A 144179-nucleotide genomic window follows, 5' to 3' on the forward strand; every position below is an offset into this window, starting at 1 on the left:
CAATAAGACGTATTCTGTATTTCTGTGCCCGTACGACAAAACACGCAACGACAGAAGTACCTATTTGAGCTGTGGACAGAATTTACTGACGAATACTTTTTCTAGTTTCTTTATTTATTCGTAAACTGTTGGCATCGCCCTCTAGTGCCCTATTAGTACTGAGTTTAATTCTAGCCGATTTAAACGTTACAAATAATTTATACAAATCCAATCAGTCAATTTGGCATGAAGTTTACAAATTCAAATCTGATCCATATCCATTTTTTTTTAATTTACCCGAAAATTTGAATTTCAAATCTCAAAGTATAGGCATCGATACGTCTGTTAATTAGGTACTAATCACAATAGTAATACATATATTATTATTATCTATCGTATAGGGTCAAGGGTGGTATATGTATTGATCGCTTAATTAAACTCCTACTATGTATGGCTATTATTTATTTTGTAAATAAAATGTTTACATAACTAGCCACTAGGTATAAACATTTTCCATTTTCTTAGAAAACTATAGGTACATGTTCAACATAGAAAAGATAATAATGTGCAATGAGTATCCTGTAAGTTCTTGTGCACACTGTGGTGCACGCTACAATTATTAAAATATTTTATTTTGTCGAGTCGGTTTTTATAATTTCTTTTAAATTTTAATTGAACATGAAAGAAGATTCAGTCTTTCATTGAGTTAACAAAAAAGCTATAAGTTCTTATTTTTTATTAGATACTTATTTAGGTAACTAGATAAGTAGTAGGTATGTGCTCGATGCTTTAAAACTGAAAACGTGCTGCAAACATAACTTTACCGCAGATAATATTATAATATCTACCTTCTATTACCTAACATTGAATAATCACATAATATACCTACCATATTATATTAAAGATGGACAACCCTTTTAGGAATTTTAGGAAAACAGACAGTCACAGACTTCTGTTTGAATAAGCCCTATATCGGGTTATTTCCCTACAAAAAACACCCGTCACCACCGTCCGTGTACGCAAAACCTAACGATACAAACAAACAGTGCACGTCGATGCATTATTTGACATACTTTAAGCGGCGCTCTTGCCTTATCGCTGTTACAATATTTGTCCACTCGCCCGTTTGTCGGGCCGACGGGATCGGATCAGCGATACAATGGGGCTTAGTTCCTAGAACTGGTGGGATGGGTTGGTTTTATTGCGAGTATGGAGGTAGCTGGATATGCAAATATGTTTACGAATTAGCACGTGTAATGTAAATTAATTGCATTTCGAAATTTATAATATCTTGTAGTTACTAAAAGCTACATACCTACCTTGTTTTAATAGATATGAATGTATAGACTAACTTTTTTTGTAGTTAGGTAAGTATAGAAAGTATTGTATTACCTATCTGTAGTTAGTACTGTTATGTTTTTTTGTACATAAGTACTTACTTGTTTATAATACTATAGTTAATCGACGTTCCCAAAAAATGGCGTAGTGTCTACGTTGTAGCTTACCTATCTATTGGTATATTTTTAAATATAATTATAATAGGCAAATACCTAATTACAAACCATTATCGGTGTATTTACCTGAATACCAATCCCCAAACAAAAATCAAACCCAAGTAAAATTATTATAAGCAAGTTTATCCAGGTAAATTTTTCCTATCATGCAATATTCAGAATAAAGCCACTCTGCAAACTATCCGGGATACAATTACCATGAAAACACCGTTGTCCCGGCGGCCGCGGGCGTCTCCTAATTGGCCCTATGTACACTCGTCCTGTTATCGCCGCGCCTCGAGCGGTCTTGTGTGGAAGGAGCTTTATTTATAAAGTTTAATAATTTTAAATTTTTCTATTATTAATTATTATTATTTTAAAAGTTTTACAGCTTATAATGAAATTCATTTGCATGAATCTAACTGATAACTTACCTACACAATTAAATGAAGTACCTATGAAGTATGGTGCAAAAGTTTTAGTTTCTAATGAGAAAGTCAAATACTCAGTTCAAATGTTGTTGGTAATTAGTAATTACTAATTACCTAATACTATAACAGGTAGGTGGATATTATATTAACAATACAATACCAACAATGCTAGTAAATATAACATAGATCGTTATTGAGTTTCCATATAAAGTTACCCTTTAAATCCGCCCGCCCAGCTAATATTGACTTCTTATTAGCGCACCGCAAGCGATCAGCTTGTATCCCAACCGTATCGCAGTTTTGATTTTTGCATACCCGCAGTTTATAAAAACAGAAAAGATTAAATAAAAATGTACATTTATTAAGATAAAAAATACCTACATAGGTAAGTATTAACTAATGAAATGAAAAATAGTAATAGAGAAATTGTGAAAAGATTAAGGAGGTACTCACCTACTTACCTCCGAAACGTAGACCGTAGGTACATCTTTTTACTGATAATGATAATGAAAGTAGATAGGTACTAAGAGTTTAAAGAAAATAGCAATTATTACGATTTTACTGCTGCATTAAAAATATTATAGTATTGCTTTGATGTAAACAAATAAGAAGCAAATAAACATAAATAGATTAATACTCACTGCGAATAGCAAACTATTATCTCCGTAAACACGACGCCTGGCAGTGGCCCGTTGCCATAATTTCAATCCCCGTCTCAAGTTAACCATCATATAAGCATTGTGCTATCTCAATTACGTCTACTATCTGAAATGGTCCCTTTGTTCTGGTTTCAAAACGCAACTCGATGCAAAATGGCGTCTGGAACGTCAAATAAACCAATATGGCGGCTCACGGTTATTGTTTGAAATTGGTTTGAAATGATTTTGATGTGGTGTATATCGCTTACCGATATTGTTTTGAATTTTATTGAGATATGTATAATAAATAAAATTAATTTACATTTCTGTCTTTTTTAATCTCTATTCTGGTTTATTCTTACTTACAATAAATAAAACACTATTTAGTTGAAAAGTTATTTTTACTCTGTAATTTTTCTAGTAATATCCAATAAAGATAATATGTAATTTATTGTTAAAATTAGTAACAATGTTTGAAATAAAACTAGTTAGCTCAAGGTGAAATTTAGGTCTTATGAGAAATTCGTTTTTAATATTAGATTTATCCTACTCGGAGCGCAGGGTTGAAACTGCGGCTAAATTAATATGTAAAATTAACTAAGACATGACTTAAAATTACACTAGAACATGAATTTTTGTTTTTATTTTATGGTAAGTAGTTATGCGAATCAATTTGTTTATTTTTCATTTACCTACATATTAAAATTTTTTTAAAAGTCGTAACTAACTACCACTTACCTAACTATATATTTATAAAGAACAAACAATGCCCCGTAATTGCCTACATTTAAAATGCAGACTGAATCAATATTACAAAACTGGATTAGACCTAGCACGAAAACGTTTAAATACTAAACTTAGTGGCAATAAACGTCAAAGGTGTCAAAAAAGCGCGCGGAGGATAGCGCCATAATTTGAGTTTTATACTTTTTAAATTGATCACTAAACGGTGGCCTGGCTTTCCGTGGCCGAATAAAAACATTGGCTGAGGTATACGTTCCCAAGTATACACTGAACTGATTTCTGAAAGCATTTATCGATACTTTACGATTATCGACATCGATATTTTTCCATTTTATAACATTGAGCTTTTATGTTTATGCATTTAAACTATAAAGTGGTAATTTATACTAAAACTGTATTAAGAAATAATCATTTCTGTTGCATTGACATTGTGTATGAATGTGGGATGATTAGGTGAGATGTACGATTAATTGATGTTTATTAACGTGTGTAAGATTAGTTTCTGAACGATGATTAGAATGAAAGAACGATAGACTATGATTGAATCAATTAGAGAATGTGAAGTAAAGAGCGAATGAGGAATGATCTGTCTCTTTTTTCATTGGGATCGTGGGTGAAGACGGCTGTTTCTCTGTTAAAGAATTTTCTAAAAAATCAAGATTGTGGTCCGAAAATAAATCTCAAGAAGTTCAAAGTGTTTTTCATTTAGCCCCGATCCTACATGAATGTAATTTTACATAATAAATTAACGTAAAATACGCACTTTTTTTAAATTGTAGTTCACATAACTGGATGTTAAAATATTATGATGGGTTGATAAATATTGCATGAACTCCAATTTTTATAAATCACTCAACACCTACTAAACTTAGCATATTAATTGTGTTTTTAGTTTTAAGGCATAAAGAACCATCGATAGTTTTAAAAACATCCCAACCCTAACTTCTATTTATTTATCAAAATACTGGTTTGTATCAGCTTTCAATCATCGCGGTGTTTTCAAGTCACTCAGCGTTAAAAACCAGAACCATACATCTTTATAAAACTCAGTGTAAACTTGTCTATCAAAATGTTACGTTTTAACTGCTTATTAATCTGTTTATGTATGTGTACTGGCAACAATTTACGACTATAATAAAATCGTCTAGGAATCTTCTTTTTTTTTTCTAACTGTTCGAAATTTAAATTTATGTTGGATTAAAAAAATATATATACAGGATATAAGAATGGGGTTATAAAATACTTAGTTGGGAAGAGAGTATTAATTAAATTTAAGATCGGTTATAGAGTCAATTATAAAATTTCCGATGACGTACAGAGCTTTATAAGGATTCCATGAATTTCAAATATTTATGATACTTCTATAGCAAGAAGTCTTCAGATACTTTAGAGAACGAATATCTTAATATATCCCTACTAATATTATCTATAAATACGGAAATCCCACGGGAACGGGAACTATGCGAGTTTTCCTTTGCAAACGCGGGCGAAGCCGCGGGCGGAAATCTAGTTGAGTTATATGTATTTGAAAATACATTGTAATAAAAACATTGAACTCGATCTAACTTTTTAAAAGCTACTATAATATCAACCTACATAATATTAATGGACTAGAAATACGTGTGTATAAAAATAATTGACGAAACATACTGATTCTATACAACAATACAATAAATAATAAGGAAAGTGAATTTATGGTTTTGTAATGGCCCAATATTGACGTCGAAGCAATATCTGTCGCGAAATATTATTCTTATTTATTAACCCTGTTTATGTTATTTATTACGCTATTGTTATTTTTGTGTAATCGATTATTTTATTATACAATTTTCAAGGGGAAGATAAAGTCATATTACTCATTAAATTATAAGTTTAAAAATCAGTAACCTCATAATGGAATTGATTTTAAAAATTAAAAGAAAGCAAAGGAAACTGCTTTTTTAGGGAATAATACTTAATAATCATAATACTTAATTATAGAAAAGGTAAATTTATTTTTATTCTTTTATTTTTGATCGCACAAACTTCTACACATTTTTTCATTGCATTTTTTTTTTCGAAAACGTTTATACTTATTTGGTTTGTTAATTTTTCAGTGATACTTATAGATATAAGGGTAATGAAATAAATTGATTCGTGTATTTTAATTAAGAATTACGTAAAATAATTGATTGGTTACATATTGGCAGAGAGTAAACAAGGAGATAAAGATCGTATCTATGAATAAAATAAAAATAGCATCGGATAATAACGGAGATTCTAGCTGAGCTTGGAATATGGCTTATTGTACCTATTCCTAATAACGAAGACGAATGAAGACTTAACAATGTATAGACAGCACCTATTTCATGTATTTGGGATAATTATTAATGTTATGGACAATGAAGGCTCGTACCTATATTGAACTCTGATATAATTTTAGTTGACTGGCTAGTGTAATAGTTTCTTAGAAATTGTAGGCTGTAGCTTTTATCTTTGAAAATAATACTCCTAATATCTTGGGATGTTGAAATGGCTTAGCTATATATTTATTTAATTTTTAATTTATTCAATTTCAATATTGTTCTATAAATTAAGCTCTCGACATAGCATATATTATCATAAGCATATCTCAAAGTATCTCTCGACCTATTTAACCTCTAGATATAATTAAGTGATCGAAGCTCCGTTATTTGCACTCGCTTAATGTAATCAAGTTATGTTGCATGTGTCAAAAGTTGTCATAAATTAATGATGTTACAGTCAAATCAAATGTTAATTAATTTGTTGATACATTTGAGAAGCTTTGAAAGTCAAAATCACATGAAAAACTAAATTTTCTTAAATAAATGGTAGAGTAGATTGTTTGCATATTTAAATATATTAATATCACTAATACCTTTAACACATGTAAAAATTACTACTTACTTACTTATTAAGGTACTTATTTTTAATTCGTCCTTGACCCAGTCTAAACCTTCGCAAGTCTACGAATCAATATCTTTAAGGCATTTATAGATAATTCATTTGTTTCTTGCTATCGATTCTTTTATGTTATTGTTTGGCTGTTGATGTCTAGTCTCAGATATGGAATGTAATTGGTAAGTATGTTCCAACTTCGTATGTACTTTGTTGTTGGTGATATCGGATTATTAGAACCATATCCGAATATTAGATAAGAAATTATGACTACGCAGATGCAATTTTTTTTAATTCTGTACGCCCGTACGTAGTAGGTAATTATTTAATAATCTGTGATAATGGTAGATATACATAATAATTGTAATTACTAATTACATTGATAATTTTCACATTTTGTTACCAATCTAGATAAACCTTTATCTACCATAGAAATGTTTAATTTTTTTTCAAAAACTGTTACGTTGTTAAAGGTTTATCTTCAAAGAATAACATTAATTAGTTAGGTCTCGTATATAGTTATACTACCACTTACCAATTCCCTGCCTATTTTTGTATTCTTCTAAACTGTTTAGTAGCTATTTTTATAAAAGGAATGACACAATTCTTATAAAATTGCTGATGGCCTCAATGAAATAATGTGCAAAACAATTTGAAATAGCCATTTTAACGTTTAGCTTCCATTGAAGTCAATTGACCTAAGAAATGTTGATTATTTTTGTAGTAGATTATCACCAGTTCTAGTTTTTAAAATGCGACTTCTTTAGGCGCGTTGAGAGTAAAATTTCAAGGCCACGTCATTGCAATACCGTCACGTCATGCTCATGGAGTAAGCTGACGATTTTGGTATCTTTGATGATTTGTGACTTGTGTGCTCGGCACACACGCAATTTTTTATAAAAAATCTTTACATTGATTACAATTTTCAATGTTAGGTTAAAAAATTTGTCATAAATAGTTTAGTAAGTAATTTAGTTATTAAACTTAATTAGGTACACCTTTTTCACCTTTTTACATTGGTTTGATATTGAAATGTGTATTATAGCTATTAAAACTATAATCTAATTTCGATTAATTTACATTTTTATCATAGTGAGCGTAAAACATGGCAATTCGTCAACATACAAATGTCATTTCTTTACCCCTAATGAGATGAGATTCTGATTGTAGTTACAAGTAACAGATGCGTTACGTTTAATAAAATTAGGTATTTAAATATGTTTATTGGAAAAACAACTCTATCTGTAAAAGGTATGAGTCAAATTTGCGTAAAAGATATTTGTAGACGCAAAAATGCATAAGGTACGAATAGTTAAAGCACCCTTCACACTGTTCGCTGTGTTTAAAATTATTTAATACTGACTAGAGCAACAAGACTATTATAATACCTAATATGTACACTATTTATATGAATGAAAACCATTTAAAGTATAATCCAGCAAAAAAGTTTTTAGCATACTGACTGGTAGATTCATAAAAAAGCGAATAAAAAGCTTAATATGTGTGATTGAGGTTTTATATAATGAAAAGTTAAATTTATTACCTATTGCGTACCTACAATTATTTGTAGAACTTAGGTATTCAATGAGAGAAGATAGGGAAGTTCAAAGATTAGGAAAATTTATTTACTCATGCTATAAACGAATCAAAAGTAATTCACATGAAAATAATGAAATGAGGAAAGTTCAAAAAACTATGTTTAGAATCCGCATCTAAACAATAACTGTGTACCATAAACGCGCCAGACATCATACGAGAAAAATTTTATGCATAGTATAGAAACTTTCTTCCTAATCCCTTTTTGTTAATGTAACATACATTCTCCCTTAGCGAAGCGAGCGACGGGCCCGGGCGGCGCGTTTGATCTCTTCAATTACAGTTTTACAGCCCATCGTAAACATGGCCCAAGCCAGGTAAGCCCCATTGTCTGTTTTTTACCCTACACCCTATATGAACAGTTACGGATATTCCCGAATTGCAATTATCGTCCACAACCCTATTATTATAACAGCTACTTTCCCATGAAACTATATCGGCTCGTAATTAGTTGTATCGGGCAGCGAATTGTTGAAAGATGTTGTCAATTTGCGAACGGTGTTATCGTTTTGATTGTGGATGAATAGCTTTATGAAATGTGTTTTTGTAGCTCGCCTTGTAAGTGGGTACGGCGCTTTATTCGGTTTGAAATCCTTGATGTTAAATCTTCTTGATGTTCATCGGCTAAAGTTTTGTGAATTAATAAGAGTGAACGATTTGAACATGTTATAAATATAATGTAGGTACTTAACGTAATAGCAAGCAAAATTAAAATGTTCATCAGCATAATACAGTATTAGTCAGCTTTTTATGATTTTTTTCAAATAGTGGACTAATCTACTTTATGTAATAAAATTAGCTATTTACTCAAACTGATAACAGTTTCATATAATTCACACTATAATGTACATTTTATGCTCTATCCATGTAGAGGATTGTAAAGTAAAGGGCCAATTTATAAATATGTTAATATATTTATAATATGTATGCACTGACATACAATGTAGGGTAGACTGGGTACGATTGAAACAAAGGACGGTTGAAACAACACGAATATCTCGCAAACCGTTGGTGGGGGGGTTAGGGGTCCAAGGGGAAAATGAAGCGCACAACTGTTCTAAACACGAACCACAATGTTGCGTCGATCTCCGCGCGCTTCAGCTGATTTTATAAGACCCTATTGTGTTTTTATGACCAAAAGTAAGTATTTTTGCTCGAAGATTTTTCCAATTATTGGCGTATCTATTTTAGTGACAGTATTAAGTGTGCGTTTTTGTTTGAAGTGAATCTTGTGGAATTTGACATTGTGACTAGTTTTTGTGTATCCTTGTTGTTACAATTACTATAAATGTATTTTACCTAAAGTAGGAGTTGGGGACGGTTGAAACATTTTTTTTGGGTACGGTTGAAACATTGTTTTAATTATTTTTTGTATTTTTAAATGCCAATAGTACGTGTTAAAGATATTTCGGGAAGATAAATATACTTTTCAAAGTACAAAGACGTGTATGAGGAAGTGAAAACCGGAAATCATTGCGAAAAGTGGCAGAGAAGCACAATTATTCGCTTCTAAGGTAAATTCGAATGCGAGATGACTCTGGCGAGCAAGAAAATAAAAAAATGGGATATAATAGAGGATATAACAACAGAAGGTATAATAATAGAGGGAAAAAACTCAGAAAGTTTACACTTTTCACTGACACAACATAAGAAAAGAGCAAGAATTAATATTGAAACGAACTAGAGCTAAGCAAGTGAAGAAGCGATTGGATTGACGAAAAAGGAAGACATTTCATGGAGGAAAATGTAAAAGTAACATCGAAGAAGCAAAAAATAAAAAAATACAAGAAGAGATATCATCAGAAGATGAGGAGTAGGTACTTCTGTCTTGTTTGTATGTCACCATATATAGAGAGCAGACCTTATTGTAATAGAGTTACTTAATTATTGTTAGATTTAAAATAAACAATCAATAAAACATATTTTAATGCTATATTTTGTATTATTCGCATATTTTTCAACTGACCCCAATCACTGTTTCAACCGCCCCTGGTATGGGGACGGTTGAAACAAATCGGATTTATTTTTTTAATTTGATCTACTATAAAAAATAATAAACATGGAACTAAAATCATAGCGCCTAATAGTAGACAGATACATGCTCTTTTATTTAACATATATTTTTCATCGCTCGGGTTATAAACAGCAAAGTTATGGCCGTTATAAGTGAAATTGTTTCAACCGTACCCAGTCTACCCTAGCTTAGAAGAGCCATATTCACAAATACAAAATATTATGTATCGCCTGAGGAAGGTATGCGTATGTTTCTAAACAAAATATGTAGAGAGTAGAGACCGTGTTTTGTGATTTTTATATATTTTTTTTATAATATCTGTTTTTTTTAATTTCATGTAACTCATAGTCATAAGTACCAAAAAAAAACAGATAAATGATAGCAACGGGAACATTCTGATTGAGGGTTATTTATATAACAATTTAAATAAATTTTGTAAATATTCAAGCATTTATAATTTTAACTCATTGAATCGATACATTTTAACTTTTACTATCATTCAAAAAGAAGTTAAAGACATTCCTACTCAGAGAAATAAAATTATAGAAGCCGCGATAAAATCTAAAGAACCAAAACAGGTCAGTATGACAGTTACGACCTTTTTAAAAGTAACAGTTTCCTTACTCATATTATGTCCATTACACCTTCACTTAAAGCGCTTTTAAATAATTGTATCAATTAAAACCTTTCGTCGAATCCGACTTACAAACTTATCAGAAAGATATATTAAAAGAACGAATTATGGAACGCGAACGGCAACATACGAGGGAGCACGTTTCTATAACGGATTGCCAAGCAAATTAAAAAGTGTAAACTCATTCATTGTATTCAAAAAACAATTAGCGAAACACATCCTGGAAGACCACACGCTCAAACTTTGAATGCAATGAATGAGTACCTAACCTAAACTTATGTTTATAGTATGTAACTTACTCTAAATTTTTAACTAACGAATGATATTTTTTATAAATACCTATGTTTAAAATTTAAGTTTCTCATGTAAGTGACTTAATGTCTTAGTGGGAATAAATGTCTTTAAACCTTAAACCTTATCATGGTTTTAGTAAACGTCGAACGTCGATCATACTTAAAAGGTTTCATTTAGTTTACTGTTACCTCGAGCTTAGTGTTATAGATAAAATGTAAAACCTAGAAACGTTTTAACGCGGAACCCGTCAACATCCACATAAGAGTTCTATGCAAATCTGAAATTATCTTTATCCGTCCACAATAAGTACTCGTTCATGTTGCATTCGATTTTAATTATAATATATGCGATCTCTGAGCCACTCGCAAGAGATTTTACTGATTTCCGTAATAAATTCCTACTACGCGACCGTTTACGGACGCCCCGCGATATAATCGCCTTTCGATCATATAATTTGCAAATAAGTGACTGTATTTTTGCATTTTACTACGCGGCCGTGACATAAGCTGCGAATTTATTATCTGTGTCTAAGTTTTTTTTACCTGTGGACCGCGCGTATTTAGATTTGAAAATCGATCGCTTTGTGTTTTTGTTTGCAAATTTCTTTTGTGTTGGTTAGTCGCTAGTCGCTCGTGGTGAGGGCTTTTAAGGATGAACTCGTGCAGCGTATTGCATTTACACGCCCTCCAATGCGACCCTTCCCCTTACGGCGAATCCTATGGAATACTTACAAACGACTTAAAAGCAAGCCAGTCTGGTTTTGTATTCCCATCCGCGCGGGTCGCAAGCGCGTCGGCAGAACGCAACTCACTACAAGTCTTTCGAATTTTGTAAAAAAAAAATTTCGATTCCTTTTTTAAATAACCCGCCATTCAGTTTTATGAGTTTTGTTTTTACATAGACCGAGTTACGGCCAGTACCTACAAACTTTCACAAAGTTTGTTTAAAAGTTTTACTTATTTTTTATTTTGTGTTTTTGAATTATTTTATGGACACATTGTTGTTATTCTTTGTTTCTGTGTTTATGGTTTAACAGTGTTTATGTTGCAAATTATTTGAAATGTTATGAGAGCTTTTGTTTTTTGGAGTTTTGCGGTGGTTTTGTGGGGTGTGGAATTTTTTTGAAGTGTTCGGGGAGGAATTTTGTACGTGGCTTTATATAAACAATAAAGCACCATGAATTTTTGGAAAGTTCTGTGTGCAATATTGTTGCTGCTGCAAGCTGTATCGGCCAACTGGTGGTAAGTACTAAATGACATTGATTTTACGATGAAGTATAAAATTAATTATTTTTTTTTAGTTCAACCCTAGAACACTAACCTTATTTTTCAACGTTTAATACTAACCTTCGTCGTTTCGACTACGCTGTTTATTGGAGGGGATTTAGGGGTTTAATTAAAAAAATATATTTGTAGTTATGTTTTTATTTTAAGGACAATGTATTAATCTACATATAAAAATACTAAAATATTTATTTTAACATAGTTTTAATTCAAACAGTCATCAAAATGAGATCACAGTTTACACGCTTTATGAACATTCTTATATTTTTTGAAAAATTCCGTACATATAATATATACCTCTAAATTGCTCGAAATAAACTATTAATTACAAAAATAATATCTGGAAAATTAATTAAAAATATAATTTTGATAATAGCTTAGGATCTAAAACATTTAATAATATAATAAATAATAATAATAATAAAAACATTTATTGACAACAAAACACACCACACAGATACAAAAAAAAACAAACATAATTAAAAAAAGAAAACAAAAAAACCAATAGAACTTAAAAACTAATAAAACTTACAAATAAAATAATATAAAAAATCTTATAACTAAACTTAAAAAATATAACTAAAAACAACAACAAAGAACTGCGTGGTAATGTCTATCATCAAAAGGGACTACTCAGTTAAAAACTGTAGTGCCCCATAGGAACACTAACAGCACTGATTTTCAGGAGCCCCTATCGGTTGCGACGGTTGGAGTTACAGCTTTTTTTTTTTTAAATAGATAATATAATATATAACATATATGATGAAATAGTGATAAGTGTGAGATATATATTTATAAGATATTTGTACTAACTACTTATATAATATAAGAATATGAGTATGTGTTATAAAAATATATGTATAGAAAAATAATAAATTAAGAATAATAAATAACTACAATAAGAAGTATGATATAATATACGTAGATAATAGATATACCTATACAGATACAGCGGGACACATCAACGGCACTAAGGCTGGTACAGCGTATTTAATAAATGTTTTTTATATTTAAATCGAAAGTTTGTAATACTTTTTACTTCAGACAGGGGTGGTGGAAGGTTGTTCCAGCACTTAGTGGCGCTGTATGTGAAACCGCCTCTAAATGATGCAGTGTGGTGCATGGGTATTGATAGCTTTATGCTGGCAAATCTGGTTTTGTATTTTAGGTCGCTTCGTTGACCTAACCAAGCTAATTTTTTATATAGATATAATGGTATTTTTTTGTGCATTAAACCAAATAATAAAGTAGCAAAATGTAATTGCCTACGTCCATCCATATTTAAAATATTGGCGTCTTTAAGATAGGGACTGATGTGGCTTCTAGGTGGGACGTTCCAGCAATATCGTGCGCAGGCATTCTGGACGCGTTGTATTGCTGTTCTAGTACGGCTAAGCAGTCTAGGGCCATATACAGTATCCGAAAAGTTAAATTTCGACAATACAAGGGAATCACATAGACTGATACGTAAATTTAAATTTATATATTTTCTTATTTTATACAAAATTTTTAACCTATAAAAAGAATTAGAAATAGTATTATTTATATGTTTTTCGAATCTCAAATTCTCGTCAAATAATAAGCCTAAATTCCTTGCCTCGTGTACACGCTCGATTAAATTATTATCAACTACTATTTTGGGATCAAATTGCTCAATCGCTTTTACCATCTTAGGGCTTCCCAGAAGCATAAATTTGGTTTTCGATAAATTTAAAAATAAAGAATTACCTACGGACCATGTAAATACACTATTTAAATCCGAATTAATTTGGTTTATGGCATTTTGTGTCTCATTAGGATAGCAAGATATGTACAGTTGCATATCGTCAGCATACATTTGGTAATTGCAATGTTTTATGCGTGACACTACATCGGCACTGTACAGGATAAATAATAGAGGTCCCAATATTGATCCCTGGGGAACACCCCTCGATATACTTTTGCAGTCAGAAAAGCGTTTACTGCCATCTTCCGTTGCAACTGAAACCTTTTGAGTTCTACCACTGAGGTAACTGTTAAACCATTTCACAGCATTTGTACTTAAACCATAGTATGCTAGTTTTGACAGCAATAAATCGGTATTTATAGTATCAAATGCGCGAGTGTAATCGAGAAGCAAAAGAACCGTAGCCATTCCTCTATCTTGTGCTCCCAAAATGTCATCAACAACGTCCATCAATGCAGTTGAAGTGCTTCTGTGTTTTCGGAAACCAGATTGTCGGTCAGGAAGGATGTTATTTGACTCCAAGAACTCCATGAGCTGGTTGTGCACAATTTTTTCTAGGATTTTGGACATGCAGGGAAGTATACTGATGGGGCGTAGATCTTTGAAATCATCCGGGTTTTCTTTCTTTGGGATAGGGCATACTATGGCATGGCGCCATAGATCAGGAAAGATGTGTGTACGGATCGATGTATTTACGATGTGTGTTAGTATGGGCAATGTTTTTGAAATTGTAAGGAGAAGCATGTCAAGGGAGATGCCGTCAATACCAACCGCCTGGGATTTTAATTCGTTAATCGCCTTCAGTACCGTTGTCTCATTGACAGTCCGCAGTTCAAAAATGCTATCACTGTAACGGTGAAACTCGTAGAATGAAAGAGTAGATAAAGATAATTGATTAATCCCGGGAATATTAAGGAAGTGCGCGTTTATCTTATCAGGATCGCTTAAATGAGGTGATAGTAAGCCATCTTTTCTTGACGTCAGCTGAACTTGACTTTTAATGCTCTTCCACATCTCTCTCATTTGTGACACACATCAAGTTTGTGTTCCCCACACAACGTTTTTTACACTAAGTGCATCTATTTTTAGGTCTACCTTTGCTTTACGGAGAGACATATAGCATATATGTTTATTTTAGTTTGCTATGGAGGCACATTAGCAGTATTAGTTTGCTCAGTCTCATTTATAACTTTCACATTATTCCTTCCTGGCATGTTTAAAATTTATGTAATTGAGTCCCACAGAGTATCAGTAATGTCACCAGTTATTATACCTGAAAAACATTGAAGAGGATCTAAAATATCTTGAAAAAAGCGTACAGGCCCACGAGCTATGTATCTATGTTCTTTGAAGGTCTTCTGATTTGTGACCATGACTGTTGTGATGACCATTATATGTGTTTTTCTTTCCCAAGAAGAATGGTACGCGATGGTCTTGTAATCGCTAGGGTCAGCTGAAGTGCTAGGTGTCTCGTCTTCAATAGAACGTGGGGAGATGTATTACTACTTGCCTCATAATTTTGATCTGGAAATTGCTCTTTATTTACAGTATAAACTTCATCATCACCCTCCGCTTCATGCCTCTTCAGCCTCAATGTGGTCTTCAGGCTTTCTCTCAGATGAATTTTCCTCATCGCTTTCAACTTCTAAAACTAACATATGAATCGTATCTAAAAAATAAAATAATAGGCACCATTATAAAAGATAAAATAACGTAATTTTAACTTAACTAAATAGTACGAAAAGTTACGTTAATACTAACCTTCGTCGATGTGACGAGCCATGGTTGCTGGAACAGCGCGTGTGGACCTGCCACGCACAAAGCACTACCGTCCATCGCAAGCGCAACGGGTTGGCTGAGATTAGCTGAAGTTAGAAAACCATACGGTCGCGCGCGTAAAAGTTATAGCGATTTTTTTGGTGACGCGTCGTCGAATCGACGAAGGGTAGTAATCTAGGGTTAAATAAAAATAAAAAAATGAATTCTACTTTTGTATTTGATAGTACTTTAAAGTTATGTAGAGTGTTGCGCCAAAGCTTTCGTAGTATTATTTTAATCTATGTCAGTTTATTTCCATCAATCGTCACATTCATAAACTAAATTCAGCAAATAGTTTGTAATTAACATATTTCTTGTTATTGTAATATAATATAGTTTGCGGAATTTTTGCATTGTTAAAAATAACCAAATCATGAAATTTTTGTGTCTATTGTTATTATTTAATTGGAGTGGCATTCTCATTGTCTTTCAGTTACTTTGAATTTTATTATACTTAAGTTTTATTGTACTTAAAGAAAACACGTTTCGGAAATATTTATAAAAAATATGAAAAAAAAAACATCGTCTCATATTTTAATAATAAGAAGAGCAATAAGGTATAAGTTAAAAGCTCTCTTTTCTTGAGATATCGTCCACTTCTTTACTATGTCAAAATCTTATCAAATCATTTTGCACATAAAAAATGAAAAATATTTTTTCAAAATTTTCCAAAAAGGATAATTGCAAAAAGTCGTTCAGGAATCATAGTCATGATTCGACTTTGTTAAAAATAGTTGAACGCATAAATAATGTAATGTTTACGCTTAACTAGATTGTTTGACGCGAGGTTAAAAACAAATCTGAATTGATGGAGCATAGATTTACTACATGGATTTACATTTTAGTTAATAAACAACGTGTATTCACAATACGTATGATTTATGGATAGGAAATCTTCGATCAGAGGCCTCATCTTTCCATAGAGTTTACCCCGTGTATACCTACTGGCTGGCAAAATTAACCATGGCTGGTTATTGAGATCATCATATGAATTTATAGGTTTAAAAAGTAAGAGGACGTATAATGAAATGTTCACCTTATTTATTATTGCCATATATATGTGTAGGTACCTAATGTTTATGAAATTCAGAAATATTTGATTTATTTTATGTTAATAATATCCAATCTCACTTACCGACATTAATAGGTATATTATGTATAACCGACCACTTAAGTATATCATTTAGTAGTAAACAACATACATAATTTTAATCAATTGATGATTTTCCTATATTATGTAAAGTAAAAAAAAAGTATAGGTATGACTGAAGTCGAAGTGGTTTTCTAGAGACTGTTGCTGAAAGCAGTTGAAGACAGTTTGATATGTACCCTCATATTTTTATCTTAAGTTTAATCATAGAAAAAATGAACTATCCTCTTAGAATATGTTTATACTTTAATTGTTCCATTTTTTCATTTTAAGATTAAAGGAATCATATTATCAATGAATTATGACGATTTTTTGAAGACCGTTAATTTATATCAATTTAATTCATCATGACTATGTTCATATTTAGATTCTGGCAAACGATTACTCACCTATATGTTACCGTATTCCAATATTGCCATGTTCTATGAAATAAAAATTATGTAATGTTACTATTTTATTAATCGGAAGTTATTTGTCTTCATTTATAATAGTAAAAAATAGATGTTTTTACTCTACATATAATATTAACGGAAGAAAGGATATATACTTTAATTTATTAATAACTGTAAATTCTAATTACATATTATCAATAACTAAATGATTATAGATCTAATATTCCAGCCGGGAAAACGAACATAGAAAAAACTATCATAAAAAAATTAATTAGTCCTTAATAATAATTACCCCTACCTATTAGTCGCAACTCGCAATATCACATTAAAGAATTATTATATTCTATGCCGCAACTGCATTTTTTAACGTATGAAATTAAGAAAAAATACAAAACATAAATAAGAAACTACAAAAGGTTTGCCATAACAAAAAAATAACCAGTGAAATGCGTAAAAGCTTTAATATTAGCTTTTATTACTATTTAACCAGATGCAACGGCTAACAGTTTAAAGACTGTATTTTTAAAAGTTTAGCTGCCGAGTAAACTTATCGTGGTGTTTACAAAATAGTCAAACAAAAGCCGGCGAAAGTTATTTTGTGCTAGTACACTTTTTCAGGAAGGGTAAACCTTTTTTAATTAATTACTTCGATTAATACATGGAATATACTTCATAGTTATGCATGATTGGGTACTTAAATGTTTGTTAAAGCTGTTCTTCGCCCGGCCTAACATTTTTGAGCTTTAAAATATTTAAAGCAATAAAATTAAATTATGATTCAAGCAGACTTAAATGCGACAAACAAAAAATCATAAATTAGGTAGTTCTTTAATTGAAGTAACTATAAGTACAACAGTTAACAACAGCTCTATTTAAAATAGGCATAGGTAGTTATATTTCAGCGAATATTAAATAAACTACTTCACGTTGATAAAATTAGATGAAGGTATCGATACTTAAAGTACTATAATGTAACACAGTTCTTTGGCATATTATGATATATACGTACAGTTACTTACATATTTTGTAAAATTAAATTGTAATACTGAAATGATTTAAAAGAGCAACTATGGAGTTTCTTGCCGATTCTTCTCCATAGATACTGCTTTCCGAATCGGTGGTAAATGTTAAAAATATGTATTGACGTTTCAAAAGTGCTTCTCGAAGAAGTCTAATTGAATAAATAAATGTTTGAGTTTGAGTTTGAGTTTAAGTAAAATAATCAAATCGCACTAAATATTACTAGTTTTCAAGTAGGTACGCATCATTTGCAATTAGCAATAGCAGATAGCAATAGTTTGTTTTTAGTTTTTAAGTGAACGTTTCAATAGGGCACTTTAATAAACTTTAAAACTTTAATTTAAATGTATAAAGAAGTATAATTTTTAAAATGATTGATCTAATTACACCAAAGGTTTGTAATTCCTGCGCTACTCGGAGGCGAGTATAAATAATTTTAGTGTGCGGAAACGGTTACATTCTACATCAAAGCTCAGTTGACAAATGTGAGTGTTTTCCCGCTAAATACATGTTTTTATGACAATAAATTAGCTGTGATCATAGATATAAAAAATTTCGCCACAGATAAAAGAAAATTGAATATAATTGCTGGGCTGTATTTTACTTGCGCCGCTATTACGAGTGACCTTATATTTACCACAAATTACCACGGCTCATGAAAATTCTGACATTTAAAAGAGTGTTCCCGTTTGAATAAGATTTTCATTTATGATTTATTGTTTTCAGTTCTTATAAATGTTCTAATATTATTAGTTTAATTTTAATAATTGTTAAAAAAGAAGTATACAATTATCTTTTATGGTGCATTTTTGTTTGATATTTATTAGAACTAGATTAAATGGGGTATAATTATTAATGTTTTAACTCAGGCATAATCCCAAATGCCTTCTCCGAAAAGCATTGTAAACGATTTCAATCTATTTCCATAACTATCCAAACGTCTCTACAACTTTTTATCCGTCCTTAGAATCTAAATATCTCAATACAAACTACAAAATCTACCCAGCATCCAACCCCACTTTGTAACACAGAAGTATTTACGATTTACGCAACAATAATTATTACAAGCACGACTTGCACTTGGCCAATTTAATATAAATAGAGCAAGGAAGTCAAGTCCAGTCGAATTAAACACTACACGCTAAAAGCTTAATCGCCGTATAAGAAAAAGAAAAAACCTCCTTACTTAGAACAAAAAGGATAAATTATGCGGCGGTAAAGAGTTTTTATTCGAGTTCGTAATCTTTAGTAGGCGCATAATTTCTGCGTAGTTATTTTAGGTGTAAAAGTGTGGTAATGAATATGATGATAGTCTGGGAGATACTTTGTTGATAAAATGTTTGGATAATGAGCACTTTTGCTGGCTGTTTATCTAATTTATTGTTTATGAATGACATTTTTCTTCGATGTAAGCCTTCTGTATTTGATAACGCTTAATGTCCAGGAGATAGGAAGTTAAGAAATCGCGTTGGGATGTAATTAATTGCAAGTAATTTCTTGTTAAATTTTGTATTCTTTATTTTATATTAAAATTATTTAAAGCCTGTTACGACAAAGGACTTTACGTATTGAGGTAATCTATAAACAATATCGTTTATCAATGAATGTAGGGTGTTGCGTTTTAATTCTATACTTTAATGCAGAAATAGCCCGGAGTTGGAAATTTTGCATCAGTTATCTGTATAGGTTTTTAGGTATTTTCGCATGAGTTCTAAGTTTTGAAAAAAAAAATGGTATGAGGATTTATTTAAGATTTCTAATTAACTCTATGTAAAATGGGTTTAAGATTTTATCACGATCCTTTAGGTTATCTATTTTGTGCACAGGTTAAATCAATCCTACACAGATTATCGAAGCAAATGTGTCAATTGTATACATTCAAAAGGCACTCATTGCGTAACAATTTCGCATTGAATAATGTTATCATTACGCCAGATGAAGCGACAATTCAAACAAATGAATGAAGTGTAAACACTGAGATGAGATGACCGTTATGTAGTGGAAATGGATGTTTATAATCTTCGAATTATAAAAAATATATTATAGATATTCTAGAAGCTTCCAGATTTGAAATGATGCTGATAAAACAATATCTAGGTATGCGAAATTGACTCCTTGTCATGAAGAAAGAAATATATGATTAGGCTAGCTGTTGTCATTGATATTTAAGTTAAGTTTAGGTATAAATAAAAACAAGTATTACTTAGAAAAGAATGAAGAGGTTTTGTTGTTTCTCTAGAGGAAAAAGAGACGTAAATACAAAGTTGCATTTTTTGTGACAAGTGTTACAGCGAATTCAAAAGCAAGTCAGTTTACGACATTTTTTCAAGTAAAATATTGAGGCTAACAGCTTATTATTAAAAGTTTGTTATATTTAATTGACCAATTATAATTTGAACTCGTAAATAAAAAAATATTTTTTTTTTACTTTTTTGATTTGAGCAAATAAAAATTTATCATCACATTCGTTCCATCCGGTACTATAAATGCGTATCTAGCTAGCGTCCAGTAATTTCACAAGAATATTCAAGTTAACAAGCTTATCCCAGTATAGAATTTAAATAAACGCTCCACACGTTTCAGAACGTCGGCGACCGGTTACACTCATCTTGGATAATGTTGTACATCATTTATTTTGATGATGTTATTTGTAAAAGGTGTAAAGATGTATCTCTTTATTTTAGCCTTAAGGACTTAATTTTTGTGTAAATATATATTATAATGTGTTTTTGTAAAAATGTTAAAAAGCTACTAGCTAAGAAAGGTTGTCTTTTTGGAATTAAAGTAAAGGCTCTATTAACATGCCTATTAATGAAATAATTAAGGGCGAAGTCATAGTATAAATGTAGTTTTTATAAATCAGACAATTTCTTTCATGACACAATGATAAGGAATCGCATATTAAATGCAAATGCTAACTATAAAATATAAAAAAATAACACCAAAGGTACCAATATTACAAAACAATGTAGACAGATAATTTTCTCTTTACAAGTTTATCTCTACAGTAAATCTTGATTATCTATACAGTACATACTTACAAAAAATGCTAATCGCACCTTACAAGTGTTCTACAAACGTGGGCCAATGATGAATAGGCTTTTAGAAATAATGAGATTGTTATCTATGAGTGCCAATTACCCTCTAATTACTGAGTGCGTGATAAATAAGACGCTAATAGTAATTAGAAGAGATATATTGTTCGGTCATGTGTAGAAAGTTTTAAATGGTGGTAAATAGTGTGGGTTTGGTAGGTGCCAAAGGTGGTAGGGTTATGTAAATTCTTCAGGTTTCTTTCACAATTATATTATGGTTGATGTTGTTCCTACTAAATGTAGTAATGATTATGACAACGATACTTTTTAATCGATAAAACAATAATATTAATCGTCTGAGAATGAACTGTAAACATATATAGAGAAAAAGAGTTTTTCAAATTCAAACATATTAATCGTGTGAGATGAACTGTAAACATAGAGAAGTAGAGTTTTTCAAATTCAAACATTTATTTATTCAATTAAACTTCTTCGACGATTACCATCGATTTGGAAATCAGTAAACTATTGAGTTAAAGTCTTGGTCATTGTGTTAGGAAAATAATATGACTCATGTTACTTTGCCAAGAAGTGCTGACGAAAGTCTTTAAAAAATGATAATATTATTGTAATTTTGATGTGATTAAATTATTTTATTTATATTTTATTAATACATATATACATAGGTACTTTAACTTTAACAAAGATATAACTAGAGCGCAAAGGGTAACATAGGAATCTTTTAAAAACTAAACTAATTGAAACAAGTGATAACTGCGTTAAAAACAACCGACTTCAAACTTGCGCTTGCAAAAATGCCCATAAAATAAAAAATACTGGGCCTATCCGAATAAAATGTTTATGGGACCAATTCGACACCATCCCGCATCGAACAAAAAAAGAATCACGTAAATCGGTTCAGAAACCTCGGAGTAATCGGTGTACAGTGTACACCGATTAAAAAAACACAAACAACACAAAAAACACGATAAACAACACAAAAAACACGATAAAAAAAACATACCGGCCGAATTGATAACCTCCTTTTTTGAAGTCGGTTAAAAATAATATGTTCCCTGCTAAAAATAGGGACACATGCAACAGACGAAGCCTGGGGTCGCTAAAAGAACCTCTATAAAATTAAGCAATAAACTCAATTCTCTGAAAAGTTTAGTCAAAACAAAGTCACAGTAAAAAGCGAGGTCAAAGACAAGTCAAAACAGAAATGAAAAAGCTCGTTGTTAGTCTATGGTATACAATATTCTGTGTCTATGGTGTTTAATTTAAATTTTGTCACAAAACACGTGTCGCGATCACAATCAGTGTCGATGAAAAAAATGTCGCGTACAATGAGCAACATTCATAATGTTACTTTGACTAATGTGTGGACAGTCAGAGAGACAAGCGGTTATTTATGTGGTTTTTAATTATTGTTGGGTTGTTAAATATTTCTAAACAGAGAATGTACATGATGTAATTATGAAGATTCTTCCGTGATGTTTAAAAGTACCTACATAGGTACTTATATTAATATTTATGCTGAGACATCAGCCATTAGCCATAGTTATAGCTAGCTACAAAATATAATAGATTTGTAGTTCGCATAATGCTACTTGATTAAAAAAAATCAAGAATATTATTAAATATAAATAAAAATTATGCATTTATTGGGACTTGATAATCTTATCAACATGTGATAAACATACAAAACAAACCATGCGTATCGAATTCAAAATTGACAATCGCACTTTAAATTATTATTAGGTAATACTAAGGGTAATACTTTGTTATTAAACTTGATGTTTCATACATTTGTACCCAGGCAATGGATTTGTAAGCCGTAATAGCTTTATAATGAATAAAAAACTAATAAGTTTTCCAAGTAATTGTACATGTACCTACCCTATAACACCGATATTAGATTGGGGATTTAAATAGCACATGTGTTCTAAACATTCTCGGCCAGATTGTGTCCAATTCAATTTTACAAAGTAATATTTCACACAAACATGCCGGATAAAATCATTTATAAGGCGTCGCATACAAAACATTTGCACGTATATGTCTGAGGGTTGCCGCTTTTAACTTTTTTTGATTTCGTAATGTGCTTGAAAAAATACCAATACCAAATTTAAATTATTTTTTGCGTAAGTACCTCTCTTTTAGGTACTTTACTTACTTTAAACTCAACAACTTTAAATATAAATAATAACATGATGAAGTTCCCAAAAAAACACAAGTACAATTACCTATAAATAGTTATTTTTGCCATCCCTATGTTTGCCTAAGGGCTAGTGCACATCGTTCGGCTAATTTGGTGATGTTGTACAAGTTGCTTCGGTCTTTACCCTGCCTATTACGATATTAGAATGTGTAGTGATGTACTATATTTTTATCGATATATTAGTTTTAGTTATGGTATATTATCCTGTAATAGGTTTCGGCCTTAACATAGTTTATCACTATCGGAAGGAACAGTTCACATAATCTATATGTAAAACCCTATTTAAGCACTGCTTACGATTTTAAACATCAAAGCACTTGAATGATTATTATCTCTTCTAAAGAAATTATATACTTTTTCTGACTGAATTTCGACTAGGTACCCTCGATTGAGAAACTTCGCATCAGACATTACAATGCGCTTGGATAGCATAAACACGTCTTGATCAATAGAAACAAGCGTAATCTTTTATCCAATCATCGACAATCCGCACATCACTAAAAATGAATATTTAATTTCACCCCTTTCGTGTTTATTTATTGGTCGTACATCCCGAGGCTGTTTTGCATACGTTACTGTGGGGTGACTGCAATGAATGCATAATACACTAATATTGAATGTACTGAGATAAGTTTCACTAGTTATAGTTGGAGATTTTGTTGGGCATTGTTTACATTTTAAAAGGATATTTATTCATTATTATATTTTCAGTCGACTGCAAAAAAGAAGGAGCTTGATGATTCGACTGTAATTTTTTTAGGAATGTTACCCCAGAATTTTCGCCTGGTTGAAACGATTTTGATGATTTGTAGCTATTGCCTTCCGGGTCGTCCCATTTTCAAGTTTCTCCAGTTCTGAATATTTCGGAGTTTAAATATTACAGCTATTAATATTATACTACATATTGTAACATTCTTAAGGGTAGGTAACAACCTTGCAATATATCATTTCCTCTCCATTACAAAATTAATTGCAATGTAAATAAATAATTGACTCTCATAGAAGTCGTAATTTATACTAGTAAGTAACATACATCAAACACCTCTTTTTCAAAGTTGGTGAAGATCGTATCGCACGTTAAAACTAAAGCTTCTTGGTATAGGTAATTTGTTCATTTTTCCAATAAACGTATGTTTCTTAGAAAGTCGTGGGAATGAGACGCAACCGTTTTAAATTGTGTCGTGTTACTGAATGTTAAACAATGTAAATAACAAACATCCCACTAATTAAAATACATGTAGATTTATTCGTGTAGGAAATCGTTTAGCTTACGGATGTAGTTACTTTATTGTGAAATATAAAAAATTTTAAAATTACAAGCCGGTAAACTTATTTTTTTTTCACACTTTTCATTTATTTAAGTAAGTACCTACGTGCAACCTTTATTTAATATAAATCTTTTATTTGAAAGTTGGCATTTATTTCATAGTTCCCATAAAAAATATTTGTTTTAGAAATTATAAAAACAAAACATATTCTTATTTCATGTAGAAAAAAACTCTTTTTGTCTTCTTCTTTTACAAGAAAACATTGTAAAAAATGTGAGTAAAATATTTCAGTTATTTACATCAGCTAATTTTCATGTTATTTCTTTGTAAGAGCATTTGCTTGACCTCTCTCCAAGTCTTCTAAAGTAGCTCTCAGTAGTATAATTAGCGAATCATAAGTATTCTTCTTAAACTTTTTATGTATTTTTTTGGCAATGTAACTAAGTGCATATAAAAATATTTTGATGTTATTCCCTTAATTTTATTTAAGTGTTCGGTACTCTAGCTTTTTTTAATGACTCATAAAAACACTTTTGTCCTGAAATAATTTACCTAGTTACATACTTTGTGTTTTGTTTCACATCAATTTAATTAATATGTTATGCAAATTGTGAAATCTGTAATTTTACTTGCAGACGCATATTTAAATAACTAGCTTCCGCCCGCGACTCCGTCCGCGCGGATGTCGGTCTTCGCGTGGATGGTTTATTTCTCCATTTTGAACTGTGAAGACGTAGAAACGTCTTCCTAGTACCTTAGTTCCTTAGTGAGAACACTTAATTAATATATCTACCGTGTGTTCGCGGTTCTACAGAACAACCAACGTCTATGGATAAAGTTGAAAAATTAAGATTTATTTTTTTTCTACGTATTTTTCCAGGATAAAAAGTATCCTATTTTACGCCCAGGATAATAAGGTATAATTGTACTAAGTTTCATCGAAATCGAACCGTTAGTTTTCACGTGATGTCTTCACATACAGACAGACACACAGACAGACAGACAAATTTTTTTAATGACATATTTGGGTTTGGTATCGATACAGTTACACCCCCTGCTATTTATTTTTTGAATATTTTCAATGTATCTACAGAATTGACCCTTCTACAGATTTACCTTTACATGTAAACAAAGAGACTTCTTGAAAATATAATGTCTCATACTATTTTCATAAAAAAACTTTACCATAATTTTTTTACTGCCAACACCACAGAAGTGTTAATACATAGCTATCTTTTTAAAAATCGTTTCACTCAAAACAGACGCCACAGATAATGTATCCCATGTTAGCGCATTCCAAATTTAATTACATACATATTTCACACGGTAAAATATTTAAAAGGATATCACTGGGGCATTAGTGTTTTTTATTTCGTTGACGCAAGGGTGGACCACCTCTGATTATAGTAGCCCAAAAACGTAGGACCGCTATTAATTTTAAACGGACACAGTGGCTGTCAACAGTTGGTATAAAGAGAGTTTTTTGGTGATAATTTTTGAGGATTTATATGTGAGGTAAAGATTTTATTATGTGAGTCATACTCTTGTTTCTTTATTGGTTCGATGATGTGTTAAATGCTTGATATATTGTTCGGTTTGTGTGATGTTTGTTACCCGTTAATACGATACGATTGTCACGGTCCAAATATAATATTATTATGTAGATTGCAAATCGGTGTCTTCTGTGATAAATTCCCCTGTTAATTCTGTGAGTGGTGTCCCTGTTCAGCACACAGAATCACACCTAATTAATGTTAATGTTTTATATTTCACTGTGTTTTTCTATTTAATTTTCTGTTTTTTTTTTTTTTTTTTTTAAGTCTTTCATGTGTGTTGAATTAAATGTCTTTTCTTTCTTTCTGTCTTCAAATTATTGTTTTAAATCCTAACTAAATAGAATGTTAATTTATTATCGTGTAATAATTGTGAATAAATGTTATCTGTCATGTATTAAACATTATATTCATAACAAAAATATATTGGGAAATACCTTCTTAAAAAAATAATCATATACTTAGTTATATCGCCTTGTAATTTTAAAGTGTTTATTATTTTTCTCCTTTTTAAGGATCGAGATAATTCGACCTTTTTATCTGAGACGCTACCAAAGAAGTTATTAATGTGATAAAATCTTGTGTACAATTTATTATTCAATCTCTACCGTTGTATCTTGTGAATTTTTAATTTTATGTTTTCAAGATATAATGTAGATATATTTAAAATAATTAATGTATGATAACATTGGAAATTTTAGGATCGTCACTACATTTATATGTAGGTACATAATTGAAAGAGAAATGCAACGATAAGATAAATGTAATGTAATGCCATTATCTAACAATCAAATCCTAGAATAGACTTTGCTGAATAACTCGAAGTATTACTCAGTTGATGTTAAAAACTTACAAGTAATAACTGCGTTAAAAACAACCGACTTCAAACTTGCACTTGCAAAATTCACAAATACCTACAGACAAAAATGCTCATAAAATAAAAACTACTGGGCCTATCCGAATAAAATTTTTATGGGACCAATTCGACACCATCCCGCATCGAACAAAAAAAGAATCACGTAAATCGGTTCAGAAACCTCGGAGTAATCAGTGTACATACATAAAAAAAATAAAAACATACCGGCCGAATTGATAACCTCCTCCTTTTTTTTGAAGTCGGTTAAAAACTACATTCAAACTTGGATAATATATAACAATTAAAACAACATTAATATACACTTTACTGTTCAAATACAAAGAAAAAACATTACACAAGTAATTCGACCAGACAGTTTTTTTGGATACAAATTCTTAACTGTAGTTAGACAATCATAATTAAACCATTTTGCAAAACGACGAACCATTCACGTTACCTAATTGTACACATCACTAATTTATCGATAAATAACAATAAACGGGAGGGCGGGCACGAAATGAGCCGTCACTCGTGCCCGATAAAATCAACTTTTTATCGACAAAAAGTTGATTTTTATCGACGTCGATGTAAAAACGTCGTCGCTTGTGTATCGAGTGTGGTCTCAATCTCATTTGCATTGAAATCTAATACGGACTACTGATGCTAATGTTTGATATACAATGCTGGTTTATAGTGTGAATGGTAGCGATAGTGACATAATACACTGATAATGTAGGTGTGCTTGTAATAATAACCTTAAAATTAAGGATTCAATCAGTCTTTTTGCATTTATTGTATAGTAGGTATAGCTTCACGATAAGAACAGCGAATAAATGTCTTTTATGTCGAGCAATGGCTTACCAATCAAAAAAAATATATATCTTATCTGTTATGATCTTGGTTATGATTGTATTCATTTTTGACAGGTTTACCTTACCTTATTTTTTTTGTTACTCTTGCATTGGTTTCTGCAACATTCACGTCTAAAATCAACATCATAGATTATCTGATAACCTTTATTAGCGCATTATTTTGTGATTACCTCTAGATATCCGTCGAATTTATGTATTAACTTTGTTTCTCATATTTAATATAAAAATACGAACTAAATGCAGACACAATTTTTAGCTTACTTTGTGTAGTTAATATAATATTGTCTTTGTAATCGATTCCAAATCAACTAAAGGCTAATAATAATAATGTTGGTTCTTCAAACATAGTTGTAAAGGAAGGATGGCAATATTGTGGTCAAATACGATTTTATACCAATGTAAAAGGAATGCGCTTAATTAAGCCGGAGATAAATAAAATTTGCATAATATGCATAAATAAGTATGCAATATTTTAATAATTTATTGCTAAACCCGGATTGTTTCTTGTTTTGCTTCTGCATTAAAAATAAAAAAAATGTATTTCCAACTTAATTTTTAAGGCTAACAGATTGGTTAAAAACTTTGTTTTGTTTGGCTGTACCATTAGATTTATTATTATTTATAAGATCTTCTTAATAAATTGATTTTGTAATGAATGAATTTCATAAAAGAAAGACCTTCACCTCGTCTCTCTGTTTGTCTGTTCGCGAAAAAAACATCCAAAATTATACCGATTTTCATCTGTTTTCACCTATAGGTAGGTTTCAGAAAGCACTGGTTGTAGCACTTGTAGCCGTAAGCTAGTAATTTCATTAATAAAAAATTTCAAAAGGGTCCTGAAAAGTGTAGAAACTATAATTGCAATTAATCTAAAATAATTACTGACGCCAATATTGACACAATGGAAGTCGTGTTCGCGCCAAAACTGCGAGCACAGATTAATAAGATTTATTTGTGACGTTTTGACGCTCGGCTCCTTTCATTTAAAATAAGTATCGCAAGTCGCAACTCACAATATATTAAAATTATCGTTTCTCATGCAAATGTATTATAATATTGCACAAAAGGTGAACTCAAAAGCTGTTGGCGATTTCTCTGATAACCTTTGAATACAGATTTATGTAGGTATTTTAAATATCTACACTGTAATGGAACAATAGTATCAGAAAATAAAAAATAAAACATAATATATTTTTTGCGCATTCTATTAAATATAGACAGTCGTTTTCAAATAAGTAATTTATAGCAAATTGCGCTTTCTAAGGTCTGGTAAAAAAGAAACAAATTATCAAGTATCTATTGAAACGTAGAAGTTACATTTAAAATTTTCAAGCAAGAATTTAACTAAGTCGTATTGTACGTTCCTGAAATTCATATTCAGACCACGAATGAAAATATTTGTCAGAAGCTCTTTCTACTTCTAAAAAGTTGCCAATAAAATGTGTGTTTTACTTCTGAAAAGTCTCGTTCCCCGACAATAGTGTATAAATTCTAATGCAATGCTTAGACTCGTGCAGACTTAGCTTAAGGTTAGCGCTAGGGTTGCATCAATGTCTTTAATATTATAAAAATATAAATTTCTTCTTGATACGTGCTGCTAGAATTCGAGCGGTCGGAAAATTTGCGTTTATCTCTTAGCTTGTTTTATAATTTGCGTAAATGTATTTACTACATAAGAAATTATGTGACAATTTGCTTGTTTTTTTCTAATCATAATATTTTCAATACAAAGGTTTGTGTGAAAGATTTATTCTTACGACTTTATGACTTTTTCTTGCATTACATATAGATTAAAATATATTTTTTAATGTCAATAACTTAGCGTTGACAACCCTAACCAACGCAATGTTATCGCCTAGCCCGCAGCTCACGTTGTTATTATACATTATTATGAACACCTGCTTTATTTAACTTAATTAGATTTTTCCCTACATAGTTGCTGAGATGTGGGAAACGAATATTTGTTTAAACATCTCGTAAAAAGTTATTGTCAAGTCCCTAATGAAAATGTGTTATGCATCGAGATGGTTTATGTGAAAATCTAACGAATGGGTACTTTTGTACTGTGCTGTTTTATTATGAGATAGAAATATTATGGTTGTCGCACTTATGTCCTATTATATCGATGTAGTAAGCACTAAGCAGATGAAATGGTATATTTGTTATTTGTAAGGCTCGGTCTATTGTTAAATATTATGTACTTGTCTTGTCTACAATGTTTGCTCTCCATTTATTAATTTAAGATTGTATTTATTGTATTGATTGAAAAAATACGGAAAATATACGGCGTCAATATATTTCTTACTAAATATCAGTCGATAAATAAGTTGTTGAAATAAAATTTATAATATATAAAAAATAAGAATTTACTCATCTTATTTGTATCTGCAAATGTTATATTAGGCTTTCCTTTTCAAATGAGCTTATATAATAATATGCAAAAGTTGTAAAAGTACCTATCCAATTATCTTCCGTTTTCCATTATCAAAAATTAACAATACCAAAAAAGTATCATAAACAATATCGAACGTGCACGCCAAAACAAAGAAGACAAGAACAACGAAGTTTAATTACGCCTCAAACAGCCTGTCTTTATTAACTGATAATCTTTTAATAAACTGCTCTGAAGAGATTTAATTTATATTTAGTTCAATGTCTGAGAATTTGCGGGAATATTCGGCCTCAATTTGGAAACAGTACGATGGTATTTAAGTTTTAATTAACATTTCAAAACTGGTTCTGTTTCGTCATTAGTCTATGATAGATATGAGAGAAATGTGTAGTTTTGTTTGGTGTTTCATTGTAGAGCTTTTGTTTATTTTTGACAATCTTTAATAAATTGTTTAGTTTACTGTAAAATGTAATATAAATAAATCTCAAGTTTGTTTTTATATAATAAATTATGTTATTGTTATTTTCTTGTGTGTTATATTTAGGCATATAATATTTTAAAGCAATAATTAAGTGGTAATAATTTAGTCACAATTATAAAAATAACACACTATCGAAAATTCACTTAAATCATTGCAAATTAACATGAGAATTATATTTTACCAACCAATTACGATCAAAAGATATCGTTTCACTCAATTTCTATCAAGATCGTCCATCATTTACGAACTATAATTATAATCTTATTAAATGCGTATAGACCACGCCCATGTGTGAGGGGGATAAAAGATATCCCGTTGGAAGGGCCTCTATTAATTAACTATTTCTGTCTCTTTCTGATTTTGCAGTGTAGTTAAAAATGACAGACTGCTAAAATTAGAACTTGTTTGCGTTAATCAATATTAAAATATAAAAACGATGATTGGAAAGTTATTGGAAAGTTAAAAAAATATTCAGTGTCTTTCATGCTGTAGTTACGATGACAATTGAAAAAAAAAATAGAATAAAATTAGTCGGAATTAAATATTAATATTTGTAAACATATTACTTAAAATGCATTTTACAACTTAATTAAATTTTGTAAATTTGCAATAGCTTTATTACAATTTTACAAACTATTTGTATACCTACCTTTAAAAGCATGCAGCATGCAAAGCATGAGGCTTTCTATCGAAAATTAGTTCGTTGTAGTTATTTTCAAATAGATTATATTTCAAGACAAGTTTATTGCAATTTTTGATGGAATTGCAATTTTGAACAACCTAACTACCAAAATAATTTACATAGCTCATTTATTCTATACATACTTTAGAAAGCTATTTATGTACCTAGCTATATTAGATATGTATATTTAATTAAAAAATAAAGAGAAAATAATGTTGTCAAAATATGTTTATTTTTGTTATCTCATATAAAAGAATCTCAAAGGTTTGTGTTTAATTTCATAATATTTGTAGGAATGCGCATCCCAGCAAACAGTAAAACCCTTTTTCATAGAAATAAAAGACAGCCAAATGGTTGTATTGTTCCAAACATTCGACTCTGTTGAGTATTTTCTGTATAGGCTTTAAATATACTACTGGACAGTTTCGTAAATATGCCTTTTATCTATAGACTTGTAGGCGGTAAATTTTGTTTTTCATTTCACTGAACAGTAAGTAGCAAGTTTGTTGTTATGAATTGAAATATATTATTAGTAACAAATTGAATGAACATATGCAAAAATAACCCAGGTACCTATATTATTATTAATAGGATGTGACTTATACATATATTTAATGCATAATAAATAAAGAGAGTAAACGTATAGATACGAACGTATAAATTAAACTGGCCTGTTGGACTGGCCTATGATTTTTTTAATTAACCACATAAGAAACATTGAAACTAAACGTTATATCGTAATTTATTTATTTATTTTATTTATTTATTTCTTTATTTATATCAGGCAGCATTGCCCATATATTGTTAGTAGTACTTATTCTAGTGTTAGTAAAACTACATATACTTATTTTTAGATTTTAGAGTTATTAGCCATTTTTTATTGATAAAATTATATGTACATTATTGAGAACTTTTATTTTTGTAATGAAACTGACAAGAAATAAGTGCAAATTAAGATCCACCTTATTAAAATAAATAAACAAGCGTTGTATAAAATAAAGCTATGTACACACGTATTCACTTTCATGCTCACGCGCAGGAGAGAGCGTGATTTACGGGTAAGAAAGGTCGCGGGCTGACTTGAGTTATAGCTCACTTGGCTTGTACAGGCGTAAGACTGGGACTACACGATGTTGCGAACGAGTAACTGACAACAAGAGTATATAGGAAGTCTCTAGGAATCTTTAGCCTATACTCCATAGAGTGTAGTTCTGCGGATGCGAGTATAGTCTATGGTTAATAATAGCACTAAATAAATAGGAACTATGATTGATTTCCATGATTTACGGGTAAGAAAGGTCGCGGGCCGACTTGAGATATAGCTCACTTGGCTTTTTTACTTATTTTTGTACAGGCGTAGGACTGAAACTACACGATCTGTGGAACGTTTAACTGACAACAATATTCTATACTCTATGGACTATAGATGTTCTGTGGATGCGATGACTACAAGATCTGAACGTGTAGATAACTGAAAAGTTAAGCATAGAGTTATATATGAAGCATAAAGACTTTACTCGATCACACATTATAATCAGGTTCCACAGTGTATGAGTAGTCAAGTTTCCTTATCGTCACATTATTAGTTATTTCTTGGTGTCGTGCACATAGTTCATCTTTCAAGAACTACATAAGAAACTATTTTAACTGTCGCATTGTCATACCGTTATCAGTTCTCATACAAAATTAAACTCCGATTTACCACAAAATAATTATCAGCAGTTTAACGTTTAACAGAATTGACAATCACACATTGTGGTTAGAGCTTAAACACAAGTAAATAAACACGGATTTAGACTGTAGTTAGTGACAGTGACACACGCGGATTAATCTAACATTTATTTGTGACATTACTGTGTAGAATGGACGTTTACACTTAAACCACATTTAAACACTGTTTACATATTTTTGCTCGAAATATCACACAGTGTTTTATACAAGGAAGAATACTAATCTTCGAGTATTCAATTTCCTTATGTATTTATAAATAAATTAAATTTTTATTTTTATTTTTAATATTTTTGAAGTGAAACTTCTTTATCGGGGTTGGACAAAAATTTAGTGTAACATTTTTGCGTTACGCTGTAGGCGTGACATTTTTGCGTTACGCCGTAGGCGTGACATTTTTGCGTTACGCCGTAGGCGTGACATTTTTGCGTTACGCGCCAACTTTTTCTTATCCCTAAGTTTCACTTCTTACGTGTGTACTCTAGTACACGCACACATTTTTTATTCATGGCAGGACATAATCACAATACGTCATAGAATTCCTAACAGACTAAAAAAAAACGTACGTAGATAATCTTGTTATAACAAAAAAGAAAAAAAAATCACGTTCGATATTTTAAAATTATTCGAACTTGAAATCATCAACACAGCTGCTATAAAAAATGAAATCTGGATGCGGCATTCCCGCCGCGTAAGAATTTCATTCATTCCATGTCGCGTTTAGTTAATGAATTGATGCGTGATGCTAAACGATTGTTTTGGCTGTACTTCGGAATTTGCAGTGATTTTAGAGATAAATTTAGCGTTTTATAAGTAGGTATCCTGTGTCGAATTACCAGCTGTGCTGTATTATATTTTTTTTTATTTTATGTACCTAGTAAGTACTTTTTATAGATAGACGAAGGCTTAATTCTAAATAAAATACAATTTACCTATTATATATAATTGAATTGTACCTTAAAACTTAATTTAACTGTCCTCAGTGTTTTCTAATTATTTTTTAAAGTTATAGAACCGAAATATTGTGATTTGTGACTAACCAAATCGCAAGGGAAAGCCAAACGTAATAAGAATCTCAAATATTTCAGTTACTTATTCAATATTACGGAAAATTCAAACTCTTATCCAACAATTAATATATATTTATTGTCCCCACTAGCAAAATAGTATCCATTAGCGCCTCTCCCCGTCAGAGAGTTAAAAGTTAAAACCCTTCTTATGATTTACTTTCGTTCCGAAATGACCATTTATCTGTTTACACATTAGTCATTCAAATGACAAAGTACATACACAACCGACCAGTTTAAAAGATCCAACTTTAGAACCGCTTGTAAAGAATTGAAAGGTCAACTTAATTTGGTTGTCGGCCCTATACTGTATGCCTTTCACAAACAAATCAAACGCGTCGAATTTATTTGATGTGTTGGACAAATGTTGGATCAACATTGTTGGAACAAATCAATTCAAAAACAACTTTATTTTCTACTATTACAGTTTAGTTTCCTTTCACAATTATGCAGCCTCAAAGGTGCTTAGAGCAGCCCATTTTCCTTTTTTATCTTAAAGCTATTTTTAACTGGAAACGTTTAAGGATAACTTTCTATAGATATCTATTAATTATAATGCCTAGTGTAATTATTGAGATCAGAATTATTGATAAAGCTACATAGCTTGTTAATTATGTCTTAAAACTATAATGTAGGTTCACGTTACAAAATATCACGTTTAATTTGATATAATCAGACTTATTATTTCATTTCATAAGGCTTAAAAATAGTCAGATAAATCAATGAGTGTAAACTGGGCTAGTAAAAATTTTATAATAAGAATAAAAACTATTATCGATATTTAGAAAAATATTAAACTTTAGTCCAATTCCTATTTACATCTTCTTCATTTATTCTAGACAAAATTGATATGAATATAATCCGAACACAGACAAAAATATATTGTACATCACATACTGCAAATGCTCTCTACAATAACAATAACAATGTTTGCAATCTGTATTTTTGTACAGAAATAATGTCGTTTACTTGGCGGAGGTGAAATGAACATAGTTTGACGATTTAAATACACATTGTAAGAGGTAGCGGTCGGGTCGTGACTGTGCATACGTTGGAAGCGAACAAGTCATAGGAATACAGCGATTTTTGAAAAAAAAGAGATATAATTCTATAGAGCATACGTTAATCGAATAATGTACCTATTGCGAATTGTATAATATCTTTGTAATACTTCGGTATCTGTACTTACCTATTATACTGTGACTATTTTAAATACTCATTATGTCGGCTATTACTATATAGGACTATATTTCAGTAATAGGCAAGCTACTCAGTATTTGAAATTTCTGGTTTATTTTTGGCAAGACTTTTCATCCCTAAAGCTATTGAAAATCAAAACCATCAAAATATCATCTTGTTTTGGCAAAAACAGGAAAAGTAAACAAATAATAACGAATATATAGTTTAAACGAGCTTATAAAAGCGTGTTAAAAACGCTCTTTTCGTTTATGCCTTGCCCCAATGGGTTGGCCCCTGAAATTGTGCATTACCATCATCGTCCTACGACCTCCCCGTTCCTATTAAGGGGGCATGACCCTTTGCTTACTACTTTCTATATTCGCTTATTATAATTACATGTGTACTACAATTTTTATAATTAAAACAATAAGTAACTCTTTAAGGTCTAATATGGTAACTATTAGAGCGATGCCAGTTGATAACATATTTTATAAATAGGTAAAAATAGGTATTATAAATTCAGTCTTATTCATTCTTCGTTGAAAGTTTTAACAATGAGTAATAAAACACCTCTCAATAAATTTTTCAACACAAAAATACACACAAACAAAAAAGCTCATTGTGCATACAAAGAACAAACAATACTTACAAAACAGTTATTAGCAAGGCAATTGAATAATCTACCGTACAATAAAATCATCCGACATATTAGTTGCCCAAAACATTTACTTTTGAATATGCGATTTATAAATCCCCAAACCTGTTAATGGCCACTAAACGCAATAAAGTTTCATTGTGGTAAAAAGCGCGGGCTTCTGTCAAAGATATAGAAGTAGCACAGACTATAAATATATTGTACAATTATTTAATCTGTGGTGTTAAGTGGCGGGCTCCATTTGCACCTTTTTGTAAGATAAGCTGCTTGGGCGATGTGACGTAAGAAGCTCGTTTTGTATGTTTTTTTTGAACTTGCTGAAATTGGAATGGTACTTACCTATGCACACTAATATTTGGAAGCATATTGGTTGTTTGTTCTGTTATTGGAAGTCGTTAATAGAAATTTCTTTAATCTTGAAACACGTGAGTGTAAAAAAGTTAACATAACTATTAAAAAGATAAAATGGGTAATCTTTAAACCAATTTCATTATATTGCCCTTCTTTTTTGTTCACAACAATCGCGGATACGTTCAAATTTTTGCATTACGTTTTCCTTTATCTTGTAGTATAATTTATGAATATTACAAAAACCGTAAAGCAATTTGCAATAACAATATAATAAAACATCAAGATATGTTGGTCACTATAATTTATGGTGTTGTCGGCATATTTGACAAAAAACGTTCAGATGCCGACGACATTGTAAAGTTAAACCTTACTTAAACCTATTGTTAACTTGGGTCAGCCATTAACAGGTAATATTGCGGTTTCATTGTTTAACGAGGGAATGGGATCCCAGTGATGGATAATTTAATTGTTATCTTTCTCTAGTGTTCTAATTTTTAATTGACCATTAATATAGAACCAAGTTAAACTTTTTTTTTAATAATCTACAGATTTATTTAAATTAAGATTTTAACTGATACTTTAATTTAATTTTGGTTGCTGATAGGTTACTATTATTAAGAAAAAAATATTTTTTTCTTTTTTGCATTGACGTAATTAAAACTGTATAATGTATACATATATAATTTGTAATCGTTGGCTTAAAAATAGTTAAAGCTTTGTTAAAGCTTAATGTTGTCCTAATATCTAACATACCATGTCCTAAATAACAGCTAGTGAACACAACATGCGTACATAGAAAAGCATGTACGAATAATGTCGAATGTTAAACCAATACTATTCCTATAAAGGTCACTCGAGTCATCTATGAACATGGACGTATAAATATGTCAAATGTAAAGTGTAAAGGGCTTTGGTTTGTAAAGGTAATGATGAATTTAATGTCATAATCTTGTTGATGTCGTGTTTATCTCGATCTGTCTTGTCTAGAATTTCTCTTGTTATTCATTAATCATTATAGAATGTTGCGAATTGCGATGTTCCTTGCTATTTACACTATACTATTTGAGTATGTACATCCGATTCATTAAGTCCAATATATTATAATACTTAGCCTACTCATATCTGCGCTTCGCGGTTTCACCCGCGTGGCTCCGCTCGGCGCTCCTGTTGGTTTTAGCGCAATGATTATAGCCTTTGATTATGTACTATATATAGCCTTCCTCGATAAATGGGCTATCTAACACCTAAATAATTGTTCAAATCACACAAGTAGTTAGATTAGCACGTTCGAACAAAAAAAGCTAATGGTAATTTGAACGACGTTTTAGAAGAAAAATATTGCGAAATTTAAGCTTCTTAAAATCAATAAAGGTTGTACCTGCTTAACTTTGATAAATTTATAAATAGAAAATTATGTCGTTATTATTGAAGTCACGCACAAAAAATGTCTATAAAAGCAACTTTCAATAATTACAAACTTCAATTTTATTATCGATAAGACATAAATCATAGAAATAAAATCAATAAAATATAAATACTAATCAGTCTTAAGAACAAGCTTTTAAAATCTTCTAATTGGATAAAACAGGTTTCGAATCTATAATTCATCAATAAATAGAACCCCAATTTGTTGATAAATATATTGATCGATGAGACAACTAATGTTATAGTTTTATGTAGACTATAGATACATTTTGTTTTTCAATAATACAAAAAAAATATATAAATACAACAAGAAACCATGTCTAATAGGAACAATGTCAAATCATTAATTTTTAAAGGATTCAGGTAATATATTCTGTGTTGGTATATTTGAAATAATTGAGCCACATTTCAAGAATATCAATATTATGTTATAATATTGTTTTTCATTTAATTTCATAATTTAACTAGATTTCCGCGGCCCGCGTCTTCGCCCGCGTTTTCAAAGAAAACCCGCAATAGTTCCCGTTCCTGTGCGATTTTTCTGGATAAAAAGCCCATGTCTTCAGATAGGTACTTACATATACTTATTATTTGCGTGAAAAAGTACCTAACAAACTACCATCTGTATTGACTTACAAACTTTGGCGTTTATTTAACTATCAACGAATACTGTATGCGAATGTAAAACACATAGGTAGAGATAATATGTACATATTATCTCTATGGTAAAACATTTATCTTTTTACACGTAGTAGCTATTTAAGTATTTAGAAATCTATGGTTTTACCTATATTATCTACTATTAAAATGTTATTCAGTTTGTTTTGCATAATCTGTTTCGTAATAAATAATGCAGGCTACATTTAGCAAATATCGGCAAGTGAAACATCAGTCGGACGTTTATGCGGATTACACTAAAAGGTCGGCATGTCTGCACGTTTCGTTTGCTCCAGTGGTTTGACAGCTACGTTGAGGAAATATTTAAAAGCTATGTGGGTACTTGTAAGTGGAGGGTTTAATTATTTTTTGTATTCGGAGGTTTATGTAATTTTTACTGTGGTAATTTTGTTGATAAGGTTTTAGAGATGTTATTTGTTTGATACGTGGTCTAGTGTGTACTTGATGAACGAGTGATGAATGATTAAAGTTAGTGACAAAACATTAGACTTTATTGCTCTAAGGGAAAAGTAAGTATACTAAATATATTACTTGTGGTATCTACAGTTCTTAGTCATGGTTTACAATGATAGTCATCTTTTATTTTTGTAGTTAAAATAAGTAAAAAAAGTAAAACATCATTCTTATTTTGTGAGGTATATTCGAATCATATTATTCATATAATGCACGTTGATTATATTTAAATTATAAACTTTACATATATATTTCGTATAAGTTTGGATTGATCAATTTAAAATAATTGGCGGGAAAAAGTTTGCTATAGTCATGTTTAAGATATGAATTTTATCCCATTATACGTAATAACGTGTTATCAAAAAAATAAATTACTTACCTTCGAATATTATGTTCATTACTTTCACGCCCTTTTGAAAGTATGTAGTTTTTATAATGAAGTAATAATACAAAAGTATTATTAGTTCATTGAATGAGTTTTTATTTTTTTCAAAGATGAAATATCCAAACTTCACGAATTAAATTAAGTTTTATTTTTAATTGTTCTGTATATATAGTATATACCTATCTCTTTTTAAAATATGTTTCAAAGATACAAAAATCGTCGCATACTCCATGACGTGACGGCATTACAATGACGTAATCTTGAAAATTTACTCTCCACTTTCACTTCAAAAATAGTAATAAGAACATCAGATCACACCACCATTATCAAACATACCTACACACATTTGGCACAACAATCCTAAACCAACTTCTATGAAGTCCACATACACAGTTTAACTTTTCCCCCCATAATAAAGCATTGATAGCCATGTACTGGGGTTGTTTTACGAGTACCATCTGGGGGAATGAATCAAGTCTTAAAACGACATCTTAAATAAGATTGCTCGACGTTATGGCGAAATTTTTATGATTGACTTTATGGGACTCATATTTTGGCCACATGGTGTCAATCATGGTGGTATTTGGTTGATATTTGATATATTGTAAACATTTTAATTACTTCTGACGTTTGCACTAAACTATTTGGTTTAAAAAATATGTATACTTTAACCACGGATAAAATAATACACATTGAAATTATAAAACCTGTAAGAATACGAAAAGCAATATTGTTATATTTATTAAAATACTGAAGGTAAGTATTATAATAAATTACGGAATTCCAAGAAACACTTCTTATTAATCCCAATTGTGTTTCATGGTAAGGTTTCATGGGATACCATTTATAGTAAGTATACATATTATATTGTGGGTATTGCATGTAATAATTATACCTATCTATATTTCACTAAACATAATAAATTAATATTATGTTATCGATTCAACCGTAACTAAAGGTATTCGTAGTAATGTCATAAAGTGTACTGTATATGTATAAACATATTTAATATTACCTCAATTCCCAATAAAGGAAATTATAAACAATCTGTTTTCCTTTCCGTAATTTGCATCAACTCAATAGAGGTGAAAGGAACACGCTATTAATAATATTATATGAAAATTTCTCACAGCAAGTCTGACCCCAGATTAATGCTAAAATACATTATACATTGCCTATTTGTGAAACCATTAATTTTAAATTGAATTGTTGTGAATAATCTTATACTTACGCGTGACAGTTATGATTTTATGCGATAACTGAATTACGGCGGTAATAACTGGTTATGGGTTATGAAATTATTTGTAACCATTAAATATTAGAATTAAGTCATAACCATATTTTTACCGTAATATAACCAACAAAGTTGCAAGTTAGATATAAATTGAAGAACGACAATGTTTTACAAATTCGATAAAAATTTGACCCGCTTTCATGTAAACACAGCCTAACATCCTAATGAGATTTTTTTTCCAAACAAAATAAAAAATTGTTTAGAACTTTTCTAAGGCTAGGGATACATTGACACAGTTATAATGACACAAACGCACGCATCTCATTTCCTTTAGAAAACATTTCAAAGCCCCGTTACAGGGATCTAATGCTATTTCATCTTCACGATAGAAGGTGTAATTTGTGATCCCCTCAACTAGAAAAATGCAACAAAAAACCAACCACACCGTGTCCAATTTGAACTAGTGAAAAATGAACCTTTATTATCCTTAGTAAATTATTGTAGGACGACCCTTACTATGCGTTTTGATTCGGATGCCGGATGCGAAATTCTTGATAATAATTAATCATAGGATTTATAAAGTTTTTTAACCTTTGTGATGGCAAGCAGATAATAATCATTGTGATTCAAAATATTTGGACCGCACCTGTTATGAATTGTTTTGATAAAGGACTTCAAAAATAATAAATTGCAAATCCAAGTAGGTAACTATTATAATAAATTGATAGAGATATACCTAATAGAGAAGTAAGTAATAAATAATGTATTACACATTATTTACATAAATGAAAACTTATGATTAACAAGTAATTAACAATAAATTTAACAAGTGTTGTACAGTATACGTAACTGGTGAAAATAACTTCTCACGAATACACGCTTGTCTTTCCAAAGTCCAAACCTTGTTCAAAAAAAAATATCCTGTAACTCACAATTTTCTCGAAGCAATCTCACGCAGCAATCGAGCGACAAATAGTAGCAGCCATACGGGCCAGACGTCGTAACTTTACGATTTTAACTTTACTGCATAGCCCTGCAACGTACGGTGGGGTAAAAAAATAAATTGGAATCTTCCCTCTTGATATCACGTTTTACGATCCTCTGTCGTGTAGATGCACTATCCATAATTATGGTGGATACAATTACAGCTTTTATTGAGATTAAGCAAGACGCGAAACTTCTATGAAAGTAATCCGCTTTTTGCGATGAAAAGAAAATGGTTAAATGCGGCCTGTAAAGGTTAATTTATCGTCATTTATTACGGTAACAACTCGTAATTATAAAGTGCTTATGATTTTTTATTTAATTATGGTTTCGTTCGGACTAAATGTATGGGTTGGTTGGAAGGATTAATAATTATGTGTATTTCTTATGTGACAGGAAGGTAATTGAGTGTCCATTCTTTTGTAATATATGTACTTCTCAGTATTAAAAAATATTAAATTAAGTACTGTTTCCCTTAATGGGGTGTGGGGTATATACATTTCATCTGTAAAATTGAGTTCAATTTTACAGATGAACAAGTAAATTATTAAAAAAACAAAATACCCGACTGCACACTAAAAAAAGAGTGATTGAAATGAATCTAATGATACCGCATACGCATACATATTTTTTTAAAGGGAAATTTAGAAAAAATATTATTATGTCTTTATCCCGTGGGACTTTTAGGATAAAATGTATCCTATGACACTCCCGTAATCAAGACAAATCTAACGATACCTCATACATCAAAATCCATCAAGCCGTTTAGGCTACAGGTGGTCACAAAGGAAAAGACATACATACATACTTACATACACTCGAAAAACATTACCCTCCTTCTTTGGCAGTCGGGTAAAAAGAACAGTTGTTCTTGGCTAGTAATTAACCTTCTTTACCTAGCCAGATGGAGATTAGGGTAGACTGAGTACGATTGAAACAAAGGACGGTTGAAACAACACGAATATCTCGCAAACCGTTGGTGGGGGGGTTAGGGGTCCAAGGGGAAAATGAAGCGCACAACTGTTCTAAACACGAACCACAATGTTGCGTCGATCTCCGCGCGCTTCAGCTGATTCTATCAGACCCTATTATGTTTTTATGACCAAAAGTAAGTATTTTTGCTTGGAGATTTTTCCAATTATTGGCGTTTCTATTTAAGTGACAGTATTAAGTGTGCGTTTTTGTTTGAAGTGAATCTTGTGGAATATGACATTGCGACTAGTTTTTGTGTATCATTGTTGTTACTATTACTATAACTGTATTTTACCTAAAGTAGGAGTTGGGGACGGTTGAAACATTTTTTTTGGGTACGGTTGAAACATTGTTTTAATTATATTTTGTGTTTTTAGATGCCGATAGTACGTGTAAGAGAGATTTCGGGAAGATAAATATACTTATCAAAGTACAAAGACGCATATGAGAAAGTGAAAACCGGAGATCATTGCGAAAAGCGGCAAAGAAGCACAATTAATCGCTTCTAAGGTAAATTCGAATGCGAGATAACTCTTGCGAGCCAGAAAATAAAAAAAATGGATATAATAGAGGATATAACTATAGAAGGCATAATAAAAGAGGGCGAAAACTCAGGAAGTCTACTATTTACACTGACAGATCAGATAAGGAAGATATAAGAAAAGAGCAAGAATTAATATTGAAACGAACAAGAGCTTAGCAAGTGAAGAAGCGATTGGATAGAGGAAAAAGGAAGAAATTTAATGGAAGAAAAGGTAAAAGTAACACCGAAGAAGCAAAAAAGAAAAAAATACAAGAGGAGATATCATCAGAAGATGAGGAGTAGGTACTTCCGTCTTGTTTGTATGTCACCATATTAGAGAGCAGACCTTATTGTAAAAGAGTTACTTAATTATTGTTAGATTTAAAATAAACAATCAATAAAACATATTTTAATGCTATATTTTGTATTATTCGCATATTTTCCACTGACCCCAATCACTGTTTCAACCGCCCCTGGTATGGGGACGGTTGAAACAAATCGGATTTATTTTTTTAATTTGATCTGCTATAAAAAATAATACACATGGAACTAAAATCATTGCGCCTATTAGTAGACAGATACATGCTCTTTTATTTAACATATATTTTTCATCGCTCGGGTTATTAAGAGCAAAGTTATGGTCGTTATAAGTGAAATTGTTTCAACCGTACCCAGTCTACCCTAAACCTGGTTTTCATCCGGAATCGAATCCGCGTCTCTTCAGTTTTATCCATTAACCACTGCACCAAGGAGACAATCATTAAGTTGCATCTCAATCGAATGTTTTTGTAGTAGGTATGAATATTTACAAATGAGTTTTGTTGAATGCAATTGTAGGGTATGAAGGGCTGCGAGGCGGGTGTAAAATATCCTCTTTAATTTATTTAAAGGTTTGCTTTTTATTTTTTCGGTTTTTTTAAAGTTTCATATTTATTTATTGTAAAATTTCTTTGGGTTTTGAATACAATAAGTAATAAGGACGAGCTTTATTTCAGTTGTAAAGTTCACGTAGCTACTCGGTTATAATTTGTAAATAAACAAACATATTTTCACAAAATATTACGGTTTCTTTTATTCGGTTTCTATTGTACGTTTCTTAATTTTTAAATCAAGCGGATTGTGTGGAAGGTTTGACAGGAATAGTTAATAAAATTCCTTGCCTTATTTCGCATCTGTTTCACTCGTAGGTTTTTAAAGTGAAAATAGGTGATCACTACACCAGAGTAAGATTTTCTTTTACATATAATTTTGAAGTTGTTAAGAAGTGATAAATCTCGTGTACCCTAGTGGTGTAAGTGGCAGATGCATTATGCATACATCTATTTCACTGATCGATATTCTTTTAGGGACAAGTAGGTGATCAGCCTTCTGTGTCCTGCCAGACCGATTTTGTTTATCTTCGTCTCCACCGGGAATCGAACTCAGCATTCTACGTTTCTACGCTCACGCGTCAACCTTTGTACCAAGGAGGTCGCGGATTGAAGTTGTTAGGTTTATCATAAATCCATTCTATGCATGGATTATTCTATACAAGACGGTTAACTTTGTGGTAGCACAAGTAATAAGCCATTATAATGTTTACGATAGTCTTAAAGCTGAGTGCTTTAATTTTGTTGTAAAAGTTAGGTGTAACATTATGTTTATAGATACCCGTTGTCGTTAATGTGGAATAGAATTTATAAACAGTTTCCATGTTTTCTTATACCTATAGTTGTAACTTGTAATTCGGAATTAAAAAAAAACAGTACTTATAATTTAAAAACCCAATGTGTGTTAGTGACATTATCAAAATTATTTAGCACATTTAAAACAATATTTGAACTTTTATTTTGAAGATTAGGTATTCTATTCATTTAAAATATTTTCCTTTGGCTAAGGATCAATCATTATTAATTTATCTACCACTAGTTGTGCCCCGCGGTTTTATCCGATTTCTCCGCTCCTATTGGTCTTAGCGTGATGATATTATAGCCTTCCTCGATAAATGGACTATTTAACACCGAAAGAAATTTTCAAATCTAGTTCCTTAGATTAACGCGTTCAAACAAACTAACTCCTTAGCTATATAATATTAGTATAGATTTTAATTTTACAAAGCGACGTATTTCCACTAAACAAACATTTCAACGAGCAAACTATTCGTCAAAGGAACTGAACTATTTAATCAGAAATACAATCGCATTGAATGGACATCAAAGAAATTTTGAAATCGGATCCTGTATAAGAACGATCCATCATAATTTGACAGCTGAGAAAAAGTTCGTGCATTGTGTTTACATTTCAACCGCTCTTCTGTTGTATTTATTAAATGTTTAGTAGGTAATTGGTATCTGCTTTGGTATTTGAATATTTGGCTTTGTTGTTGAAGCAATTTGTATACAGTAGGCATGGAAAAAGCTTACAAATTCGTACTAATTCGTAACATCCCTGTTAAACAATAAAATGCAATAAGAAGTTTTATAGTAAGTTTATCATTGTTATTACATGAAATATAATCTAAATTGGGAAAACATAATTAAATTCATGTTCGAAATAATTTCAAAATATATACAATTTGTCTTTGTTCAAATATATTTAAAACCTTATTTATTATTAAAACAAAGTAAAGAATGGATGGTTCTATAATACCATGATGATTTGTCAATTACAAATGAAAATGAAATAAAGGTTACACATATTGATTCAAAAAGGAATATCACTCTTTTAATTACGCATTACAGCCCTCAGGATTTATTAACAGATAAAAGAAACTAGTAATTTTCGCGTTGAAAGTCGTAAATATCAATTTGAATCTAATTACAGGTTCGTATGAGCTTGAAGTGATTTATTCAATAACAATGAACAGCAGACACTAGATAATTAGATATTTTGGTGAATGACGCCATATTTATAACGAAATGATTTGTGAGTTAGTTAATATAGTGTGTGTCTAATTGATGGATTTATAATTGTTCATATTTGATTTATGGTAATTATTTTGTGTTTTAAAATTTGCGTTTAAATTAAGTGTTAATTTATATTTTATGCTGAAAAATAAGTACGCTTTTGAGTTTCGAGTATATAATCTACTTTTTAACGAACTCTATATATGAAACTACCAAATAACAATAAATAAGTAACTTATTAGAAAAAAAATTTCATCCCATGAAACTTTACAGCATCTTAAAACATGGATACAACTTAAAAATTATAATTATGTAATTGTAGATATTTTTTTTTATTAGGAAAACAAAATTATATTTAGGACTAGTTTCAGCCTCCGATTTTGCCTTGTATGACATCCGGATAAAAAGCCGTTAAGAAATTATAATTTATTTCTACATCAAATTTCATTTCAATTCAATTAATTTTTCAAATATCTACCTATACATTTCACACTTTCGTATTCAATAGAATTGTAAGGCCAATTAGATTTTCCTGAAATGTGTCAATTGATATATTTATAACTTCAAACCTTAGATTACAAAATAAAAGACAGATGGAGCGTTGCCGAACTAAACCGAATGATTTATCGTCATTTTCAATAAAGCTATGTGTGCTGTCATTTCGCCGCTGCACTGTACGTACACGGTGCTTCTGTGTGCGTGTAATGTTACCGGATATTGAAAAATTTCCCAAATTTTTCCCCGACTAGACTAGACTAGAGAGACTAGACTAGAGGGTTATGTTTTTCGAGTTTATGTATGTATGTATTTGTTTGTGTATGTATATGTATGTATTTCTTTGACACGCCCTGCAGTATAAACCGTTGGACCGATTTTGAGATGTGAGGTTTCATTGCAATCATCTGAATTATTATGTTAGTTGCGGTAGTGACGTAGGCTAAATACATAAATTAGCAGTCAAGTTTTAGTTTTTATTTTAAAATAATTTCGGGTTTATGATATTTTTTTTTATAATAATATTGTAAAAATTCTTTTATTATATAAAGTACCTGCCTACTAAAGTTATATATGGACAAAATAATTATATTCAATTTTAAATTATGTAAATAAATCACATAAAAAAGAGTTTCAATATTAACTATAATAATTATATTATTTTTTATTTTTCAAAATATGTATATGAATGCGAATAGCGGTAGTTTTTAGTCGAGAATACGGGAAATTTTATTTTCATCGTGGAGTTCACATAAATTAAATCGCCAGCGAAAACGACTATGACGTTTTTAAGCTTTATAAAAGTAACAAAATAATGTATTATGCTTATTAAAATAATCTAATAATGATCATGAACCTTTCGTGCACTATAAAAATAATCACATTCACGATCGAAAAATCCAACAGTATTACCCTGAAGATCTTATAACCAATTCACCGTTTTACCAATAAAAATGGCAAATTCATTTTCAAAATACTGGCAACATACGTTGAAGTTTTGTATTCCTTCATATCTGTAAAATTATTATTCGTATAAAGAAATAAATCAGCCAAATAATCTACAGAAAACCTGTGAAACGATGTTTCATCTTTTTTTTTGTTTTCGGGAACAAATTTTACAGCGTTTTATTATCACAAGACAGCATTTTTTTACTAAGATTGCAAACCCTTTTTGACGTATTGCATGACACTATATGCGCTATAGCACTGGTGCAGCGACGTATTTGTTTTTGATTTCGTATTTTCTTTGACAAGGGCGACGGGCGGTTGTCATGCTCCATCTGTACTTTATTTTGTAATCTAAGCTTCAAACCATAACCTTTATAGCTACAAAATATATATTGTGTGCTAAAGGTCAGTTTGTTCGTGATTAGTGAAACTGACGTGTATCGACAATAAATTGTTTGCTTGAGAAATTGTTAATATTTACTTTGGGTACACTAAAGATTAGGGATAATAGAATTAATGTTTTTGATTTTGATATCGCGGGTCTCAAACCATAGGGGCGTATCCACAAAACCCCTACTTTTCAGGAGAGACAAAAAACTTAATAACTTTTTTTGTGATTGAGCCACCTTGTTGTGTTTTTGCATGTAGCTATATATTAACACTGCAGTTAATATGGAATGCTTGGTTTTAGGATATTCCCTCTGTAACACTAGTTTTTAGCTGATACGTCTATTTGCCATGACGAATAGACGGCAAAACTCCGTCAAATTTCCCCCATAAATGTATGGAGTTTATGGACGTAAAACGCTTCTCCTTAAATTATTAATATTTATACTTATATTTATTTTTACCTAGTCGGTAACTCAAAATATTGTAATTTAGGAATGAGAACCCATCGAAATTAACGTTATTTACGCGGTTTTTAAAATTCTTACGCCTGTTTGGCTTGGCATTTATATTGAGAGGCGTTTGAATTCAAAGTAGAGGTATAAACCAGTTTTATTCTACAATGTAGACAAAAAAAAACAAATGGGAGTACCGGAGTAATTACACAATATTTTTTGTGTGAAAATAAAAATAAGCATATAAAAAAATTAAATTTATTTATAAATCTGAACATAGTTACTTAGGTACCTACTTTAAATGACTAAAGTCACAAACATTTTTAACTACGTTAAAAACAACCAACTTCAATATGTAACGGAAAAGTATAAATAAAAAAAAGATTTGATGTTATTAATTTTAACATAATATTATTTAGATGTGCTATTAACTAAATAGGTCTGATACTAAGTGCTTAGTGCTTGGCACCGACTTCAAAGCTATTTAATAAATAACTAGCACATCTAAATAATATGTAAGTAGTAATTAATAATATCAGATCTTTTTTTTATTTTTTACTTTTCCATTATTGAAGTCGGTTGTTTTTAACGTAGTTATTTTTATTAAATACTTTATAGTGTATTTTTCAACACGAATCAAACGAGCCCAAACTCGATAAAGTTGAGTCAATATATTACTGAGTTCCTATGGCCACCTTCCGATTCCATCATCAAATCAGCTTTATGTCATGATAATGTTTCATCGTTATCCAATTTACATACGTATACAAAATTTCAGCTTAATCGGTTACCGGGAAGTGTATCAAAGTTACTTGCTAGATTTCAATTAAGTCATCGAGATCAGACAAAAATGCTCATAAAATAAAAACTGCTAGGCCTATCCGATAATTTTTTATGAGACCAATTCGACACCATTACGCATCAAACAAAAAAATAATCACATAGATCGGTCCAGAAACCTCGGAGTAATCGGTGTACATACATAAAAAAATATACCGGCCAAATTGATAACATAATTTTTACATGATTTGCTGGAGACATCATTACATAATTATCTTAGCATTGAAGCTAGCACTCAATTTCGATTTGGTTCTGGGCAGCAATCAGAATAAAGAATCAGGTATTCCACATTGGTAAGCTTGGTGATATAAGTATAAGTACAAACATGTTGAGACTTCATTTACCCCTCTGTTTCTTTCGTACTCTGGCCAAAAGTAACAGTAGCCCTGTTTGCTCACTGCATTATGTATTGTGAAATTCATAAAGCCCAATTTCCTTTTATAAAAGATAGGTTTACCCAAAACTAATGGACAGTATAATACTGCTTCGAAATCAAATACAGGTACAGAAAAGAAGAGTAGAGTCAACCATTGCCTTTAATTTGTCTTCTTCTTTTCTTCTTTGGCATATTCTTTCCTATTAACATGTTCTTCATTACACTCCTCCTGTTTTTCACGCGCAGCTTCGCCCGCTTTCTCTAAAACGATTTGAAATTTAAACTATCCTGTCTCTCAAGTTGGATCGAACTGCACATGGTGTGCGAATTTTATTATAATCGGTTAAGTGGTTTAAGAGTCCATTGAAGACAAACATTGTGATACGAGATTTATATATATTAAGATATATATTATATAATAAATTCACTAAAGTTATTCCACGCATTAGAATTACATCTACTCGCTTTGGCATCTCACTGCAGAATGATCGTGTTTCCATGTTGTTGACATGACGATACGTCCACCAACTTGCTCTGTGACGTCCTCCTAGTGACGAAATCTGGAGACAGCAATACTAAAATATGTAGACGTATGTGCATACGTCCGCAGTGATGACTAAATATCCCCAGGATCATGTTGACATTGATGGTCGTATGTGCATACGTCTATATAGCTCGACACAATGATTTCAGGTTAAAATAAAACAAACAGTCGTATGTGCATACGTCTATAAGGCACGTCAAAACTGCCTCAATAAGCAATAATATTGCTCTTACGTCTATTATACGGCTATATGGCCTAACAATAATTGTAGACTGTCTAGATTACGGCAAATAATATTTTTCATTTTATACAAAAAGTAATCGGTATTAAAGTATAAGAAAAATTGAGGATATGTATTGCTTAAAGTAGAATCCAATGGCATTAAAAACGAAAAATCGCATTTTTGCATATACGCCCCTATGGTTTGAGACCCGCGATATTTAGATGTTTCACCAGCACCCTAATAAGGGAAAAACCCGTTTACAACTCTTTTTAATACATACATAGAGATAATATAGACCTAACTAGATTCTTATACTTATATAAAAAAATCAGTCACGCCGTTTTCAGTGTAGTTGACATTAGAGTTCTATATTATAGTAGAGCCACAGAATACATAATAGTAGCTAAACGCTAGTAGAGCCATAATAGGCAACATTTGACAGTTCAAGTAAATTCAACAACGTAACCTAGTAACGACGACATAGAATAACATGATATTTCGTTTTGTTAGAACTGCACATTTGGTTAACTTTTTTCAATTTCAATTACATATTTATAATAATAATATGACCGATACAAATAATTTTAAGATTTCATTTTACTGATAAACCATTCTAAACATAATAAACAATTTCTGAATTGAAGAACTGACGTCGCTACAATTTTGTGTCAATAACCTTTTTTCTTTTTAAATACCAGAGACGTTACTCTAAAAATCGAAATCTGACATCTAGAATCGAATGCATTGATTACTTGTGAATAAAAATCATTATAAATTAATAAATTCGATTGACAAATGTTTCAAATCCGTATCGATTAATTCACTTTAATCGATGTTTTTAAGCAGGTTACTTCTCTTCGAAGGTAAAATTGATAGACGTCAAATGTTGCCTATTAAATTGGCTCGACTATAGCCTATAGCCTATATATATAGACTATAGTACCTAGGTATACTGAATTAATGTCATGTTTTTATTCCTAAAAATATCTCACTTATGAAAGATTAACAATTAATAAGGACTTACCTTAGAGTTTACCGTTCGTACCGTTTAAATAGATCAACCAAAATACATTATTTTGATAACTTGCATCTCAAAAAGCTTTAATCGACTATATAAAGGATCTTATGTGACGTTTTATATCTAATGTTCATAAAGCAGGTTGAGAATCCAATAAAACCGCTATCATGGTTATAACCTTGGTAATAAACACTTTATTGATAAAATTTGAAAGCTCATAAAGGGATGACTTAAATTGCAATTTTTGTGGGCTTAGAATAAGATAAACGGTGTTTATGAATGGAAAATATGGGTTCGTAATAAGTAAAGGTAACCTGTACGTTATACGTATGAGGGTGCTATTTTTTTTGTGAAATTGGTATAGATTTTATGTGTGGACATTTCGCATTTACTATCTATCACGTTTTTAGGTGACGTTTTAATAAAGTAGTTATTTCGTTCTAAAATTTTTGTATTTTTATTGTAATGTCATTTATACCAACCTTTTATTTGAAATACATACTGCCTGAAGTATTTGATTCTAAATTACAGTTTTAACTTCATACATTAACCAAACCTGTATTACGTATCGATAGCAATAAACATTGCTATGAAAGGGTAGCTAAACCCCAGTCCCCATCATTACCATCACAATTACAGAGCAATTACCTAGGGGCGCCGTGAGTCATTGTATGACTAACCAAAACCACGTGGTTATGTTTATTTTTATATATGACTGAAAATATCGTTTTTTTGCATTTTATTAATTTTCGGATATAGCGATAAAGTTGAAAGTGCAATGAGGAATGATGGGGTAAATCCAATAAAACAATCGTAGTAAATATTGATGATGTATTTTGATGATTAAAAAGCACTTCTGGAAGAAGTGTGTTTGAAATAACACATATTATATCTATTAATAATGTAGAAAAGCTTCACAAATTAATTATTATATCACGACTTCCTCTTTAATTAAAAATCTGGTCCAATCCGTTATCGTGATGAAAAAAACAATATTCTCATAGCAAGACATCACTGATCACGTTCGCGTTAACATAAAATAACCCGTCCCTAAAGTACACACTGACCCATATGTTTATGGCCTAAAATTTCAAAAATGTGTACCTACATAAAATCAGTAAAAAGGTACGTTTTGGGACTTGCTACTTCACTTTATCCGAATCAGCTGGAGTGTAAAGGTAATTAGCCTAAATATTTCTATCACAACAGGAAGGCAGTTGACGTTACCTCCGGTGACGAAATACAGCTTCATTTGAATATTAAACGTTATGTGTAGTAAGTTAGGGTGCAGTTCGCATTGAACGGAATTTAAGTTTGTTTTCGTCGAAAAAATGCAGCGTAAATGCAGGTTAAAATTATTGAAAATATTTCGTGGAAATTTTTTTGCTATATCATGTTATTAGGAATGTAAACAATAATGTTTGATTGAATATGCATTATGAAATGTTTTCTTGGAGATCGGAATTATTTTGCTCGTTACTTGAAATGATTGATTCAAAAATTAAAAAAAAGTTTAACGTAATAATATCTGCAATGAATGAAACTAGAAGTCAAACTCGTATAATTTTTTCCATAACCAAAAAATATAAAACACAACAGCCTCATTCTTATCTATTACCTACTTCTTTTGAATCCTTTTAAAATTATATTTTAAAACTACGTGAGTTATAAAAGCTAGTTCTATAATTCAGGTAAGGTGATTTCACGCATGGAAACATCATAAAAGCCCGCGTCTTCGTCCATTGAGGACCGCCCTATTGAACATTTAGTCACACTGCTCACACCTGCTTACTATGAGTTTTCGAAAAGTACAAAATATGACGTTATTATTATATGTATAAACACGTGGAGATAGTTTCTACTACTTATAATATAGTTTTACGTGTTTTTTCTAGGTATGAATGAAAAAGGAAACGTCTTGATAACGAAATGTAATAACTACACACAAACATTAATGATATTTATTTCGTTGGCATGAAGTCGCCAAATATGCCAAACTTGACCACAATTTGTGTCAAAAGTAGATAGGTTCAAATCTTAGAGTAATGTATAGTGTAAGGTAAGGTACAAATATAATAAGTACAAATTTATTGTACTGAAAAATAAAGACAGAAAGTTATCTATAACATGTATCTTTTTATCCAATTGTAACTTTCTATTGTTGCTGGTTCACGATTGTACCTCGATATTTCTTTAATTTTCTCATAAACTGTAATTATCGATGGTGTGTCTCATTTTAAATTCGCAGTCTTACCTGTTATTCAATACGTACAATTGTTATATGGGTGGTTCGTACAAAAAAGCTAATCCGTTGACAATATGATTACCGAGTTGTGAAATGCTTTGTGCGCAATAATTAACGATATGTGAAATTAATTCGACACGCTTTCGAGTTTCTATCGAGTTGCAATAGTAGTGATGTTTTCCTGGAATTAAGTAAGGAAGGCATTTTGATACTCAATGTTGCTTTGGCATTTGTAAATTTTAGTTTCTTGGAAGTTGTTTTGAAAGAATATTGGCTTACTTTTCAGTTAGTATCGAATTTTACGGGTTTGTAAATAGGTAGTAATTGAATGACAAAGCATAGTTTTCTTCTGGAATCATCATTGCTTGATTAAATGTTATTTAAGTTACAATTATTTATTATCTAGGTATAGAGACGGTTTGATTGTTTTCAGTTTTCCTTCATTGATTAAACCTGTTGTGATGAGCTCATTCAAACAATAAACGTTATAAATTTACCCAAATTACCAATCGAACCCTACTTATGTATTTAAAATTATTGCTAACAATAATTTGTGTAGGTATTTCTTAAAAAATGTTAAATAAGTAGAAAAAGAACATAAATAAATAATTGTTCGTGTGTCCTTATTCCCAGGCCGATTTTTATAATATCTATGTTCTATAGAATTTGTAACTGTATTTCTTTGTCCTAAGATTGAAAATCTATTGTGACATATTTTCACACTACGGTGCCAAGTAAGCTAAAAACGGTGATATGCTAATTGTAACAAAATTTGGGTAAACAGAGTTAGTTGGTAATGAGACAATTAGAAATAGAAATCTAGTATTGTCAAAAGAATAGAAAAAAAATGAAAAAGGTATGTTGAAGAAGAATTTGTCATAAATAAGAGAAAAACATGCAAAAGTGCTTCAGTATTTTAAAATTCTGTTATGCGCTATTAAGACATCAATAATAATCTTCAGAAGACCATTTTCTGTAGAGCTTTAGAAAATATTTTAATCAACAAACTTTTAAGTTTTAACTTTGATCATTTATGAAAAAAAATTTTTCTTTAAAAACTATCCTCACTAAACTATTCTTATTCAACAGAACCGATTAAAACGTCTTATGTATTGACTAAAATCACCATCATTTACTCCCAAATACGCAACACATAGTCATAACAACCCAAGTATTTAAAACCAATTTCCTCCCATAAAACCGCCAAACCCGTATATTACTTTAACCCATTCACACGGTCATGTCAATATTAGCTTCATAAGCTATGACTTATCGCCACACCTTAAATACTTGTTGGACTGGATGCACATATTATATTAGTTAACGGGAAGCGAAATAATATTTTAACGTTCACTAATCCTATGTGATAAATGTAGGTATGCTATATTCTAGATTGGACTTTCCAAGATTAGCGAAATATATCTGGATGTATATCTTACACTAGGACTCATTGGAACTTAAATTACGAGATTTGTAAGAGTGTACCTACGCTTTTGAATATTTGTATGTGACAAATTATGATATACCTACGTATTACATAATAATATATGTATGTACCTACTATTAGTACAATTATGCTCGTAGACTAGAAAGTCTAGTAACCACGGACTAGGAGAATATATGTAACGTAGAAATATTCTCCTATGGGTCGATCAACTTTTATTGGTCCGACGTGTACGGATCATGTCCCTGAAGGATAATTAATAAACATGAAATCATAAAGAGTTAAATTCGTTTTAATTATATTCCTTTTAATATTTTCTAGCATTATTGCGAACAATATTTTACTTGTTTTATTAATTTGTGCGTTGTTTCATGGTTGTCGAGGGACTAAATGCAATTTTCCAGTACTATCACATTTGTCCCCATGCCACAATGCATTAACAAACTTCGCATCACGAACACATACTATCACGACCATAAATACCAAATACACTCCTTGTTTCAGTACATAATTATTGACATCCAAACATACAAACCATTTTTTTTTTATTGGATATAATACGATTTTCAGGCATTTTACTTTTGTCCCCATAAATCACCTACATGACACAAGTCTCACAGACAACCGTAATTTAGTTATGAAACCAAAACACATATGGCGCGGTAGATTCCTAAACAACAAGCTAAACACAATAATTAACTGTCGGGCTCAAACGCCACTCTGATTTGTATAAAATCACGGCAACAGTCGTCCGAGCGTTGTTGGTGAGTGTGGGGTGGCTTTTTTGTCAGTCCGTCAGACAACTGTGATTAAAACGTAAGTACTTGATGCATTGTTATCAATTATACTACACGAGATGCGCTTTCGTCTATATTTTAGTGTGAGCTGAGATTAATATATAAAATAACAATAGTATTTGCTTGGCGGCTCAAAATTTAAAAAATGTCCCGCGGACAACCAGTCACTTGGTCAACCAAAGTGGTTGTACCATGGACAATTTGGTTGTCCCTAGGACAATAATTATATAAAACTTATACTTTAACAGTTAAATAGTTCATGTTTTGTTTATTACTCGGCTGTTTCGGGAACACATTTTTATTACGCGATTTTATGTCTAGTTTAATTGTAATTTTAACATTTCAAAAATCAAGACGCTACTACTACAACTAAGATGTCCCCATATGAAAATCACATTATACTTCATTCATTCAGTTTTATCGAGAATCAGTTCATTTTAACTAAGTAAAATCAATAATACGATACGTAACAACCTCGCCTTAATAGTTTTTTTGTAAAAAATATCACTATTTCCGCTTTACTGAAACTTTTTTATATATGAAACATTATTTGGTTGTTCAAAAGACATCATTCGTTTCAATTTTAATAAAAATATTTCGTATTTTGGGTGTAAATAGAACAAATATCAAAATATTATTTATTATTTAATATTAAAAGAATTTGTTTTAATTCTTAAGGGAATTTAACATTTAAAAAAGTACTATTGTGTAAGTTGTCCAAAGGACATTATTTCCCGTGAATAGATCGGTTCGTGAAGTTAAATCCACAAATGTATTTAATCAACATCACTGCTGCTTATATAATCTTAATCTACGAAGAATTATCTTCTAAATGAAATAGTAAAATGCTGAAAATTAAGTTAAAAAAAAAAATACGAGAAAATTATGATCGGGACCTTTAAAAATTGATTGACCCCTATAGACTCCTAGTCCGTGGTTACTAGAGAGCATTTCATATCAATTATACCTATTCTTAACAAAACAAAAGTATACTTTCATTAATCACATCGTCTACAAACATAAATTTTTTATCTAATTAATTAAAACTGAAACGGGATAACAAAATGAAAGATCAAATTGGAATTACAATAGAATCTTGCTAATATCAATAAAAACTCTTACTGTAATTTAATTTAGAACTATAAAACACCCGTAAAGCTATACAAGCAATTCTTCAATGTTGCTAGTTCAATAGCGTTAAGCGTACAAGCATGCAACAATTTGACATCTGTCAAAACTAAATTATATAATGGCAGTTTCGCGCGCCCGCGTATGATTTCTGTGGTCGTTAGCGAGACTCTTATGGAGGTAATTTACGTGTTAACAAAATATGTTTTTATTTGTAGAACAGAATAATCATTTATGTTATACCTGCAACATAATATTATGTTGCAAAAGCTTTAAGCCCCTACAATCTGATTTAATAATAAAGAAAAGATCTCTGTTCCTAATAGGCATGAATATTGTGGAAAAAAAGCCCTTCAAATCTACTCTAGAAATCTAAAATTTATGATAACCTGAATTTGTAGTTTTTAAGAGCATTTTCAAAAGTAGGCCATCTCTACTCCAGCAAATAAGTCATAATTACCTTTTTCTAAAAACGAATTCAGAAAACTTGAAGTAACATTCTAAACTACGACATTGTTAAAAATATAGAAAAAATATTTTTATTTTCCAGCCACAAGAGAGCCTAGATTAGCTTGTTTTGTAGAAAAGCCCTTCTCGACATTAAAAGCCACTCGGTTTCTTCTAAATTAAAAAAAAAAAGTTATATTTCCTCCATAGAAATATGCTATTTTGTATTTATTCAAAATGACCCATATCCCGACGGAGTACAGCGATAATTGTAAGCCCCATTTGACATCATGGATGACATAACACAAGGAATCCTTCCCCCCATTTAGAACACTTGAATGTGCTTCCCCGTATCACAGCTTGCACGTGCGCCACTCAAGGTCTCGCAACCCTGTACACATCCTCTCATGTTTGCAATTAAAACGAAAACCCGAGTAGGACAAGAACATACGACATAAACAAGAGGAAACGGGATGCCACTTCTCATTTACCCGAGCACTTTTTATTTCAACTGGCACTTAAGGGAGGTCGTCGGCCAATCAACGTACTGTGCCGCGCCCGTTCCCATTGGCCGGTTTGAATAGAGAATTTCAAAGAACAAAAGCTGAGGGTAGGTAATAGCGAGTTTTGTTTCTTCGAGTGGCGTTTCTCATTCGAGTGTGAGAGCTCCTGAAGAACGGACGTCTCGAGACTAATTACCTTAGGTTACATGTATTGTTTACGAGGGTGCTCTCGCTAAGCTCCCTTCAATTGTCAGGACGATGTTTAACATTGTTATTTATTGTTCGTAACTCGTTGTCGGTTCTTGAGCTAGGAAATGTAAAGCAAGCAAATTAGCTATGTTTATTCCTCTAACAATCCCGTCTTCAGTGTTTGCGAGACGCCGCGTTTTAATGTTGGCATTCATTCATGCGGAGATACATTTCAACAATAAACGTTGATGTATTTGCTAATGCAATTAATCTGTTTACATTGGATCTCACTGTGGAGTTTGCTTTGGACTAATATTTACAATTCTTAGAAATGTAATAAGAAAATGAATATCTATGTATATTATTTAAATTTTATAAGTATTTATTCATTATGCATAACAAACATTAAGCAATTACCTTTTGCAAAAGTTTTTTTTTTACATTAATCGTCTATATAAACAACGCACTTATCGATATCCTAATGCATCTATATAATCTATATAATGTATTATATATTACAAACACTATAGTATATACTAACGGTTTATAGCATCGTATCTTGGTGCAATCATAATGAGTCACACATTAATCTCAAAATCTCTCTCTAATTGCAAATACAAATCTTAGAATTATTTCCCTATCATAGCTTTTCGTTGTCAAGCTCTCAGTACTTTAATATTCCGTTTTCCTTTCAGGAACTTGGCTGCTCCAATCCGACCTGCTTCGAACAATAGCACATCATTGGAGACATTCACAACACTGCATAAGGAGAGCTGTCATAGATTAGAGTACTTGGTCGAAAGACAGAAGCAGTTATGCATGCTGTCTGATAAAATGGTTCAGGTGGGATTTGGTTATCTAATTATAGGTAATAAGAAGATACATATTAGGGAAACGAATGAACTTAAACTGAAACTGAGATTGAAGCGGTAAAATGAAATAAGAGAAACGAATGAATGTATTAAATTGATAAGTGAACTATTGCTTCGGATCGAAATAATAAACAAAAGAAGATAGCCAAAATCTATATGATATGCTCTTGTAGTAGGTAATATTTTACGATAGTAGAAAAATCTACTAATTTTGATATAGGGCATATCGTCTAAGTTCATTTTATGCATCAGGAAATTTCTAAATAGAGCTTTTCCGATGTAATTTCTAATTTCTAATAATGCTATAAAATACTGAACTGTAATTTTATTTTCCGACGTTTGGTTTTGCACGATAGACTTACAAAGTTACACTTATAATATTCGTAGTTTAGACAGGATAGCCTTTGGGAACTCAGGACAGGTTTAGTGCGTATATGAATATCATAGAGGTCAATGACTTTTATTCTAATTAGTCTTGTCTATACATACTAAGTATTTAGAATTTGTATAGACTAGAGTTAAAGGTAGGTTAGTTTTTGAAGGAGCAATGTAGGTTTAGGTATGGATTAGAATAATAAAGAGATAGGATAAAAATAGACGAGAGAAACTAGTAAGATATTAAACAAATAATATAATATTCCAAATAAACAATTATTTACAAAATTTATCAATACTTAGATAATATTATGAAGCTGAAGAGTTTGTTTATTTGAACGCGCTAATTCCACTACTGTTCCGATTTGAAAACTTCTTTCAGTAAATGAACTATCTAACTCATTTATCGAGGGAGGCTATAGTTATATAATAGGCTATAAGCTATAATATATCATCACTTCGGCTAAAACCGCGAATAACTATGAAGGTTTACATACAAATTTTGTAACATGTTTTCATAATCATGTTCGATTATAAAATTGTTTTACGCAAAAAGTTTTATTGGAAGTTTCGATTGAAAAAGTCTCATTTATTAAACAATTAAATTGAATGTCCCCATTAAATAGATATTTTACGTTCGAGTGTTGGGAATTGCAAATTGGATAGAGTATACTTGAATTGAGCAACCATTTGACTTCGATTTCTCATTAACTTCACAATGCTAGGGCTGGCAGATAGTTAATAATCATAATGATATTGGGTAAAGACACAGAAAAAATGAAAGAAATGATATACAATAAATACATAATAAAATAAAAAAAAGCAGCTTAAAATTGTTGGATTAAATTTCATGAGCATAAGTAGGTAGTTATTCATTAATAAAATATACCTTTTGCTTAAAATAACCGTTATATTTACTGTATTTGTAAATAGTGTAATTTATTACAATATAAATTATTCAATTGGTAAAACAGATAGGAATAAGTTTGGTATAGTTCACTCACAATAAGAATAAATTTAAATAACACACACACAGACATAAAATTTATATGCACCAAAATCACATACCCAAAAAATAACAAACTGATCAAACACTAAAAAATAAATAGTTCTATAATTTAAATTGATAGCTATTTTATTTATAAAATACTAGTGGTCCGCCCCGGCTTCGCCCGTGGTACATATTTCGCAATAAAAGGTAGCCTATGTCCTTTCTCGGTTATCAAAATATCTCCATACCAAAGGAGAATGACCACGGGTGGTATCGGTACAATTTGAGTTGTGCCACGTATTCGTGATATTGTTAATTCCTATTTGTATTTATAATGATCATATTTATCACTATTAAGTCGTAATTATACCAAATAAATAGAAATAAAAGTAAAAGTTTTTGTTTTGACACATATATCTATCTCTTGCAAGCGTCCTGCGTCTTGTCATAGTTTCTATTTGAAATGAATCTTGAATGAATGTGTTCGACGCAATGTTCGACGTAATTTATTTTGAAATAGGTAACGTTTATTACGATTTACTTTTCACATTTGTCTTGTAAATTAAAATATTACCTATGTAATAAATGTAAAACTTAACGTTCATCGTTAGTTTAAACTAGATAAAGTATTTTTTTGAAGTGTTGAATAAAACTATTGTTTTATGTTTATTGTCGCGAACTGCGGCTTATTTATATAAAAACTTTAATCGTTTCTAAAAGTACTAACATCAAGCTTTAAATTGAGCTATATTTCATCTTGACACAATAAGTTTGATTGCGATACCAAGTGCCATAGTCACTTGGGCAATCTCTTTTCATGCAAATTGGTTCAGTAGTTTAGGCGTGATTGAGTAACAGACAGACATACAGAGTTACTTTCGCATTTATAATATTAGTATCGATTATGTTGTGGCAACCCTACGAACGTTCATTGAGTAATTGTATAGAGATTTAAATGATAATTTCTGTCGGCAAGCTTGTTTAGCTTCTGTTTAATTCTTGCTTTATAAAGTTTTACTGAAATAAACCATTAAGTTATAATGTTTATTTATATCTATAATGGTTAAGATGACTGTTAATTAATAAAATGATTGTATGAAAATTTTTATGACTTAACAATTGCTTATAATAATAAACATATATTATATTATTTATTATTATTGCGTATTAGTTGGGATGGTTGGAATGGTTATGGGATTTTTATATGCAATTTATTTTAATGTAAGAGAAACTTGAAGTTTTTTATGCATTAATAATATATGAATCATGAATGTGTGGAAGTAGATTTTACATTTAATTACAAAATATTAATTTTATTACTATCTATGAATATAATGAATAGCAAAATAAACAACATAGTTTATTAGTATGTTCTAATTATATCCAATTTTAAGAAAGAGTATCTTAAAATCCGCATTGATTAAAATACCAAACATTACCACCTACGTAATGCCAATTGCAATGTAATTATTTGTATGTTAATTATTTCAATTATATACGAACTAGCTTTCCTCCCGCGGCATCGCCCGCGCAGTCAAAGAAAAACCTGCATAGTTCCCGTTCCCGTGGGATTTCCGGGATAAAATCTATCCTATGTCCTTTTTCGGGTATCAAAATATCTCTATACCAAATTTCATGCAAATTGGTTCAGTAGTTAAAGTGTGATTGAGTAACAGACAGACAGACAGACAGAGTTACTTTCGCATTTATAATATTAGCACAGACTAATAATAATATACTACGTATACAAATATTAGTATGCATATCTATCACTAGCTGTGCCCCGCGGTTTTATCCGCAGTGCTCCGCTCCTGTTGGTCTTAGCGTGATGATATTTAAAAATATGTAACGGTTGTAGGGTCATTGCGCCTGTTCGCGTCCACCTGCCTATTCGCGTCCATTTTGCGGATATCTTTTAGAAAATTCACGAAAATAAGTATACTTTATGTAAAATTGTAATAAGAAAAATTTCCGATAATACCTCAATGTATAAGAGACATGCACACATATTCAAAATATGCCTGCGCACCGCCTATCCTATTTAAAAAAAATATTTAATTTTGGCTATTAAACGAGAGAGCTAAAACGCGCGGGATTTTGAGAAAAAAATAGTGCGCAGGGTCGCGTTTGACGGTAAGTATCTTATTGTTAAATGTGAATTTTTGAATATGTAACTGTTTCTTTGCTTTGCTAACAAAACATGGAATAGTATGGATTATAAATAAGCTTATTTCTTTTACAATTAATAGCTAAAATAAGGTGGACGCGAATTACTACACCGAATTTGTACAACTTCCATTTTGCGTCCACGGTGGGCGCAAACTATACCTGTAGTGCATAACAATAGAACATATTGCGTCCACATTGTTTTTCATTACGTAGCAATGAATTGTTTGTTAAAATATGTAATCTTAATATATAAAAATCAATGCCACTTTTCGTTGTAATTCCATAACTCGAGAACGGCTGAACCGATTTCGATAATTCTTTTTTTATTATATTCCTTGAAGTACGAGGATGGTTCTTATGTAGAGAAAACGTTAATATGTACCACGGGCGAAGCCGGGGCGGACCGCTAGTTTAAAATAGATTGTAAATTTTTGACTAAGACCACAAGTTGATAATTTAAATTTTCATTCAAATTAGCAAATTTTTATGCTATTTTTTCATTTTAAAATGGGTATTCTAAGAATGAGACTAGTATTTTTGAGAATGAGAGTCTGTGGTTAAGAAAATAATATACAAAAGAGAAATTTAATTCTTTAGAAACTAAAAAATAGGGTAGGTAGGTAATCTTAATAGAACTGATTATTATTTATTTACATAACGTAACTTTGTTTTTTGTTAATTTTTGGTTCTAATAATGATGAGAAGATAAATATAATTAAGTTTTTCCAGTTTCCTTACACAGTGAATTATATTAATAATAATGTTGATTTTAGGGTTCCGAAGTTCCGAACCTAGAAAGGAAAAACCGGAATCCTTGTAGGATCACTTTGATATCCGTCCGTCTGTATGTCCGTCTGCCGGTCTGTCTTTCTGTCAAGACCCTTTTTCTCAGTAACGCGTAGAGGTATAAAGCTGAAATTTATTTTGAATACTCAAGTCTACGGTCCCTTGAAGCAGTGAAAAAATCAAACTTATAAGCCAAAGCAATCAAAAGATACAGCCGTTTATGCTGCCAATTTTCGCAAATTTCGACATTCGCAAGGGAATCAAAATTCAAAACCTACAGGGTACTTTACGTGAACACAGACACTTGAAGTTTGGTGCGAAGCAACGTCTTATAGCACAAATAAGGGAAACATTGAAAAAATAATCATTTACAGTTAAAACATATAAAAAAGACAGGTTAATACGGAACCCTCGGTATGCGAGTCCCACTCGCATTTGGCCGGTTTTTATTAAATAACTGTATTCGTAAATAAATAATTTATTAAAATCTAATTTTTATTTGCATTTATCTGATAAAATATCACCCAATACATTCTTAATTCCTTTTCTAAGCTGGTGGACGCGAACTGGTCCACGGGTGGACGCAAAAAGGCATTTTTGGACGCGAACTGGGTAAAACGCCAAATTCTGCTATTTGTCTAGATAAATAAAAACCACATGATATTTCCAACACAATTGAAAGTAAATCTTAAAATAGACTATGTAATGAACACGTTACATAAATTTTGCGTTGAAATTTGTTCTGGAACATTTTTATTTTCTCCTTCAGACTTTCCAACTGCACTAAGTGGACGCGAACTGGCGCAATTACCCTACCTAAATTTTAAAAATATGCAACGACGATTCAAAAGATCTTCTAGAATGGTCTAATAAACTAATTGAATAAATTAATGTTTGAGTTTTAGTTTGGTGTATAGCTTATAGCTATCTAACAGGGAAATAATTTTTCAAATCGGACCAGTAGTTCCTGAGATAAGCGCGTTCAAACAAACAAACAAACTCTTCAGTTTTATAATATGAAGTGTAGATTTGAACCCACGTTGGCATTATGTAATGATGATGGACATTTTGTAACGACGATTAAGCACTTAGGTACTGACTTAGCACTTAGCATAAAGGTCGCGTAAACTGTAAAGTAAAAAGAACGCTGACGGTTAAGCTGCGCATTGGCGATTTATCGCTCTATTTGGTGTTATGAGGTGGTATAAGAATAACAAATAGGTAGTTGCGAACCCACGATTCGCGAGCCTAGTTCAAAAATAAAATAATCGGCACATAGCTTATGTGCAAAACTCGATCCATGTGCAAACACACCCAGCACTTTCATCCAGCGTTCTTTTTACGTGACGCGTACCTCACCTATATTTCTTATTAGAATCCTACAATTATTGCATGAAGAGGATTCATATTTTTTGGAGTTTTACACTACTTTATTATTAAAAGTATGATAAATAACATAACAAGAATATGATAATATTGACGTTATTATTAGATTTATTGATCCTGCAGCTTCACTCCTGCTCACACGTGGACACGGGCAAAGCAAGTATTTCTATAGTTTACGTGTTCTGGCAAATAAGCTACATCATTGCCAAGTATCATCAAAATCGGCTCAGTCATTTTCGCGAGAAAGAGTAACAAACAAACATCGATATATTCTTACAAACTTTCGCGTTAATGATAGGTATTAGTACGATAGGATAAGTAGGATACTAGATAGGATACGAAGATTTTATTTTTGGGTAGGATTCTTACGCACATATTATACTTTTGGGCAGATTTACGCACATTTTATATGAATGCTGCCTAACATCTAAAAACATTCCATTAAACAAAAAGTAGCTTTCTTTAGTGTAACTTATACAAATAAATATGTATAATAATGCGTTGATATTCATGCAAATTTCAATATAGCCAGGTGATACGGTATACGTTTTATGTGTACATCCGTTGCGCCTGCGCTTTGATCTCAAAACTCACATAAATTTAGGATTATGGGTGCTTTAAATAGTTCTATAATTGCCATTGAATACAGGACGGTCGTAAAATAATAATCATTTAATTGTTACGTATTATTTTTTATGAATTTGAATTTTCTATTTGATATTTTTTTGTTTATTTGAGAATTTTGTAGGATGAAGTTCCTAGGTACTTTTTGAAATAAGTAAAAGTTATGTTAAGAAATTCAGAGATTTTTAACATTGAAGAGAAATTACATTTGCTTTATGCGCAAGGAAGGTAGATTGTTTTTTATAATACAACTTGCTGTTGCCCGCAGCTTCGCCTGCTTGGAAAAGATAAATTTTATGATACAAACTTCCATCCTTAGGTACTATATTTTGATGACTACATTTTCTTAAACATCTTAATATACAACCTTAATAACCTTCTTTCACCTTCTAGAAAATACCAACTTCTATAAAAGCAACTGTACATTTCAGGTGTTACAAACGACAGATGTTAAATATCTCTGAATAATAGGTATATTTATTTATTATTATTGTACATTTTTTAATTTTCTTAAATAGGCAATAGCCTAACTTTACTCCTTCACGTTTTAGAAAATACCAACTTCTAAAATTCTCTTATCTTCTAGAAAATACCAACTTCTATGAAAGCAACTATGTATATATTTCAGGTGTTACAAACGGGAGCGATGCAAGCGGTGGAGGAATGTCAGCACCAATTTAGGAACAGTCGGTGGAACTGCAGTACTGTTGAAAATTCCACTGATATATTTGGCGGAGTACTGAAATTTAGTAAGTATTTACCTACTTATATTATCATACTATTGTTACATTTCTTGCAGCTAAACTTTTTCACAATTATTTTTGACATTAAACTAAACATAACATAATATTATGAAGAAGTCGTGAAACTGTTGAATGATATAAATGATGGGGTTGCAGAGGAAAAAGGGCGCGAATTAAATTGATCACAGATAAAAAAATGATTGTGCCAATAAAAATATCCACTTTCAATAATTATCTTATTTTACTATAGGTTGAAGTATAGTAATAAAAATTCAATCACATCTTAATTATTATTATTGCACCACTCCACTACATACCTATTTGATTTTTTTTCATTCTTAAAAGGTACTTCTAAAATAAGTTTACCTAATATCATATGCTAACTATTTAATTAAAAGATAGCTTAAACCAAAATCGCCACTTACTTTGTAAACGATACTAAATCAGCCAGAATTAGAAAATATCAAATAAACAGCCCTTTTAGGATCAAAGGGCGGTGTATCGTTTGAACTATTCGTTTCCTTTGTAACGTCAATTAGTACATACAGGTGGTTAAGCGGATACTCTGGTAAATACAGATGCTTAGTAATATTGGTTCACGTAAAGGATTCATTTTATTTAAGGGTACGTTGAAGATTTTTTTGAATATTTTATGGAGTAGGTATAATAGGTAGAGTTTATGAGGTAAGTGAAGATGTTTTGGAAGTAAATAATGTATGGTAATTATGGGGCAAAATATTGTATTTTCAGAGTAGGTATTTCGCGAGTAATGTCATAGAAGTATCATTTCTGAAATAAAAATCTACTTGCGAAAATTTTAATAAAAGAAAGGGTATCTGAACAATTCCTTCGTATTTTTTTAAAGCATTTCCGATGCATAAATCACAAAAAAGATACGGAATGATGGATTATTTATAAAAACAATCAAGTTATTATAGGTCGGAAAAATATTTTCATTACTTTGATTGTAAAGGAAGAGTGAATTTATTATCCTCCAACCAGTTCTAAATAAGTGTTCGACTGAAATAAAAATAGCTAAGAACATCTCAACGTCTTGTATAAAAGTGGATCACCCACACATTACATCACTTCAAGACTTTCAAGGAATTACTTCTTCATGGCATTTGTTTATTTTCAATTGTCTATTACCGAGATCACGTGCGTACGCGTTGATGGAACCCGTCCGTTTGTTAAACAAACCCTGCGATCATCGGACCAATATAACTTGACCTTCCATGATGCCGGGCACTACTGTAGCCTCAAACTTAACGAGCCCTTGCGCAGGTCAACCATATTGGTTCTTAGAATTGGTGATGGTCAATGAACTGATTTTTTCGAAATATAGAACATGGGAAGTGCATAATTGTTATCAGCTTTTGAATTTGTGTTTGGCTTAACGAATTTCAATTATATCCATAATCTAAATAGAACGAGAATACTGGAATCGATTCCGTGAAAATCGATCAAATATTGTATATAAAATCGAATAGAATGTTTATTTATAATAATTTTATGATGTAAATTTACAAGGAATGGTATATGACGCATCCATAATTCGTTGTAAACACAAGTCCTTCCTATGTCTATCTCAATACGCGCTAATCATGTATGATTGGAAGGAAGGAACAAATAATGTATAATATTATCATAGTCATATTAAATTGATAATTGTTAATACTGAAAACATAGATATTGATGTACCTATCTCTTGTAAGTTCTCGTACTATCACGAAATATAAAATATAATTTTATGAAATTAATTAAGCTTTAACTATTTCTGATAATTATCTTTCTAGTTTCTATATGCCTATAATATCATTGATCTCTTCTAGAATTCTGCGAAGTAGCGTTCTTCCACGCACATCATCAGCTGCGCGTCCCAGTCAGTGGCCATAACTTGATTAGCTAATTGTACTGGTACCTACTTTATTTCAGAATCTCGCGAACCCGCTTTCGTCCACGCTCTATCATCATGGGTCTAGTGTCTACCCACTCGGTGACCAGAGCGTGTAATTATTAAAATCATCATCACAGCCCATAATATATTCCCACTGCTGGGACACGCGCGTCTCTTAAGGGATCAGTCCATTATCCATCCAATTAAAATAATATCCTAAAATTTATGTTATGTGTCTTTCAGAATCTCGTGAAGCAGCGTTCGTCCACGCGCTGTCGTCAGCTGCGTTGGCCCACTCAGTGGCCAGAGCGTGTAGTCGGGGCGAACTCAATGAGTGTTCGTGTGATGCGAGAGTGAGGAAGCGGACTCCACGGCATTGGCAATGGGGAGGGTGTTCTGAGGTAATTGATTGGCAGAAGGCCTTTAAGTTGTGATTTAAACATTATGCTTTATTTTGTTTGGAACCTTTTTTTTATACTTCATCCGAAGAATGGTGTAAACACATAACCAATGAAATTATACAAAATTCAACCATACCTTTGTGTATACTATTAATACTGAAAATAAAGAAAATGCTGTCATTATAAACACAGATGTAAAAAATTCTTGGAACTTCGCGTTAAAAAATGATATGCTTCACCATTTGAATCTTAAATAGTGCAAGCCTAGAGATCTAGTTAAAATGAAAATTGTGTTATTGGAGATACAGGAATTTTCACGATTAATAATAATTATCCCACATAATAATGATTGCCTTCTTCTAACAAACCAGATTCGTATACTGATACGGAGGAAGAAGACTTTATCTCCGTAATAAACGAGAATTATAAACACAACTTACAGATTTATGAAATGTATTAATATGGAAACATTTGCTTACAGGATATAAGATATGGAGAAATGTTCAGTCGCGATTTTGTTGATGCCAAAGAAGATAAGGAAACTGATGAAGGGCTGATGAATTTACATAATAATGAAGCGGGACGTCGGGTAAGTTAAGGAAAACTTACTTACTCATATATAGATGTTGTTATAGTTATGATTTAATGACACCGTAATCAACTATATAACATAAATACATTATTTATTTAACTCTTCAAAGATCGCACTACAGTATAATTGTCCAATTATCAAAGCCTACCTGAACAATTTTATCAGATAGCATACGGAGCAGCTGCTTCTGCCTTTCGATCATTCATAGACCACAATCCACATACCTAGTTCCCGTTCCTGTGGGATTTCCGGGATAAAAAGTAGCCTATATTTTATTTTGGGTCTTCAGCTACCTACCGATTACAATGAAAGTGTTCAGTAGTATTTGCGTGCATCCTTACAAATTTTCGTATTTTCTAATATTGGTATTGGTTTTACATCGATAACCTGTGCTCTATTATCCAGGCGGTAAGAATTTTCGTCGTCTTTTAATCACCCAGTTGAAGCCACATAAGCAGTTAATAATATACTTCTATTTTCCAGGCGGTCCGTGGCCGCATGCAGCGTGTATGCAAGTGCCACGGCATGTCGGGCTCGTGCTCCGTGCGCGTGTGCTGGCGTCGCCTGCCGCAGTTACGGCTTGTTGGTGACGCGCTCACTACGCGGTATGAAGGCGCGTCGCATGTAAAGGTATATTTCAGCATATAAATGGTATAATTGTTAAGTATGCATAGGCGATTATTCTGTAACTTTATAAAAGAGCAGCGAGTACTACAGCATCTTTGGTATAGTAAAAGCGTTTATACATTTAGCTGTCCTGTCCCGTAATAGCTGCTAACAAGATATAAAAAAAACTTTAAACTGATAGCGGAATTACTTTAACTAATAAGTAAATTTGCAATTATAATATAAATTAACTATATCAGTTATCATAAAGGTTACTCCGCAAAATTTAAGGAAAGTTCATTTCTAAACTGTAAATAGAGCTCGTCGTTGCACAACGCGGAAGTTACTTCGAATATAATTACAAAATTTTGACTTACACTCTAAGAAATAAATTAATGTAAGGTAAAAGCATCAGTAGATGACCACTTAAGGAGACAGAATATTCTTTTTAAATGTTTGACTTTAATTATCATATGAATTCAGTAAGTTTCTTTTTTTGGAAACCTTGTGAAATGTGTTTTAACATAATATGAACAAGCATTTCACCACGTACATTCGACCATCGAATATACTTAAAAAAAATTAAAAATGATCTTTTATTAGAAATTTAGTAGTTGACCATCTAAAAACTAGAAGATGACCATATTTTGCATCAGTAGGTGACCACTCAGATGCTACAATTTTAATTGGGTTATTTGTTAAATAAGATGAAAATAAAACGTTTCATTTGAAATATAATAATAATAAGGCCTTTTTAAGCCTATAATTTAAATAAAAAAACGACGTGTGGCACTCGGGGACTGCCGCGGTAAAGTTAATGCATGCTATGCCTTCAAGCCAAACCTCCGCCCGTCGGAGTGGGGAGCGTGAGGTTTTTTCGTTACGTAATTTCTCGATTCGGTCCCCGCGCTCAATAAAGCAGCTTCAGTATAATTTAGGAATGCGCCCCTTTTCCCAGGCATCTACAAAATAAAAATTGGTTTTAGTAATAGACCATAGCCATAAATTCGTACCATAAAGTTAGTCAACTACTAAAGAAAATCAATCTATTGTTAAAGTAAATAAAATAGTTTATTTTAATTAATTATTATATGCAGTATATTTAAAAGATACAGAGCTTAATCAAAAGTTGACCACCATGGTCAATTACTAGAAAATCATAGTCAAACGGTAATTCGGTAATGGACCACCATGGTCAATTACTAGAAAAACACAGTCAAACGGAATCAGTATTGGACCACCCCCACATCTCAATTTTGTCAACAAATCTTTAAATTTTAATTACTCTGTCATTTAAATAAACCATAAGCGAATAAGAAACGAAAAACACTTACCGTCAACAAGGTGACAAAATTCCTAGTATTCAGCTTCAAACTTTTTCAATCTCTACGAATATTATTACAAAAAACGAATTTATTGATTTTATGGTCCGTCAATCAACAAACAACTTGCAACCATTTACTATATTTGACAGATATGGATGCGCAATTTTCGCGCCTATTTGACCAGATAGCAGCTCTAACTCGAATGAGTTTTTAAAATTGCCGCGAATTCTTATTATAACGGTTTATGTGCATATTTAGCGGTCAACTACAGGTACATGGTCAACTACTAGTGACTTTACCCCTATGGTGTGTTTATAGAAGTAGCGTTGCAGTTGTAGTATATGGTTTATTATATAATTTCAGGTGGTAGAGCGGAAAAGGGGCAAAAATATAAGAAAGCTGCGACCGATACACTCTGATATGAAGAAGCCTAATAAAACTGATCTTGTTTATCTCGAAGATTCGCCTGATTACTGCGAACCTAATGACGAGTAAGTATAATTAATAGTTTGAAAACTGGTCGCAATAAATAATGTTTCATTAGAAGTAACAAGAAAAAAAAATTCATTTATTGAACAATTTGTGGGTTAGGTACAAACATGTAACATTTGGACCCCAAACTAGGACAGCTTGTATTTTGGGGTCCACCTTCCTTAATGACACAATAATAACAGAACTATAGCATAATAAAAAATAATATTTAAATAAATAAAAAGACGTAGAAGAAATTCTGTCGCCATTTTCGAGCTACAATTTTAATTGTAAGAATTTTGTTCTGCAATTCTCACAGAATGCGAGTCATAGTTTCATACTACATATTATTGTTCCACTATCAGCTCATGCAGGAATTTATCGTTGTCATAATGCTATCTATATTTCACTTTTTCATGCTATAAACTGCTCAGATTATACTACTACGTAGCAAACGAAACTTTTTTTTAAATTGTATGATAGTGAAGCGCTTGATCTCGCCTGATGGTAAGCTGAGATGTGGCCTAAGGGCTAAGATGGAGCGCGCTTCCCAACTTGCACAAAGTACAATAATTATTTTACCATCGTATTTCCTTCCTCTTCTATTTACGTCATACCTTTTTGCCTGTACTTCGAAAACCAATACTGTATGTCTTTTGTCCATACCTTTTTTGCGTCTACTTTGGAAGATAATACTGTATCTCTTTTGTCCATACCTTCTTTGCTTCTACTTTGTCCATTCATACCTTTTTACCTTTACTCTGGAAGGTTAATATTGCGTCTCTTTTCTCATTCATCATTATTAATCGACTTCAAAAAAAAGGAGGAGGTTATCAATTCGGCTGGTAGGTATGTTTTTTTTTTATGTATGTACACCGATTACTCCGAGGTATCTGAATTAATTTACCTGATTCTTTTTTTGTTCGATGCGGGATGGTGAATAGGTCCCATAAAATTTTATTCGGATAGGCCCAGTAGTTTATTTTATGAGAATTTATGTCTGTATTACAATGTTGAGTGCAAGTTTGAAGTCGGTTGTTTTTAACGCAGTTATCACTTGTTTTGTCTATTATGTTATCGGAAAGTTATCGTATCATCTCCCAGGCTGGGTATCCTGGGCACGCGCGGGCGCACGTGCAACCGCACGTCGGCGGCGCTGGACGGGTGCCGGCTGCTGTGCTGCGGGCGCGGCTACCAGACGCGCGTGCGCGACCACGAGGAGAAGTGCCGCTGCCGCTTCGTGTGGTGCTGCCGCGTGCACTGCGAGCTCTGCAGGTCCAAGCGGGACCATCATGTGTGCAACTAGCTTCGAGATGTTACAGTAAACAGTTGTCACAGTAAACAGGTATGAACAGTAGCGAATCTGAAACGTACAAAATTTAAGCCCGCGGCATAGCCCGCGCAGTCAAAGCACAGATTAGAGAATAGTTACTTCGTAACAGATACATCACTCCCATACAAAAGCTAAAATACCTACGCTATATTTACCTACAAAATGCGCCGCAACTCGGCTGCAGTAAGAAATGTACTCTACGAACACGCACCGAGAAGCGAGTTTCCCGCGCACGCCGCGTGATTGCGTCATCAAACGAAAACTTTAGGGTTGTACCGAGCGCGTAAATTAAACACAGAGTTGCTGAAACACTTAATTTTTTATTGTTAATTATATTTGTTACTTTATACAATAAAAAAAATGAAATCTTATTGATAGTAGTTGTTTCCTTCGGTTTCACCCGCGTGGACCCGCTATATGTGTCTCCTGGATAAAAAGTAGCCTGGTAGGTTTGTGAGTTTCTTTGTTACTGCGTGGCTCGGGTTCCTGTTTAGGCAATTGAAAAAAAGACAATTCCTTGTTATTCACTCTTGAACTCCGACACCCGTCCACATCGCAATAACCGGGCATCTTGGTAGCGAGCGCGGGAAACGTGACGCGAGTGCGCAGTCTCGCGTGTGCCAACCAACTGCCGCTTGGGCAGTGTTGCCAGCACACAGAAAAAAAAATCTCCAGCTTAATAAAAAAAAAATCTCTAGATTTATTCATATTTTAACCTAAAAAAATCTCCAAAATTCACTAACTAATTAATTTTATCAAGGGTTAAGTATTAAATAAAATTACAAGTTATTTGTTAAGGAACATAATTTTAATCATAACAATAATAATTATTAATCTTAGTGACAAGTTAAAAAGCAACATAAGTATTTAAAAAACAATTTTACTTAAGTATATCAAAACGTTAGGTTAGAAATCCACATTAAATACTTCGTTTGGTATTTCTTCGTCATCTTGACACGGTGACGGATCCACTGATGTAGACGGTTGAGATGGATCAATTTTTGAGTATTTCAAATTTCTGCCAACAGCAGAGATCACATCGCTCGGGAGCTCATAGCTATAACAGGTTTTCTTCATTATTTTTAGTTGGTTTCTTATGAAGAGAATAGAGTAGGTCTACACTCTGGCGTGGGGATTCCCGTCTTCAAGGGCGCGTGGGCATTTAGTAACATTTTATGAGTGATTATTTACCTCACAAAATCATTAATATATGTAGCTGTATCAAGATATCAAAAAGTTTGTTGACTAATTTCTCGTATTTACCTCTTATTTAACAAATAAAAAAACCTTATTAATAAATTAATTGTAAACGTATTTATTTATTTAAATATTATGTTAAATAAATAATAGGTACATTAATTATTTATTCCAAAAAGAAAGAAATAAAACGATCATATGCGTTGTATTTGGCGTATAATAGAGAAAAAAGAAAAATATGGCAGATTTTGAAAATATCATTGAAAATCACCAGATATTTTTTTAGTGATATTTTTTCCAAAATTTCACCATGTAGCCTCTAAAAATCACTAAATCTAGCGACAAAATTACCAAACTGGCAACACTGCGCTTGGGTCGGTACCGACCTACTGTGCGGTAGGCACTTATAGCGCGACCTTGAGCGAGTGACGGAGGCCTGGTCAAAGACAAACTCGCATAGTTCCCGTTCCCGTGGGATTTCCGGAATAAAACCTATCCTATGTCCCAGGGGTAATAAGTAGCCTATATCCTTTCTCGGGTATCAAAATATCTCTTTACCAATTTCATGCAAATTGGTTCAGTAATTAAGGCGTGATTGAATAACAGACACACAGACAGAGTTACTTTCGCATTTATAATATTAAAAATATAGTATGGATTTGTTGAATACTTATAAATTGTTTTGTTTCAATCAGAAAAAAGATTGCGTGATATTTGCTAAGACCCCGTAATTACAAGTTTATTCGCGATTTACAAAACAATTGATCCTATTGCTACAATAGATCGTAGGTAATTTAATCAGAAAGACTTAGTTAAGCTACTGTTCATATTCTATTTACTATGTTTTTTTTTGTACCAATATGACGATAAAATGTGTTGATGTGTTGAATGCAGAATGTTCTGATTCTTAACGAACGACGACATCATTGCAATTCGGAAAATGAGACGTTTTGTATCTTGAAAACACTGTAATTCTGAATTTTTTTTTACAATTTGAAATATGAATTGATTTCATTGCATATAGTTATGTTAGCTTGAAGTTATATTTCAATTTTGTTAATTAAAAGTACTGTTTCTTACACAAGTCTAAGGTTTTAGCTGCTTAAATCACGTCGAAAAGAATGTTTGGTGAAACAATAAATAAACTAATAATTATAATTCTTCTAGCACAATAGCATGTAAGACAGTAAGAGCATTTTTGAAGTGACACTTCTGTAGGCGCGTTGTAAAATTTCAAGTCGCGTCATGGCAATACCGTCACGTCATGGAGAAAAGCGACGATTTCGGTATCTTTGAATATTACCAAGGAAGTTTCACTTCTGACACGTGTGCTCGGCACACACGCTCTTTTTATAATTCTGGTATTTCAACAATAAAATCATAATAATATTGTATTTGAGACAATGGATACTTGCGTTATCAAAATGTTTGTATTAGAGCCGATTTTTCCATCCTTGGTTAAAATTTATCTGTCCAATAAAGTATTACACGAACATATTAAAATGTCACCTGTAAACTGGCAAATACGGACAGTAATTATTCGATGAATAAGTTTTAACCAAGGATTGAAAAATCAGCCCTTAGTATACCTAATTTATGTTATTCATGCTTAGAATAAGTTTTTTCAATGGACTGATTTATTTAATATAATTCTTAGCATTATGTAATTTTAATAAGCTTTAATATTATTTACAGTATTAACTACTAACTTATTATATTTTACGTTTTATGTAAAAAGTTGTACATAGTTTCTTTGTTAATATTTTAGTTTAGATATTAAATAATTTAATTCTGATTTATGTTGCTGTATCATTGACTTATTTAAGTTTATTTCAATATTGTGCTTGTATTTATTTATTTTTATTTATTTCATTTATTTCAGATTAATATAATATCCTTAAATTTGTTAGTAAAATAAAAAATAAAAAGTAATTTATGAAAAATTTCGTGAGAATTTATTTTTCAAAATATGTATAATTTTTTCAGCGTTGTTCAAATACCATTTACCTAATTACATATAATACAATTACGTTTAATTATTGCGTTCTATTTGTAGACATTTTTTTTTATTTAACATGTACCTACCCCGCAATAACATTAATATTTATATTAATATTTCATAAATGTAAATAAATTCGCAATATGTACTTATTAGTGTTAAGTTATTTTTACGTTCTACCTCAGAAGGGAATCTTTTAATTCAATCTTCATGTTTTAAAATAATAAGCATTGTACATTATTGATAATAATTATTTAGTAAATTATTTTATTAGATTGTGATAGCTTTCACTAAAATTGGGGGCGATTCTATTACGATACTGTTTCTTATTTTTCATAAATTTATGCAAAAAGTTTTTATAAAATTTTTAATCTGTGAACTCTATTGCCATGGACTCTTTCCCTCCAAAAACAATTTATTATGTGACGTCATAGCGATAACAAAGTTTAAAAAGTTTTTTTAAATAAATCAATTAAAAATAATATTATTTGCATGGTATTACCTACTATATTATTTGTATTGAAAAAATGAAATCATCAGCTGATAGGTATCATCAGCTGTCCTTTTCTTTCCCAACTGATAAGAGTGAGAGGTAATGCTTGAATGTAATAGAATCACCGTCAATATAATTTTCTTAACTTATATCTAATGTACTTATGCATGTAAATAATACTTATTATGTGTACATCATACAATTTAGAATAATTTAATGGATTTTATACAATAATCTTAACAGTTTAAGGCAGTATTGTAATTATTATTACGAATATTTTTTAAATTACATATTACCTACCATATGCAATGTCTTACCTATATAATTTTAAAACAGTAGAAATATTCGTCGAACCTACCATAAATATTAATAAATTAATTTATAATAAAGTTAATACCAAATTTAACTTAAAATTTTAGTACTTTTCATTAATAGAAATCGTTTCGTATGTTATAAAGCTTAATATTAATAATTGTATAATAGCAGGATACTGCATTGTTAGGTTCAATCAAAGACTCATTATAACCGTTTTTAAGATAATAGTTAGGTATCGGTGTAAATTACGTAATAAAATGTATTTAAAAACAATGTCTTTTATTTTAATTGTTTACTATTTGATATACCTATCCCAAATTTGTTTTTTAGCCTTCATAGATTCTGTTTTTATTAAAAACATTTAGGGAGCATTGATATTTACATTACTAAGATTACTAAGATTTTAAAGTAGAGTTTGATTTAGAGTCGAATAGTTTCGAATGCTGTATTTAAACGTTTAAATTCAAAGTAAAAGCCTGTATTCAGCTATAAAGGAAAGTTGTGTAAGTTTAGGTATAGTTTACTAGCTTTCCGCCCGCATAGTTCCCGTTCCCGTGGGATTTCCGGGATAAAACCTGTACTATGTGTTAATCCAAGTTTAAATGTGTGCTAAATTTCATCGCAATCGGTTCTGTAGTATTTGCGTGAAAGAGTGACAAACACACACACACACACACACACACACACACATCCTCACAAACTTTCGCATTTATAGTAGGATACCACCAATAACTCAAGAATTGCTGAAGGAATATTATTAAATTTTTCTTGTTGGATTAGGGCTTAGGCTAATAGCTCTTTAAGAATGTAAATATATAATAACAAAAAAGAAACACAAGCAGTGCCAGGGTAAACAGCTAGTAACTAGTAAGTAGTAGTTCAACTTACAAGTAAACTAATTTTGTTTTCATAAAGCGCCATCTCTGTTACTCACAATGTACTAAAATGCTTTCATTGTTGAAGTTCATTGAAATCTCCAAGATGGCGGCCGTATGAAAAGATTTTGCGGTAAAATGATAGAGAGCGGGATTAGCAATTTTTTAAATTTAGAATCGATTCAATGGTTATGAATTAATTTCGATGTTTATGGGCTATATTCACGTATATAATATTGTCACTCTCCTTATTCTATAAAAAAAGTAATATGTTTGTTTGAGCTTTGCAACAACAATAATATGAGCTTTCATATGAAGAAAATAAATAAAACGACGTGTGAAGTGTAGAATTGTATATTTTAATAATATATTTTTCGTATTACTGTCCAAGAGGATTTCCCAACCATGAATAAATACGAGGATAGGAGTTTCATGCCGACAGCGCCATGTCTCTCTGAAAGAAATAGATTTAGATATAGGTACCTAATTACGATTTGGTATTTTTAATAAGTAAATTTCAGGAACTACAGAACCTATTTCTTTCACCGTTGTATATCTTTATAGGTACACTGTGATTGTTGAGTCTGAGTGCTCATGCATGCATGCTAAATGTGTACCACGGGCAAAGCCGGGATGGTGTGATAGAAGATGTATATTTTAGTATTTAAAAAAACTCAAGAAGGTTTACAACATCTCAATCAAAATATCAATAATTTTTCGGTCTTTCAAATATTCTGTACAAAAGTGACTCATTAATATTTCAACATAGCAATCCTGAATATTGTTCAGAGCTTTCAGACCTTGAAAATAACCCTATAAAGGCATAAATTATTGATTTAAATACGTGACTTACATCCAAATGCCTTGTGTACAAGTGACTACACAAGGTGTTTTGGCAACGAGAAAAATGCTTTTTCATGGCTTTTGACGATATTCCTTCGAAGGTATTGGGTTCTGTAGGTACCCAATCTAACATGTCACTAACGTTGACCTATGAAATAAAATTATTATAGATTAAATTAATATTCTTATAATTGTTTATATTTTTATGTAACCTTGTAAGACTTCGTTCTAAGAAAATCCGAAATGAAATTTTATTAGAAGCGTCAAATTACAAGAAGAATAGGTACATAATTCTCCTTGATAATTTTAGAACAGAACGTATGAACTAAATAATAGACCTTTGTGATAATCACAATTAATTTTGGGACATCAAAATACGTATATTATTTGTCGGGAACTTTTTGATCTAGAAATCAAAAAGGAACCTCTTGATTAATTTTAATTAGTGCGCTCGAAAACTGCTTTTAAAGCTATGCAGAACAATATACTCTTCACTATACAATATATTATACTATAAACTGTCTACATATTATTAACTCAATGCATATAATATGTTTCAGCAAGCAATGAAAACTGTAGCATTAATTTACTTTAGCCTGACTTCAAAACTTTTAGCTACTTTTAGAATACTAAATACTTACCATATTAAACGTCTTGTATTGTAATATAATTCTGTACTAAAAAGCGATCAAGAGCTCTTCGAAACCAAGTTACGAAATGTTATTTCATTGATTTCAAATGTGATTTCATTGGCTTGACACAGAGTTCCCCTAGTTTAAGAGTCAGCGTACATATTTTTGTAAAGTTAATGTTTTTGGCAAATAAAGATTTATTTATTTATTGATAACAAACCAGAACGGATCACGGCAAGAATGTAGTGTTTTTCGACGTTCCGTACCATTGACTGGAACCAGCCATCTTCATCGTTTCTTTTAGGACTGTGGGTTGTTTTGAACTTTAGAAATGGTGTCTCACAGTTTATAACTTACTAGCTTTCCGCCCGCGGCTTCGCCCGCTTTGTCTAAAACCTAATAAATCATATACTAAAACCTTCCTCTTGAATCACTCTATCTATTTAAAAAACCGCATCAAAATCCGTTGCGTAGTTTTAAAGATTTAAGCATACAAAGGGACATAGGGACAGAGAAGGTGACTTTGTTTTATAATTATTATGTAGTGAAGTTGAAAAATAGTGTCTCCTTTTACTGTTTATTTTTTATTACTTTACTGTTTATTACTGTAGAGTGTAGATTGTATTTGCTATAGGCACCCGTGTTGAGTAAGGGCCTTCTTATAATATCATTATGATTTTTTAATCACCTAGGTACTGTATTTTTCTATTATCTTCTGATAATATTATTTTTACTAGGAAACTAAGTAAATACGACAGGCGAACCTTACATTTTTATATATTGTTTCACAATGTTTTTCTATATTTCTCCTATATTATTATAACTTATGTACTTAGAAGGTAAACATGAAATGAGCCAATATGTTCTTTGATACTACAAACAGATGATTATATTTAGAGATATTGAATTAACGTCTTTTTTCTTTGCTGAGCATCATCCCCCGAGCATCATAACATTAGATTCGCAGAAAACTATCTATATTCCTTTTAGCACGAAATACTAACAGTGTGTAGATAAATATAGAATTACTAGCTTACCGCCCGCTGCTTCGCCCGCTTTCTCTAAAACGATTTGATATTTAAACCTATCCTATCTCTCAAGTTGGATCGAACTGCACATGGTGTGCGAATTTTATTATAATCGGTTAAGTGGTTTAGGAGTCCATTGAGGACAAACATTGTGACACAAGATTTATAATATTAAGATTTGTATTTAATAAATACAAATCTTGTATTTATTAAATACATTAGCTTTTGTATTTAATAAACTGTTTTATTTTGAACATACAATGTTGGTTGATAGTGATTATGATCACAGTACTTTAAAGAATACCTGCAGTAGTGTACATAGGTACTTTTTATTTTATTCAAGCCTTCAATTGGCGATATAATTTTTATGAACAGCTCATATTATAACGTTATCGTTATGGCGCCATATTATTGTTATGTTCAATGTTATATGGAAATTAGAACTTCACTTACGACTTTTTTTATCTATTGACATACTTATCTAAAGGTTTATTGTACTCATTTTACCTGGGTACAAATTTTGATACCTTAGTTGTATTATGCATATTTGATTTATTTGACCCCTAGCTAAAACGGTTAGCTACTATTATGTATTCTGTGCCTTAGGTAATTTATGTGCATTAGAATCTAAATTAATCAATTTAAAATTCTTAAATTTTGTATTGAAGGAGATCTAATTACACATCTTTGGAGAGAAAAAAAGAAAGTCTAAAAATAGTTTCTGATTATTCGGTGTGAGTAATACTAGAGAAATTAATTTAATCAAATATTTGAATATTTACTTTAAAACTGACTTTAAAACTATTATGTACTCGTACGTTAGTTTTATTTCAGTACTCGACTTTAAAGGAGCTAATCAATTTTCTGTAAACTTCACTATCTTTATCGGAAGAAAATGTGTTAAAAGTTTAACTTGTTCCAAGTTGATTCATTGACTTGTGTACTTCGTTTTCAGATCGTGCAATTTTATCTTGCAAGCTTAAAAATCTAAAGTAGTAAGGGCAATTTATATTGATAACAATGGTGTTGTAAAAATTTCAATTTTTCATTCACATCTCCAAATAGCACTACTCACTAGTGAGATTATGTGAAGTCATGTTTTATACATATTATTACAGATTTTACAGATCATACATAATAGACTGACTGAAGTTTATTTTTGGGTATAATGGACCATGGTCATACATGAAAAATTAGAGGTAACTACAGATTGTGTCAAATATCGCCAAATTCTCTTTTTCTGATTGGCCTATTCCTTAAGTTCTTAAAAATATAAAATATTTAGAAATAGAAAATTCTGACATAAAAATTGTTTATTAATATCAAGGAAAGAAATAAAACGAACAGGAAATAATATCTATATTATTTTATTGGTCGATACTTTATTCTCCGAGAGGATTTCCCAGCCAGGGGTAGGTGCGAGGGCATCTTGAACATACTTGCATATAGAACAGCTCCTGTGAAAATAAATAATAGTTTTTTTCATTTTAATTATTAGGGAATAAAGCAAATAATTTTAAATAGGTATAGTTTTAGATAGTTTGTTTTCTTTGTTGTTATAAATTTATAAAGAATAGAAAAAATTCGATCACGAGGCGGGACCCGCCTCGTGATCGAATTTTTTCTATTCTTTATAAATTTATATTTATAAAGCATTTGAATGCCATAAAAACCAAAAAATTCAAATTCTTTGTTGTTGTTGAAATAAGAAAAAAATCAAGATTATTAATTTATTAAGATAAGTACCTAAATCATTGCTGGCAAACAAATTATAAAAATTTTTGCTAATCTTCTAAATCTAAATCTATCTAATCTAAACTTTTAACTTTTCTCTATCAATAATATATTATTTTCTCGTATTAAAATTTGATACAGAAACGGAAAGTGTCTTGGTTTAATGACTGAAAAAATCAGAACAGCAACAGTATCGCTTACAGAGATCAATTACTTTAAATTTTTACTATATTATGTTTCTGTAATATTATATTATAGAGTCTCGGTGTATCCCACTACTTTATTCGCGCCATTTTCAGGGAAAAAAATAGGGATTTGAGGATTTTTTTTTCGCTTTTGCTGCTCCGCTCCTACAGGTCGAAGTATGATTTTAATATATGAACTGTTCCATTATAATATTTTTTCTTATTAAAATTCGACAAAAACGGCAAAAAATTTGAAAAATATACATATTTTTTTGATACAAGCGAGTGCCATCAAATCAATAAATAAACAATTATTGAGTCTTATTATAATCAGTGTTATTTAATTTTCTAACAATCATATGCATTGTTGCCTCCTCTTTGTTCAAAAGAGCGTGTGTGTCGACTGTCGAGCACACGTGTCAGAAGTGAAATTCTCTAGCAAGGTTCAAAGATACTAAAATCGTCTACTTACTCCATGCCGTGACGCTACTGCCATGACGCGAAAAATTTTACTCTCAACGCGCCTAAGGAAGTTTCACTTCAATAATATAAAAAAAAATATTTCTGATAAAAATTAAATAAAACCAACAAACCTCTTTATGAGGAGCAACTAGGGGTCCACAGCTAGCAGGACGGCAACGTGCTGGGATTGTGAGTCTGCACGGCTTCTTGATGTACTCTCCTAGAGGTACTGGGTCTTGTACCCAGTCTAACATTTCACTGGTGTTTACCTGAAGAAAGAATTAATATTAGCAGTAGAAATCAAATTCTTAACAATAAAATGTACAAGGTATAGATTAAGTGTACTTTCGCATTACAGTGATTAAAAAAGGAATCATTTAAATAAAATACATAGGTGCAATTCTATGGAATGTAAAATCAGTCAAATTTTATTCACTACTAATGTTCCGATTGCAGAAGTTATAGTTCGAAAGAAGTGTTTGGAACATTAAAATTTTAACTGGCGTGACATTTCAAACAAAATATCTAAGCACCTTCTTAAGAAATCCATCGGAAATGTAGTTAATTTGAGTATCAAAAGATGATCATACCATGAAAACATCGCTCATAGAATTGATCATGTCCATGAAGCGGATGAGGGCCCGTCTGAGACCAGGCTGTGTGCGAACGGTGCCTTCATGAATGTAGAAGCCGAAAGGTGCCCGGTTGCCAAGGTAGTGACGTTCGAAGTTGTCGATAATGAAACGGAACCAAGTTTCCTCGTCGTTGGCACCAGGTCTGAAATTAACAAGTATTAATGATACTTTGCTAAATGTTATTTTTTAAAGTTTTGAAATTTAAAAAAATAACATTTAGCAAAGACTTTTATTATCCTTGTTAAAGGTTAATCGTAATCAGTTAACATCTAACTGTTTTAGACGATCTTCATAGGAAAAGCATTTTATAGATTTTTTTAATATATGACGTATATTTAGATAACGGTTATGATTAGTATGATATAAAGTCGATTGATTGATAATTTACGGTATGTTATTAGTTACAGAATTCTACCTGCCAATGATGTCAAAAAAATTGGGTAAAATTATTTTTTTAACTCATTATACAATGTTTGTTGATGTGGAGTTAATTATTTTCATACGGTAAGAAACATAAAATATTATCTATTACATCACAAGGTCAGAAGGACACAGGTCAGAAGATTTACGTTGTATAGCTATAAATATACTTACGGGCTGAAGCAGGCATCAACCATAGCACAAGGGAAGTTAGATAAATCTGTCCACGCAATCATAGGCACCACCCAGGAACCAGGCAGAGATGCAGTAGGGCATGGAGGACTGATACAATCCTGGATAGACTGGTAGTCCAAAGTGTAAGGCCAAAGACCAGGATCGGTGAATCTGGTTGTAGGCCAGGATATGTCATATCGTAATCCAGCAGATTTCATCATTTGGAAAGAACTGTTGCCGGCCATTTGTAAGAATGGAATGCGTAAACCTGGAATATCAGATTGTGTTGGTTTTAAGTTCCTTAATACTTGAGATATTTTAACCGAACTGACACAGTGAATGTTTGTTAGACAAAAGTATTCACGCAAAATTAGGTATCCTTTCGTTTCATCAATATTATTATTTAAAAATTCCTAAGCATCATTGTATAACTATTTAAGTGAAAATACTTTAAATCCAATCTATACACCTAGATAAATAATCTTATTCCTATCTTGTGTTCTCGAATACATCAATAAACTCACCTTGAATACTAGATTCAGGAATAGCAGCGAAGTTGGACATCAGTTTTTTCTGATCTCCGAATTCCTTCATCATTCTATCATAGTCAGCTTCTTGGAAATAGGTCTGGTTAACGTGGGAAATGGAATGAAGAGCCATTTCAAAGCCCTCATTATACAGTTCGTTGACGACCTCATAGTTCGTGTATTCGTGGCTGATGTAGAAGGAAACTCCAATTGGGCACTGGTTGGAGTTTTTACGGCCGTACAAAATATCACGGTAGGTTTCTACATTGACAATGTTTATACCATCGTCAAATGTCAGCATAACAAACTGCAATCAAATAATTACATTATATCTAATTAGAATTAGATAATATTTTGATAATTTTGATGATAAATTTTTTAACATTCGAAGACTATTAATTCAAAATCATTATCATTATTAACTGACTAATAACTGCTAGGAAAGTTTATCGTTTATATTGCACTAATTGTACTTTTCATTAAATTAGGAAATAAACTTACCTGAGGAACTTCAAAGGGCTTTAAATCACCGGGGATTTTGGTTGTAGAGCATCTGCATTCTGGGAGCTTACATTTCTCTTCATCGCACGGCTCGGCCAATGGTAAAGCATCGTCACTTGTAGCTAATGCTACCACATACAACAAAAACATGAAAATCAACGGCGCCCACTTCATTTTGGACTTCACTTATAATATTAGTGTTAGTGAATACTTATCTGCTGTATTTATTTAATTGCCTATCGTCAATTTGGTCTAATCTTATTTTGATTATATCAGATCTGATTGTGGGAAGGATTTCTTTGAATCTTATGTATAAGTCTATGTAGTATGTTAACGGGAATGATTTACGATGGACGATATTGCTTTTTTATGTTCAATTCGCATTTTGGAATACTGACTCGATAACAATTGATAGTTTCTATTAAAACGTACCAATTACGTTGGTACGTACCTACGTATTATTATGTATTTAATTTTCCTCGTTTGATATCTTTGTCAATTGATAAATTACTTGTAGTAATAATTGCAATACATGATTGTTTATATTTATCTATTGTGCAAAGTATATTGTGTTAAACCGTTACAGATTTACTATTTGTTTTATATAAGACTAGCGGTCCGCCCCGGCTTCGCCCGTGGTACATATTAACGTTTTCTCTACATAAGAACCATCCTCGTACTTCAAGGAATATAATAAAAAAAGAATTATCGAAATCGGTTCAGCCGTTCTCGAGTTATGGAATTACAACGAAAAGTGGCATTGATTTTTATATATTAGATGTAGAATAAAATAAAATTTTAATTGAGTTTGCATTTTTGAAGTCAAAGTCGTCAACTTACCCATTCGTCAGTAGTATTTGGTAAGCATTACGCTGATTTCTGTTTTATTTCGTCTTTTAAAATCTGCTTTATTACCAAACTAAGATGGCCTTGATATGCATTTCTGTAATATGAAAATTATTGACATTGTTATTTGTTTGAGAACCCTAAATGGTATTTTCCGGTATATCTTATCACAATGATATAAATAAAATCTAATCGCTACTGGAAATCTCAGATTTGTTTATCATTTTATGCATTAATTGATAATAATGTTTTAATTCATTTGTATGCAATTTTTTGGTAGTGCCTAGCGATATTATGAAAAAGATGAATAAGTTTTTTTAATATTATTTAACTTTTTATCTAGTTATATAGGCTGTACCAGATATGGAGATATAAGATGAATGGAACTTCATGGAATGGTAATCAACATCTCCAAAACGTTTTATTGTTCACTGATTGTAGATCTATTGAAACAAATAAAAGATTTTTATTACATACTTTTTATCATACATTATTGAACTGCAGATTTGTGACACCCTGTAGGTGTTAAATATTTGAAAAATAGTTATTCTATAATATAAAAATGAATCCCAAAATGATTACAATTCAATATTAGGTAAGCGCATAACTTGAGAACGGCTGAACCGATTTTTGCTATCAATAGCGGATTCTATTCTCTAGCGTTTCTGCCACTTGTCTACAGGCCCAGAGATTAAAGTTTTGTCACAACGCCCTTGTATGCTATTCTGTAAAAAGACTTGTTATTAATTTTCATAATTCCGAAAATAATTCAAGTAAAAATAATAAATTACGTTAATAAGTAAATAAATAATTCGAGTAAATTTTACTCGAATTATTTATTTACTTAATTACTTTATTTATTTACAATTAATTATTTATTTAATTATTTATTTTGACATTTAATGTCTGATAAGTTAATTATAATGGTGTTCGAATCACTCGAATTATTCCTATACATAGATGTTTTGATTCGAATAAATCTGAAAATGATCTGACGTTCTGACTTCTGGCAACGAGAAAAGTGTATTGCTTTTTAATAAAATATTTTGAGATTTATGTGAGAAAAATTGTCTGTCATCTCCTCCAGGGGGGCCCCCAGATGATGGGGGGCCCTGGGCACTGGCCCCCTGTGCCCCTTTGGTAAAGACGGTAATGGTGCCTGGAAGGGATCACTCTTTAGTGATAAGGCCGCCCTCTGTGCTAGTTTAGCTATAAGTTTTAGTTTTAAGTAATTTGTGAAACTAGCATATTGTGTTATAAATAATTTTTTGAATTGAATTTGAATTTGAATTTTCCATCGAGTCTTTCTTAGTTGCATGTTCAGAATGCAATCATGCCAGGAAATTGGTTGTTTTATTGATCGGGGCATATTCTTTCTCGTTATATTTATTTTATAAGGTATATATATTACTAGTTGTATATAATAACATAGTTTGTTACTTGTAGTGCGCTATTTGATATTATTTAATTGAAAGAAAGAAAGAAAAGTTTATTCAACACCACACACATAATAAAAGAAAAAAAAAATACACACAAAACAAAAGCAACAAATTAAAAAGAAAAAAAAGGTACTTATTCCTAATCAGTGTGGTGCTAAAAAGGGTCACTACTCAGCATATGCTGCACTTGTTGTGAAGCGCTGATTTTCAGTAGCCCCTTGTTGGAGTGCCAGTCAATAGACTTGAATTATAAAATATACGTATTATAATTTCTTATGTATACTTAAATATATCTGAATCTTTTTTAAATAACTCTAGAGATAAGAATCAATTACCGTTGTAATAATGAATCCCACCAAAAACATAAATGTAAAAATTGGAGCCGAGTTCAATCGTTGACTTAATTTGCCAAAAAAAGAAATGAGATCTAAATGTGTGCCAAGTTCTGCAGACAGTCCAGAAATTTATTTACAAAGATGTATTAAGTTCTTAGGTTGACTGAAAACTCAATTGTTTTATTTTCCCTTAGAGAACAATGTTTATTCCAAAATATAACTTTTTTAATTTGAATAATATAATTACTTTCACAAAGCAAACAACTAATGACCTATTGAACCCCATAATTTGATGAGGCTAGTTTTTAGAACCTAATATACCTAATAAACAAAAAATATAAACAGTATGTAAAACTACAAAATATAAACAGTATGTATAAATACGTAAGGTGAATATACTATTTTCTTTTTTTTAAACTTTTCCATTTTTCCATACAAACAAAATTAATGTAATTGAAAAAAAAAATTAAATACAAATAAATTCAGTATTTTCTCATTTTTTCCTTTGTACACTCACTATTACCTAGTTGATTAAAAAATTTGAACTTTCTACGTCATCTGGAAGTGGGTTAGGTTTTGTATATATCTATAAGTCAGTCAGTCTTAAAAATTGCGATTTTTGGATATTAATATTTACGCAACTGTTTAATCTGTATTTATGAAATTTAAGGTTCTTGTTAATCTTGAGGTCCTCTTAATATGTACCAAATTTGGTTTATTTAACTTAAATAGTTTTCGAGTTATAAGGGGGTGAAAAGTGGCTCGAAATGGTTCGTGTAAACATACACACGGCTGCTGCTCGCCAGTTCTCTTCGCTTGAACTCGGCTTGACACGCTGCCGCGTGTCTAGATATAGAGAAGAGAATGTGAATGTTGTGTACACCTATAATTGATAAATACATTAGATACAATGAATTAGGTAATGTCTACTTATATATAATGTAATGTGTATTTATTGTTGTGTGTTCCATAATAAATAAATAAATAAATAAATAGAGCATTAAGTAAATAAATAATTCTTCTACTTTCTTTACTGTAAGTTATTTTTCTGTATACTTATTACAGAAAAATAACTTAATAATTTTATCTATATATACTATATAATATTATACAGCTGAAGAGTTTGTTTGTTTGAACGCGCTAATCTCAGGAACTACTGGTCCAATTTGAAAAATTATTTCGGTGTAAGATATAGGCTATAATTATATAGCCTATACCTTCCTAGATAAATAGGCTATCTAATTATACATCTTTCTATATTATCATGATAAACTGACCAACATAATATAATATTATACTAGTTATCACCCGCGTTTTCAAAGTAAAAAAACCCGCAATCCTTTGTGTTAATCCAAGTTATCTATAATTATATTATGTATCCTAAATTTCATTGTTATCGGTTCAGTAGTATTTGCGTGAGGGTGTAACAAACATACACACATACCTATACATATTCTATCCTCACTAACTTTTGCATTTATAATATTAGGAGTAAGTTTAATGTATCTTTTAATTAGTCTATTATCTTTTAATTGGTAGTAAGTGTTTTTACGATATTATATGATACTAGCTTCCGCCCGCGACTCCGTCCGCGCGGATGTCGGTCTTCGCGTGGATGGTTATTTCTCCATTTTGAGTACCTCTGTCAATAACATCTTATAAATATCTATTGGACCCAATTCCCAAATACGGCTAGGCCTTTAATAATACGCAACGTGTGTTCGCGGTTCTACGGAACAACGTCTATGGATAAAACTGAAAAATTAAGATTAATTTTTTTCTACGTATTTTTCCAGGATAAAAAGTATCCTATTTTACGCCCAGGATAATAAGGTATAATTATACCAAGTTTCATCGAAATCGAACCGCTAGTTTTCACGTGATGCCTTCACATACAGACAGACAGACAGACAGACAGACAGACAGACAGACAGACAGACAAAAATTTTTTTAATCACATATTTGGGTTTGGTATCGATCCAGTAACACCCCCTGCTATTTATTTTTTCAATATTTTCAATGTACAGAATTGACCCTTCTACAGATTTATTATATATATAGATAAAAATCAATTACAAGAATTTATGAAAATGCTTTCAAGGAAATGGCTTTATCAGTAACACTAATATTAATGATTGTTGTTTGATAATTTTCGGAAAATACATTGATCGTTATCTATACGATACAGAAATATAAATAGCGAAAATATGATGACAAATTAATAACCTCACGCATAGAGATCCTATATTAATTAGGTAATCCTTAAACAACATTTAGAAAATATAATTACATTAAAATGGAAATATTGTTTGTTTGTAACAATTAAAATGTAATCTATTCGAACGATTTAAAAATATTTCATATCTATAATAAAAAGCTCTTTTCCAAGTAAAAAAATATATTATATTTTTTCTATTCCGGATGCTATATTTAATCCGAGTAAAACCGGCAATAGTGGCTTGTTTCTATATTCCATAATATAGTACTCATAGTACTATATGTTCTGTGTATGATTTTAATAATAAGTAATATTAGAACAGATAATATAATAATGTACTGTATACATTAGCAATATTACTTTTACATAAGCGAAGCCATGGGCTTAAGCTAGTATTCGATTAATCAATGATGTTTACAAATTGTTAATGTCACAGGGAAGATTAAGTTTGAGGAACAAGTTTATTTAGGATCAAATAGTTTAGACTTTACTAAATAAGTTCTGTGTTATAATCAGCTTAGGCACTATTAGTTGAGATCTAGTTAAACTTATAAGTTTAACTAGATCTAGTTTATTATAATTAAATAAAATGGTAGCACTTTTTAACTGGAGTAAGTCACAGAGTTATCGATTTATTTTGTTGGACTATTTTTAAATAAACTGGGCTGTTATTAGTTTTTTTTTTAAGTTTTTTTTTATGGTAGAAGAAGGCAAACGAGCCGACGCCTTGCCTGATTGTAAGCTAAGTGCGCCGCCCATAGACTACCGTAACTGGGTTACGGGTGTTGCCTACTGGTAAGGGATTTGGAAGGAGTTAGGTAGAAGGGGCGAGGATTGGAGGGAATAAGGATAGGGAAGGAGAGGATGGATAGGGGATGGGAAGGGATGTGGGCCTCCGGACCCCTCACTCACCGTACGGAACGCGACAGTAAACTGTCACTATGGCGCCGATATTCTGTGAGGGTGTGGTACCTTCCCCGTTGCGAGCGTGGCCCAATTCGTGCCGAAGCATGCTCGACTCCCACTGAAAATCTTTTTGACTCTAAAATCTTTTTAAAATAAAAGACAAATTCAGAGATCGGCACCTCCTACGTATATGCTAAAATAAATTAGGTTACGTGTTTAGATTACGTCTGTTGATAATTTTCTTTATTCAATAAACATTTTTACATAACCTGAGAATGATATAGAAAAGTAATATTTATAAAACAGAGTATCTTAAAATTTGTTTCATACAATACTTGCATTTAATCGCTACAGATGTAATTTTAATACCTCAAATACATTAGTACATATTTCACGTAAGTAAAGCTTTTATAAGCTGTTTACGAATCCCAAAGGTTCTAATGTACACAAATGTAGGAAATGGTCCTGTATTTTGATTTAATTCCCGAATTTGCTGGTAATAGTCCGCATTTTGTAGAATAATTGCGAAATTATTGCACCGTGTTCCAAGAACGGTTTACTATTCGTGCTGGTATTTAATTAGGAAATGCCTGGTTCAAAATAATATCGATTTGACAAAATATTTTATCTATGTAGTTAATACAGTCTGTACTACTCTGAGTTACACCATTTATAATTTAAGAACAGTTGAATTTATTCATCTTTAATTTGATTATTTCCGAATAGTCAATAATTTTTGTGATGATTATTTGAACCTAACGTTAATACCGCACTAGAAAAAGTATCATATTATACGCATAACTTATTATTTATTTAGATAAGAAATAACACATAAAATAATAACAAGAAACAAAAGTCTACAACTGTAATATTATTTGTCAAAACGTTCACCTAAACACTGAATATCCATAACCGTACCTTCAAGCAGAGGGTGCTGACAAAAAGCTACAATGCGTTTTTGTTCCATCCGTCAGTTCTGACGTGGGTATAAGCAAAACCCTTTAATAATTCTCGTTTTTGTCTCTGTAAATGGAACAACTATATATTAATGTTTAATTCGGGTATCTTTGTCAGCGTAATTCGTCTGCGGTTGGAAGTTGTAAAGGTTATTTCACAGTTTAGTGTAGATTGTAGAAATTAACATGTACAGACTTGGCTTAGATAGGTCCGACTTTTAGGAGATTGAGGGGATAACTAAGATTAAAGTCTAGGCTTGTTAGGGCACATAATACTGTCATTTGATTTATACTTTCACCCGAGGGTGTTTTTTTCATTTAGGGCTGATTTTTCAATCCTTGGTTAAAACTTATTCGTTAGATAACGTATTAAACTACCATTTAAAAATGTATTCTAATTAACTTGTTTTTGACAGTGTACAAGTGATATTTTAATGTTATCGTGTTACTTTATTGGACGGATAAGTTTTAACCAAGGATTAAAAAATCGGCCCTTACTTCATACCTCTATATTGGTAGGTATGCTGCTTCACAAATTGGCACGTGATATGCTGTTGGTTTGTCCTTCCTTCATACTGCAAGGGAGCAAGTTATAGTCATTATTACCTACGTTTGTAATTATGCACAGATACTTTGAATAATAGAGATTGGATTATATTATCATAATTAGAAAAATATATTAATACAGCAAAAATCTCATCAGAGATTAGTTGCTGGTATACCTGTATTTTTGCGCTATAATAAAAACGTCAAAAAGCTCTTAACAACAAATTGTCCTTCTGGTATTAAAAAAATAGGTGACAAAACGCTCCATAATTAATTTTGCTACAAAATGCATAATGACAAATTTTTAAACATAATTAAAAGCATAGTTACACTAACTACAATATTAAACAAGGTATAATAGCTAGACTACAGTTAACGTTGCGTTGAACAGTTCAAAACTAAGGTAATGCTTTAACAACGTTCGCCTAACTTTCAGAGCCTCGTAGTAATAGAGCAAATTTTTAAATAATGGCTTTTCAAATAAATAAAATGTTTTTGAACGGATACATTGATGAGTGATAATTTATTTATGTATTTACTTTATTGTATGAACTCAGTAGAACAAAAACAAAAATGTGTAAATACCTGAATTACAAGCATCTCCTTTGTTATCAAATGGATAACTTTAATACCTACAAACATTTGGCCAAAGAAATTATTCTTAAACTTTGCATATCTAAGAAGTGGAAAATTGGTACTTGTTGAAAAGCATGTGTTTTTTTGTATATAACAACATTTTTAAACATTCATTCAAGCGTATCTGTGAAACAAATTAACTGTGCAATGTCATAAAAAGTCACGTAAATGTACCATCCGAAGAAGATAACAGGCGAGTCGGATTTCCAATTTATTGGAGATATGGAAAGATAAAAATCTTCAAATTAGATTATTTGCAGCACACCAAATTACATCGATAAGGTAAGAACGATTGCATATACAATTATGGTAAATAAAACATTGGTTTTAAATACTAGATGCACCTTTATTTTACTTGCACTTTGTGGCCTTTAAGCTTAGCATGTAAGCGCTGTATGAAAGTATGTGGTCGACGGTTAGCCACTAGATTTCTGAGAGCAGGAATTAATATTAAAAGAGGCACAACGAATAAAAGAGATGTTTAAAATATTATTCAGAATAGTGAGTTGCAGTTATATACAAGAATATAAACACAACAATAAATAACTAATAAGTCTTAATAAAGCTAAAATTCTAAACATTATTAAAGATGATTGTTGTGTTTTATTGTGTTAAATAAATAGAGCCAATTTTATCGAATTATCACGGAATCTAACTTGCTAATCTAATTTAAATACAGTACTTATGGAGTTACGAACGTTGCACATAATAGGTCCTTATGTATAAAACTATATGTAAGATCAGCTTATTTCCAGATATTTCTATGTTCATGTAAAAATTCGCATTGTCCTACAAAATTGGGTCCGTTTCGACGTAATATGGCCTGCGGGCTGCAGACTACCGTTACTATATTTCTATTGTACAAAAATTGCGCTTCTATTGCCGTGTTATAAAGGTTATTTTACTGTGAACTTATATTGAATTTCTAAAACGCTAGGCAGTGCATTGCCCGAACTAAATGGGCTATCGTTATACTCAGTTTCCTATTTTCCAGACGGGTCAAGTTATAGTGGTCACTATCCAATGTTTGTTAATGTTTTGATGTACGAAATAACAGGGCTATATAGCTTCCAATCGGGATGAGAGACCTGAATAGCCGTTATTACTTTTAAAACCTACTTTATATTTTCAACCATATTAGCTTCTATTTTTTAGTAGGCCAATAATTGAACAGACCTTGGAATCTTTATCGTAGAAGTTTGATCCGTTTTCGATAAACTATATTCAAATGTGCCCATTACGACAGAAATCGTTGTTTTTCTGGACAAACCGGCTATCAGCTAAAAATGATATATTAGACAATCTCAAGCGGGTTTATCTTTTTATTATGCTCCAGTGCCCAAACCATACAAAGTTATTGAAATATCCCCGTTAATGGGGCTATAACAATGGCATTCGGAGTTACCAACAAACAAACAAGTAACTTTACTGTACCCAGAATGGTTGAAATGCTTACGTTAACCAAATGACTACGCATTATTTATTCCCAAGCGATACACTGCTGGCCATTTCGCGGCATTCAATATTTATAGATAAAAGAGTGACATTGTTGGATAGTTGAAATAATAAAACCCAATGGGAGTTGACGTCTGTCTGTGTAGCGAAAAGTAGAGTTTTAAAATCGATACACGAATATTTAGGTTATTATTTTATTTTGTATGATTTATTGGATGTCAACTTTGATAAAATATTGAATCGCTATCATTTTATCGCATAGTTTTTTGTACAATGAATTTAAAAATATACTGAACGGTTAGACTTTTTCTTTCCAATGACACAAACATGAACAAAGACCATAATATGACCGCTGAACTTACAAAACAATTTCTATATAGCAAACTGATGATCTATTTACTAGTAGTTTTAAAACATGTATTAATAAAAGTATATTTTTAACCAAAGAAGTTTGACTGTAACAAACCACCTGATAGTCTACCAGTTTCTAGAAATATTTTTTTAAATAAACTGGTTACATAGTGATAAATTCAGTTAAATTGTAATTATTTAAGACTGTTACATTATAATGTCCCGCAGTGTATGCTCGTAATTCACGTGCCTACTCCTTGACAGATGTAAACGGGAAATCGCAGAGAACCGTAAATGTTCCGAGCAAGGGCACGCTATTTCAAGTATGTGTTATTAAAATACACATTTATTTTGTTAACTAGCTGTTGCCCGCGACTTCATCCGCGATTAGGTCGTTTTTCGTCATTCGTCGTTTAAAAAAAATACGTGACACTTTATTTTAAAATGTTCTTAATTATTGTCTCTTATAAAATTTAACTATGTACATTAAAATTGAACACTCTGATAAGAAAATCTTAAAATCTGAAGAAAACATGAATGAATGTGATTTAAATTCTAGTAACTTTATTAAAAACACGATTTCTATGACTATCTTTCGCGACAACTAAGCATGTTTGTGGTAATACTGTGGCCTGGGCGTTATAACACGTCCAGGGAGTTCCTGAGTGCCGATATCACCATCTTGAGGAAAAGCTTCTAATGTCGATTTAAAACTGCATACATACGAATTAACCTGTTCTAAAATTGTGAAATGAGTTCAGTTTTAAATTTGAGAAATATTGATTTCTTGTATTCCACTATTCGTTGTAGTCGAATACAATATATATTTAAACAAACTTCAGCCTTCAGGCAAAAGGGATCCTATCAAATGGTAAACTTGACCTTGTATCTTAAAAGTAAGCATGAACGGACCTTCTGATAATTATTGAGCACCAAAGGATCATTTGAAACGCACTACTATAAGAGCGAATATTGTCTAATAACAGTTTACATTGCACAGTATGTTCCTCTAAAAGTAGTGATTTCAAAGGTTCCGGTGTATCTTCAAACGAAAGCCGACTCCTTACTACACTTAAAGAATTACTTAAAAGAACATACTACGTTAATATCGCATATACAGAAGATGATCTGTAATCAATTGTGAGGTTATAAGCAAACCCACTTTTTTATTTGTCAGACCACACCACCAAATTCGTAGATTGTTTACCTCAAGTCATTAAGACTATGACGAAATCTGTCTGCAGTAAGACGGGCGAGTTTTTTATACTATGTAGTGATATTTATAAGTTAAATTGCTTTATAAATATCACTACATAGTATAAAAAAGTCGCTTTCTATGTCCCTATGTCCCTTTGTATGCTTAAATCTTTAAAACTTCGCAACAAATTTTAATGCGGTTTTTTTAATAGATAGACTGATTCAAAAGGAAGGTTTTATATATAATTTATTAGGTTTTAGACAAAGCGGACGAAGCCGCGGGCGGTAAGCTAGTAAATTTATAAAACACGAAGATTTTTAAAATTGTAACTAATGAACACAATCATTAGATTAACTGTAGCTAATGGTGTCTAGTTTTACTTAAAATAATAAACATCTACCCTCACTTTAAAAAAAATGTAGTATATTTATTATTTACACGAAATATATCTTATAGGGAACGGAAGATATGGGTTAAAGAGTTAAATAAATAAATAACATAATTATATTTAAATTATTAATTTTTAACATTGTGTTCAGTAGTGTTAACATGTAAATTGGTTTGATTTTTACGAAATCTCATAGATGGCGCTGTTACAAAATTAACATTATACAACTTTCTTTTTAAAACTATGTTTCTCTTCCCAAGTTACTTAAATGGCATAATGTTTATAGTGTCAATCTGGATATTGTCAAACAACATTTATATATGCGTCATTTGATTATTAATTTCCAATAGTTAACGTGTGTTTGATTTTTATAACACTTCATAGATGGCGCTGTTTCAAATTTGTCGTAATACTGCTAAGATTCATTTAACTGTTTCTCTGCCAAAATTACGTAAATGACGTAGTTTTTATAGTGAAAAGCTAGATAATAGCGTGGCTTACTCAAAAACAACATTTAAACATGAGTCTTTAGATTGTACGCTGTCGTAATACACGGAATACGTAAGAAAAATAAAGGTTCACAGCTCCTCCCCCGTAGGTGATAGCTTAATAATATGTAGCCTATAGCCTCACCCGTCCTGTTAGTAATATTCATGCAAAATTTGAAGTAAATCTATGCAGTACTTTTCGAGATTAGCTCGGACAAACATACAGACAAACAGACAAACAGACAAACAGACAAACAGACAAAAATTCTAAAAACTATGTTTTTGGCTTCTATATCGATTAAAGATCACGGCCCAAGTATTCTTTTAAAAAAATATTCAATGTACAGTTTTGACTTTCCTACGATTTTATTATATGTATAGATCATTCCACGAACGGCAAACCCTCGTTTCCGCAACATTGTAAATACATTGAATTACAATGTAGAAATGTTTTTTGAAAAATTTCGCTTATTTGTAAATTTAATGTATGATGAATTTAATTTGCTTTATAAATTATTTATTTAAGTTCCAATTTGTTGAATTGTATTGTTTGTCTTATATTGTTGTTATTAGAAGGAGTGGAAAACATTTAAGTTATTTTAATAATTAAGCGTAGTAAATGGTACGCGAGGAGATTATTAAATCTCAATGAATTCACATGGTAGAAGTTTTTTGTGCATTGAATGAATAAACAGAGTAATAAATAGAGGAACTATCACAATAACATAACCACTATACGAGAGTAGGGACATGAGGCAAATCGTATTCTTAGCAGTAAAGAAAATCGATAAGTGAAATGCTACCCAACATGTCCGGTACAAACAGGATCTCTATTTTCCATTCCTTGAAAAATGTTGCGATGTTAAATAATGCAGTTCTCAGTACTGCGAGGTCACGTTTATAAGATCAACTGAAATATCATTTAGAAATGTCATTCAGAACGAAATAAACAGAAAAATATCTTGGCCTCTTAGCCAAGAAAGTTTGCCAGTAATTACGAGCGTATTTTGCACATTTTAAAAAGTTCAAATTAAATTAGTTCTCGAGTTAAACTAACCGACGTTTTTTGAATTTCGAAACCATTAAAAGTGTTTCAGCATCCGTTTTGACGTTCGTTCAATTTACCGACCGGAAATAAGATCCTTTCAGACGAGATACGTTAGTAACGGCGCAGGTAAAATTATTGATATGTTTTAGAGACTTTTAAACTTTAAATTTTAAAATTTTACAGATTGATTTTTTATAATTTAAATTTGAAAGGATATCGTAAATGTGGATGATGTGGTGTAGGGTTAGGTTAACGAAATAATAAATGAAGTTAAAAGACTAACTAAAAATACGCTTTAATAAATTATATTATATAACTAGCTTTTACCCGCGGCATCGCCCGCGCAGTCAAAGAGAAACCCGCATAGATCCCGTTCCCGTGGGATTTCCGGGATAAAACCTATCCTATGTCCTTTCTCGGGTATCAAAATGTCTCTTTACCAAATTTCATGCAAATTGGTTCAGTAGTTAAGACGTGATTGAGTAACAGACAGACAGACAGACAGACGGAGTTACTTTCGCATTTATAATATTAGTAAGGATTATATATTTAATAAACTTATGAAATCATTTTCACCGATCCTTGATAATTGCACAAAACTTGAATTAAATCTGTCCGTTTCAAGTGGTTCAACTCAAATCGAGTATAAAGGACATAGGTCCGTTACATAAAAACCTACAAAAACACAGTTTATTAAAGCTAATAACGTGCAACCTTAAATATACGGACCTATTCTTACTACTAAATTCAAAAATATATGGTTCATGTTTGTTCATCTGTCCTCACAGCGATTTACTACCACACTATGCAAAAATATGGATAACTATAGATTTAATATTGCATACATTTTTAGATACATTGCTCTGAAACGTAAAACTTGCGTTAAGAACGCATGCAATAATGTAGATGCCTTATAATAACGCATTTAAGGCCATAAGGTATAAATTATTGAAGATGAAACTTTTTACGCGAATAAAAAATGAAGGTACCACACTTAAGAGAAGTTGCGACATCGTTACATGTAAAAAACCTTCGAGTCTAAATTACAAAAAGCATAATATTATAGGTTAGTAACGTTAAAATGTTAATTTACTTTATTATTCATTTCTCTCTCATTATTAATAACTCCAATTATTATTATACATTTTATAATAGAGATGAAATATAGATACATAAAATGACAGAAATACAAATTATTTATAATAATCATAAATCTACAAACGTAAAGTTATCGTTTTGAATACAAAACTCTCAATCAGTCTATCTATATCTATCTCCGACTGAAAGAGCGAGATCATAAAACAAAATTCAGATGAATCTCTTCCGAGGCTAGTAATATCAGCGAGTAAGAAAGCAAAGTTCCCAAAGTTGACAGTCTGTTGGGTGTCATTTTAAATTCCGCACTAGAGCCCTGTAAAGACCCGCTTTAGGCTATAATCTGTCAAACTCAACGTTTATACGCTACGACTACGATACGACTACGACTTTAGTAGTAGTTATAATCTGTCAAACATTTATACCCGACGACCATGATACGATGAGGACACGATTTTAGCAGTGGTGACTTAAAATACATAAATTCACAGGCATATTTATAGTAGGTATCCTACACGTTCAATTGTTTTAGAAGACGATTTTTTTGATACAGAACAACACTTGTTTTAACAATTATTATTTTTGATGATTAATTTGAATCAAAGTTATCCAAAACTACTTTGAAATTTATGATTTTAAATATGGTAAGTAAAAAAAAATTATTACCGTTTACAAACAATAACAATTCCTGACAAACACATTACTATAATACATAATATTGATCTATCATTATTGTTTCACAATAATGATAGATCAATATTACAGTAATACTAACATTTTTTAATTTATAAAATACCGCTTAGAGATACACAAAATATCGCTCTATCGAAATGTACAAGCTTGTCTTACGTCTTATTTGCACTCTACTATAAAAAAAAAACATTTATACATTTTCTTTTCTTAATAAACAAACATGATAGATAGTCTCAAACTATCATAGAGGGTATTCTATTGAAAAATTTCGGCAATAACCCAGATTGAGGAAGTGACCTTCGTCTTTAGGGCGTTTGTCCACTACAAGGAATTTTACGGTCCGGCATTCCGATTTTTTACGGTCCGGCATGGCACGCCATTAATCTAAATACTAGCTTGTGCACTATACGTAATATTACTGTCCGACATTTTACTTTTCCCTATTCCGGATGGTTTTTTATGTCTACGAGCCGATGTAGGTATAATTATTGTTTTCGAATGCCCACTTGCTTGGATTTTACTCTTTTTACTGCATATGCCAATTGAAAGCAAGCTCTTGTTTTACTTTCTTTTAGTTGGCAATGAGATTTGAGAAGTCGGTATTGTTATTTTATATACATTGACCTATAATAATTATTATCTAAGTAAGTGTTGGTAAGTTAAAGTTCAAGTGGGAATAGCTTTAGCTCCTCGTCACCGATTAAAATAAATTAGTGAAACACGCATTTTAAATCTCTTACGGAACTTTACTTTTTATTATAACGAAGTAATATAATATTTTACCTTCTATATATTCTTTACTTGTTTCTTGTAAAATGCAAAAACAATCATTTATGATAGCATTATACCGCCAAACTTCCTTGAACTGTACCGCACTGATCCGAGTAAAGACGGACAGGTGCACAAGCAATTCATCGGTTTTTTCATGCCACACCGGACCGTAAAAAATCGGAATGCCGGACGGTAAAATTCCTTGTAGTGCACAAGCGCCCTTAGACCTTCAGATTTTCCGTATCATCGTATGTAAATGAAGCCGTAGATTGTGCACTAAAGTTTGTGTAGACTGGATCTATTTAATATGTAGCGTTAGTTTGATTTGGAGTTCCTAATTAGGTAGCGGCTTTAATTCCTCTTTAATAGTGACCTAAAATACAGGTAATTTTTATTACTTAGTTTAGGCACCAGTCTCACACTTATTTATATGTAAATAAAAAAAATAATAAATAATTCCTTTATTTAACAAGACAGGATTATTACAATATGGTTTATTTCACAATATTAATTAATTAAATAATTTGATATTAATATAATTATGAGACTCATTGGTTCCCGCACTAGGCGAAGCCTGTCCTGCGGGACCAAAAAACGATTAACAATATATAATATAATTTATAACAGAGCGGCATAGATTATGTGGTTAACATTTAAATTAGTATTCAAGTATTAAATAAAAATATTATTTTAATTCATTAAATTCGTTTAAATTAAATTAAAAATAAAAGAAATAGAAGGAAAAAAAAATATGTCAAATTAAATTAACAACATAAATATGTAATAGAAATGTGTACTAATTTAATCTGTATACTTCTAATTATATAAAGCTGAAGAGTTTGTTTCTTTGTTTTCTAAATAAATGTAGATAATCAATATATCTCGTGGTGAAGCACTATGTATAAAAACCTATAAAAACTACCTTTATTTTTTCTAGCCTTAAAAGGGATATCATCTCATAGGTATAATTCAGCTTATACTTAGTATACAGTCAATAAGTATTATTTTATCTTTTTACTGAATAAGTGAATAGGTAGTAAGACAAATAAAGAGCTCTCATTATTTATGTTATGTTATAGTACCGCTTTGTTGTTCTTCCAAAGGTATTTTGGAAGCCTCTTCTTTCATCTTTGTAGTTTGATTTCTGCTGAAAAAATAGTCATAAAAAATTATAAGGCATTCTTAACCTTTTTCTTGAACCACAATCTTCATATTATATTATTAAGAAAATATGCAATATGTATATAAATTATTTTTACGTGCCCCGCGGTTTTACTCGCCTTCCTGAGATTAGCGTGTTGAAGAAAACAAACTCTTCAGCGTTATAATATACTAGATTTCCGCCCGCGGCAAAGAAAAGCTCGCATAGTTCCCGTTCCCGTGAGATTTCCGGGATAAAACCTATCCTATGTGTTAATCCAAGTTACCCTCTATATGTGTGCTAAATTTCAATGTATTCGGTTCAGTAGTATTTGCGTGAAAGAGTAGGTACCAAACACACACACACACACACACACACATCCTCACAAACTTTCGCATTTATAATATTAGTAGGAAGTATAGAATAAATATGTATTTGTGCACAACAGGAAATATAAACAATATACACAATTGGTAAGCAACAACCAACAAAATATTATATTGTACCAAATCGAACCGAATGCTACAAAAACATCCCAAATAAAATATAAAGAAAGTTTATTCCTTTATCCAGGCGGGAATAAACAAGTTTACAATTTAAGGACGCTGTCACAAATCTGCGTTACTCAAATTTAGGTATCTAACGTCGCCACGTGGTTCGCGGGAACATCGCGCTCACGTAAACATAGCGCATTCCACTTTATAGACCATCTTCATACTTGATATTATTTTTATTGAAATTGATTCCAGAAGATTACTGGGAACTTTAAAAATTCATTTTGTTACTATTATTAGTAGGTACGATCCTTATAAGTATTTTAGTGTATTCAACCAACTTAAAAAAGTGTGACTATTTTACAACAATTTGAATATGAATTGTATTATTGTATACAATATCGAAGCTTTTTAAGAAATGTATAAAATACTTTTTTAAGAATTATTATCATACTTACATAATATTATATGTTACCGGCAATATATTAAACCCGGCATTGTAAGCAATTCTTAGTAAATGTATGTTATTCCGAGAAACAGTCGGAATAAATAAATTAAATTCGTTACCACACATTCACATTACCTATATCTTTAAATATGAACTTTTCCTAAGTAGCAAACACATTTGCAAATGTGGGTGGTTTTTGGGGTAGCTATTAACCAATATGAGGTCAAAACTAAAATCCAAGATGGCACCGACGAAAATTTGAAATCTTTTCGTCATGGGTGTCATTTTCAAGGAGTTGGAGTAGCTATTAAATAAGTATTAATCAATATGAGGTCAAATCTAAAATCCAAAATGGCGCCGACGACAATTTGACATCATTTCGTCACGGGTGTCATTTTCATGGTTTTTGGGGTAGCTATTAACCAATATGAGGTCAAAACTAAAATCCAAGATGGCGCCGACAAAAATTTTATATATTTTCTTCATGGGTGTCATTTTCATGGTTATTGGGGTAGCTATTAACGAATATGAGGTCAAAACTAAAATCCAAGATGGCGCCGACGAAAATTTTACATCTTTTCGACATGGGTGTCATTTTCATGGTTTTTGGGGTAGCTATTAACCAATATGAGGTCAAAACTAAAATCGAAGATGGCGCCGACGAAAATTTTACATCATTTCGTCACGGGTGTCATTTTCATGGTTATTGGGGTATCTATTAACCAATATGAGGTCAAAACTAAAATCCAAGATGGTGTCGACGAAACTTTACATCTTTTCGGCATGGGTGTCATTTTCAAGGTTTTTGAGACAGCTATTACCAAATCCCCAATGTAACCGTCGATAATTAGGTATATTTTTCTTACTCCTTTAAAGTAAACTTAAATAAAATAACAAAAACGTTAACAGCCACAGTTTTGTAGAAAGTCTTAAAAAAAACAATTTTAAAGAACATTGAAATGCATATTTAGAAATTTAATATAAAACGCAACTCTGTGGCAATCATGTTAATATTCTGACAGATATTAGTAACTTTAAATATATTCTTTAAATATATTCGCTAAACTTTATTTAAAATAAAGTTTATCTAAAACATTTAAACGAAGAGAATAAAATAAAAAAGAACGTGTGTGCCGAGAAAACGTGTCAGGAGTGAAACTTCTTTGGCGAGATTCATAGATACCAAAATCGCCGCCTTGCTCCATAACGCGACAGTATTACCATGACGCGATCTTGAAATTCGACGACCATCTTGGATTTTAGTTTTGACCTCATATTCGTTAATAGCTACCCCAAAAACCATGAAAATGACACCCATCACGAAAAATGTCAAATTTTCGTCAGCGCCATCTTGGATTATAGTTTTGACCTCATATTCGTTAATAGCTATCCCAAAAACCATGAAAATGACACCCATGATGAAAAGATGTCAAATTTTTCGTCGGCGCCATCTTGGATTATAGTTTTGACCTCATATTCGATAATAGCTACCCCAAAAACCATGAAAATGACACCCATGACGAAAAGATGTAAAATTTTCGTCGGCGCCATCTTGGATTTCAGTTTTGACCTCATATTGGTTAATAGCTACCCCAAAAACCATGAAAATGACACCCATGACGAAAAGATGTAAAATTTTTGTCGGCGCCATCTTGGATTATAGTTTTGACCTCATATTCGTTAATAGCTACCCCAAAAACCATGAAAATGACACCCATGACGAAAAGATGTAAAATTTTCGTCGGCGCCATCTTGGATTTCAGTTTTGACCTCATATTGGTTAATAGCTACCCCAAAAACCATGAAAATGACACCCATGACGAAAAGTTGTAAAATTTTTGTCGGCGCCATCTTGGATTATAGTTTTGACCTCATATTCGTTAATAGCTACCCCAAAAACCATGAAAATGACACCCATGACGAAAAGATGTAAAATTTTCGTCGGCGCCTTCTTGGATTTCAGTTTTGACCTCATATTCGGTAATAGCTACCCCAAAAACTATGAAAATGACACCCATCACGAAAAAAAGCCAAATTTTCATCGACGCCATCTTGAATTGTTTTACCCCACCAATCTATTCAACAACCCATAAAAAAGAGTATCTCAGGCAAGGTAATTTTAAAAACATAATTTTAAATTACAAATAATTGGAATATGAAACTTATACAGTTTACTCATAAAAAGTATCAAATATTTCAAATCACGAAAAAGACAGTGCACGCACAATAATCTTTTTTATTTCGTTTTTATTTTTTGGCACGAGGAGCGATACACCCGTCCTTCCAAGAGCGCTTCTGAGCGCGGTCTGACGAACCGCGAGAACAAAATGTATGAAGAAATCGCCAAGTATTTTTAATTTAGCTCATTATTGAAATAAAATTTTGATTTAGATTCATAAAAATTACACCATATATAAAGGACTATATATCCCTCAATAAGATATAGTTAAGAAGATAGATTAGGCTCTTAATTTTCCTAAAATGGTACCGGTTTAGACCCCATTTTTTTGCATTTTATGCGTTTATTGTGATGGAAAAAACGTATTTCAGCGACAATTTTGTATGACGTCGTACAATTTTTATAAGATGAACGTAGAGCTGAATATATTACCTTTAAATTAAGATATTACTATGTTCTCACGTGTAATTGCTTTAAGTTAAAATGGTACCGAAAAACAGCGTGTTTTTGTAAAAATACGTTATAGCGTCCTTAAAGTTTGTCTCGTCGCAATATATAGTGGATTGAAAACATTTAGACAATGGAATTGTATCCAGCCGTTTTATCTATGGCTCAGGAATAAATAGCGAATATGTGAATCAATAAAGGAATAGTGCTGTGCTAAATGCTAATATTGTTTATTGGAACATTAGACGATACTAATGCATTGAAATAAAGCAAAGATATTTCGTGATCTCCGCGCGCTAGTTGGAACTTGGATAACGCTTCGGATTTGAAAACTTACGATAAAGTGGAAAAGTAAACAAAAAAACATTTGTGCTTTTGTATGTATGTAACAAAAACTACTAGACCGATTTGAAAAGCACTTATACCTATCGAAAGGTAGATACAACTTTACTGAGCAAAATATTTTTTATCCTGGGCCAAGCCCTAGAGCCGCTCCAGACGGTTAGTATAAACATATTATAAAATTAAAACTTAAAGTACGTAAAATACGATGCACACACGATCGAGCCTCGAATTTGCACCTACATATTTGTTATAAGTTTCACTTAACTCAAATTTATTTTACGCCCGAACGTAATATGCGCACGGAATTAAAATAAAGCGTAATTTTCGTTATAAATTCAAAATGGCTGCCAAAGTTCCGAGTTTGAACGAAAATTTATATTTTAGTGCAGTCGATATGGTCTTAACCCCGGTAAAAGGTTTTTCAGCTATCTATGAAATAGTGTTACGATATGAATCTTTGTTATTAGTATTTTCGTGTTATAGTTTGTAGAAACTAATTTTCTATAGATATTAACGAAGTTTTTGTCTGTTCTGTGAAGATTTATTATAATATCTTTGTAAAACTAAGAATTACGGATAAAAAGTTAATCGCGCAAAAAAATATTAGAGAAAAGCAGAGACATTAATTTATTAGAATTTTATGATATTTTTTTTATTTTAGGATATTAATTATTTTCAATTCGCGAATCGCTATTAGAAATAGTTACCTTCTGTAGAAATGTATCAATTTATAAATAACCACAAACCTCCAAACTTATTCTACGGCGGTGTTGAATAATTATAAAAATAAAATTATGTTTACCATGTCATAACTCTTAACATACCAGTGAAGCCGTAATTAAAATTTAAAAATAAAATAATTTCCTACTGAATTCCAGGAATGGCGACTAATTGAAACGAAACTAACTGCAAAGTAGACAGAAAATAAAATGAGTATAAATTAATAAGAGAAATATAGAGAAATAAATCCAGGTCCTTTTTTTACAGTCCGACGTTTCAAAGGACTTCTAACTATCGAAAGGAGAGGTGAAAGATTATTATCGTTGTTCTCTGAATTATGATTCAAGGAACTCTATGGAGTCGAGATTAAATTCTACAAATAGAACCTATGGTAAAAGTTTGTAAGGCGATGCCATCATACATGACGTATGTATAGATGTTTGTTTTATTTCATATAAAAAATGGACAGGATTTGTATCAAATTTGATAGGATAGTTTGAATTAGCATTTTACCCGGATACCATTAAGAAGCCATGGCCTCCAGCTATAGTGTATACCATCAAGAAGTGAATATATTCTGACAAGCTTTCCACCCACGGCTCTGCTCGATTTCACATATTTTATTGAATTCTTGTTGAAAATAAGCTTATTCAAGTTGTAGGTAGTATTTTTACGTGTTTCTCTAGTTTAGACTAAAGTCTATCGTTATACCAAATAGTTGAAGAAATTAATAAACGGAGAGAGTTATCGCTTATATTATTATACAGGGTTAGTTTTCAATGACCAGCCAAAATTTAAAATTAAGATCTAGATATTAAACCATAGGTACTTATTTTGAAACATTATTGTCGAATAAAATAAAAATAATAGCATTCATTTGAAAATGTCTTAAAAATTTCCTAAATCGTAAACACCGCCAGAATCAATGCACTTGTGTGCGTGCGCGTATCGCCAAATTTATGTGTGTGCTAACTTCTATCTATCTAGGTTGTTGAACTGAATTGTGTTTTTGTAATGTCCACACGTTCGCTTTTAAGTGGCGGAAAGGAATGAAATCTAATTAAAAAAAAATTTTTTTTTTCATTAGATCTAAAATGTTATCGATTCTGAACCATTTCTGAAAATTTGGCCGGTCATTGAAAACGAACCCTGTATTAGTAAGGATAAATATAAAACTATTAAACAAAACCTTTAAACAGTTACAAAGCAATAGAGTAATCAATATGTACTAGATTAGAACGTTAGTTGTTTTTATATAAATTGTCTACCCGTTGTGTACAGGTAATTGCTTTCCTCAGTGAAACTAGAATTGCCAAGAGAATAAATATCGGAAGGACACTGAACAAATAAACTTGTAACTGTAGCTTGTGATTCGATAAATATTTTTCTAGATGGTACTATGTATCTTCAATTATCACGAGTTTTAGGTGGAATAATTCAGTTGCGAATCGGTTTTGTATTATTTAAATGCCAGCTAGCAATACAAGACAAGCTGTGCCGCGCGGTTTTACCCGCGAACTAACGTACGGGTAGGTAAAAGCAAGACTTGATAGGGCTTATGGGATATTCTGGTAAAGGCTTCATCACTGCCAAGTACCTATCATTAAAATCTGTTGAGTTGTTTTTGCGAGAAAGAGTAACAATTTTATAGCTCTCCATCAATAAAAATTCTGACAAATTTTAGTGTTCCTAATATTAGTAGGATAGAAGGATTTTTTACATTCATTAGTACGTAAAAATACTCTTTCTATCCTTGATTAAATAAACTAATTAATCCACCTACTTTAATTATAAATCACTAGAAATGCATAAAGTATTAATTATTGCCCTAAACGCAAGCGCTTGTCCTTATAAAAACATTGCAATAATTCACCATCAGATTTTCAGAATCACGCTGAAATGTATATCAGACCGGAAAATCAGAAAGAGTGTTACTGTTGAAAAAACACGTTTATCTTTCCGTCCGTTGACGCGATTTATTACCGGCTATACATTGTATGGAAACAATGCCTGAGCGATGTTAGAGTGTAAGTGAGTAGGTCAGTGAAGACAGTTTGACCTTTTTCGGTTTAATATCCCGTGTGTTTTATTGTATAGTGCTTTTGGAAAGTATTGTTTAGTAAATGTTATGTAATTTTTTGTATTAAATTTTAAGCTATTGCATAGCTTCTATCGCAGACCTTGAGCGCGGGGACCGAATCGAGAAATTCCATAACGAAAAAACCTCACGCACCCCACTCCGACGGGCGGAGGTGTGGCTTGAAGGCATAGCATGCAATAGCTATACCGCGGCAGTCCCCGAGTGCCACACGTCGTTTTTTTATAAGATAAGGTAGGTATATTATATAAAGAAAGAAGCTAGGAGGTAAGATACATATTTATGTACTTATGATAATTAGATAAATCTTTAAAAACCGGTACAAATAAGCAAGAAAAACCTTGATACAAATCTTATTTACCTACTTCACATTTTTTTAAATACTAGCGTAAAATAATATTCAGTAAAATTTTAAAGATGGTTGAATTTACAGTACATTGTCTGCTCTAAAAAGGATAATTTTTTCAATATTTTCATTACTTCTATTATTGTAGCGTGATATTATATAAAAGCCTTTAAAGCTTTGATGGATAAATGGAAAATCCAACATAAAATGTTTCCTATTAGAATGGATAACTGAAATTACCTTATGCAAACAAACATATTATTCAGCTCTATATAAGCATACAGTTATAGCATACGTATGCACAATTTTCCAGGAAGCAAAAGTACATTTCCTGTAAAAGATAATTGATAGTTAGTTGAAAAACAGAATATTCGTTTATTTTACGATCACACAGTCCTCGAAATAGCAAATGAAAGCTCTGAAAGGGCTCGAACAAGCAGAAATGAATTACACCTATTAACGATGTAAGGTGCGACACATTTATCAAAACACAAGGTTTGTAAGCAACACTTAGTGATGCTCTTATGAATTGTATGGCAAGTAATAAATCCATGAGGTGAAGTACATTAGAGGTAGTTAATATTTAGGTTTTGAATTAATGATATTATAGGTAGTTGAAACTTTGTATTACGTTTGTTAGAATTTTAATTACAAGGGTTCTTCATATGAAATAAATTACAATTACTTGACATATCTAATTATTTTATAATATTTTTTCAATTAAGGGTTGATTTTTCAATCTTTGGTTAAAACTTATTCGTTGAATAACGTATTAAACTACCATTTCAAAAATGTATTCTTATTACTTCCATTTGACAGTTTACAGTTGACATTTTAATATTATCGTGTAATACTTTATTGGACGGATAAGTTTTAACCAAGGATTGAAAAATCAGCCCTAAATAATACAATTTGAGTTTTATTTTATGTATTAACGAATACATACGTATTACAGATATGCTAAATCTAAAAATGTTTTGATCATCACTTCATAAGCGAGCAAACTTCATTTATCATATTCATCATGTGTCATTTGACTCAGAAATTACGAAAAGTACCTAAATAATATTTTCTTAATTAAAACTTTGTTTAATAACAACGTATTTTTAGTCTCAAGTAAATGTTAAACATATTCTTATATAATTAATTAAAGTGATGTCAAAACAGTCTGTAAATGTTATCCAAAAATCTACTCGGGCTTTATTAATTAGTTCTACGAAATTAAAGAGCAAACTTGTACAATTGATTGTTTTATACTTATGTGAAGATAAGGTGTATTCACATACAATACTTTCTTTCTTTCTTCTTTTTGTATAATTAAAAAGTTTATAAATACATTAATAATACCCTAATACCGATGTAGATAATATTTTTACATGTATGAAAATATTAAATGATTGAATTAAATGGTTGTATAAAAATATACTTTATTGTAAAATACCATTCAAAAAATTTTTTTAATAGTATTTTACAATAAAGTATTTTAATTCAATCATTTAGTATTTTCATTTTAAGTAACATTAACAATATGCATCTTATAAATGTACAGAGAGCAGTCTTATCACTAAAAGTGAGCTTTCCAGACAACCCGGAAGAAGCGATACAAGCTTAAATTAATCATCAAATATTCTGCACATCCTCAGTAAATCCTATAAGATTACAATAAATACAGCGTGACAAGTCGTTACGACAAATTCACTTAACTATGAGGAAATACGTATACTAATAGCATCCGGTAACATTTATCGAATTATTTGTTAAACATACAAGTATGAGATATTTACTGGATACACAACATATCAGTTCCGCTAAGATTTTCCTTGAGCGTTGATCCTTTTCCTTATTTACCTCCGATTATTAAGATACAAAACTTTTTCTATTTGGTTCGGAAGGGGTAGTGTTAGTTCATGATAGAATGTACTCGATCTTTCTAGAAATAAGAAAGAGTACGGGCGTTCCTAGAGATTCTTTGTTATGCTTCAGCTTATATTGTTCAACTAGCGACCCGCCTCGGCTTCGCACGGATTCAGTAATACATGTTATAGATACATGTAATATATGATAATATGTGTAAAAACATTTTAGTATTCATAAATAAATAAAAAAGTTAGAAACAGTAAACCTTCCTCTTGATTCACTCTATCTATAAAAAAAATGCACATTAAAATCCTTCGCGTATTTTTAGAGATCTTAACATACATAGGGAAAACAGATAGCAGCAGTCACAAAAGCATAATTAGGTCGAAGTTACAAGCAGAATCATTTAGCTGCTTCTGGTTGGTAATCCTTCTTAAAACGTTGGATTAAGTGTTGCTATGTAGCCAGCCCCCCTAGCCAAGTGGCTTTCTGTTAGCGTAGCGTTCAATAGAATAGACTACGAATGTATGAGATTGACGTAAGCTGTAGATACGTTTGTCTACAGCTTACGTCAATCTCACTTGGCTAGGTACGATAAGGATAGTACATAGTAACATAATAACAATTATACGGGTCAACCGACCGTTGTTTTTGTTCTGCCTTCGTATCAACTGTCAAAGAATAAAATATTCGTTAAAATTTTAAAGAAAATGGCAGTTTTTTGCCGCTCGGTTAGACGTTGACCAAGTTAAAGGCATGAATTCTGATATTATTATTTATCTACATACGTATACATAGATATCAAAATTATATGACAAGTAACAAGCTGGTACAAGATACATATGTTTAGTAAGACAAACACGGAGACAACAGCTGCTATCAACATCAAATAACAATAACAAACAACAATATTAATTTGTACTGGTACATGTAATCTGATGGCTACTTAGACATTAATGGGTCAGGAAGAGGACCATTTAATTATTTTAAATTAGATAAATTAGATTAATATTGCAGTCTTCTGTGATCAATTCTATTCACATATTTATATTAAATTAATCATACCAACCTGATGTTTTTGTTTTTGAATTATTCTTATTCCCTTAATTGGCTTTTCTTATCCTTTGTTGGTCATTCGGTAGAGTCATCATGTAATGCCTTTTGAACTGCATTCTATGAGCTTTTAATAAACAGTAAAATTTCGTGCTGTATTCTATGTTTTTCGTAATGCTTCTTTGCTTGCTTCTTTATTCTTAATTATGATACTGTGTTCGCGACCTAACTTCACATAGCGTGTTGAAACTCACTAGTTAAATTCTTATTCACGGCATAGCTAGACAAGTTTTATTCCTCTGTAGAAACGTCTCAACATTGTTACCAGTATGTAATAGACTTTACAAAGTAATTACATTCGTCGTCTCACGAAAACTCAAATAAAATGTTCGCGATGTGCCGTTCCGTGAATTTATAAGCGTTCATTTCTTCTAAAATTGCTTCTTTGCGCCTAAGACATTGCTTTATTCGAATCGCTTATGAGTTTTGCGCTTGGAGACACATGTGGTAGTCGTTATGCCTTGAGATGCCGTTTTGGGTTATCTGTTTCTTTAATGTTTCATAAGCGTTTAATTATTTATTCACACAAACGACGTAATACATAATATTATCTACAAACTCAATTTGTACTTATTATACCTAAGTGTAAAAGTGTGTTCGTTTGTTTTTTTTTTCACGTCCTAAAGCAGGTTGTATGATGATGATGATGATGATGATTTGTATGAGGAGTTTCATAGTAGATAGTGGCAATTTCACCGCTACAGCTATTTTCAGTTTTTCATTGTGATGATACAACTCATTCCTATGGGAATTTGCTTTGATTTCTTCCGTTTTATAACATTAAAACTTATCTGAGTGTATTTAGAATACACAACCCCTAAAATAAAATGTATGAAAATTGAATAAATATAATGAACAATGGTGAACAATGAATTTCAAATAAACATCAGACTATAGTGTGATTGTGATTGATTAGTATTCGTATATACGTAAACATCGGTGCATTTTAGCGTCTGTGTTAGCTTCATTTGAAATTCGCAAAATACCGACACAACCCTCAGGCTTAGAAATGTATTTCGCAATCAAATTCGTATGATTTTCGTATGAAAGAGGCTATTAATATGTGGAATAAAACCTTAAAAGTGTTCAAATAATAATGGAAAGAAAAAGGATTGGCTTCTATACTTTTTGCCATGCTGATTTTACATAATTCAATATTATAACAAGAGGTAGAAAAAATGTTTTGTTACAGGCTTCGTTTCTATGAAAACTTAAAAGTTTGAGAATACAAAATAGTACTCAAAAACACTTTTGAATATAGCTGTTGTAAATACGATATTATTTTCAAGTTAATTATCAGTTTAGCATTTCATTTTTGCTCATTCATATGGATTGTTTGTTCATGGCTGCCTCTTGTTTTCGCTTGATTATTTCCCATGATAGCACAAGATGAGTTTTATTGTCTGTTACAGGAATAGTAACGGCGTAGTTTCTTATTTATTTGTAAATTCGACGCTTATTTACTAGTAAAATCGAAAAGAAATACCCAGATTTAAATGGTAAAATAAGAATCTATGTGTTCTTTGTATAAATGTTTAGTTTTATGTGTAATAAAAATACTAAACTACAATTTAGTAACATTATATCAACGGATAAATTACTCCGTAGTTGTTATTCTATTCAAGAATCCATGGGTTTAACCAGTATCGATTCCGTTAAAACTAAATAGATAATATAGTACTAATAAAAAAGAGTACACTAAAGTTTTCTACAACATACAAGAAATGTTTCAGACATTTATTGCCATATCCTTAAACAAGTTATATCATTCACAAATTGCACGTGCCAAAAAAAGGTTCTGACAGAATAAAATAAGATAAAGGACCCTTAACATATATCATACAACAATAGTTTGACCGATTTCTGTCGGCAAACAAGCTAGTTCAGGTTATTTGTGGGTTGGTTGCGACTGACTGGCGACTTCCCGGAGCTAAATCAATGCTTTGGCCGTTTGCTTAAAATATCTGCGCGAATATTTTGGTAAATATGCTTTTTCAGCTATATTCTAATTCGGGTATTGGATATCGTTTTTCGTATTACATATTTATTGAATTGCTTCTTTTGAAATTACGCTGATATTAGTAAATCTTGTAAACGAATACTAAAAATATTGTTGAATATTATCTGTGCTTAATGCTTATATACTTACTTACCTTATTGTGGTATAATAATAATGTCAATTTAAAGGTCATAATGAAGGCCTATGATTAAGTATATATTTGATTATCAGGTTTCTCTTTTGTAATTTAGAAGTTATACAATTAACTAAAAAGTAAGTGATACACTATATTATTTAGATGAATCATAAAAAATGTATTTGATTTTAAGTTTGGAAATATATTATTGTGACTTTGAGTAATAGATAGGCCTTTTTGTTTAGATACTACGAATGAGGCCGTAGGCGTGAATAAAAATTTATTCAAACAATATTCAGAATCGTAAATTAAAAAAGTTATAGCGGTCTAAATCGGTCTATTCTCAATATCATTTTATAACAAAGTAAAATGAATTGTATAAAAATATTACATACGCCACGTTTATATTTCAAAAGTAAGCTTATTTTCGTGGTAACGGTATGTGATATTACCGACGGTAATTTATTCGATTATGCTGTTTATTTTTAGCTGTATACACATCAGTACACTTCGGCTTATAAAAGTATATTTATTTTTCCAACTAATGAGTTAAATACGAAAGTTATTGAGACGATAATTTCGCGTGTATTTATAATGTAGGTTCTATCTTCGAAAATGCTGGAAATAAGACAGATCTGAGATCAATTGAATATAGAAGTTTTAGAAAGACCGATATTATGTGAAGAAGATATACAATTTCATATGCATATTAATATGACTTAACTTCTGCATGTTGTCTTTTGCTTTTACAAGTTTACCAGACCAGGCGAAACCTTTTTTTTAAACTTGATTATTAGGCATAACTTCAGGCTTCAGGATTACTTATCCGGAAAACATATTAAACTTATTTACATCAAAATAAAGGTGAATAAAGTTGCTAGTTTTACACTACAGCTGTTACCTAAAGGTCTTAATAAACAAAAGAATGTACACGTATTTTTAATTAGTTAACTAACGATGTAGCGTGCATTTGGCGCTTCTAAGTAATTTTTCACAGCTTCCTACATTTTTACTCACTCCTAAGGCAAAGCTAGTGGGATAACTATGTCGTACCATTTCCTTAGGTTCTAATATTTTTCGTAACATATTTTTTAAGTGAAACTTCTGGCGCGTTGAGAGTAAAATTTCAAGATCGCGTCATGGTAATACCGTCATGCCATGGAGTAAGGCGACGATTTTCGTATCTTTGAATCTTGTCAAAGTAATTTCACTTCTGACACGTTTTCTCGGCATATATAATATGTATATATTCTCTTTTTTATATCAAATATAACGAGGTTATAAGAAAATGTTTAAATTCTTAACCAGCACGTTTTTTCCATCTTCTTTTCCAAGAATCTTTGATGGAGTTATGCAAATATAATAAATAATGTAAGCATTGCTGTATGCTGGTACTTTATATAATTGTTTACAATCACACATCAAATTTGTAATGTACGTTTTATGGAATTTACGTTTATTGTAAATTATTGTAAATTAATAAAATCAATTTAGTTAAATCTGCTTAACTGTAGGTGCCTCTACATTTTCCCTATTGCTCTCTTTTATCACGTTTGTGGGTATTTATATTATTATCTGAAATTGTAAAACGTTTAGAATCACAATGAGTATCACTTGCTAAATCAAAAAGGGTAAACATAACTTTCGGTAGGTTGTTTTTTAATAACATCATGTTACTAATTTCTTCGATAACGGTATCATGTTCTTGTCCAGTTTGGTATAAAGGATAATATTTAATAGACAAATATTTTTTTTCTAATTTCTAGGCTACACAAATGTACAGGCACCCTAGTGTTACGTCTAATTAGAGCAGTAATTATTTATGTTGAGCGTTTCGCTTAATTGGTGCAAGGTGAAGCTGTTTAAGTCTATTCAGGCTTACAAAGAAATAAATAAATTCTTAACGGCTTTTAATGAACATTCTATTAACGTCTCATTTCCTGATCTGTTTATTTATTAATTAGTAAATTGATAAGGAGTTGCCATTTTATTTGCCATAAAAGCTATTGTTGTTTAAAACACTTTAGAGATTATATAAAACTAGCTGTGCCCTGCGGTTTTACCCGCATTGCTATGCTCCTGTCGGACTTAGCGTGATGATAAATAGCCTTTAGCCTTCCTCGATAAATGGGCTATCTAACACCGAAAGAATTTTTCAAATCAGACCAGCAGTTCCTGAGATTAGCGCGTTCAAAAAAACAAACTCTTCAGCTTTATAATATAAGTATAGATTTATTCCCCATTTAAATTAATTATAATAATATCAATAAATATTTTGTAATAAAGAACGTAATTATAAACAACTATAAAAATATAGTGAAGTAAGTTTGCTGTAGCTTGTTTTATGTAACTTGTAATAAATCAAATAAGAAACAACTTCAATTAATTTAGTTTTAATAGACCCGCATTAATATAATAATTTATTTATTTATTTATTTATTTATTTATAATAAGGTACCTTACAGCTAGTGATACAATTTTTGAGATGAATAAATACTAAGCTACGCCAATTAAAAGGTACACCAATAGGTAATGAAAAAATATACGTATGTGAACAAAGACTAATATAAGAATTTTACAAAATATGATATTACTTACAGAGAAGGGATTTTAATTTTTTGAAGGTAAGCATTGATCAAGCCCAATAAGTATTTATAAAGAAAGAAAATGTTATAAATCTACAAATTCATAATAAATTAAAACCAATTTAATGTAATATTAAGTAAGACCTGGTAAGTAGGATGTGATTATGTGTGTGAGTGTGTGTGTGAAAGTGCATGTATGAGAATGTGTGAGTGTAATAGCAGTGAGTGTAAAATGCTAATTTATTATATTATTATGTGAGCTGAGCTTCTGTATTGATTAATTGTAAGATTTGCTTTTTAAAACTAGTACGTGACAAATAGAAGGGATCCACAGAAGAGAATTTTTTATTATAAATGTCCGGGAGCCTGTAGAACGGTGACATTTTTAGATAATTAGTTGATGTAGCCGGCACGTGGAATAGGCGTGTGTGGCGAGTACGCTGTGTGGGTACAAGATACTTTATATTTTCCAACGCTGTGGAATAGTCAAACTTGTTGTTCACAATATCATATAACAACATAATATCTATTATATCTCTCCTATCCTCCAAAGTATTTAACCCATAGTGGGAGCAAGACTGTTCATAATTCAACGAATATTGTTTTGTATTATAATTCATTTTGTTCACAAAAATTTTTTGTATTGCTTCCAATCTTTTAATGTTACATTTATATTGCGGTCGCCAGATCACACTTGCAAATTCGAGAACACTACGTACGTAGGCAAAATAAAGAACTTTCAAGCAAGTAATGTCTTTAAATGGATCAGCTTGTCGCAAGATGAAACCAAGATTTTTGTAGGCTTTATGAACAATAAAATCCACGTGCGTACGATATGCTAGTTTAACGTCCAGAATCACACCTAGGTCCCTTGCAGAAGTAACAGCTGGTATACTTTCACTATTAATTTTATAATCAAAACTAATAATATTATTATTTTTATTACGGGTAAAACTTATTTTTTGGCATTTTTTTATATTAATTGATATTTTATTTAATTTATAATAGTCACTTAATCTATTAAGATCATCTTGAAGACATTGACAATCGTAAAAGGAAGTGACTTTTCTGAATATTTTTTTATCGTCAGCATAAAGTAAGAAATTAGAATTTACAAAGCAGTTACTAATGTCGAATAAGTAGATGTTATACAATAAGGGACCGAGATGCGATCCCTGCGGGACGCCCGAAGTAATATCATCAAAATCTGATTTAAACCCTCCTAGAATCACCGATTGACTGCGGTTCCTGATATAAGACTCTATCCATCTGAGAAGATCTCCCCTGATACCCACTGCATAAAGCTTACGGATAAGAACATTATGACTTACCTACTCTATCAAATGCCTTCTCGAAATCTGTGTAAATAACATCAACCTGTACTCCTTCACTCATGTTGTTATTTATGTAATGTGTTAAATCTAATAAGTTAGTGGTAACGTTCCGTGATTTAATAAAACCGTGTTGTTCAGTTGGAATACATTTAAGTGTATGAGTGTAGATTCTTTGGTATACTAGTTTTTCCAGCATTTTAGCAAATATATTAAGAAGAGATATACCCCTATAGTTAGTTATATCTTTCTTGGAGTCTTTTTTATGTATGGGCACAATTAAAGCCTTTTTCCATAAGTCTGGAAAAATTCCTTCGGTTATGGAACGTTGGAAGAGTATGCGTAAAGGTGTTCTAAGACTAGTTCCACAGTTTTTAATGAAGACAGCCGGAATGCCATCGGAGCCGGCTCCCTTTCTATAGTCCAAATCCCGAAAGAGCTTCATAATCTCTTGATCTTTAATTGTGATTGAGCAAAGGCTATCAGCAAGCTCAAAATCGTCTACAGTAGTTATTGGGTCAGTATTATCATCGGATTGAAAAACGGACAAAAAGAATTCACTAAACGCTGAACAAATGTCGTTACCATCAGTAAGGTTGCGTTCGCGGAAAATCATACTGCATGGGTAACAAGAGTTATTTCGTTTGTTTTTGATATACGTCCAGAATTCTTTAGGCGTAGTTTTAATAGATTTTTGACAGCGTAAAATGTATTTTAAGTACGCTTCGTCCTGAAGTTTTTTTACTCTAGTTCTAAGCAGTGAAAAAGATGCGTAATCGTTTGGATTTTTGTATTTCTTCCAACGAAAGTGAAACTTATATTTTTCTTTTATTAAATTAATTAATGCAGGCGTATACCATTTCGGATATTGACGGCGAGATGAAATCCTAACAGAAGGTACGTATCTCTCTATTATAGAATTTAAAACATTATAAAATTTATCGATGGAAATATTAATTGATGCGGAATTTAAAACGTCAGTCCAATTTATTTTACTAATTTCACGATTAATTGTAGTATAATCAGCCTTATAGAATTTTTTTATTTTTGAAAACTGGGAACGTAACGGTAGGATATAAATATCTTTTATTTTAATTAAAAATGGTTGATGGTATCGATCAATGTTGACTAGGGAATCGGAGGAAATAATATCATTACAATCAATAGATAAATTCGAGAACACGAGATCTAAAATATTACCACAACAGTTAGGTGATTGGTTGTACTGATAAGCCCCCATTAATGTTGTTAAATTCATTAGGTCCAGAGAGGCATCTAAAAGATCATTGGTACAGGGATCTGTAATAATAAAAGAATGATCCTTCAACCAAGTGATAAACGGCAAATTAAAATCGCCCACTATCAAATATTTGTTATTAGGGTAACTTTCATACAAGGACAGTAACGCTGCGTTTAAAGATCTTAAATTACCAGGCAAATCAGCATTAGGAGGCAAGTATACCGCAACAATGTGAAGGTCACCTTGACTTTTACCGAATTGACGGTTAAAAGACTTACCAGGTATAGTTAGCCAGACACTTTCCACGTTACCGCACACAATATTTTGAGTTAAGTAACCACAAAACGCTTTTTTAACGCATATAACAACTCCTCCGCCTTTCATTTTATGTTTCCTATCAAATCTAAAAACGTCATAGCAAGAATCACAAATCTCTGAGTCAAGAATTCCATCACACAACCAACTTTCCGTTAAGATAATAATATCAAAATTGCTTAATTCGATATTTTTATGCAGTTCCGGTAATTTAGTTCGCAAGCCGCGAGTGTTTTGGTAGTATATGTTAATAAAATTACGTTTGGAAGTCATTGAGAAAAATTATAAAACAATTTAAATGTTAAGTAAAGTACAATAGCAAAGTAATCGATTAAATCGAAATAATATTATAAACTTACAAGTTAAATTAAGTATTATCGCGGCAATACATACACCTATCTTAAGTTTTTTTATTAATATTACACTATTCACATGAATATAATTATAGAATAAAACTATCGGAACGCGACAAAAATTGTTCAAAATATTGCGGGCAGTTCTGAAAAAAGTAATACAGTACAGAGGAGCGGAACCTTTTATAATGCAGTCGTAATAATAATTATTTTTAAATGAAATTGACGTAAAATAATTTACTGAGAGCTCACGTATAATGAAAATTAAAATGTAATTATATTGTGTAGTGTATAAGTGTGTTAGAAAATTGTAAGTGGAAGATACTGAAGATATAAAAACGTAAATAATATGTAGGGCATGATCAAGACTAAAAATTAATAACATAACTAAAAGAAGTGAATTGCTATTGAAATAAATGGTTAAGGGCAGGTATCTAAAAAATTCTTCAGGTCTTCATCCGAAGCTATGACCTTCGCCGGCGCTTTCTCATGTGCGCGTAGATATATGGTGCAATTCCTGATCCAAACGAACTTAATGTTTCTTTCTTTGGCACGTTGCTTGCAGTTGTTAAGTAATAATTTATTAGCGATTGTAAGATGTTCATTAATAAATATCTTCAGGGAGTTACCCGTGAAACCAAGGTCATGAGATGTTATGCCTTTTACTTTGTTAGACTTTTTAAAGTTATTAATCAAAGTATCCTTTGTGGCTTTGTCTTTTAGTTTGACTATTATCTTACGTGGGCTGTCCTTCTTGTCTCTGAATGATTGAACTCTTGTAATGAATTCAACATCTTCCTTGTTGAGGTTACAGCTAATAGCGGAGGCTAGACGAAGGAATACTTTTTGTAAATTTTCATTTGATTCTTCAGGCACACCGATAATTTCCACATTTAAAAATCTATTCTTTTGTTCTGTGCGACCTTGTTCAAGTTCCAGGGCAGAGATTTTCGCTAGAAGAGTATTTATAGTGTTACGACTCTTAGCTGCTTCAACTTCAGACCTTTGAAAGCGTTCTCCAAATCCCTTCATATCCGACTTTAACTTTTTCATATCTTCGTTTAGACTGTCAACTATGGATAACTTGCAGTCTATATCTTCCAGTCTTTTGTATAAATCTTCAATCACATTTGCATTTATTTTGCTCGTTAAGTCGTTCAGATCACTCCTTAACTTTTCAACCTTTTCCGGCAAAGTAGAGAGCGGTGATAGCATTTCCTCAATCCTATTCAAAGATGACTGATAGGAATTAGGCTCAGTACAAGGTTTAACGGCTTCACCGGAAGAGGCAGAGTTTCTACAGTCAGGACAGCACCAAGAATTTTGTCGTTCAGTGCCAAGTCTCCGCCAGCCGATTTCAGATAGGCTCGCACAGTGGAAGTGGTAAGTGTTACGGCAGCTCGAACAAAGAGCACCATCAGATACTTTTTCGCTGCAGCGCTTACAATTGTTCATACCGAAGGTTGGGGACACCACACAAATCTTATACGACGTACGTAGATAAGCGTTCACGTATTTCGCGCGGAGTCTCTTAGCATAAATAGCTGCGCTGACGTAGGGTCGGACTGTTGAATTAGAAGTCCGAGTTCCAATCCACACGGGCGCAATGAGCAAAAACTTTAATTTTAAAAATTTTTAAACACTTCAAACAATAATTTAGGAGTATGTCCAGTCACATACGACACCAGATCGTTACTGTGAATAATTGTGAAAGTTTGTTGTGTTTCAGTTGTGAAAACCGTATTGATTAATTTAGCATGTAAAAAACTTTCAAAATAATTGTAAGTACATAATCAGTTTTCAAAGGAAACCATAGTTCCCTTTCCCGTGGGATTTCTGGGATAAAATCTATCCTATGTGTTAATCCAAGTTACCCTCTATATATGTGCTAAATTTCATTTTAATCGGTTCAGTAGTTTATGCATGAAAACCATACATACAAACATTTCCTCTTTTTAATATTAGTATCTAAGATTAGTATAGATAATCCAATCTACTATCCACTCGTATAATCTTCATAAATCTTTCTTTTCATTTTCATATACATACACCAGTTAAAAACATGAATACATTCGTAAACAGTCCACGCAAACTTCTAATTCAAACCGCGGCGTATTTTAATGAACTTCCCACTCCGTTATTTTCAAATATATCCTAGTTTTGTAATTACATACGCGTGAACCCTTGCTTGGTTTTGGAATAGTTAATTTCACGCCTATTAAGGTATGTGAACAGAAATCGTGTTATGTCTTTTACGGAATTTTGTATGTACTTGATGAAATTTGGTTACTTCGAACGGTGACTGAAAACATGTTTGTTATGGAATCGTTAATTTGAGATAAATTATTATCTTTTTGTTTGAATTTAGTTTGTTCATAAGATTAAATAAAAAATATCTTTAATAGAGTAATAGAAGTTTAATTAATTACCTTCACGGTAATGGGCACGCGTTAGTCAAATCAAATAGGTAATCACAGGAAATTCTGCATGAGCAAGATGTTATACCTATTTTATTCTAGCGATTCTAGCCGTTAACCGTTTACGCTGGCTGCGATGTTTTTTTTTGAAGCATTATTATTTTTAAATAATTACTTATTATGCCAATGCATGCTGAGACAAATGCAAGAAAATCGTAAATGATGGAAATCAGCTCAGCTCTAGCTATGAGTGATGTAGATAACTGACTCGATGATACCTTTTTTTTTTTTTATAGTGGGGAAATCTTCCAAAGATACCCACTGCCCCCGGGGAAGGAGCCGTGGGTTATGTCGGATTCCTACCGACTAAAACCCCACTGTGTTCCGTCGAGCCGCTTTAATGATGGGGCCGCGGGAATTGGTTGGAATTCTTCCGCGACCCCCTCGGCGGCAGCCCATCTCTAGGCCAGGCGCGAGCCAAGAACAGGAAAGATGGTTTGCCTGCTCTTCCCTCCCGTTGGCGGCATGAGCGGATCACGTCTCAAGCCGCCTCACCGAACCGGACGATGGATTACATTCCCCGTTCCACCGCCCGGGACTCGATGATACCTACTTTTTAAATATATCAAATTATATTATTTAAGCACAATAACGGGAGTGGCATATACCTACTTCTTCTTATACTGAAAATGCCTTATTTATTTATACTTGGAAACAAAATAACGAGATAAAATAAATAATTCTAGACGTAATGACTTATTTATCTTCACTTCACGTTTCTTTAACTGCGTCATTAGGATCGTATAATGTTCGTGTATTACAATGCTTTTTATGTCTAATGTGTAATGTTTCTTTGTGAATACGAGGTATCTTTATTTTTAGTGTGAATGTAAAGTTCTTGGAAAGATAAGTTATTATTAATTATAGGAAACATTTTAAAGTATGACAGACTCTGACAGGATTGTTCTTACTTCTTATTAATAAGTTAATAACTTAAAGGGCTACCATATACTGTATCATCACTACACAGTAACTGCGGAACGGATTTTGATGCGGTTTTTTTTTAATAGTGTGATTCAAGAGGAAGGTTTTAGTATATAATTTATTAGGTTTTAGACTAGTAGAAAATAAAAAAAATATAATGCAGTTGATGCTTTGTTGTAAAGAAAAAGCTGGAATCCTAATTACAGCCAAAATATTTCGTCTGCAGCGATTGCAATATATTTTCTTATGTAAGGAAAATTGTGAATTTTATAAAATTATTCTTATCTACTGGTGTTTCATGTTATCGAAGTTTAAAATTAACGAACTGCAATGCGCAATTTCCCCGATTTCCATTAGTGTTGCCAGCAAAAAACACAAATAGGTACGTAGGTAGGTACGTGACCTCCCGATTGCGTCTAATGACATTCTAATGGCAACACTGCTGTATTTCTTTTTTGCTAATGTTAATGATAAGAATTAATTTAGGTCTACGAATTTATGGAACATATTAGGCCTATCGATAATTTTCTCTCATCACTATCGTGCGCCAAAATTTCTTTAAAAAAAAGTTTGTGAGGATGGATATTCTCTTTCACGCGAATACAACGGAACCGATTACAATGAAATTTGGTATGTAGGTAGCTGAAGACCCAGAATAAGACATAGGATACTTTTTATCCCTGAAATCCCACAGGAACGGGAACTATGCAGGTTTTTCTTTGAAAACGCGAGCGGAAATCTAGTTACAATAATAATTGTTGCATGATGATCGAAATACACTAGATAAAGAGATATGTATAATGTGTTTTATAAAGGTTACTATAGTATTTAAATGATACACATTCACACATACCTACATATTAAACGTAAACTATAAACACAAATAATTACTTAATCTGTTATTTCCCAGCTCTGAAAGCCAAATCACGGCGTTAACTCAGGCCAAACTAATGTACAGATTGAATTCCTTTTTGCCCATGACTTGCGACTTGCAAAGAAAACAGCTGTTCTGTAGCGATCAATTTGGATTTAACACGTCTCATTGAAGCAATGCTGGTTCAAATTGTTTAACTTTGAACAACATATAATTCAGCACTAAATGGGGATTTTTTATCTTTAGTCTTGGAAGTCATTTTGTGTTCTAGTTTACGTTATTTATGTATATTTGTCTGTAGGCTAATTTTTTCTACTCACAGCAAATAATGTCATTCAGGATAGTTTTCAGAGAAATGGGAAAGAAAGCAAAAGTAAAGTTTAAAAATAACACGTTTTAATAAACAGTATGTAAATTTACAGGCAAAGTAGTAGGTAGGTTAATTCTTGATAAAATTTATGGTTGAATTAATTCTTGATAAAATGAAATTTAATTTAATAGATAACATTATTTTCACTTTAAAAAACAGATAAACAAACATAACAATCGTAGGTATAACATAAAAATAGAACTAAAAAACAAAGCATTTGATTGGACCTTTGTACAGATTTCAGCTGTGGCGCTCTCCTGACGCTGATGGCAATTAATTTTCCATTCCTATGTTTTTGAAATCGTTATTTATGGATTACTGAGTAAAAAACAACAAACTATTGGCGGTTGGACGCTGTATTTATCGACTAGCAAATGAAAAATCTATGAATTTATAGGAGATTTTTATACTTCTATTGATTTGTTAAAGGTAGTTTTTTCAATGGCATGTCTTATCTAACACCTTCTTCCTAAAAGTCAAATATAAATAGCATTGCATTGTTAACATAAACAATGAAAAAAAAGAATCATAAATAGAAGAAGGAAAGATCTCGCCTTCCAATAAAAATCCCGTTATTAATTTAAAGAAATATTTTTCACTAAATTCTGATTCGCTTTCATCACACACTGAGTGTAAAATCGTTATCTGTATTCAATTAAACAACCCTGAATCATTAACATCACGAAACCCAAGATATTTAAAAATATAAAATATAAACAAGCTTGTTATTTTTACAAGCCTATTATAGCAACGAATATCACACAATGGTACCTATATTGCATTTCGCAAATAACGCAGAATAAAGCAATAAACAGGAGGCTAAATTAAATGGAAACCAGAATTTTTATATAACTGAAAAGCATTGCCGACTACGTATTACTGAAACTGTACATTTAACAACGAATATAAATTTCAATTTTAAAATCTCTGAATGCGGCTGTCTCGCTGCGGAAGAATATTTCCCAGTTTATATGCTATTAGCAAGTGTGTTTTGGAGTTATTTTCATTGTAGACTTGTTTTATTCGTTATTTATATAAGAATAAAGAGTAAGTTAGCAATAATAAAACTGTAGTTGACTGTGCAAAGGCCACCTTAGAAAATATACTTTGTATCAATGATAATATTATAAGTAAAAAGTTTATATTGGTTATTAACGCTCCGGGGATGGCACGTCGAAATATGGCTTATTTTACTTTAGTTCTTTTTTCATTGTATAGTGTATAATATAGCTATATGGTTTGAAATATATTTTCAGCCAAAAAATATTCTGCAGTTTTTACTATTTTTACTTTCACAAATAAATTTGAACATAATGTGAAAATCACAGAATACGTGAAAACTTAGTATTATACTATAATTATTATATTAAAATAAGTAAAGTTAAAATCTTTATGTATTATTTCTTTGGTAATAATTAACGCTCGGCCCAGCTTGGCCTAAAATTAGAATAGATTTAAAGTACTATAAAGTTTCCAATAAACCCTTTGAGCTGGATTTCAGTGGTCCCATTAAAATGTATTCTGATTGATGATGATTCTCTATTTAAAATAACTGTGGCTTTTGAAGTACGTTGTTGCATTGGTTCTTAAAAAACAGGATTAATTACTTGTCCTGGAATAAACTAGATTTAAACAAGATTTCAATTATTTATTATTTCCTCGTATCTTACGGTAGTTTTTATTTTACTTGCTCTAATTATTATTATTTGTATACGACAATCTTACATCAGCTTCAGCGCAAAGATAGTTCACTTGTTAAAGAGATTCAACTATGGACAATTTTAAATGATAAATGAAATTATTGTTACCCATTTTTGCCATTTTAAACTAAGAGATTGTAATGTTAATCATCATTTTTGTCTTGTACTACTTTTATATGTCTTGAAGCTAGAAAATTAAAAAGCCGAAAGAAACAATACTTCACTCCACCTATTACACAATTATTTGCTCCAAGCACATCATTATACTGCAACAATAGGGAAACTTTGAACGGGAAAGGCGGAACAAAAATTTCTAGTTAAATTCGATCACCAACAGTTTCAATAAACGCAGTATAGGAAACCGTTTGTTGGCAGTGTGTCAAATCTTTGGCCAATATCATGTAACGGCAGTCAAGCCGCCCACTTGGCGAAATAATATTTTAGATATTGGTCTTTATTTTGCACTAATAAACAATGTACTAATAATATAGTAAAAACTTTGAATAAGAAACTCATGAAATTATTGTCACCGACACTTGATAAGTACAAAGTTTGAATTATACCGGTCCGTTTAAAGTGGGTCAAATTCGAGTATACAGAGTGTCCCACCGTCGGTATACTAAGCTCAAAGGAGGTTATAGTTTTGAATATGCTGAGTAGGTACGTAAAAAATACTGACAGACCATCAGACGCATTTTTTTTTTCAAATAGCTCACATTAACGCAGTGGTATATAGCGGTATAGCAAACAATTTTTGACGTAATATTGTTGTTTAAGTATTTTTTACGTGATCAGTGTATTAAAAATTACAAGTTCCTTCGCGCTTAGTATACCCATAGTGGGACACCCTCTGTGGACACCCTGTATACTGTAAGTGAAACTGATATAGATACCTTAAATTCATTCATTAATGAATGAATGTATGAAGAAAATGTTCTTATCTCATTTAGGAGCTTACTAATAGTATATATTGTGATACGTTAACTCCCTTTTTTAAGGTGTACCTAAATATGTAAAAAAATACTTAGCTATGCCTATGAATAGAGTACAATACATACTTAGGTACATCTTAGAAAACAAGATATGGCTCATCTGGATTATTATTTGATTTCGAGTAAGCCTTTCAAAGCCAAGTATGCTACAAATTAAATACTATTTTCATTCCAGACACAGATAATGTCATACAGATTTTCATACAATGTTTTTTGATTTGTATAGAATATAAAGGCGTTCCAAATATGTACTCTTGTTTTCTAAAGAATGTATGGATTTATGTCATAAAGGATTGCTCGTTCAATAGATTTAATTCAATGCGATAGTATCTAGTGTTAGATTTATCTCAAAGAGATATGAAATTATGTATAGCTTTGTGAAGATTTCATTGAAATTATTATGTTATAAAAAATTGCTGTTCAGAGCAAGCACCCTATATAAATAAATATTAATATAAATGAGTATATTATGCGATATTTTCATGTCTATTAAAAGTAAAAGCGGTGTGTGTTACTTTAAGCAACAAATGAAATTATGCAATAACATATACAATATACATACTACTTTGTATTAGAAAGCGTAAACAATAAGCGTAAGTATACACACTGCCCTAATCAATTGAAAACACGAATGAATATAAATTGAGAACCTTCACTTTGTCAAGCGATTAAAAACATAGGCTGAATAACCCAAAGGAAAATTAATCTCCACCACAGAACCATAGCACTTTTAATTTTATTTCACGGAAGGATTTTAAAGGAGAAATTCCGTGCATCCCTCTTTGATAGCGGGAAACAATTTGCTGTGAAGGCAGTGTGCCAAAACTTTTGTACTTTTATGTGTGACCTACACACGGCCATTTCTGACGATCTGACGAGTGTCACGTTTTTTAATGTATCCAGTTAGTTTATTGAAAGGGGAAGATGAATGGGCCTTTTATATTTGGGTACTTATTTCATAAGCATTCAGGGTAAAGTGATAAATGAAAAGTCATTGCAATATATTATATTATAGGTGAAGTAAATGTAGTCTTGTGAGTGTCGTTAGTGAATTTATCCTTATGATATAAGTTTTTCAAAATATTTAGGAAATTGCGATAGAAATTTGCACTAAGATAGTTTGCGTAGATATCTATAAGTGATGATATTGTTAGGTTAAATCAAAAATTGAATACATAGTCAAACCTTTCGTCCTAATGTTTTAATCAGTTTATATCACACACATCTACGTCCCTGTAACTATTACAAAATCCTTCATAAGGGTATAAACATTTAAAACACAAGAAAATACAATAAATATATCATAACAGGTTAATGAACGCTGCAATACATTTCAATGTTCCGCATCGTCACACTACATTGGTTACCGATGGTATACACTGCTAGGTGATAATTATTATTAACTACAGCAAACTATCTATAGTTTATCATCAAATAAATATATAGAAAAATAATATAAGTGCAGTAAAAATTATTGTTGCCGTTTATTATTGAGAATTTGGAAAGTGACTAACAGTATTGTACAACAATTTGTAAAATTTACCTGCATAGACATACAAACCAATGCAATTTTTGATATCACTATCATAACTACATAGTATAAAACTATAAAACAAAGTCGCTTTCTCCGTCCCTATGTCGCTATGTCTCTATGCCCCTTTGTATGCTTAAATCTTTAAAACTACGCAACAGATTTTGATGCCGTTTTTTTTAATACTTAATTCAAGAGGAAGGTATAGTATATAATTTATTAGGTTTTAGACAAAGCGGGCGAAGCCGCGGGCGGTAAGCTAGTAGGTATATATTGTGTAAGCGACATATAATTCTTTAGTTAACAATAGAAAATCTACTAATATTCACTTTCAAGAGTTTACCCTTAAAAGCAGCCTATGTTTAGTCTAGCTTTTCCCAAGTGTTTTCAAAGCTACTGACGCTTGTAGCGTTGAACTGAGAACTCCTTATCCGAATTTAATTCTCGTAGGAGTCTAAATAAAGAGCTAGGTTGGAACACTGATCATTTATTGGTGAATACAGAAAATCAATTCTGTAAAGCATAACTTACGATAAGAAGATTAAAAATAAAATAAGAATGCGTCACATTTACCTAGGTGTTAGGTATATTATAGAGAACACAATTTAAAAATTCCCTAAGCATCTGTTTATTACTGAGCCAAAGAAAATCTATCTTAACTGGGGTTCATAGTTACTATTTAAAAAGAAGAAGATAGCAATGCATTGATAGTATAGAAAAAAGAAAAATAAACTTTATATTATGCAAACATGTAGGTATAAGATCTTTCACGTATTCAGGCTATTTAACAATTAACTACAACCATTTAGACAACATATATATACAATACTAGCTGCGCTCCGCGGTTTCTCCTATAGCCTTCCTCGATAAATGGGCTATCCAACACCGAAATAATTTTTCAAATCGGACCAGTAGTTCTTGAGATTTAATTACTTTATAATATTCTCAAACAAACAAACTCTTCAGCTTTATAATATTTGTATAAATATAAACATAATTACATTCTAGATTTTCCATAGTAATTTCTAGGCAATTAATACAGCCTTCGAGAAATCCCGTCACTTGCACCCCTCGGTTACCAGTGCTCAAATCGCCCCGAGAAAATTAAATTTTCCACCCTGTTAACAAAATGTACAGGATTATCGAAACTAATATTAAAATCCCTTCAATCATTTTGAGAGTCTAATTAAATGAAGTGTTAATAAAGCTTATCGTAATTGCTTCATTTTTTATCGAGTTTTGTAAACGCGATCATACTAGAGTTAAACTGAAAGGCTTATTAAGATTTTTTTATGTTAATCTATAGAGGAAATAATGTTTAAGTTTAACTTGAAATTGTTATTCGTAAATTCTTACTTTACATAATTTAAAATGTCGATCCTTCAAGGGCACAATGTAGTTTATTTTATTATTTTTGTGTTCAGACTGCCTAGAGTGTGACATCTCATTTTCATAGGAATTTCCTCCATACGAAACCGTGATTGATAACTACTGTCTTGTCCTGTATCAAATATTATCTACTTAAATTATATCTAATTTTTACCCGATTCCGCTAGTAGATTATAATATAACGTGTATGATGTGTGAATTGTGATGTTTTAAATGTCTTTTTTAATTCTGTGCTCTGTTGCATAAACAGCGTAAAGAATTTAGGCTAAGAGTTTTCGTAAGATTAGCTTTAATTTAAAATGATATTATGATAATATTTCAACACAAAGTAAAATTTACGTTTTTATCCAAAAGTACATCAAGGAATTCATCATTTTAGGTCTAATTTCTTGTAAATTATAAAATTTCATTTAGATTTATTTATTTGAAATTTCCTAAAATATAATAGCATATTTAACTTCTAAAGATTAGGCATAAAAATGACCCCTGAATTTATTTCTTTGGAATATCATTATGTAATAAGGAACTACAGAACTATGTAAAGATTTAAAATAAAATTATATTGAACAAGAAGCTAGAATTCTATTAGTCCCTTTACTTAAATTTATTAGTATTTTAAAGGATTTCTTTAGGGTCTTGTTGGGTAACTAAACATCAACATAGCTTCACGAATACCTTCATAAAAATGGCGACTTATTAGAATTCTCAGCGTGTTCAGCTTACAACTTGTTTACGGATTATTTTTTATTCCGGCCATTGACTATTTAAGGAACCCTTTACATTGGTTTTTAACATTTAAAATTAATCTTTTTACAATTTAAATGCAAATTCTTTATTGCTTTTACGTTAAAGTTATGTCTTATTTGTTTTAAGCTTTTGCAACTTTTACAGTTGCTATGGTGAAGAAAAACCGGTTTTTAAGGAATGAGTTTCCTTCCTTCCTTAATTCTGTTAAATGAAAAATTATAATCGTTAAGCAATTACAGTTTAATTTAATTACTTTATAATATTCTGACGTTGAATGTTCTTCTTTCTGGGTGATATACAAGATAAATAAATTATAAATATTATAAATAGAATTAGGTCAAAAATTAAAGCCTTCTTTATTAATTAAATAATGAATTTCTCGTGTTTTTTTATAATAACGTGCTCTCTAATTCTTACTTCTCTAAAAAGTTAATCACATCTACGAAATATACAAATAAACAAAAGACATATACATTTGAACTGAACAAAGGAAAAATAATTCCAAAAATTTTTTCCCCCTAAAATTTACATACATTGTACAAGACCTTAACGTATGGTAAGTGAAATTTTTCTCAACAGAGTCTAGACAAGATCTATATCTTGAAAGCAAACTTTGTATCTTGTGGAACTTTTTAACGGTATTGTGCTGAAGCTAAAGTTCCTGGGTACGGGGATTTGTAAATAGTGGCTGATTGTTATTAATGGAGCCATTTAATTAGTAATAGTAGGATATTTGGTTAAGAATACGTACTTTGATTGCTTGTTTTTACAATCTTCTGCTCACACGTCTCACAGCTACCGTATACAATAACCACCGGTACGAAGCCGGTAATTCGATCGCAGTTTTCCCAATGCTGTTATCGTCATGGGCGGCGTCTATCACCTACCATAAAGTGAGTCGCTATAGTATAAAAGACACAGATTGAAAAGCCACAGCTACAAAGCTTTAGATCTTCAATGTAAGTAGGTAATTATTCTCCAAAAGATATAATATGAGAAACATTGTAATATTATTGCGAATGACTGGTAATTTTTGATTGAATGAAACTATATATTCGACTACCCGCTTTCAATTAATTAACAGGCCGTCAATACAAGTACTCAATACAAGTACTACGCGGTAAGCCTTTTTTATTTAATATTGTAATAAATAGAAATTTTAAACACTGGTAAACATTTAAACATAAATTCGTTAACAACACTTATAAAACTGAATGTATGTTTGTATGAGGCCTTTTATTATTCATACTGAGGGCAGATGAAATTAGGAGTGAATAATATAAAATTAATAAAAATGATGATTATAAAATACGCAATGTACAACAACGTAAAAAACGTGATACTTTTTTAGTTATTTGAATGTAAAAGCTTTATTATAAGCTCTAATACAATATTCAGCTCCATTAAGTGCGTCTTATTAACATAACAGAAACTAGGATAGCGTTTAAATGATTAGCAAGTTTAATTGCTATTAGCTGACTCCGTAATTAGCTTATAAAATAACCTTCTGTTTGCTAAACTAACGAATTAAACTAAGCTTTATAAAATATTCCTTGATTAACCCGTGAAATTTGCATTATTTTGTAGGCAGCTGCCAGAAACTTTGCTCCTTATTTAATTTGTAGTTAAATAATTATGTTAATATCCATTTATGTTTTGAATATTTTATCGGTTCGAGAGCAGCATATCTATACATATAATAAATCTGTAGAAGGGTCAATTCTGTACATTGAAAATATTGAAAAAATAAATAGCAGGGGGTGTTACTGGATCGATACCAAGCCCAAATATGTGATTAAAAAAAATTTTGTCTGTCTGTCTGTATGTTCAGGCATCACGTGAAAACTAACGGTTCGATTTCGATGAAACTTGGTATAATTATACCTTATTATCCTGGGCATAAAATAGGATACTTTTTATCCCGGAAAAATACGTAGAAAAAAAATAAATCTTAATTTTTCTTAATTTTTCCACGCGGGCGGAGTCGCGGGCGGAAGCTAGTTTCTAATATTTCTGTTTTACAAGAGATTTGGGTCACGCTTGTATCGGGATTATTATAGTACAGATAATATTATAATACACTAAGTTATAGTATCACATAATGTAGAGAACGCTTCAATATAGTGTAGACTGTAGGCCTTATAAACTACGTTCTATTTTTTTGTAATTTATAATGCCTTTCACGGTCTATTCAGTAGGTACATAATATTTAAATGCTGAATTTCGTATATTCTATTATTTTCATAATAAGTACGTCTTTGTTCTATAATTTTGCTTTTTACTGTATGTGTTTATTCTGTGTTCTCTGAATAAACTTATTATTCTTCTAAATAAAAAAATTAAATAGAAATTCTTCTAATATTATTAATGCGAAAGATTGTGAGGATGGATGTATGTTCTGTAGCTTTTTCGTAAAATAGTAACACACATACACATGTGTGTTACTATTTTACGAAAAAGCTACAGAACCGATTACAATGAAATTTAGCCCACATATAGAAAGTAACTTGGATTAACATATATGATAGAGATTTTATCCCGGAAATCCCACAGTTACGGGAACTTTTCGGGATTTCTTTGAAAACGTGGGCCAAGCCGCGGGCGGAAAGCTAGTTTATATAATATCTATATTATATTTTGAGATAAGTACTTATAGTAGTTAAGTATCAGGTGATCCACTTCAATCATACTAAAGTAGGAAATAAACTAAATAAACTTGAATTTATATGGAAAATTACAGGAAAATTTGGAAATTCAAAGACTTTAAGAGGGTATATAAAGAGAAAAGCATCAAAAATGTACTAAAGTTTTAGTTCATTTGAGAGATTTGTTTTTTTACTAAAAGGTGATTTTATTCAAAGTAATTTTTTGTAAAAGAGTTGTCTGTTAAAACTGACTGATAAAGGGGCTAATTTTGGACAGTTCTCTTTATGATAAATCGTGTTTTTGAAAACTCTCCTTTAAAATAATGTTGTTTACATTTTTGCACTTTACAAAAGTTATTATTCTCTGATATGTTATACAATGGTTTATATCTACCTATTATAGACAGCTTTACATTATTGATAAAATCGTCGAAGTTTCTCAATGTTAAAAATATTAATATAATTATTATTACCTAAATTATTATGAAGTAAGCATTGTATTAAAAAAATATAATATATTCGTGTATTAGTCGTGTCTCATGATAACTGTTACGTTTTAAAAATAGGCCTCAAAGTCGCTTTAAAATGATTGAATTTACATAATAATATTAATATGTATATATTCCCAATTTTTCAGCTTTACTGTTACTTTACTGTTGAAACTCAAACAAATAACACGTGTCTTGCTATTCTCGAAACATAGCAAAACTCAAATTATGTACGTATAAACATTTAGACACCTACTAATTGAAATACGTGTAAATTCACGCAATTCTAGCAATTCAAAGATAACGCTAAATTATAGCCTACAGCCATTAACCCTAAACCGCGCCTTACCTGTCAATAAGTTAAAGTACGCTAGCAGCTGTTTGCCTATACTAAGAGCGGTTACAGACTAGCGTTTTATACGCGTGTGTGAGTTCGTTTTTAGAAGCTCATGTAGGCGTGTTTAGTGACTTGTCACACGCTCAAATCGTACGAGCGTTGATGCGCTTCTAAGCTCGTATACAACGTATTGTATACTGACTGATCGGTTGGTTTAGTTGGTAGTGACCCTGTCTCCGAAGCCAGAGGCTGTGAATTCGATTCCCACCCAGGGCAAATATTTGTGTGATGAAAATTGATGTGTGTCTGGGTGTTAATTATCTATATAAGTATGTATTAAAATTTTTACATGTTATGTATCAGCCATTTGATTTCCATAACACAAGCGAAAAGCTTAGTATGGGATCAGATAGTGCTGAGTGTGAATAATGTCCTGAAATATTAAAAAATATTATTGAAATATCGACACTACCGGTTCAAGCGAACACGCCGAAATATGTCTACGCGAGTCCGAATGTAACGCAAGTTGTAAGCGTACGTTTTTAACGTCCGTATACGCGCAGAAAAGTTCGCTAGCTAAATGTTTGCCTACACTAATGGGTCGGTGTTGCACTTGCCGCGGTTAACGGGTTAATCGATCTATGTTTGCGAACCAATGTATAAAAGATCGTTAAGATTGGGCTACATGCAGTTTTGATCTATTGCAAATTTTTGGGTTTCTTTTTTGATATTGTGTTTTGTAGATGTGGAGTTAAGTGGATGTAGGTATTTAAAGTTTATAGTTTTAGAGGATCTCATAATTTAGTTTTATAGCATTCACTGGAATTTGTAGATACTTGAACATTTACAACAATATACAAATAAGATATATATCGAGCTTATAGAGCGAGCATAAAACATCATATGTTTTATGCTTGCTCTATAATAAATAGACGATAGAAAGTATTACAGGGTGGTTCTAAATTACGTTGACAAATTTCAAAATAATAAATTTCAAAAATGGGACATGCTGCGTTGCTTTTGTTTTTTAATTATTATTTTCACATGTTTTGGCGCCAACTTAAAGTTATTTGTGAAGAGAATAAATTAAAAATTAGTCATTTTTTACTATGTCTGCTCAACGAGGTGCAATAATATCCTTATATGAGGCTGGTAAGCGGCAGTGCGCGGTAGTGCGACTTCTCGGTATCAGTCGGCAGTTAGTTTCTTCTGCTATTAAACGCTACGATGAGCTTGGCCATCATGGTAACTGTCTGGGAAGAGGCAGAAAAAGAACTGTAAAGACGCCTAGGCTTCGACATATCGTCAAACAAAGATAGACCCGCAATTCACAAGCCAAGGTAAGAAAAATGGCTCGAGATTTAGGTGTAAGTCATTCAACGTTACAACGAGTTGTTAAAAATGAGCTCAAGTTAACAGCATACAAGCTTCGAAAAGCGCAGCGGTTGGATGATAAAGATAAAAAAATACGCCTTGGAAGATGTCGCTTACTGAAAGCGCGCTCCGCTGGTGAAGCGTGGAAAAATATTTTTTTCACCGATGAAAAAATTTTTCAGATTGAACAGTCTCATAACCGCCAAAACGATAAAGTTTACTCTTCTAGTCGCCCTGGAGCCACAGCAATTATCCCCCATCGGCATAGACCGGATTCAGTCATGGTTTGGCGTGGCATTTGCTCAACAGGCAAAACTCCTCTCGTTTTCGTAAAAAAAGGTGTGAAAATGAATCAAGAAATAAACCGACGCGATATTTTAGAGAGTGTAGTTCTTCCTTGGAGCCAGTAGCACTTCGGTGACCAACCGTGGACTTTTCAACATGACTCTACTGCATCTCACAGGGCCTCAAATGTACAGTAGTGATGTATGGACCATTTCCCAGAGTTCATAAGTTCCAAGGAATGGCCTCCATTTTCACCAGACCTTAATCGAATGGATTTCAGCGTATGGTCAATTCTAGAGGCGAAGGCCTGTGCAACATCACACAGAAGTGTAGACGCGCTGAAGGCAACACTTACTCGTGAGTGGGACAAAATATCTGAAGAGGAGGTACGGAAAATCGTCGAAAACTTCAGAAAACGTTTAAGCCTTTGTATTAAAGCTAAAGGTGGTTATTTTGAAAATAAATAGATATTTACATTAAAATAATACTGTATTTTTATTATTTAGTAGTCACAGATATACTGTATAAAAGAAAAATAAAATAAATCGTAAAATAAGTTGTCAACGTATTTCAGAGCCACCCTGTAATATTATATAGAAAATGTAATAACGAAATAACCATACAAACAACGAATTCAAAATTGTCACATTATCATTCACAAATATGTGCTTTACCAATTTAACAATTAGACACACAATCGGAATCACAACGATCGTTATCTTACCAAATCTGAAACGCAATTACCTACATACTCCAAATGAGGTGCTTAAATTAAGACAGGCAATATACACAACGTGTTCTGGCAACAAAATACCATCAGTGGTGTCGTAAATATGGGCACTGACAGCTTATGCCTTAAATTATGGCAAATTGTAGCAGGTTACCATATGGGTAACTATGTATAAGTTACGTATATTGGCTTGAGGTATATGCCATGTATTTGGTATTTGAAAGTATGGAAAGGTTTGTGCTTAACAGATATATGATGTAGGATGAAACATTTTAAGATGAACTTAATAAAAGGGTTAATTTATAAGACATTGAATGCGTGCGTGCGTGGTGCCATATTAAAAGGGACTAATATTGTTATCTACTTAATTTTTGAATCAAACTTCATACAATTTAGTATTAACGCATCTTCAGTATTTCTCAAGACCATGCAGACTATCGTATTTTACAATACGAAACAGATTAAAACTGTTCTTCAGTTAACGACAGTTTAGCAAAACACACGTAAATCTCGCCACTAAAGTAACCTTTTTCTAATAAAATCTTAAAAAAGAAACAATCCCAGCCAGACGTTAAGGCTAGTGCACAAAGGACGCAATTCAGCTGATTTTTCGCCCATGTGTACAAACTTGAGCAGACGCTAAGTAATCAAGATGTATGTATCCACCGCCTTACCTCCATAAATTTCCCTCGTTCCGATTTCTTTTCCGATAATTATTGCAAGCAGTGATTCACTGAGTAAATCTCACGAGTGAGAAAATGTTTATTGAGAGGCTTCTGAGTTGTTTCGTCTGATATTCTGAGTTATTTATGGGCTTTCATTAATTCTGTGCCTAATGTTTGAAGGGAACTGGTCTGGATAAGAGGATTTAGAAATTGTTCTCGATTCCGTTTCTGGCTTATTCTACGATTGTAGAACACCTTCAATATGGATATTTATGTTGTATTGTTCTCAAATGTTTGTTGTTTTGGAAATTGGAAAGGACTTAAGATTTCTAGGTAAGAAGTATTTAGTTTATTTGTCGCAGATGATATTATCAGCTAAATAGTATGACAAAGCATTTAAAACTAAAAGAATATACAGAGTCATGGTTTCTTTATCTACTTATTATTGTATTATTTAATTTTTATATATTAATTGTTATTTATTTTCACAACAAGTCATGAGCTATTAACAACAACAAAATCTCGAATTAATAAAGTAGGTAAAATAACAAAATATAATTCATAAAAACAATATTAGTTTCATATTGTAAATTAATCTAAGTTGTAAATATAAATAAACGTCGAAATCAATTCTGCAAATCCTTTAACAACGTATTTGATTGGAACTTTATCCGAATATAGTTTATTGATTTCAGAGAATATAATTGATACTAACACATAGGTATGTAATTTTCAAATGCTATCCGAAATACCGTGGAAATACCAGTTCTAATAAATTACGAATAACGTTGTGATATTGAAATTTAATTCAGTTGCCTTTAATACATTGATGGATCATTTAAAAATACTAATGCCTATAGAACGGTGATTTGCGATTTGAAAATTAAATTTCAAATGTAATTCTATAGATAGTTTGCAGTGAATCTGGATTTTGGCATTAAGAGAATTTAATAATGTACAATTTTAGAAGATTTTTAATCAGTCAATATGTATTACAAAATGTGCCCCGCGGTTTTACCCGCATTGCTCCGCTCCTGTTGGTCTTAGCATGCTGATATAATATAATCTATGGTTATATATTCCTCGATAAATAGGCTATCTATCACCAAAAGAATTTTTCAAATCGGACCAGTAGTTCCTGAGATTAGCGCGTTCAAACAAACATACAAACAAACAAACTCTTTAGCTCTACAATATTAGTATAGATAAGTATAGATATCGAAACAACTTTGCTTTTGAAAGTGGTGATGGATAGGACGTACTACCTACGAAGACAAAATTCTAAACCATAATAGGTAAAACGTGTATTAAAAGTGGAATAATATCAAAACAATGAAAGAAAATACGAGAATACCTAATCAGTCGGATCAATCCATGGTTTTATTATTCGAAAATCTACAATTCACAGAGCAATCTTAGCTCACATACAAATAAACCGTGCACAATTTAGATTCTTCAATTATTCACGGTCGGGCTTCTAACACAATTCCAATAGTCGTATAAAAGAAGCAATCGTGGTCACTGATAGTGTCAGGTCGAAGAGTTAGAGAAAAGTAAATCGCAAACAATATTTAACCAATGAACCAAAAATCCAGATTTTTTTCCTCACCTATTCCAGTTTTTTCTCGTCTTTAATCCTTTCCTAATCCACTACGTCTTAAAAGCGGGTATCGCCTTAGAAGAGGCCTCTGCAAATGTCCAGGGCATTCGTGATCGCTTACCATCAAGAGAAACAGCAGTACTGCTGCCTAAAACAAAAGAAAATCAAAAGATTATATTCATTTTGAATTGACCACGAAGTTGCCTTTAATTTTCAGCTCATTTATCAAATGCATCATATATTTCGAAATGTTATTATTGTTGTTGAACTTTTAATTAATAAAATCAATAAGTGAATGATCCGTTTTATCTTGTATTTATTTTTAACAATTTATGCCTTATGTGATCCGATAATAGAAAAAATTGTTTAAGCAGTCTTCTAAATTGAGTTGAGTTTGAGCATGCAACAACTACTACACCATCATGACATCGAGATAAAATTCCTGTGAATCGCTATAATGCATCAAAGTGTTATCTAGGCATATAATATCTATATATATAAAACTCAAAGGTGACTGATATAGTGATTTATCAACGCACAGCCCAAACCACTGGACGTATCGGGCTGAAATTTGGCATGCAGGTAGATGCTAGAAATTAAGAAAGGATTTCCCTAAATTCTTGCGGGAACGGGGAAAAACGGGGTTGCACGTACAAAGTCGTGGGCGGAAGCTAGTTTGATTATATACATCAAAGGAGGCATCTGTGATGCTGATTGGTTCTCATAGTAAATATCACTACAAGTTCCTGGAGAGTTACCATGATGTCAGATAACCATATCACTAGTGTGGGAAAAGGATGGCGCTAGACAACCTATGTAGCGCTGTAATTTTTCTAGAAATAATACTGCTTTAAAACATAATGGTACAGGGGCTAGATTAGGGCTACAGCCTGGTAACTACTGAATGCAGTTAGAATTTGTATTCAAATATAAAAATTAATTCGTTCATTCATATTGACACAATTTATAATTGGGCAATCTAGCGATCTACATCTGCGGGCAGCCGAATAATTTATTAGGAAACAAGCGTAATGGCACAAATACTGCAGCACAATGGGCCTGAAGTATTCCTATTTTATAGTCTGTGTCAAAAATAACTAATCCGAATCATTTTATTTTTATTTACATATTGATTGAACATGGACATGGCTTCGTAGTTCTGTTAAATCTGTTTTATGTCCGTATATTATATCGATTCTTGCCGGCGTTTTAAAAGCTTTAGCACTTCATTTAGACCTACTGGTACTTATTGTAACAAAATAACAAATAGTGCTAGCCGGGAATATTAAAAACAGGTACGTAAGTACTAAGTAGGTATATTATAATAAATCAAACTAAAGTTTATGTAACTAACCATGATGTTTGTTTTGAAATACATTACCTTTTTAAAAGATCAAATAAAATACAGAAATATGACTCTAATATTCAGTTCACATGTAAATCGTTAGCAAAGATGCTGTAGAATAAATATGAAATTGTGCTCAAGTTTTCATTATGAAAATATAAATCCTCTCGCTGTTTGTAGGTTGAAGCCTCGTTTATATATTAAATGACACAGAACAAGTGATTTTTCTAGTAAATTAAATGTTAAACGAGATATTAAACGAGCGAATATAACTCTTGTTTCATGAATAAAAAGTACTTTGTTAAATAGCCGTTTTTTATTTCGAACATTTTTAATGAAGAGCGTATGGATTCATTTGTTACATATTGTAATATCGGAAAGTGTGCTTTATATTTCTTTTATTAACCGACTTCAAAAAAAGGAGGAGGTTATCAATTCGGCCGGTATGTTTTTTTTTTTTTTTATGTATGTAAGTACATCGATTACTCCGAAGTTTCTAAACCGATTTACGTGATTCTTTTTTTGTTCGATGCGGGATGGTGTCGAATTGGTCTCATAAAAATTTTATTCGGATAGGCCCAGTAGTTTTTATTTTATGGGCATTTTTGCAAGTGCAAGTTTGAAGTCGGTTGTTTTGGTTAATATACTGACTTTTATCAATTTCTTGTAGATAAATGATAGTTTTATGGCACTTGGAATAATAGTTACTATTTTATGTTATTGCTAATTTTTCAAACTAAAGTCACTTACAATTTTTAAACACATTAGGCTTTTGAATTACCGACTAGCTATCGTATCGCAAGTCGCAACCGTACAACGTCTATAATTTTAGGGCCGATCTTTCAATCCTTGGTTAAAACTTATCCGTCCAATAAAGCATTACCTATACGATAATATTAAAATGTCACTAGTACACTGGCAAATACAGGTAATTAGAATACATTTTTAAAATGGTAGTATAATACGTTATTCAACGAATAAGTTTTAACCAAGGATTGAAAAATCAGCGCTAAGAAGAAAATCCTACAAAACTCAAATAGTCACGCTTCTAAATATTGTAGTCTGTAATTGTGCAAGATTTTTTTTTTAAGAAACGATTGCAAAGATTTGTTTTTATAATCAAATGTAATCTGTGTAACAATTCATTGCATGCTAAAAAGATGCGAAATAAAAATGTATCTAGACGCTCTTAAATTGTATATTCGTTTCTTTGTAATCTGTCCTTTTCTGTAAATTTGAGGTTTCCATTTAATTTTCTCTTCAAAATGTTACTCTAAATTACTGAAAGTTCCCAAATACGAATCCCTAATTCACCAAATCAAAAACCTTAATAGATATAGAATGAACTGTACAAAATAAAGTTTGCGTGGCAGAAATTCAAATAGTACAAAATGGTTAGTGTTTATTCAGTTAGCTTAGTATAAACTTTGGGCAGTTCAAACTTGAAATTTGTGCAGATAAATTTCGGGATACACGAATATCCGTACATTGCGGAAACGGATACTTTGGTTATCATATGCTAGAATTTTGGTAGTCTAATACTAATACCGAGTAGTGTTTTCACTTGTAGAGCTTTTAGTGCAAATGGTGTTGATTTTTGAGGTTATGAGTGTATTTCAATGGGCGAAGGCGTGGTCATCCATAATAGGAACAGAAAAATTATAAAAAAAGATGATATTATTCTCGATGTATATATTTTAACAACTCTTCAAAGATAAATTTTTCTATATGATACTTAATTTATGATGAAGTTGTTTTTTATTAAGTATTTTCATTAGAAAACAATCTTTGTTTTTCTTTCTTTTAACGATAATCTCTTTACTTTCCATCACATCGGTTTGTTTGTTACAAAGCTTCACTCCACTCAATTTCAACTCGCATCTAAATGTATATTTGTTTCCCATGTGCTTAAAATAAAGCATTATAATATAATTTATGTCTCAACGTCTCGGCATTCAATCAACGTAATGAAAAAGTCTTGTTAAATACGGCGAAAATTCTTACCAAGCAAAACGGTCTGAATGCATACGTTCGTCGACAGTGATTGATGCGTTCCTTTGTTTCAGCCTTGGTAATGATAAGTAATATGATGAATGTCATTTTCCATTCAGCCGAATTCAATAGAGGATAAAAATGGCATGCACGGGCGTATTCGAAAATGGATTTTATGCTGTACGTAGTAAGGTTGTTGGTGTCCTTTTGATATTTTTATTGACTTCGTTAGAGTATTGGGTGGGCTGCAAATTATGAAGCCCCGAATTATTTCAGTGGGAGCTTCGAGTTGAATATAAGTATGTGAGATAACTGCTTAATTCGGGAAAAGTGCTTTGTTGAAATTCTGGTGTGTAAAATAGCATGATTCATTTTATACAATTTTGTTAGTTGCCTCCTTTAATTTGGATGAGATTCGAAATAAACATTCTCACATGAAATATTTTTTTTAAAGTAATAGATAATAATGAGGTCATTACAGGGTGGCTCTGAAATACGTTGACAACTTATTTTACGATTTATTTTATTTTTCTTTATACAGTTTAACGGTGACTACTAAATAATAAAAATACAGTATTATTTTAATGTAAATATCTATTTATTTTCAAAATAACCACCTTTAGCTTTAATACAAAGGCTTATACGCTTTCTGAAGTTTTCGAGGATTTTCCGTAACTGCTCTTCAAATATTTTGTCCCACTCACAAGTAAGTGTTGCCTTCATCGCGTCTACACTTCTGTGTGCAGTTGCACAGGCCCTCGCCTCTAGAATTGATCATACGCTGAAATCCATTTGATTAAGATCTGGTGAAAATGGAGGCCATTCCTTGGAACTTATGAACTCTGGGAAATGGTCCATACATCACTACTGCACAATTGAGGCCCTGTGAGATGGAGCAGAGTCCTGTTGAAAAGTCCACGGTTGGTCACCGAAGTGCTGCTGGCTTCAAGGAAGAACTACACTGAAAACTCCAAAATATCGCGTGGGTATATTTCTTGATTCACTTTCACACCTTTTTTACGAAAACGAGAGGAGTTTTGCCTTTTGAGCAAATGCCACGCCAAACCATGACTGAATCCGGTTTTTGCCGAAGGGGGATAATTGCTGTGGCTCCGTCGTTTTGGCGGTTATGAGATTGCTCAATTTGAAAAAAAATTCATCTGTGAAAAAAATATTTTTCCACGCTTCACCAGCGGAACGCGCTTTCAGTAAGCGACATCTTTCAAGGCGTATTTTTTTTATCTTTATCATCCAACCGCTGTGCTTTTCGCAGCTAGTATGCTGTTAACTTGAGCTCATTTTTAACAACTCGTTGTAACGTTGAATGACTTACAACTAAGTCTCGAGCCATTTTTCTTACCGCGGCTTGTGAATTGCGGGTCAATCTTTGTTTGAAATATGTCGAAGCCTAAGCGTCCTCACAGTTATATTTCTGCCTCTTCCCAGATGGTCACCGAGATGGCCAAGCTCATCGAAGCGTTTAATAGCAGAAGAAAATAACTGCCGACTGATACCGAGAAGTCGCACTACCTTGCACTGCCGCTTACCAGCCTCATATAAGGATACTATTGCACCTCGTTGAGCAGACATAGTAAAAAATGACTAATTTTAAATTTATTCTTTTCACAAATAACGTTAAGTTGGCGCCAAAACATGTGAAAATAATAATTAAAAAACAATAGCAACGCAGCATATACCATTTTTGAAATTTATTATTTTGAAATTTGTCAACGTAATTTAGAACCACCCTGTAAATAGTAAAAAATAGATATGAGTAAATGAATAGGAGGGTCATATTGATGAAGATATTGGCACAATTTCTAGTATCCACGTGCCTCCGAAGTCTCTTGGGAAAGTATGTAAAACTTTGAATGAGGTAGGTATTGGAAAAAGATCTAGTTTTATTAAGAAAATAATAAAATTATTTCCAGTTATTTTTTATTTAGATATAATTAGTTATGTAAAATTTAACACAAAAAAAGAACAATTACGTGTTTAATTCTTTTAATGATTAGCAGAAGGTTTCCAGCTCTAACTTGCTACTAAACTTTTCAATGCCGAAGTTTAAATTGCCAAGTCTCGTGTATTTGACTTTTAAAAATAATCCTTACTTGTAAACATTTATATTATTTTATGAGCAAAATTTCCTGAGCAAGAGGTGAACGTATTTACTCGTATCAAACTCTCCGTGAAGTTATATAAACAAGTTCGCGGAATAAAATACACTGGTATCCGCATATTAAATCAAAACTTTTTGTGTCAACAAACAGTTAAAAGTCTTGGTGTTAGATAACTTTTTCTTAGCGTTTTTAAATGTTTATTACTTTAAATTTAAACTATTCTTGTTATATCTCTAATTATTAAGTTATGGTGTATTTGAACTTGAAATGAGGTCAAATGATCAATTATGAATTTTCCAAGGATAAACAATTTGTTTATACGATATTTATACCAATAAATAATGTTGATTGTGGTAGATAGTAGGTAAATTTAAAGTACTCTTCTTCAGTCCTACGACTAAATTGCAAATTAGCCCAACTACCTAGTTAGAAATACGAACTTTCAGACTTTGTAAA

General features: G+C 31.5%; 2 protein-coding genes across 2 annotated transcripts; one reads left to right on the forward strand and one right to left on the reverse strand.

The window, feature by feature from the left end:
• Positions 1–11487: 11487 nt before the first annotated feature.
• On the forward strand, positions 11488–72623 carry LOC123703147 (protein Wnt-4-like). Its single transcript, XM_045651049.1, has 8 exons — positions 11488–11962; positions 58727–58874; positions 65863–65983; positions 68118–68275; positions 68757–68864; positions 69351–69497; positions 71162–71289; positions 72374–72623. The coding sequence occupies exons 1-8, from the start codon at positions 11898–11900 to the stop codon at positions 72573–72575; spliced, it is 1077 nt and encodes a 358-aa protein (XP_045507005.1). The 5' UTR covers positions 11488–11897; the 3' UTR covers positions 72576–72623.
• An 8743-nt stretch (positions 72624–81366) lies between these two features.
• On the reverse strand, positions 81367–84796 carry LOC123703046 (chitin deacetylase 8). Its single transcript, XM_045650918.1, has 6 exons — positions 84623–84796; positions 84119–84428; positions 83595–83862; positions 82956–83142; positions 82497–82634; positions 81367–81441 (listed from the first exon to the last, which is right to left on the reverse strand). The coding sequence occupies exons 1-6, from the start codon at positions 84794–84796 to the stop codon at positions 81367–81369; spliced, it is 1152 nt and encodes a 383-aa protein (XP_045506874.1).
• Between the last annotated feature and the right edge of the window lie 59383 nt (positions 84797–144179).

Source organism: Colias croceus, chromosome 25, assembly GCF_905220415.1.
Source record: "Colias croceus chromosome 25, ilColCroc2.1".
Classification (NCBI taxonomy): domain Eukaryota; kingdom Metazoa; phylum Arthropoda; class Insecta; order Lepidoptera; family Pieridae; genus Colias; species Colias croceus.

Bases quoted from the DNA above. Each gene is read 5' to 3' on its own strand.
- LOC123703147 (XM_045651049.1), top strand. From the start codon at position 11,898: ATGAATTTTTGGAAAGTTCTGTGTGCAATATTGTTGCTGCTGCAAGCT. The intron at 68,276-68,756 runs GTAATTGATTGG...ATTTGCTTACAG, and splicing joins AATGGGGAGGGTGTTCTGAG to GATATAAGATATGGAGAAAT. The intron at 71,290-72,373 runs GTAAGTATAATT...ATCATCTCCCAG, and splicing joins TACTGCGAACCTAATGACGA to GCTGGGTATCCTGGGCACGC.
- LOC123703046 (XM_045650918.1), bottom strand. From the start codon at position 84,796: ATGAAGTGGGCGCCGTTGATTTTCATGTTTTTGTTGTATGTGGTAGCA. The intron at 83,143-83,594 runs GTAAGTATATTT...TGTTAATTTCAG, and splicing joins GTTGATGCCTGCTTCAGCCC to ACCTGGTGCCAACGACGAGG. The intron at 81,442-82,496 runs GTTTGTTGGTTT...TTATTTTCACAG, and splicing joins TAGTTGCTCCTCATAAAGAG to GAGCTGTTCTATATGCAAGT.